At 43.3% G+C, this 142,463-nt stretch overlaps 2 protein-coding genes, 1 long non-coding RNA gene and 1 pseudogene across 4 annotated transcripts; 2 read left to right on the top strand and 2 right to left on the bottom strand.

Moving 5' to 3' along the window:
* Positions 1-3,758: 3,758 nt before the first annotated feature.
* On the top strand, positions 3,759-14,343 carry LOC142776271 (uncharacterized). The gene is made up of 2 exons (XR_012887410.1): positions 3,759-3,993; positions 8,151-14,343. It is a non-coding gene; the product is annotated as an uncharacterized LOC142776271 (long non-coding RNA).
* A 28,073-nt stretch (positions 14,344-42,416) lies between these two features.
* On the bottom strand, positions 42,417-52,683 carry LOC142776270 (uncharacterized; annotated as a pseudogene).
* A 408-nt stretch (positions 52,684-53,091) lies between these two features.
* Positions 53,092-66,325, top strand: LOC142775325 (uncharacterized). The gene is made up of 4 exons (XM_075876675.1): positions 53,092-53,371; positions 59,565-59,762; positions 59,827-59,976; positions 66,290-66,325. The coding sequence occupies exons 1-4, from the start codon at positions 53,219-53,221 to the stop codon at positions 66,323-66,325; spliced, it is 537 nt and encodes a 178-aa protein (XP_075732790.1). The 5' UTR covers positions 53,092-53,218.
* Positions 66,326-70,290: 3,965 nt separating this feature from the next.
* Positions 70,291-120,967, bottom strand: LOC119161266 (uncharacterized). Of its 2 annotated transcripts, none has more exons than XM_037413651.2 (14): positions 120,793-120,967; positions 113,215-113,443; positions 112,767-112,868; positions 111,470-111,607; positions 106,938-107,033; positions 106,402-106,551; positions 104,445-104,540; positions 103,361-103,512; positions 92,404-92,502; positions 89,816-89,943; positions 85,838-85,986; positions 75,483-75,530; positions 72,344-72,537; positions 70,291-70,918 (listed from the first exon to the last, which is right to left on the bottom strand). In XM_037413651.2, exons 2-14 carry the CDS (start codon positions 113,374-113,376, stop codon positions 70,687-70,689), a joined length of 1,746 nt encoding a protein of 581 aa, XP_037269548.1. In that variant the 5' UTR covers positions 113,377-113,443; positions 120,793-120,967; the 3' UTR covers positions 70,291-70,686. The 2 variants fall into 2 exon arrangements, with proteins under 2 accessions (XP_037269548.1, XP_037269549.1); XM_037413652.2 differs by lacking the exon at positions 120,793-120,967 and adding an exon at positions 119,725-119,854.
* Positions 120,968-142,463: the final 21,496 nt, after the last annotated feature.

The following is a 142,463-nucleotide window of genomic DNA, read 5'->3' as shown; positions in this document are numbered from 1 at the left end:
ACACCACACCCCCATACTCAGCAGTGCAACACCATGTAGCTGCTAAGCCACCACAGCAGCTAGCTGTATTTTTATTGGGTCTTATGTACAATTTGTGCGATGAATCATTCTGGTATTGCATATTGAGTAAGTGTACATTACCAAAAACAATTTTTATAACTAAGTCTAAATTTTTTGCTGATGGACAATTTAGACACTGGAAACACTGTTTTATACACAGCTGTACTTATGAGCTGCTCAATTTACAAGTAGCTAATGCTTCTGTTAGGGCACTGTTACAATAGTTGGAAGAAACAGCTGCTACAAGAAACATTGAAGTGCTTTGATAAAAACTGGTGGCAATGTTTTGTCTTTTTTTTTCTTGTGTGTTATAAATGTTGTACCCACCCCCTCTGTAATGCCCTACGGGCCCTGAGGGTATTCTAATAAATAAATAAATAAATAAATAAATAAATAAATAAATGTTGTGAGCCTTTGGAGAACACTGCATAGTGAGTGAACGAGGGTATTTCTTTAGTCTCGGAGGAAATTGGCTGCTGCACATCAGTCTTCAGTACGAGGCCTCTCCAAACTTTTATATTGTATTCGATTAAAGCATATAGGCATGAGTTGAAACTATGATGCAAAATTCAACCTGTACCATGTCTCTTAGTTCCCTCTACTGAGTTGTATCCCCTTTGAGAAACTGCAATATGAACAGTGCTTTTGTCATGGATACTCTTGGCCCTCAATGTACATAGGCTTCAACATGTCCTATCTTTCCATGAAGTCCTTCGTGCTAACAGCGTTGTTCCAACAAACAATGAAAAATGTGGCAATGCCCAAAGCTACGAGCTTTTATAGCTCACAGGAAAGGTGCTAGTGCATTCTTTCATACAAGAGTGTATTTAACATATGCCACTGCATGACATGGATGCAGTCGAAAAGAAAGAGCATTGTTCAGGGGTCTTGTTTTTTTTGGTAGCCGCAACCAATGAAACCAATTGCAGACAACCAAGACAAGGAAAGCATAGGAGACATTATTTGTTTTTTTTAACTGTAGTGTAACATTTATGACTTAAATTGCAGTTAAGAAACTAAAGTGAACAGAAAACCACCCTTTTCATTAGTGGAAGTTGAACCCAGTACCACTGAATTATACATCCATTTAATGCTCTACCAATTGAGCTGTGATCGAGGAAGCTCCCTCATCCACATTTTGTTCGCTAGCTGAGTACATTAAACCCCTGGGGGTGTTTTCCAGCCCCACTCGTAGCCATGACAGCGAGCGTGGAATACTCTTTTTGCCAGAGGGCATCACAGGGCATGTTATTTTTGCACAAGATGGCAGCTGACAAAAATGCCCTCGCATGCTGCATCACATCTGCCATAATGAAGCCCTCGACAAGTGCAAAAAGTTAGAGTGGACAGAATACAGTGGAGCTTTTTTTTCTTAAGCTAGAGATTCAATGTTGCCACACAAGATAATTTATGCACTGGAGCAGGCCATATGCACAGTTGAGCCTTCTACACTAATTCCATTGGAGCTCGTATTTGAAACTAAGGAATGCCAGAACACGTGGTGTTGCTAAGAGAGAACATGAATAACCTGCAGAAAAATAACTGCTAGTATTACCAGAGAACCATCTCGACGGTTCGCTGGCAAGGGAGCTCCCCAATGTTCCGCGTACAAACTGTACGCTTCCCTCGTGATGGTTTATGACAGCGATAACCAGACACACTAGTTATCGCTAGTGTCGCCCTAGCAAAAACATATGTCACTACATGTTTTGCTAATGGGCAGCTAAAATAATGATGGCTGTCACTGCACAGCCATCACTATCGTCGCTGCCCTGCCAGGGCAGCACACCTGATCAAATACTGTGGCCTTTTTCGGACAGAATGTGTCAAAGCACTGCAATAATACATGCAAGCAGGCATGTCATGTGGCACTTGTTCTGTTTCACGGCCATTTGTAATAAGCAACAAAACAGTGATACTTTGTAGATAGAAAGTAAAAAACTGTCTAATGACATGTTTTGCACAGTGATCTACAAGTTTTTGATAGCTATTTTCTGCCCAGGTGCATTGCTTTAAAAAGTTGGGTAATCAAACATGCCATTAGGCAATTATGAGCAACAGAATAAATAGTGTGACAAATTCCAGATGACAGTAAGCAACATGCATTTGATCGCATTGTCATAGTGTTCCAGCATGTTTTTCAACCCTGGGTAACAAGAGCTAGGCACTGCATATAAAGAGTGGCGACTGGATAATATGTTCTTGTCATGGTCTGCTGACACTTACCATGTCGCACCCAACGGTCTACCAACATTCCTCAATATCCACACTCGCACTTAGGAGAGAGCGAACGCGTTTCGTCAGTTGCCATCAAGGTCATGACGTACGTTGACACAACTTCTCACCCCCTGCCAAGCCTCCCTGTGTAGCATATTGATAGCTTGTAGGGATGAGAGAAAAGAAAAAAAAAAAGGTTTGCGACAAATCCCTGTAATTCCACTCATTCTTTACAAAATTCTAAACATTTTTTTGTGGCAATACAATTATGAGACGGTAAACTGTTATAAGGAGGTCATTTGATGATTACTTAGAAAAGTGGTTGAAGACCCCTCTGAGAAATACATGGCAGAAGTTGAATATGTGGTTGAGAAACAATATAATGCTTGTGACAATTTCAAGCAGTGGCGTGGCTCTGTAATAGAACACCCGCTTGCCACGCCGAAACCCGTGGTGGGATTTCCTCTCGAACCGAATACTTTTATTTTGTATAAAGCTTTCTCGATTTCTCGGCCACAAGAAACGCTGATTTTTAGCCACCAATCATTGATGCCGACTATCACGCCGTTGCCGGAATATCTGTTAAACAAGCTCTTTAATCCTAACGCACTAATAAGCACCTTTAGCGAACCGTTTACGACCCGCTTCAGTCAGACATGCGCATGCTATAGAAGTTTCATGCGGACGCGTGCGAGGAACTGTGGAGAATCATCATAGGAGCAGAAGCACGTACACCGCATATATGGCTCTTTTTACGCAGTCGATTGAGCGTAGTGTGAAGGATAATGCACGGCCACCCAATCGGTTTCGCCGTCGTTTTTTCAGTAACAAGCTGACCGCGTGTCGCGAAACGCGCTCGTCAAACACGCAATATGGATACATAACCACAATAATATGTAGTTCCCTTTCCTCGGTCGGGACGCTCTGCGCGTTGCTGAACGATAGCGACGCTTCGATACAAGTACCAAATTGCACGGAAACCAGTCATATTTCATTAAAGGGCCACTCACCAGGCCCCATACCAAATTTTAGTTAGACAGTGGAAGTTGTTCGGTGTCCGATGAGGAACGTTTTGCCACAAATATTATTCGAATCGGTTCATTACGAGCGGAGAAAAACGGGTTTCTTGAAGCGACGCGAAACGTGGGTGAAAGGAGGCGAGCTCGAAACCCTTGCCGCTCCTCCGCGTAGCCTTCGCAAGCCAAATCTCTTCCCTACCCTCTCCGGCATCCGACCAAGATGTGACGTGCGTATGACGTGCCGAACAAGCCAAGCCCCCGAGCACGCGGAAGCGTTGCTTTGTTGACCAGCGTTATTTTGGGCCGCGTCTGCTGCCACCGGGTGGCACGAACCTTTTCGAGGCAAAAGCGTTCGGTTCACCCAATAGCCGCCTAAAACCGGCTTGACTTGGCTGAAAACGTATGAATAGACGGCGACAGGATCGCCGTGTTGGACATTTTTTTGGGGGCGTTTAGGTGGTGGGAACGAAAGGTCTAAGGTTCCTCACTAACTTGTGAGGATCTTTACCGTGCGGTGGTTATTTATCCGTGGTCTTTGCTTGGCCGGGAGCCTTATGCATTCGCGAGAACCGCCTCTGCGCATGGATACGTGGTCTCGTTCTGTAATACTGTCTATAAGCAATGTGATAACGGCTTGCCCGATCATGAACACCGTGTGTTATGCTATTTGTGGATGTATGCGGTACGTGTATGTCTGGTAAGTGCGTGTGTAGCGTAAGGATCGATGTGTCGCTTCGGTGAAGTGTATGCTTGCGCCAAAACTTTCATTGAAGCTTCTTCTTGCGTAACTGCGTGAGACAGATACGAAATGCGCAAGTTGGAAGCGATGGAATATTACCAGGCGTTCACACGACGTTATTTCCAAGTGGCTTAAATATGTTGTCGCCGATTACGATAATCGGTTTTCTAAGCTATGTCTTTTCTTGTGGGTGTATACAAAGAAAAAAAAGAAATAAAGTTGAAGATATGCTGGGAGCACTATAAATATTCGCTCAAAATTGCCACCTTAAGCGTCTTCTTAAAATTAAACAGTGCCGCAAGGCAGTCGTGCCTTGCGGTGAAGTGCACGCTGTGTATTGCGGTAAAGCATACACATTGCGCGCGCTCGTGTTTAAATTGGAAATGTAGCACTGACATTGGGCCTCGTGTGTGCACCTAAATTGTACACGCGCTATCTTCTGCCTCATCAGTGACGATGCGGCAGTCAGTATCGTCATCATCTTCAGCTTGTGTAACAAGCACAGAACAATTTACCTAGTAAAATACATTTTGTGGCAGGCAATTCGCAAGGCATTCAGATGTTCGTTTATTGCAAAATTTATTCAAGATTGTTAAATGGCACCTTCAAATAAACGAAACATGCATATGAGAGGCTTCAGTCGTACTTCAAAATTTGTGCCATGCCTCAAATTGAAAATGATTATAAAGGAAATATATGCTAAGGCTGGGTGTAGATTACCATTCACAATTCAATTACCATTCATATTTTAGAAACTTAGAAAATTTGTAGCTCATGTTTTCCTATCGAGTAAGCACAAAAATAACTGTTGAAGAATGGTCTACAATTACTCACACAGTTTGCAAGAAATAGATCTTTGAAACGTATGTCGTGCCAGAACTAAGTGCAAGGTGGTTAGAGGAAACTGGTTATGACCCGACATAATAGCGCATGTTCGAACGTTTTACATGGGCTGCTTGTTGGCAAAATGGGGTGGGAATTAGGTAAGTGCCTGCAGGGATCTGCACCAAGAGACGAAACCTGCTACATCTTTTTCATAAATTTCATTATTTGTGTCAAGCATGCGTGCACTCTTCGTTGTTGTGTTCTCTCAGGGAGCAAGTATATAGCATACGCTTGAAATCCATACGTTACCCCTGCGATTTGAAGATGTTATCACAGTGGACATGAACGTGCAATGTAGCTGAAAACGTTGCTGGGCACCAACTTTCTTAACAATTTGAACCCGCTTATACTACAAAAGTTACCACGTGACTTCAGCCAAATAGTTTCTAACTGTTGTGGTTACTGTCAGATAAAAGTAATAATGAGCTAGTTGTGCTTGGACAACAGTCTTGCTTTACTGTATTAAAATACAGTAATTTAGTACCTGCATATAGAACTGACCACTTAGTTATTTTTTTTTACTTGTGGTCCTATTTGTTACAGTTTACTTTCAAAATATTTCATACAAGGTGGTTAAGTTTTAAGTCCATACAGTGGGCAAAATTTATCAGCAGTACCGCATGCTGTACAATCACTTTTACTTCTCCTAGAAAGCATGGTGTTCCACTATTCCGGTATGTCTTGGCTGGGCTTCTCGACCTTGACGACTGTACATGTCAAACAGTTTGCCAAGTGTAACTACTTACTCCCCCATAACTCTAAATTTTGTCGAGCCATAATAAATAATTGGCAGTAAGGACCAGTTACAAAACCATTTTTTTATGAAGCGCTCATTAATCAGGGACCTAACAATTCTGTACATAAACGATGACAGCAACCACTTCTCCACAGATTGAACGATTGGGTTGTACTAATAAAAGCATCAATATAATCAGACTCTTTTTTTTTTGGAAAGTAAATACAATGCATAAATAGTCTTACCAGTCCGTGATTCAATATTGTAGCTAAACTATCACTGAAAGCCAGAGTCATTTACAAATGCCATGTGAATTCGCAGAAAGCGCTAGGTAGCTTTATATAAATTGGTGATGTCTGCAAAAAAGCAAAAAGCCTACATTTATGTTGAGCAGAAGTCCATGTGAACATGCATGCATATGTTCATGAACTAGTTCCCTGTAACATGTGGTGCAACAGCTCTAGCTTAAAAGCTTCAGGTAGCTTTTATGCTGCTCCAAAAAGATTTTAGTTGCACCACAAGCTCCGGATATGCCTTTCATGAGTCACGTCACTGTGCCTGTTGAGTCTTTAAAAAAACAGGTTTGAAGGGGATGCTAAAAATTTTTTTGAAGGGGTGAGTATCAGAGAGCATTAATTTATTAAAGTCTTCAATTTTATTATGTTAGCTCTGAGGTTTGCAGGTATGTTAAATTAGCATGGTCATATGAGTAACACCTAATTTTTGGGTTGACAGCAAGGTATGAAGAGACAGGATTATGAAAATTGCAGAAGTAGAAGTAATGAAGTTGTCGAGAAGACTTTGTTAACAGTACATTTACAGGCTTCACGCACAATTTGCTTTCCAGCAGGGTGAATTTACTTTTGCTGATGCTTCCGATGGCATCATTGCACTTCATAAGCACTGGTTTTATGCACTGCACGTGACGATCTTGTTTTTTCAAGGTTCATGTACTGATTAAAAAGTATAGGATCAAGAAACTTATATGCTGTCTTAAGGCATAATCAGGCTCACCATAGAGGTAATTGGTGACATTTTAGTGAGTTGTATGTGGGAGGTCTGTGTACATAACATCATAGTAATCTTGCAATGCTGTAGCTTTATTTGTGTAACGAGTGAAGCTTCTTTTCCTGTTAAAAATTTCTGCCAAGCAAACAAGTTCCAACAGTAGGATTTGCCCTTGGGTAAAGCAGGTGGTAAGAGTGAGCTTATTCAGAAGCCCTTCAAGAGTACCCACTGAAGGAATTAGTACCTATAGGGCAAAAATTCCAGTGCACCAAGAAGGGCAAGGGAGGACGGTGCAAGTTAACATTTCAGGAGGGCATCTTCTGGACATCATCCTTCTCTAGCCACAAGCTTGTATGGCCAATGTTTAGCAGACTCCTACTAACATAAACTAGGTATAAATGTTGCTTCTCTAATGCAAGATGACACACCATATACCTTTTGAGAGTCTCCTCACCACAAGCCCTTACATTAGCCTAAAAATATTTTTTTCTACGGTGCCCTTTTTTTGTCCTAAACAGTTGTCTCAAGCAACAATATGCACATTGTGAATGTCTAGCTGGTGACCACAGAGACTGCTCCAGCCATCACAATGTATACTCCACTCGAAATGTAAGACACTGCAAAATCATAGTCCGGTGTGCCTGCATACGACCTTGAACATGCAAGCAGTGACCACTTCTCTTGCGTTCTCTGCCCTGGCGCATGCTTGTTGCACACCTGTTCAAGATTGTGACAGTGAAATTAGTTCTGGCAATGCTGTCTCAGAGGTAAAACTGTGTACACTCTTAGGAACACCATGGTGGAGCGAGCAGAGATTCATATCAAATGTAGTAATAAACTGGCAACACCATGGTGATATAAGCACACTTGCATTAATTTATTACATTTTTATTGAGGCAGACATCACACAGCTAAGCCTAGTTGTGATCTCTTTTCGTTATTGTCTACATAGTTTTCCCGTTGGTCACAGCACAGGAAGAAAAATTTCTCTTGGGAGCACCATATTTTAAGCTTGCATGACTCCAATGAAGCACTGTGCAAACAGATATATTGAAAATGTCAATACTTCGGGTCCTATAAATGGTGAACTGGTTGTCACATTCAGCCGGTGATCCTGCAGGAGCTTTAGCATATACTCTAAGGTCATTTTGCATCAACAATGCCACATACAATAGTTTAACAATGGTTGTTAATGGGCAAGATGATGCATAGCTTCAGGGAGGTAATTAAGCTAAGGGGGAAAAATATAGATGCCGAAGCACCACTGGAAAAATGAAAAAGCACAGAAAAAGAGCATCGGTCGCAGCAGAACTACAGAAAATATTTACACTGCACTACACATTTGCATCGTCTAGAATTTTCCCTAATAATGTTATACCAACCTGCCTAGCAGCAAGTACTTCTAAGGTAATAAAGTGCAGAATGACACTTGCATAAGACAGGGAACAGGACGTGAGTTAACTGCCATCTATCTTTGTTTGTGCAGGGTGTCTACCAACCTGGGAAAGTCGGGGAATTGGGGCCTTGCTGGAAAACTGTAGGAATTTTGGTAAAACCTGGCTAATTCATGGAAACTGGCGGCAGTCTGTGCCACCATCACAAAAATAAGCATTACCCTTGATCAATACTCAAAAAGTCACTCCTTCGACTGCAACTACCGTGAACAGCTAGAAGAGGCCTAAAAAAAGACAATGCATAACTGTTTCTTCTTAGTGTACAAACAAAAGGATACACCGACCAAAATAACACAAAGTTTACTGATGTTTGGGCACCTGATATTGTTCTTAATGACAGCTTTAAGAAAGGTACATCGTATTTAAGTATGACTTGGTGCGTGATGTAAGCACCAAAAGTATATGGCCAGCATTCCATAAATCTTATTGAGTATATGTGCAGCTGTGTGAATGTGCAGGGATTCCAGGTACTGGCATGATGCAAGCTTGTTTTCTTCGACCAGAACACAGTTGCTTGACCAGTCAATTTGAAAGCCTGTATATTCCGCATGTTCAGCGAGGGCATCCAAGGCCACCCATGATTTGGTGACTTCATTTTGAACTGTTGTGTTGTTTAACTCTTTCATTGAAATCACAGGACTCATAGACTGACATGTTGTCACACTCGTGGCAGACTACAGTGTAAAGAAGACTACAGAAAGTTCGCTCGGCAGCTTATTCTTCCTATTGACTAAAGCATTCCTTAGCTTCCATGTTGGTACATGCACTATTTTGATGTATGTTTCTTCAACATATCACATATCATATCTGGCTTTCCAAGCACAGCATTTCTCACATCGGTAAATTTGTGCATATTTTATGTGGCCACAAATTCGGCTTGGCTTGAAGGCCATTTAGTTTGGTGCTTAGGTTAGAACTGCCATCACAAGAGGTTTGCTGGGCTATGTCTTGCCTTGTATAATATTATTGTTATTATTATTATTATTGGCGATGCAACTGCAAACGTCCTCCGCTATGCACTTATTGCAGATATTTCAAGAGTAGCACACTCTCTTCTCATTTCATTTCCTTGAGATGGTGTTATTAAATCCATGAGTATTTTTTATCATTATGTTCATAGAAGAGTACGTAAATGAAGGTAGCATGAAGGTAACCAAAACACGCAACTTAGCTTCACAAAAAAAGCCTACTGGCTTTTTCAGCTTGCCTTTGTTGTACATAGCCTGGTCACTCCTCACAACGGTGTTCATGCTGTCTGAGACGCATCTGGAAGCTAAGTTGCATGTTTTGGTTGCTGACAAGGAAGGCTTCTTTTCAACTCTAGATGGCTCTATGTATAATGATAAGATAGCCACTGGTTTGGAAAAAAGCTGAATAAATCATTTTCTGAGCAACTGCAGCCAATCAATTTATGTGGATGGACATGCATCTTCACTTTCACATGCAAAGTCTGGTGTACCCCAGGGATCAATCATGGGACCAGTTTTGTTTCTCATTTACATCAACGACATTGGACATGGTTTGTCATCTACTATCAAATTATTTACATACAACTACATCATTTATAGAAAAATTGACAGTACCCAAGCTAACGAGTCATTATAGTTGGACCCTAATAAACTCGCATTTTGGTGTCACCATGGCAAATTAACACTTCCAAAACGAAGGCCATGACGTTTACAAGAGCATATAAAACAAAAATGAGTCAATATGAAATTCAAGCTCTCCCCATTGGAAAAGTATCCCTATTTAAGTATCTTGGAATTCATTTATCTTCTGACCTGCCTTAGAATAAGTGCATCGATATCATAACTAGTGAGGTGTCAAAAGCACTTGAATTTATTAAAAGAAACCTTTACTTGGTGAACTATACCTCTAAAATGCTAGCATACACTACACTTGTCCGTTCAAAGATAGAATATGCATCCATCATCTAGAACCCACATCAATCATATCTCATCGATTAACTAGAATTAAAATAAAATGCAGCAGGATTTATCACCAAGTGGTATTCTCGCAACTGCAGCACTACAGATATTACACACTCACTTTCATTACCCCTTCTTGAAAAACGCAGACTGTCGTCACTGTTGTTGCATTTTCGTACATTTTATCATAGTAAATGTGCCTTCATGAAGCTTGTACAAACACACCTCATAATATTTTGAAACATATTGATCACCGATTCAAAATACACCCTTTTTTGGCACACACAATTATGTATCAACACTCACCATTACTTCGAAGCACACATCACTGGAACACACTGCCAAGCGACATCCCTTGATTCATTGATCGTGCCATCTTTGTAAACCAATTCGATATTTTCTTGGACATATGACTTACCTATCTGTGTGAGTTTGTAAGTGCATGTATGTGCTTATTTTTACTCTTCTTTCATTGTAAATATATTTTCTCCTTAAAGATGATAGTCTTGCTTGGGGTACTCCAATGTAAAAATTTTGGTCTGTCAGCAAAAAGGCTCAAGTACGACCACATCCATAGCATCCACCAGTATTGCTCAAGTTTCTGCGTTCATACTTGTACGATTGTCAATAAAAAGCAAATATTGAGCATATTTGAGGCACAATATCAACACGTCGATATTGTGCACTGTGTTTATTTATACTAGAAAAGGTATAAATAAGTAATTCTAAGCACTGCAGCTGACAATGCGACGCTTCGCATGAAAAGGCGAGTCTCCTATGCTTTGCTAAGACGATACTGTGCTGCTACCTGTCTTGAAATCTACAAAATATGGCCTCCAAGATTGCACGCATGCTGCGTGCTGCGTGCTCGCTATAGCAAAGGCCATCCTTTCGTTTTCTGAAATTACCACCAGATGGCGCTCATGTCTCACGCAACACCTCCAGGATCTCATTCACCAGTTTTCTCGTGCAAAACATCAAATAAATATTTCTGTCTATTCACTCTTTTCAGGCGAAATACAATAGTCTTTCGACGACATTTTTGGTCAAATATGCAGATAGGGGGGTTTTTTTCATGGCAATTTTCTGTATATATATTTTTTTGCACTATAGCTGTGTCTTTCTTATTGAGTTTTCATTCCTGCCACAATTTTTTTTTTCCTTTTGAATCTTTGTCTATGGAACTGTATTCTACATTGTTTACCACTTTAATTTTATAATGGCAATGTTCTGATTTGCAAATTTATTGTATAACTAAAACCCCCTGCGTAATGCCTGAATGGGCCTTTAGGGTATATATTAATAAAAAAAAGTGTTGATGCACAAAGCGGGTGACTGAACGAATAAGTTTATGCCCTGTTACTAACGCTTAATCAGGAACATGTAGCGGCAAGTGTGAAAAAAGCAAGAAGGCAAAAACTATCAGTTTTTATTTCAGTGAAGATTCATGTTGCCACTAAGAGCTGTTGTTTCAGAAAAGGACACTTGGTAAATAAATGTTTCAGAGTATATTCAAAGAAATTCGGGGCGTTTGAAGACTTGTGATCCGCTAAGAATTTCTAACTCAGAATCTATCATCTTATCACTAAGTGAACAACCTTCTTTGTGCCATAATGCATTCGGTATAGACGTAAAATATTTATATTATTGTTTGCCCCAATGTGAAGATTTGAAGTGTATAAAGCAGTGCATGAGAGAAGATAATGACGAGTTGTTGTTTCAGTGCCAGTGTGGCATCTCTATTGCGTCGTTTTTAGAGCTCAGGCAGGCCACCTAAATTCTACCGTTGTGTCTTGGAAGGGAAATAATTTTGTCCAAAAATCTGGTATCTGCATTGAATCATGAATATACCTGTAATTAGTTATATTTTTCTTGGGTATGTAGACGGGCTGCTGCAAAAGCATTTGAGTTGGCTATCATCACACGCTGTTTGATATGTCCATGACTTCTTAGTTCTACTGGACATTAACAATTGCTTTTTACTGGTTGCTAATATGAAGAAAGATGTTAAGGAAAACGAAATGTCAGCGTTTCACTTTGGAGTTTCAAAAAATTGATGAGCTACAGTTTCTTTATTTAAGACAGGCTTTCGTCAAAGATCACATATATAGCAATACCAACCTAGATTCATAAAGCCAATTCTAATTTTAATTCTGGCCACTCAAAACCATACAGGGAGCAATCCCGTCAACTGTGCTGGGTGCCGCTCTTCAGAAGTTACGCGAGCACCTTATGGCGCATGCATTTGATGCACAAGTTGCTCGCCTTGCAAATTCTGGCTTTCCGAGTGACGTGATTTGCTCCTTGTCGGAAAAACTTATTTCAAAAATCGAGAAGTTTTATCATTGTGATTCTAGTGCACTAGAAATTAGTAAGAAAAAGAGGCAGGCAGTTATTCCATACATACACAGGATAGCACATGGTTTGAAAAATGTTGGTGTTCGTTATTGCATAAACATGTAATTCTCAGCACGTAATAAAGTGCATAATGTGTGTACTTTGGTGGATAGAGCATTGTGTCAGCAGCCAGGGAAAGGGAACAAATGTGTCTCCAGTCATGTCCACAGATATGCTCCTTGCACTACTGGCGTGGTTTATGGGATTCCACTGTCTTGCAGCTGCGAATATTTAGGTGAAATGGGGCATTACATAAACGTGTGCTTAAGAGAGCATGGGCTAATGCTATCAGATGCTAAAATCACGTCTAATTTGGCAGCTCGTTGTAGGCCATGTGGATGTGTGCTCAGGGCTGGGCAGAGATGCCCGAAAAAGTATTCTGGAATGCAGATATCGAAATGCGTGGTTTGGAAGCATAAAATACAGATACTGAGATAAATTTGTAATTCATGTGACAGGATATTTCAGAGATACGTTTGCAAAAAGACAAAAAAGTATTCCAGAATACATATACTAAAATACTTTTGTCTATGTCAGGGATAGTTATACTCCATACAAACATTTGTTATGTGCAGCATAATATTTAAAATGTGCAGCACATTGAAACTTGCAAATTAAATTGATTTATTATATTTTCGCCATTCTCCGAGTGTCATTAAGGCATTACAAAGGATGCTTACACTGCACATAATTGTTAATAACCACATATTTACAGATATCAGTTGCAATAAAAAACTATGCCATATGAGAGCATCAGTCACATGCATTGTACACTGAAATCCGGAACTCAACAGCAACACTATTAGTTATGCTAGAAGGAGCATAGTTCAAGCGAAGTGCTGGAACCATAAACAAACGAACTTCCAGTTGAAGGTTTAGTGTTTTCTAGAAACATCTTAGAAAAGGCAGAAAGAATTAAGAACGGACAAAACAAGGAATGCGAAAGGAAACTCAAAAAGACCTCTTTCAAACCGCTGTTTGGCCATGCTGGCGTTTTTCAGAAATGCTCTGCAGAAAGAAGTATCGTAGATGGCACACGGCACCAAATTCTCTTTGGGTGGTTTGTGGCTTCCGCAATAAGCTCCAGTTTTTCAAATGGGCACTGCAAAAGAAAAGTGGAAAAAAAACGAGAAAAACAAACACTACTCGTTCAATTGGCATGAGGAAATACATTTAAAAAATGGCGCTCATTGTGCAGTATACAATATCCTCACAATGAAAATATCTGTGCTGGAATTCAATATAGCAGTATAACATTGTTGTCACGCTGAAGCAGGCCATCATTCAAACAGATCATGGGATGCGGGTAGCAAAGCAACTAGCTCGCTTTCAAGAACGTAGGAGTCAGTTTCGCCCTTAGCAGAAATGTAGAAATGGTGGGTGCATATCTTGCCGTGGACTGCCAAGGTCACAGCAGAAATTTTTTTCCCCATTGTCGACACGTCTCAGCTCATTTACGAAAAAACAAAAGTAACAAGATACCCGTGTCCTGGATAGTATCGCGATACATGCGATACACTGTAAAAGTATTTCACTATTGAGATACAAATACATTTTTTAAAAGTGCCTCGATACAGCAATACAGACACTCAGAAGTATCTCTTAAATACTATTTGGATACTACCCAGCCCTGTGTGTGCCCCACTTGTAGAAAACAAATATCAAATATTGACATGTTGATTAGCGCATGTGTGAAGTAGCCGAAGCATTTTCATTAGATCTAACAACAAGTGCATAAGTATTTCATGTAACACTCGTCTAGATGAAGAACATAAGGTCTTAGAGAAGACATGAATCATTCTGTGTTGTAACACATGTGTACATGTGCATAGTTCTGATGAGTCAATATTTTCTATAAATGTTCTGTCCTTTTCCAAATAAATTTCAGTTGTGAAATCTGCGCTCTTACGCTCTCTGACTGCTTCTAACCCGTTCCTTTGTAAAATATTCTATGGTGAACACTCACCAATTTGCCTAAATCATGATTCTGCATCTTTTATTTATCTATGGAATCGGGGAAGCAGTTGCGGTCTGACAGATTACTTTTTTCCACCCCATATTCAAACATCAGCGCTTCAAACGCTACCGCAGCTTTTATTGCAGGTGTCTGAGTACTTTCATTGTGCTCCACGTGTCAGAACCCAGAGAAATAAAACACCAACAAGCATGTGTGCATTGTGTAAAAAAAAAAAGAGAGTGAAAGAAAGGATAAAGTAAATTTTACTGTACAGTTTCGTTGTTGCGACATTGTTGTTAGTCGTTGTCAAGACAAGGTCGCATAAAATACGTAAGTACTCCTTTTTGCTGAAAAGTATATTTTAGACATGTACAAATGAGACGGGGATGCAAATCATTAGTAAATACAGCAGTCTAGATCAAGGTAATCTAATCCAATCCTAAATGGCCTGCAGGCTATAGCCATTATAATGAACTGGAATGTGCTCCAGTAAGCCAACTGGCCGGGCTGTTGCATCCTTGTTTTGTACGAATGCCGCGAGATAGCGCCACCTTTACGTTTCCTAGCAGCATTGGCTGCACTGTTAGACTATCGCAGGCTCCTTCAAACTTGCAGCTGCAGTTGATTTTATTTGTGTGGTTGTGTTCTGGTTGTTCCAAAAACCAAACAGCCAACTTCCTCAGTGCCTGGGTCACAAGTTTTGTTTTGACCAGATACACACATTTTTTCATATTTACCACATACACTCACAACATTATGAGTGTGTGTGTAAAATGTGTTCATTTGTTTTATATGAGTGCCTCTTATTTTATTTTTTTACTGCTAAAGTGTTCTTTCCACTGCACATTTTCCAAGAAGACAATATGGTCATGGAGTTTGCTTTTAATCTATGTGAAAAACCTGGAAAAATCACTAAATTTGAAAAAATTTAAATTGATAAACACCCTGTTGTGGCTTTGCTAGCAAGTATGTTAGGAAACAGACACGGGTGCAGTATGGAAGTGTGCAATGTCACAGTCATGTATTGTCAAGAAACGTCACATACGTATGCTTGAAATACTTTTCTGACCTTCCAAGTTTCAACAGATGTGTCAATGACACATCACTTCTTTCCTAGGATGAAATGCTTTCAAGAGTCCTATCAGGACCCCTGCCTGTGATCTTCTTCAGGTATTTAATATGAACTGACATGCCCTAATGCTTGCATACTTACACAACAATCTGTCAAATTTTCCATACACTCTTAACAGCCTGTAAATTCACTTCTAACAGCACCCCCTCCACTCTTCCAGTATAGGCCAAAAGGGTGATTATTTACAATACCATGCTTGTGAAACATTACTATCTATGAATCTTACAATTGTTTGGTGAAAAAAATTAGGGGACCCTCAAGGTTTGAGTAGAACACAAGAGTGATATCCTATCCCTAGTGCATACTCCAACCACCTAGTGCATACTTTTTGCAGGGTAACATTACTTGAAAAGTTTATACTGCAGATTATTACTACGTAATCAATGTTTAAAGTTGCTTGTGCTAGTAAGGGTTTCTCATATAGTTGCGGTCTGCGTAATAGATTTCTAAATGGTGGCTAAGCGAACTTCTTGATACGTACACATAGTTACTTCGAAGAGCGCAGAGATGGGACACAGGATACACCACGCAATACAGGTACTGTGTAGTATGCTTTAAATCATGAGCAACTATGTGCATGAAATGTTTTTAAACTTGATATGCACCCAGTACATGGTCCTAAGAGAATACTCCAGTAGCATTTGTGCCTTTTGTTTTTTGTGGCTGCTTTAAACAACGAAGTCATTATGATAATCACACGTTCTGATGGCCAGTGGCAATGCACATTTGTACCATGAAATACTGCGATATTACATATTGTATTGTGAAGCGTGCATACTAGACGCGTGTATTTGTAAAGCATGAAAATTATTTTTGAGCAGGCACGTGGCTTTGTGGTAGAATGCCTGCTTGCCACACAAGCAGCTTGGCTTCTATTCTCACTCAGACCTAGAAGGTTTTATTTGTTATTCTTTTTATTTCCATGTTTTTATATAATAGACCAGATGTAAAGTGAACATGGAGAATTTCATGCACCAAAAAAATGCCAACACTGCAGCTGTACAGGTGGAATCACACTTGTCTAGAGCAGCGGAGCGCATGGCTCTTGTTAGTGACGGCTTCTACGTCATCTTAGCTACATGCTTCTGTTCACGCTTAAATTATCGCACAAAGGCCTACCACGCCGTATGCCATGTTAGATATTCATACGGCGTCGGCATTAACATATTTCTGCAGAAAACAGCAACTGGAGCGGTCGGCTGGGTGTTTTAGACAAGTGTGATTCGATCTCTACAAATATTAAGTGATTTAACACTCCAAATATAATTTTGTTGTGTTCGATTCAACAGTCATGATTTGCAAAACTGTATATGTTTTAAAAGTTTACTAATGTTTTAAAATGTTAAGTACACCAAAATAAAAGAAAACTTGTGCAACAGTATGATACACAGCATCCGCCCTGGCACATTAAAAGAAAAAAGACTTGAGAAGTGGTGTAGCGCAGCTGGCTACTCAGCTCCAGGAATGTGCTTGTACCAATGAATACTTACCCTTTCTTAACGGTTCTGTGGATTTCGAGGGCCTGATTATTTCCTACGGCCAATCAATTTTTTTAATGTACATTTCTTTTATGTCACTGGAAAGCTCGTAATTCAGAATGTCTAATCACGCATTGGCAACACAAAAAAGGCAATGAAACAGTTTTCACCAACCGTTGATGATTCTAGTGCGTACTTCAAGCACATGGTGCATGAAATCTTTTCCAACTTGGTATGCACTCACTATGTGGTCTGAAGGAAAGTGTGCAGCAAAATGTGTGCATTTTGTTATGGGTGGCTACCTTTTAACTATGAAGTCCACAAGATAATCACATGTTCTGATGCCTGATTACAGTGCACGCTTGTATCAAGAAATATTACTGTGATATTACATATTGAATTGTGAAGGCAGTATATAGGATACATGTGTTTGCAAAGCCTAACATTATTTTCACTGCATTTTCAAGCAGATGAAGTGATTTTCCTTAATTTCCAAGCAGATGTGTGGCTGTGCGGTAGAACGCCTGCTTGCCATGCAAACGGCCTGGGCTTGATCCTCCCGCAAACTGGGAAAATTTTTATTACTTATTTTATTTGCATCTTTCTTGATTTTTCCGGTTGCTCACAAGGTTCATCACTCACAATCAACGATGCCCACGAGATTTTTATAACTATCGTGTTAAAACTGGCATAAAAGGGTAACAATGTATGACTGATTGAATAAGCTTTTACAACTTATGCCAAATCACATTGGTGTGATGTTGAAATCCCTAGGTCCATTGTTAGACTACCAAATGTCATGGTTTTCACTTTTATGTCTGTTTAGGGGTACAGCAGTTAACTGGCCAGGAAGTGTAAATAGATCTTTCTTTATTTGGAAACATGCAGGAGTATGATAAAGTCAAGCTCCCTTTCCCTTGAGTAATTTGAGTTGTATATATATTTTGAAATGGTGTTTGAAAATCACAGCAGCTGTGCCATTACACCGCATCGTGGCAAAAGCTTAGTATCGAGTTCTGGAGAATTTCTGCACGTTGCCTGCTGCAGCTCAGACAATCGTTAATCTGGCTTAAAATTATATAGTATATATATTGCATTCTCACTTTGAATTTTGCTTATTATGCAATTTAACTTACCCTTCGTGAATTCACCGATATTTTTCACATAATAACAGAAATTTGCAGAACTTCATGCCTAAAAATAGTGTGACACAATCTTCACTAAAATATGGCCATCAGTTCATGAGAAAAAAGTGGGACGCATGTGGCTCATCGACCCATGAAGCATCTTTGAATAAGTAGGGCAACACATGTCACATTGTCTCATAAGGGCACTAAGCTGTAATTCTGCTGCCAAATTTCTTGCCCAAAAAGGCCCAATGGAAGCAGTACAGAGGAACACTTCTAAAACTGTGGGAGAAAAATTGCAGTGAACCTTAATTTCAGATTTTCTACGCAATTCTGCGCCTCTGCCTGTGGCATTGAGTCTTGAGTCTAGCGGCTCGGTCCCAAGGTCTTCACATACACGTACCCTTTCAGCTTGTGTCTGTCTTGTCGGTAGGTGGCGATAATATTGAAACTCGTCGAAAACAAGGAGAAAACAGCAGGCATAGATGAGTGCACTCATTCATATGAAAATAAAGAAAAAGAAGAATATTGCTTTTCATTCACATTTAACGAAGCTGTGTCTATGCATGTCTTGTCTTGTATCTGCAATGAATAAGGGCGAACATCTCAGTTAAGCCTGCATTTTCGCAAATAATTAAAATTGGGGTAATGAATCATGGCAAGCCACTTGGACGTGGTGTCAATGCACTGAATGCTGTAAGTGTGTTAACAAATGCTGCATCATATTCGTGAACTCTATTCGGGTGTGACATATTTGCTTTTCTCATATATCTTGCATGATTTGATGATCTTGAAAATTCGTGTTCTCTTTTGCTTCCTGGCTGTATGAAGCAGCAATTTTGCCATATTTTTCCTTTGGCACGAAATTTTAGCAACAGTGTCTTAGCCACAGCTTTTGGTCTCATTGCCTCTCCTCATAATGATAAAAAATATCAAAGAATGTGCTGTTTTGTGGCATCCACCAAACATGAAAAAACAGTTATGCATGTATGCTATGTTGTTAGGCTATGCAAGGAACTGCTTCATTTTTCATTCGAGTGCACTTCCACAATGATTTTAGGCAGATATAATTTTTACAATTGAGAAATAAAATCTATAGTTGCATGATAAAATTCTTTAAAAATCTGAACAGAAGAATACCATACATTTGAAACTTTAGCTACCTGGTACGCAATATGACACCGGCTGAAAAACAAATATTAACAGAATAAAAGATTTTAAACTCAACGTATCACTGATACCATGCATCGTAAATGTGCAATATATGGTTTCTCAGTTTCCTTAATGTTTCTGGTACACCACAACTGGAAGGCATTGTGCTGATGGCAACGTAAAGTGGCAGAGAAAGTTTTACTGAGGAAAAAGTGGGATGCATTCATCCTATTAACCATCAAAAGGTTAAGAAATTGATGCTCAGCAGTGGAGCTTCCTCCACAGCAACAAAAAACCTGCATTGAACCACAGTGCATGCGCACCCCGTCTTTCCAGCACTTTGCTCATGCACTCTGTCATGGCAGAATTTGGTACCAATGCAGTGAACAGCTGTAGGCCACTGTTTTCAACATGTGTTGCATATAAGACTCCATCAGCCTCCTTCTTTCTCTCTCTTCTTCTCCCTTTCTCTTTGAGAGCTCGCCTTTTTTTTCTTGCTCTATTCCCTGTTGTATCTTTCCTCTTTGTTTTCTTTTCTGCCTTTGGATGCATCACTTTCTACATTCTTTCCTTTCCAGGTGAAAATACTCCACAGTTTCAGTTCACTTTAACTGAAACCATGGCTGTATACAGCTGGGATTAAGTACAAGCCAACACATTAGCAACATGTTCCAGTTGGTCCCAGCATGAACCACTCGAGACTGAAAATGAAACCAGCTGGCCTGGAAATGGAAACAGCTGGAATCATTTGTTATAATGAAACCAGTTGGTGTGAATTATTATTATTATTATTATTATTATTATTATTATTATTATTATTATTATTATTATTATTATTATTATTATTATTATTATTATTATTATTATTATTATTATTATTATTATTATTATTATCTTCATTATGACCATTCTCTTCCTCCCAGAATAGCTGTAGTGCAAGGCAAATAAGTGATAAGGGCTCATTGCCTTCATGATGGTTCTTTTTTTGTACATCTAATGCTGACAACATTTACAGTTCACTGTAGGCCAGTACAAGTTTAATTTCAAAAAGGCACAGGGTATTTCAAGCAGTGCAAACAACTAAAAAACAGTTTGTGTAAAGCACAGGGCATATGCACAACCAAATATTGCTGTGTGCTGCATCAAAGTTTAAACGGGCTGGCACTCCCTTACCTCCTATTGCCTAGCACCTCTCTGCCAGAGGAGGACATGGCACTGCAATTTATAGGAAGGCATAAAGCTACTCTGAAAAGGTCTAACTGCTTTGCCTCATACTGCCATCTCCTGATCTTTTGGAGATAAGGTAAGGTTGCATGAAAAACAGGTAGCCGTGCATCAGTCATTCCCTAATACGTACCTCCTTCAAAAATCCCAAACATCCCCGGGATGTCCTGAAATGACGAAAATATTCTTGTCCTGTAGGGTGTGCCACAAGACTGGCTGATATATCTGAGTCCATTAAATGCAGTTAAAATATGTAGGTCTTTGTAAGGACATTATAAATACTGCCTTAAACAGTGTAACAGTGAAATACAGATTTAATGAGTAAACTGCAAATCAAGTGCAATGTTGTGTGCAACGCATAGACGCATGCATGGACGGACACTTCACCCCACTCATCATCAATCACTCCATGAATATACTGTCATTTTTTTATTTTCTTTTTTTCTTCTGGAATTTAAAAATTTATTATTATTTTTCCTCATTTTAACTTGCACATATGTTGTCATACCACTACTATTAATATATTCTAACAAAGCTTATTCAGCAGCTCAGTACCTCTATATCACCCTACATTTCATACAACACTACGCAGTATAGATTTAAAACTACGCTTAAAAGTTACACTCCACTTATTTACTCATAAATTGTGCCATTCTCTTGATGGAGTGATTCATAGACTGAATTATTTTAGAATTTTTTAACACATTTGACAAGGTCAGTCATAAACATTTACTTCAATATTAAGTCATCTGGACCTTGGCACTACCGAACAAAGTTTAGTACTTTGAATGCTTCGCATGAAATTGAACTCACTTTGTGCTCAGCTAAGCCCAGCTTATTTCTCATTTTAACTGCCAATGCGCCTTTCTTGCTATCATTTAAATTTCGTCATGATTTGCTGATAATAGTGTTGTCATTTGTGAAATTACTAACAGAAACTATTTTTACCACATGTTATAGATATATTGCTAAAAAAATAGGCTGGAATTAATCTGAAACTCCCGCACTAACTATAAAGTTAGTACGGGATAAATACCATATTCTTTCGTCACGATCGTAAAAATTCACGTGGCGGAGGCATACTCATGGCCACTAAAGAAGAACTATCATGCTCTCTAATCAACACATCTTCACAACTAGAATCATTATGGGTAATATGCCGTGCCCCTCCCGAAGCAATAATACTTGGCATATGCTATAGGCCCCCTCGAACTGAACCAGACTTCCCCCGCAAACTTAACGAAACCTTATCCCAGCTAACTAATAAACACCCTAACGCACGTGTTCTGCTTTATGGGGATTTTAACTTTCCCTCCATTAATTGGCTCAATCAGGTTTCACCAACCTCGGGAAATACTGAAGCAAGAGAATTCATCGATGCTTGCCTCAACTTTAACCTCATCCAACAGGTAACCGAACTAACGCACGTCACTAGTGAATCCTCAAACATTTCAGACCTGGTATTAACAAATAGCCCCGAAAGCTTAAAATCTATTGCATACTTATGTGAAATCAGCGATCCCAAAGTCATCCATACCATATTTAACTTCACTCCAAAAATACGCTCCATTTCCCGCAAAACGATTCACTTGTATGATAAGGGTAATTATGAATTAATTAATCGTGAACTACGAGATTTCCTACCATACTTTGAACTCAATCTCGGTTCCTGTACTCTCAATGACAGCTGGCTAATGCTTAAGGACAAGATAACTGACTTGACTAATAAATTCATCCCCACAGTGAGCTTTACTGCCAATAAAGATAAACCATGGTTTTCCAAAAGTTTGAAAACACTTGAAAATAAAAAAAGCGCCTCTTCCGAGCTGCGAAGTTTAATGGTAATGCGTGCGCATGGCGCAAGTACTATGCAGCGGAAGATGCTTATTATGCTGAAATTAGAAAAGCGAAACAGACATTCTATCACAATGATTTATCTAAAATTCTTAAATCTGACCCTAGAAAATTCTCGGAAATCATAAACCTGCAACTAACACGAGACATCACACTTACAAACGATAAAAATGAAGACGTAAGCGACACTGTTTGTGCCAATATCTTTAACACCGTGTTCTCATCAGTGTTCACTAAAGAAGCCAACGTACCGTTTCTTACGCCACCTACTACGACATTACCAGCGATGGCCCCTGTTGTGTTATCCGTTAGTGGAATTTCATCACTCATTGACAAATTAAAACTTTCATCATCAGCTGGCATAGACAATATTAACTCTAAGTTGTTAAAAAATACTAAGGAAATTATTGCAGTGTACTTTTCAATGATGTTCTCATTGTCACTCGAAACAGGAATTTTACCAGACGACTGGAAGGAGGGAAAGGTCATTCCAGTCCACAAATCAGGTAACAGACAGTCCACCCTAAATTATTGACCCATCTCTCTAACAAGCGTCCCCTGCAAAATCATGGAACATATCATATATTCACACATCATGAACTTTCTTGACACCAACAATTTTTTTTCATTCTTCCCAGCACGGATTTCGTAAATCATTATCCTGTGAATCCCAACTTGCTATATTTATTCATGATATACACTCTTCTCTCGACCATCACTTTCAGACCGATTCAATCTTTCTCGACTTCGCAAAAGCCTTTGATAAGGTACCGCACAAACGCCTACTGTTAAAACTTTCCCAGCTGAACCTGCACCCCAACATTCTTGCATGGACCACACAATTTCTTACTAACCGCTCTCAGTTCGTCTCCATTAAAAATACCCGTTCTAGCTCCCTCCCAGTAACATCCGGCGTCCCCCAAGGATTTGTACTCGCACCCCTCTTGTTCCTAATATATATTAATGACCTTCCTGTTCATGTATCTTCTCATATCCGTTTATTTGCCAACGACTGTGTCATCTATCACACAGTTACTAACATTTCTGATCAAACTACACTCCAACAGGATCTGGATCTCGTGCAACAGTGGTGTGATCTTTAGTTAATGAAGCTTAACCCTACTAACTGCAAACTCGCCTCATTTCAACGCCAGCGTAATCCTTTATCATTCTCATACCTAATCTCTAATTCCGCTTTCGAACAAGTTCAGTCATAAATACCTAGGCGTCACCTTAACATCTGACCTTTCCTGGAACACTCACATAAACAACATCATATCATCTGCGAACAGACCCCTCGGTTTCCTAAAGCGTCATTTGCGTCACGCACCACTAGACATAAAACTTCTGGCTTACAAATCGCTCATCAGACCTAAACTAGAATATGCAGCGCCCATCTGGAGCCCGCACCAGATATACCTAATAAACGAAATAGAATCTGTACAAAATCATGCCACTAGGTTCATTCACTCTTCATATTCATACGAAATAAGCATATCATCCCTAAAACATGACATTGATATTGATAATCTTTCTGTGCATCACTGCATCGCCAGCCTCTGTTTGTTTCACAAGTTCTTTCACAGTTCCCTCAATCAAGCACCTTACATTATCCCACCAACGTGCCTATCTCACCGCACAACCCATCCTTATTCAATCGCATGCGCACGCGCTCGCACTACTACTTTTGCTGCCTCATTTTTTCTTCGCACAGCAGTGGACTAGAATGGCCTTCCCCGTGACATTGCAGCCATCACGTGTTCATCAACGTTTGCGCAAAACATAAATACATATTGTTTGTCAGAAGATCATTCTCTGTAACCTCCATTTGTTGACCTACCCCTTATGTAATACCCCCTCACCGCGGTCTTTAAGATAATAAAGTGAAGTGAAGTGAAAGTTAGCAATGCTAACCACATGCTTGGCTTGCGCCAGAAATGTCGCACCACTCCTTCCTTTCCTAATGTTAACGTTCAATCAAACCAAAACATGTGCACGCATCTGCCTTTAACACATTTTGTAAACAGATTTGTCCAATGCCTATGAACAAGCCTTACCAATGCCTTTTGGCCTGTTTGACACTTCAGGGCCTTCGATGCACTGTAAGGGCCCAAGAAAACTTGTGGGTCTTAAAAGTGACTTGTTTCAAGACTTTGCAATTTGATGGTTGATTGAAAGTGATAAAATACTGAAGTTGATAAATGAGTTAGTTGTGGTGTCTTGTATAATAATATGCATACCCTGTGAAAAAGAAGCAAGCATGCAAATTACTAAATTCATAATGAAAACATAATGACATCAGTGCAAGATTGGTTGTTGTGGTAACTCACCTGCAGTTTGATCGTAATTATGGAATATGAATGTTTAACTATCTTGAGTTTTAATGAACTGGCATTTAGTTTGTGAATAACAGTATGCTAAAGAGCATGTACATATACTTGTTTGGTTGTACAACAACAGCGTTAGGAAATATTTTTAAAAAATGAGTGGTAAAAAATTTGTGGCACAAGCCAAGGACATTGTTAGCATTGCTCATTTTGTAGCCAGCATGGACATTCGAGAATAATTTAACAGACATCTGCCCAGCCATGTATTTAAAATTACCAAGGATGTTTCAAGGGATGACTACATAATAATTGCACCTGCATGCATGAGCTCGTGTCTCTCAAGTTTCATGCATGTGCTTCGTCATGGCAGAGCATGGTGCAAATACACCCAATGGTTGTCGGCCACTGTTTGGTACACAAGTTGTGCAGCAAAACGAATTTGAAATAAAATTTAACACAAAATGTTTCATTGCTATTTTCCAGTTGATGTATTATTTCCATTGCAATATAAAAACAAATACATCAAATACTGGCTGTATCTCCCTTTGCAGCTATGATAAGGACTCCAAGAAATCTTAAAAGTAGGAATCGAGTATCTGACAAAAACATCAAGCCCTTAAAATCTACAGAAGTGTTAAGAAAGGGTAAGTGACAATTGTATAGGTAGCAAAATCACTTTCCTAGAGCGAAGCAGCCAGCTGCACTAGATAAGCTGTCATGTTTAATGCGTATAACCTGCCAGGGATGAAATTTATGATACTTTTGCACATTTTCTCTTTATTTCAGTGTATTTAACATTTTAAATTTTATTAAACTAGTAAAAAATGTTTAGTTCTACAAATAATGGCGACTGAATCAAATAGAACAGTATTCAACTTGGTATGTGAAATCGTAGAATATTTTTCACACCCTTCGAATTTGGCAGTTTCAGAATTTCCCTGGGACACATACTTCTCCATATGGGCTTTACATGTTTTCTAGGGAAAGCTTCTGGGCCATCATCATGAAATAATTTTTTTAATTAAGCCATCATAGCAAGTGTTATACTTGTACTTCATTTGTTTTTTGCAAAGCAGATGTAGGGTTCACATATCTCTATTTTCAAGAAATATGAAGTGAATGAATGAAAGTATAGTTAGGCAGCTAACTGAATGATATAATGACCCGTATGCACTATGACCACTGGAAGGGTGGAGCGTGTGTTGTTACACGTGAACTTACAGGCTGTTAAGGGTAGATAGACAAATATGGCTGATTGTGTGTAAGTATTAGGACATGTCAGTTCAGATTAAATGCCTGACAAAGATTACAGGCAGCAGTTCTGATAGATGTGAACTGTTGGAAGCAGTTCAAGCTGGAAAAGAAGTGGTGTATTTAATTGTGACACATTTGTTGAAACTTTGAAAACCAGGAAAATCTCTCGAGCAGGCAATGTTAAGTGATGTTTTTGATGACTGTGACATTGCACACTGTCACTCTGCACATGTGTCTGTTTCCTTATATATTTTTTACCAAAGCCACAAACAAAGATAGATGGCAGTTAACTCACGTCCTGTTCCCTGTCTTATGCAAGTGTCATTCTGCACTTTATTACCTTAGAAGTACTTGCTGCTAGGCAGGTTGGTATAACATTATTAGGGAAAATTCTAGACGATGCAAATGTGTAGTGCAGTGTAAATATTTTGTGTAGTTCAGCTGCGACCGATGCTCTTTTTCTGTGCTTTTTCATTTTTCCAGTGGTGCTTCGGCATCTATATTTTTCCCCCTTAGCTTAATTACCTCCCTGAAGCTATGCATCATCTTGCCCATTAACAACCATTGTTAAACTATTGTATGTGGCATTGTTGATGCAAAATGACCTTAGAGTATATGCTAAAGCTCCTGCAGGATCACCGGCTGAATGTGACAACCAGTTCACCATTTATAGGACCCGAAGTATTGACATTTTCAATATATTTGTTCGCACAGTGCTTCATTGGAGTCATGCAAGCTTAAAATATGGTGCTCCCACAGAGAAATTTTTCTTCCTGTGCTGTGATCAACGGGAAAACTATGTAGACAATAACGAAAAGAGATCACAACTAGGTTGAGCTGTGTGATGTCTGCCTCAATAAACATGTAATAAATGAATGCAAGTGTGCTTATATCACCATGGTGTTGCCAGTTTATTACTACCTTTGATATGCACCTCTGCTCGCTCCACCATGGTGTTCCTAAGGGTGTACACAGTCTTACCTCTGAGACAGCATTGCCAGAACTAATTTCACTGTCACAATCTTGAACAGGTGTGCAACAAGCATGCGCCAGTGCAGAGAACACAAGAGAAGTGGTCACTGCTTGCATGTTCAAGGTCGTATGCACGCACACCGGACTATGATTTTGCAGTGTCTTACATTTTGAGTGGAGTATACATCGTGATGGCTGGAGCAGTCTCTGTGGTCACCAGCTATATTGTCACAATGTGAATATTGTTGCTTGAGACAACTGTTTAGGACAAAAAAAGGGCACCGTAGAAAAAAAATATTTTTAGGCTAATGTAAGGGCTTGTGGTGAGGAGACTCTCAAAAGGTATATGGTGTGTCATCTTGCAATAGAGAAGCAACATTTATACCTAGTTTATGTTAGTAGGAGTCTGCTAAACATTGACCATACAAGCTTGTGGCTAGAGAAAGATGATGTCCAGAAGATACCCTCCTGAAATGTTAACCTGCACCGTCCTCCCTTGCCTTTCTTGGTGCACTGGAATTTTCGCCCTATAGGTACTAATTCCTTCAGTGGGTACTCTTTAAGGGCTTCTGAATAAGCTCACTCTTGCCACCTGCTTTACCCGAGGTCAAATCCTACTGTTGGAACTTGTTTGCTTGGCAGAAATTTTTAACAGGAAAAGAAGCTTCACTCGTTACACAAAGAAAGCTACAGCATTGCAAGATTACTATGATGTTATGTACACAGACCTCCCACATACAACTCACTGAAATGTCACCAATTATCCCTATGGTGAGCCTGATTATGCCTTAAGACAGCATGTAAGTTTCCTGGTCCTATACTTTTTAATCAGTACATGAACCTTGAAAAAACAAGATCGTCACGTGCAGTCCGTAATACGAGTGTTTATGAACTGCAATGATGCCATCGAAAGCATCAGCAAAAGTAAATTCACCCTGCTGGAAAGCAAATTCTGCGGGAAGCCTGTAAATGTACTGTTAACAAAGTCTTCTCGACAACTTCATTATGTCTATTTCTGCAATTTGCATAATCCTGTTTCATATATACCTTGCTGTTCACCCTATAATTATTGACCTACGAGTGTTACTCAAGTGACCATGCTCATTTAACATACCTGCAAGCCTCAGTGCTAACCTAATGAAATTGGAGACTTTAATAAAGTAATGCTCTCTAATGCTCACCCCTTCAAAAAAAGTTTTTAGCATCCCCTGAAAACCTATTCTTTAATAATTTGATCATCAGAGATGCGATGTATCTCCACACCTGATGACAGACATTTGTCCAATTACAGCCACATTATAACAACAAGCAGCCTATGTAAGATGCGTGAACACGCGCCATCATCTCAGGTCAACATGTTTCCTGAAACCAGCTTGCTCTTAGTTATGCGACAGAATGGTTTTCATAAATCATTTTCTTGCTAAGCTCAACTTGCCCCATGACAAACTGTGTGTTTAATTTTAGACCATTCTTGGGGAGCTATTTTTTTTAACTAAAGAAAGCCCGATAAAGTGAAGCATGAGCTTTTAAAAGGAAATTTGCAAAACATGCACAATCGTCTCCAATACCTAGCCTGAGTATATATTTCACTAATAATGATCATTTTCATTTTAGAGCACATATCTGATGGCACAAAATCTGGAGTGCCAAAGAGTCTGTCACAGGTATTTTTCACTTGTTTATTGGGGGCCATGCAAAAATTTTAAATTATTCATGCGATATACTAGAAGTTTACTGCAGTGTGAATCACTTGCCACAATTAAAAAAAATAATTATGGGGGGAACATATGGACTCTTTACAAAGGTTTAAGTTGGTGCTGATGCCGTCTGTCGCATGACCAGTAATGAGACAAAGCACGGTGCATCGCATTAGGGCTAATAGCAGTGCTACGCTTCCATTTCACACACACACACGCGCGCATAATGTATGTTTTACTGCAATACACTGCAAGCACTTCACCCCATGACATTGCTGTATTGCGGCAATGTTAACTTTTAAAAAGACCTTTACGGGTTAGCAATTGAAGCTCGACAATGCTCCCAGCGATAAAATTTCTATTTTATTACATTTTTTTTTCATTTTTATACACTTGCCTAAACTAGTGTTACCAGCCGTCCCGAATTTCGCTGGACTGTCCAAGACTTTGCCCGCGCTGTCCCAGTCGGGACAAATGTCCCCGATTTTTTCCGGACTGTTCAGTAAATGAAAAAAAAAAAAAGAAACGTTTTGCGTTATAAAAGGCATGCCAAATAGCGAGCGTCCATCTGATCACATAGACAAAGAAATGTTGCTGTGGTTAGCTGCAAGGAACTTTAAACACTTCAGCTGAACTTTAGCGTCAACGTTTACTAGAGCATTCTAGAGCGAGAGGAAGTGTCACGAAGAGCACATAGCAAAATTTTTAGTGCCACATCAAGAGACCGACGCAATGAAGAGAAGAAATAACGGATTTGTTTGAAAGGCACCGCAACAAAGAAAACTAATTTCCTCACCCACACACAACTACCTTCACTGTTGGTTACCCCAATCTAAACACACACTGCTAAGCAAACAAATTGCCATCATCTGCGACTGCTTAATAAAGCCACTCTGACAAGAACGTTCTCTAATTCCAACTTGTGCATTCCGTATCTATCTCGCGCACTTACGCAAGAACAAGCTTCAATGAAAGCGTTGGCACAGTATATACTTCCTCCCAAGTGACACCAGCTGTTTGATCGGTCCTCAAGCAACACGCATGCACCTACCATACATCCACGTAGTACATGCATCAGACCAACATTCACAAATCGCGTTCCAAAGGCCTTTATTTTATGCTCGTTGTCATTGCTTGTAGATTTGGTGGCAAACACTTCGGGCTGGTAGGTGTTCTGTGCTTCGGGCGAATGACGTTAACTACTCGATAAGCACGGATAAGAAGCTCCTGAACACGGCGACATCACAGGAATTAAGAAAAGCGGCAGCGACTTGCGTATGAATCACTTTCTAACAACAGAAAGCGACCACGACCCCACGAGCAGAGGCGGTTCTCGCCATTTCAAACAGATTACAGTCCAATCCAACACCAACATCGGAGAAAAAAACATCACGACTAGAATACGATGAACCCGCCACAGACTGTGTATCACAAGCTAGTGAGGAACTCTAGCTGAACCACAGAATAAAGAACGCCCAAATCGCCTGAAAAATGTTTTCCAACACATCGATTCTAACGTCATCTATTTATACACTTTAAGCCAAGTCAAGCCGGTTTTAAGCGGCTATTGGGTGAACCGAACGCTTTTGCCTCGAAATGGTTCGTGCCACCGGGGGAACCGAAACACTTCCGTTATTTTGTGATCTCCCAGCTGCCTGTTTCTGCGGAATGGTTTGGAAACGCTGGCTTAGACGCGGTAGAGTTGATGAGCACAATGACTGTGCAAACGCGTAGAAGCGTTCTACGGCGGTATATAAAGAAAAAAAAAAGTTCTACGGCGGTCGTCTGCTTAATGCGCTGACCGCGGGGACACGAATGCATGCGCAACGCTGGCACATTGGCCCCGCATCTCGTAGCACTTACCGGGAAAAATGAAAGAAAAACGCGCACAATTTATTATTGCATCCCATGATGCATATCAATCTTTAGTCATCTCTTAAAGCAACAAATACATAAACTACGCATGTTGTGTTAAATAATTTTTGCCATGTCACGTGGTATACTGTTGACAACGTCAGAGCAGAGTCGTCTACGTAGAGAACCAACGTCACCGCATCGCCGTGTACGTAGGCGCATTCCTACGCCCACGTCATACCCTCATTCTCTACGCGTGCGCCGGCAGAGAGGAGGGGGAGCAGCTTTCATCTTAAAATTTGACCCATTTTCGCGGCGCGCAGCGTTGCTAAGTTTGGCAGACGTGATCATGAACGCCTCGCCAACGCATTGCGCTTGTCAGCTCAAATTTGTCAAACCTGGTGAGTGGCCCTTTATTATAGGCGGCATTACCGAGCTTGGTAGGCTTGTTTCATCTAGGGACCTCATGGTAGGCCAGCTGACTTGGACGCTACTGCGTCATTACTAATGAACGCTCCCTACTGCTATAGCGCAGCCAATCGTAGCAGAGCACTGATCGCCCTACTTCCTCCGCACCCAACTACCATGGCGATTCGACGCAGCGCTCACCGGATTCATTAAAACACGCCGGCTCCGCGGGTGCCTTGATCAGCTTAGATGATCATTCGACGATTTGGAGTTCGCAGTACTCTTCAAAGGGCGAGCAATAAGCCCTCCCAAGAACGGGGATCCATTATTATGTGTTTAGAAAGAGTTGTTAACGCTTCAGAGCTCTCAGCACTCTACCATGGGAGAGCCGTCCCTTAAATCGGGGGGGGGGGGGGGGGGGGAGTTAGAAAAAGTGGGTAACGATTTAGAGTACTTGGTACTCTACTATGGGAGAGCTTAAAGCCGTCCCCAAAGGTGCCCAAAGATCAGATGGCTGTAGAGCGCGCGTTAAATTGATTCGTGCATGGTTAAAAGCAGATGTACCTCAGTTTGCTTTCATTTTATCATCTCCGTATAGAAACGCCTCAATTGCCCTAGTGAATATGGCAGATTGGCACCATAAATATTCCACAATTTGAAGAAGTAAGGAACAAGATATCCACAGTTGTGATGCATTTTACTGTTGACAAAGTACCTTTAGTTCAATTTAGTACCCCTAAATTTTTCAATAGGTCTGTGTAAAAAAAAAATGGCAGAGTCTCCTGCGCCACGCGGCGCCGCAGCCTGTCCCACAAAGAAGTGGCTCCTGCGCCGCACAAAAGTGACAACACTTAAAAAAAAATATTACCTAAGCTTTTTAAATTATAAGTTATTATTGTATAATGGGTTAAACCTATGAAGATTTACTAAGCAGGTGTTTGACGAGTAAATCAGTATATATTTGTTAATTAAACAGATATTACAAGTCTATAGCCCCGTGTACATGGACGCGACGGGGGCGGGCTGAGTTGAGTGGCGGGTTCAGCTTACCTCGACGCGCCCGAGTTTATATGAACTCGCACGGACGAGTTGAGGTGAGCGGTGATCGCAGTGACGCTTTGCGTCAAGGCGAGCCGAAAGCTCGTCTTCCGGTACCGGTTTCCGCTCCTCCAAGCCTGCGCTCTCGCCACTCGCCGCTGTGGGCTGTGGTTGTTTACGCAGTTGTCGCTCCGCCACCGCGATGGCTGTCTTGGTATTTTTTCTCAGTTTGCACCAGCTGTACTTTATGGTTGTGTTGGTGTCTTGGCTAACACTGCACAACGCGATGGCAGCAGTGGTTCTGTTGCGGCACAGCGCTCGCCGCAGGCGTATCCGCAGCCTGACGCACCGTCCCCTGTTCACCCCTGGCTGGTCTCTCCAGGAATTCGCCGTGATTCATGGTTTGTAACGCCTTTCCTTTGTGTACCTGATGCTGTGGAAAATCCTTTGAAGCCCTACACGCGAGTCATTTTTTGTAATAGTTGTGGCTTGTCGCTAATACGAATTAAGCGGCGCCCTGAACCTCGTTGAAAAATTTAAATTGAAAACAATAAGCAGTTTTTAAATGAAAAAGACTAAAGACCCTCATCAATTGTTGGAACAAAGTGTACAGTTCCACCACAATTAAGTGCACCGTGTTCCTCTTGCCTCATACGCTCACCCTGTTTGGCTAATCGGATTTCTGTGGCTTTTGAACTGGACAGTGAGATCCTTACACGATGAATTTTTAATCTGAGGGCTTGTAATTTCAATTGGAATGCAATATACATTTTTGAGTAAAATTTCTATCGTCTTACATAAAAATTCATACGGCCGCATACCATTTTGCCGTAATTTTACACCTCTATTTCTATTGTGCCTCGTTTATGCTTAAAAATGAAAGTAAATTGCTATTTTTGTATATTTCCTTGCAGGATTGGAGTGTACAGCACCACCGACCAAGTGGCTCCCCGCCACTTTTGCATAGGAGCAGGCGTTCTTGCGAATGCCAAAAAAGTCATTAGAAATTAAAGCGCCTGAAAACTTTTCGAATCAAAGCGAACAGGCAGGTACTTACAGCCGTGAAGCGTTTCTTCAAATTCTTCCAACAGGTCCTTATTTGCTCCCACGTCCACGTCAGGCCCTGTTCCTTCAAACATCTTTCCAGGTCCATGAATATGTCCTTATTTTTTTGCCGCTTGCTATCGAGCAAATCACTCAGTTTTTTCTCGTTGACTAAAGCTAGCAACGTCGTTATTTCATCATCTGTCCACATGGTGCGTGGAGCCCGCGAGGATGTCATCGTGCCTAGCGCGCGCGTACCGGCCGACAGAGAAAGAGCAACGTTGGAGTGATGGGGACAGGGGAAGTGGAGACCGCGACGGGCGGGAGAGGTCACGAGCCGTCAACTCAGCGCGACCGGTTATACATGCCCTTTCTGAGCGCGGCGAGTTCGGTGAACCTACCCCTGTCTCCGGGTCGACGGGACTCGCCGCGATGACTCTCCGCACCGACGCGTCCGCTTATACATGGGGAGGGCGAGTCCATAAAACCTGTTTATTTCGACTCAACGCGCACTCGTCGGGTCAATGTAAACGGGCCTTATGCTGCGGCTGCGAAATGTAAACAGTGCGAGATGGTGGTTGCTTGCGATGTGTGTTGGTTGTGAAAACTCCCGGCAAAATCGTGACCTGTGCCTACGCCGCCCCCAAGGAGGACTGGAGAACCTGTGTCGTCGCTGCTTTATGTGATTGCTGGATGCCTAGTTGAACCTGGAGGTTGGAGCTAGTGCGGCCGTCCACCGCGCCGCAGCTTCATCTGATTGTGTGCGCCATGAAGTTTCTCAGTATGAAGTGCGGATTATTGTTGTTGGACGTAGAGCATTTCCTAGATTGCAATGCCAAGCGTGGTGTTGTCAAAGGTGAAAGTGTTCTTGCTGCCGAGTTTCGCTTGTCGCGAAGGGCAAGGTCGACGATAAAATAAATGCTTTTGCACAGTTCACGTGTGACTGACCGGACGCACATGCATGAAACCACAGTGCGTCTGCGATGTGTTCTTACGATGAATGGATACAACTTTGTTGTTGTGTTCTTACGAAGCATGTGGCGGCTGCATTTCCGATGGAGGTGGAAATGTTGTAGGCCCGTGTGCTCAGATTTGGGTGCACGTTAAAGAACCCCAGGTGGTCTAAATTTCCGGAGCCCTCCACTACGGCGTCTCTCATAATCATATAGTGGTTTTGGGACGTTAAACCCCACATATCAGTCATATCAGTCAGTACGAAGCATGTGATCTCCGAAGGCCAAAGCTACTGCATTTCCGGCTGTTTTGTCAAGTGCGAACACGTACGGCTGTTCTCATACGTTGCTACGTAAATGCTCCCGTGCTGTCACAGGCCGTGCGTGTTATTCAGAAAGGCACCCAAGCTGTTTTGTAGTTAGATGGGCTAACGCCGTCGGTACTTCCCCTTATCGTTTATCAAGTGCTGATCGCCTAGACCATTGCGGTGACACGTCAGTATTTTGAAGTGGCCTGCCGGTTACCTCGTCTGTGGATTATACACTGAGCGACATAAAAACGTTTCCTTTACGTTGCAGTGCGCCTTTCTGTCATCAAAACTTAGAGCTTGGAAATCAACATTCCTGATGCGTGTGCCGGAGAAACCAATGCAGCCAGCTGCATTTCAGTTTTTCGTGTCGCTTTGCGTCTCACCGATTAAGAGCATTAATTCGCAAACCACTTTATCATAACAAATATAGCCAATTCTGCGAGATTAATCAAACATCCAATATTAAAAGGCTTGTGGACAGGACCAACACCAGTAGCAAGTCAGGCTGTCTGGAGGCCGATGAGCTGGCGCAAATGTTAAAACAATACACGCGCGAACAAAAAAAGAAGTGACAAAGACTGCAATACGGCTCGAACCACGGAACTCGCCAGTTCATACTGTGCCGCTCTAACCAACTATGGCCACAACTGCCAGTTTGTTTGGAATGATTAACAAGCCGGTTTCGTATTGTTGTCACGCTGGACCTCACTAACACTTTTTTTTTTACTTTCACGTTTGGACATAACTGTTACTGCTTCTATCGTTACGTCTAGACGTATACCGCTTAACACCCCCGACTATTCAAACGAAGCGCCTAACCAGAAAAGTGCATGACGTCACTTCCGTGCGGTGCAGCAGCCGTTTCTGTGTTAAGGTCCCTATATATATAGAGGGACTTTATGTGGGGGTGGCTTGTGCACCACGCGATGCAAGTATTTGCCAAAAAAAAAAAAAAAGGCCGCGTATTTTCGGCGAATGTCGTCGCATTTCTGCAGGCGCTACGTGCGAAATTGACGTTCAGCTGGCAGCTGGAATGTCTGGAAACAAAAGCTTGAGTAGAACGCAGAGCGACTGGTAGTTCCCGCTTTTTCTCGGTTGATTTACAATGTTCAAAAGTATGAGCGCAGCCACAAGACCATGATGGCTGGGCGTGGTGCAAGGGATTGAACTTTCGCCGGGTCTCTATCGCCGTGCTATCCGTGATGCCCACCTTAATTGGTAATTTGTCCTTGAATTTTTCTACGTCTCTCAGGGAACGGGAGTCTTATTGTTGAACTCGGAGATTTTCGTTGGCGCTAGAAAAGCTGCATTATGCGGTCAAATTAAAATACACTAATTAGTGATCGGGCTCCTTCAACTCAAAGTGCCGGTAAAAAAAACGATAATTTTCGCTTTTCATGTTCATGTTATTAAGACAGTCGGGGTGTTTTGCTTAGCCGAGTGAAATGGATAGCAGTCCTCTAACGCGAGATAATGGGCCTTTTTAAGGAGACTAGCATGCGCAGTGGCCGCGATCTATGTTTTTTTTTTTTGGGTGTAACTGCATGGGCATCGACATTTGCAAATTATCACGAAATATACCTGGCGCCGGAGATTTTCTATTCACAACTTCGTAGGCCACGGACACCATTTGCGATTTCAGCGATCTCCGCTCTAGGCGCTGTTCGAATCAGAAAAATAGAGTTACTGTGTATGCTAACTACATATACAGTAACTCTACTGGAAAAGACCCAATATGCTTAACACTGGGGCTGAATACTGAACAGCGAGCAGCACAGATGCCTTATCCGCACGAAAGGGTGCTAACTGCAGGTACTGCATGACAGACGACATGAACTGATCCGGCTTCAGACTACTACTTAGTGTTGCGACGAAAAAACTACCTATAGGTGATAGGCACCACTTCTTAACCAACGCATTCAAGAAGGGCTTGTTAAAATAGTGGTGCAATACGTAAAAAAACTCACCAAATGCTAACCCAACAGGTCCCATAAGAAAGCCGGCAACCATCGCAGTTGCACCAGTGACACGCTTAGCACGCTTAGTTGCACCAGTGACACGCTTAGTTGCACCAGCCCACGCTTAGCCAAATGCTTCAGTGTCACTCTCATGTTTTCTTCTTTAGACACCATGCACAGAACGTCCAACATTTCGTCGCTCTTGACAGGCATATCAGCGGTCAAGGTAGCCACCCTAACGAAGGTCCGGCGTGAGTCTGGGTGAGTCTTTTTGTCTTTCTGGAAGTTTCTTAGCGGAGGTATGACGCAGCGTTAAATAATGCGTCGCAAAACACTTCAAGGAAAATTAGTCCGACGTGCTGGTTACTCCTACACTCCAAAAAGTTTTACACTTAAAAACACCCCATTTACACCCTTATCTTTGGGGATGCTATGAAAAAGGCTATGGTGGCTAGAAGGGGGAGGTGGGAGCATCACCAGCTGCGGAGTGTAGCAACAGATCATGGCGGCGCTGTTGTAGCTTTTTAGATCGGTCGGTGGGGGCGAGCGTCCTTGACGGCCAAACAGGCCAGGCGCTGCACGAGAAGGTATGCGCACTTTGCAGAGCTTGCGACCTCCATGTAATAACTGGAATGCAGCTGTGTGCACTAGCAATGGGATGTTTTAAACGAAAATTTAAGCACGGAATGTATACCGAGATTAAGGCAACGAACTACCTCTAATGGCATGCAAACATACGCGGTAGCACCCAAAAGGCCAGGCGGCGTACTCCACGATAAGACCGTGCGTATAAGGTCGAACACCATTTGAAACGTCGGTGTAAAACGATCATATGCTCACAATCGCAACGTTCGGTACCTCCCTTTACATTTCAATGCGTAACTTTCAACGATTTTATTATATTGTAGTTTTCGCAGCTGTTCACTTTTTCGATGAGTTTCGTGTCTAGTGAATTTTCTACACACCGAGTGACGTATATTCAATCAAGGAGATTTTAATAAAAATTGTATACATGCGCAACGTTCAGGGAATTAACAGCCTGCATCTTTATTTTTGTACATCGCCAATCTCATACAGCAAGCAGCTCTAAATTACAATCACATGAAAGCGCAACTCCACACATATTCACGTTACGCGACGAAGCTTCAAATAGTGCATTCGCTGCCGTCGCTTGCCCTCCCGTGCCTTGTTTTCCGCTTTTACAATGAAGTGCAGCCTTGTCATTGTATAAAACTTGACGAGCCTGTTAGTAACATCTATGGAATGTTTTTCGCAGCCAAGATGAGTTAGCCGGTTTCTTGTGAATGCAGAAATGAAGTCCATTATGCTATTTGCTTTAAGCTTGCTGAAGCTAAAGCAGCGCGCGAATGAGTCTTCCATGTTTTCGATAAAAGCCTGCAGTTCACCAGATGGGTAGAGCAGCCCACCCCGGTCTACTTCTCTGATTAGGCAGGCATCTGCGGGCATATCAGAATCGCGTGGTCGGATAAGGGCTTTTGCACATTCAGGGCACTCGGTTTGGCTCAGCATTCTTCGGGCGACATATCCAGCAACGTAATGCATAACTCGGGAGTCGCTTTTTACCGAAACCATTGCGCAGTGATCTGTTGGGATGCCAGACGATTCAAGGATTTCATGTACTTCATTGAGACACCCTATGTCCATGAGCTCGTCATGCTTCGTCTGGAACTCTCTCCGGTCTTTGTGGCTGCCATGTATGAGGCTCTTCAGCACTGACGGTGACACATTTCCGTTAGCAGGTGCCTTCGCCAAACTGCAGAACGACAGATAATTTGCCGAAAGCAGAAACTGGGTTGGCGTCGGGTGGTCGTTGCTTCCCGACATTTGCCGCAAGATTCCGAACACATTCTCCAGAGGATCCTGGCTTAGTCTTGATGTCAGCAAGTACTTGTAACCAAGCTCTTTTGTGAAATATTCGAAAATCGACATGGTGCTTTTCAGAGTAACGCGAAGCCCTTCTGCAGTACCCTGGCTGAAGAAGCCCAGCTTTTCAACGTTTCCTTCCCACGCATCTAGATATGCAATAAATTCCTCCACTTCAGCCAGGACTGGCGAGTTGGGACGCATGGCACCGCGGCTGCCGCGGGAAGTCATGGCTGCAATCAGCCTAGCCATTCTTCTGATAAATGGCACTGTTGCATCACTAGAGCCAACGCCCCATACTCTTTCGATCTCTTCCTTATATGCATACAAACCCCTGACCATCTCATCACTGAAAAAAGTGAAGGCATAGTTCACTTTCCTTTTTTTCAAATTCGTTCGGATCGATGACGACTCTTGTGACACGAGGCATTGCTTTAAGCCGCACAATGTCCCTATTGTCACACTTCCATGCTTCTTTCACAACATCTATCCTGACCCTTCCTTCGGCCACCTAAAGACCCGTCGACACAATGCTGTTGCGGGCGCACTTCACAAGATGCGGAAAGTCTGATAAGAAGGGCAGACTTCTGCTGTGATCTGCAGGGTGCTTCACTTTGCAAACAACTGACTTTGAAGAACCATTGATGCCAAATTGTCGCCACATACTTCTGTTCCAGAATGCACCATCTGTGGTCACAAAATCCACAAAAAGCCCAGACTTCTCGGCAGTTAGTGTTGCATCGACAATGATTTTTGCAAGCACATCTGCCTTGACATTTCCATGGGAGCCGAAAACCCCTAAGATTTGCTGAAAGTTGCCTGAAAATGGCTGGTACAATACCACTAGACCGTGATCACACGTTTGTGTGCTTTGATCTAGAGAAGTGTATTTGCCCAAGTCAACTAAACCTTCGATGAGTCCACTGCTTGTCACTTTGAAGCTCTCCGAGAGCTTCAGCTCGTCAATTAAGGGGGGAGGCTACCCTGGAGATCGAACTTTTTCATTTTTTAAGATATCTGGATGAAACTTTCAGGGGTTGTTCACTACAATAAAACTAGCACAACTGCTAAGTTTCACGAAGCTGTGTTTCTTAGTTCCAGAGTTATTGAGGTTTAACTGGGTGCTTCACATGGGTGCCTGAGGAAGAGTCGTGAGAAATCCCAGGACATAGCAGGACATAGTAGAAAGCTGAAATTCATTGTGGTCATTCCTTGATACCTATCCCAGGGTGCTACAAAGCCGTTTTTTTTAATTCCCCCCCCCAAAAAAAACTTTTCACGCAACTTTGAATTTGATGTAACCAGTAATGACCTGATTCATCGAAAATTAATTGTTTATTATAAATTAACAGCACCAATTTTCAAAAAAGGAGCTTGTTACGCCCTTGCAAGGTCATTCAGGAACAGAATAAAAAAACGGCACACAAATTTGATGAACGGTTTTCGAGTTCTTGCTTTCCTCAGCACCACAACTTGCAAAAAAATCCGTTCTGAGAAAACAGGCCGAGAAAGTTCAAAACACGTGTTTTCTTCAAAAAGCTCCAGCACAGTAGCTAGAAGTGTCCTGGCGCACTCTTTTCTTCTTTTGCCTGGCCTCCATCTTCTCTTGGTGTCTTTTAGAATTCTTTTTTAGGCGTAAAGCGTCTTTTTCACGAGCTCGCTGGATGGCCAGATGACCTGGTTGAAGTCCAATGGAGTCCGATATCACTTGGGTTGCTTTGCAGCAGCCGGCATTGTAGCGCAGCACTGCTTCATGCAGTGCTGTTTCTACCGCGATCAAAGATGAGTGTTGTTCCTTCGGCATCAGAGACCACAGAATGGAGTGAAATGATTCTGATGCATTTTGCGTCTTCGCTCCCAGGCAGCGCTGAAGAAGCGACTTTTGTGACAGTCTTTTGTAGATGGGCAGCATAGCTGCAGCGACATAGTCCGGTAGGCTGTGTTTATGTTTTGGCTGTGGCTCACGCTTTGCCTCTGCAGCTCTATGGCGGCACCACGATTGAGCCCCCTCTGGGCAAAGTTCATGGTGAGGGTCCTGGTCAGTCGATGTGACGTGGTGATATGTTGCCATCACTGCACGCTGCATGGCTGTTAGGTCAGTTGAATTGTTTCTCAGGGCCCAACCATAATATCCTGTCAGCTTTTCAATGAGGGCTTTAGTCAGCTTCCCCTTCCCACTCAGTGGCTTATCACTTTTCTGCACAATGTTTCGAAGAGCACTTCCAATCCTTTTCTGAACATGGTTCAGACATTCTTCTTTTACAATTGGCACTAGCCCGTACACATTCTCTTCTGTGAGGGCAGCGAGGGTACGGCTGTCTCCGTCGGACACAAGAGTGGTGTACCGCAGGCCATGCTTGGATACAGACCGCCAAAAGAGAGTCAAGCCTGCCTCCACTTCCATGCTTCCCGATTTTGCGTCTGTGTTTTTCTGGCAAATGTGGTGCTTCTGCCAGCTTTCGTATGCTGCATCTCCAGGTTTGGGCCCTGTTTGGCATCCAAGGCAGTGGTTTGAAAGAACTACAGCATCCAAGATGAGACCTGTAAAGAAGTCAATTACCGATCCCACTCCGATGTGTGATGTGTGACCCCGCTTATGCCATGTGCCATCGTACACTACGGTGATGTCCTTGCAGAAGCTGGGGTCCATTTCCTTATATGTTTTGATCACTGCTGTGGCAGAATCAGCATACAACTTCTCCAAAGCGGTGGCCTCTGGCTTCCTGAACGTCTCTTTCAAGTGCTTTTGAAATGTCTTGTGGTGAAGACCTCTGTAAGAGACGTTCATGGCAGCCCAAAAGTCATTAAGAGCTGTTTGCCCCTTGCCTATTGCTTTATAGCCATTATGGCGCGGACATTTACATCGAAGGCCTGCGTGTCCTTTTTGCGGGGTGATGTCCATAATTTATCGACGGTGCCACAAGAGGCGCACACGACTTCAAGTTTTGTTGCAAGTCCAAGCTTGGTGCTCTCTCGGACAGTCATAGCACCTTTCAAACATTCTTTGCACACTGTGCGGCTGAGCACGACGTTAAAGATGTTCATTTGAACGAGCGAAAAATGTTCGTCCTCACTTGTCACTGCAGGTGCAAGAGCCGGCTGCATCAGTTGAAATTTCTTCTGCGTCGCCGGCGTAGACTCGAGTTCAGCGCGAACGGCGTCACGACGTTTCGCATTCGCATCGATTTCTTCCTTCGTTAGGAAACGCGTCCGCAGATGAAGCGACGGTCCACTCACGCTCGATGGCGGCACCGATTCAGACGAAGTGCTGGGTCCGGCGATATCAGAAGCATTCGGTGTCACACTGGATGGCATCGATTCGGAGCACGTGTCGAGCCCGGCGATCTCGGAAACACTCGGTGCATTTGCGGCTCCAGCCACACTCGATGTGTCGGATTCTCGACTGGCGACAGCCGACAACACAGTTCCGTCGCTGCGAGCGTCTACGCAGTCGGCACCCGCAGCAGAATAGCGGAATTTCGATGATCGTACAAGCCGCAAAGCGCGCCTCCGCGCACCGGACTTCCGCACTGACTTCGGCTTCGTTGCCGGCATCGCCCGCAACAACAAAGACGAAAGGCACAGAACTAGGGCAGAAAAAAAAACGAGAGAAAATGATCGAAAAGATAGCACAAGGCGAAGAGCGGCTCGTAAGCAGACGTCTGTCGAGGCGGACGGAGCAGAGAGCAACACGCGCCATCGAGAGGAGCGACCGCCCCCGCTGCTGCACAGCAGCCAATGGCGGGCACGCTTTCTCCCGCGAGATATGAATGCGCTGCTCTAGCCAATCAGCGCTCCGCATCGCATCGCGGGAAAACGACAATAGCGTCTCAACTGTGCTGCCGACGCCATTTTGCAAGGCGGCGAACGAGAGAGAAAGTATGGTGGCTAGAAAGGGGCAGTGTGACGGGCAGGGGCCAGATGGTGCACATACGTGCAATGAAACATGGCGGCAGGTCTAGGTGGCGCTGCGCGCGTCGGGAGCGCGTGCAGCGGTGTTGGTAGAGCGTGGCTGAAGGCCAAGTATGTATATATATGTTTTTTTTTCATATTTGTTCGTTATGCGGCATGCATTTGTTGCACGCTAAACTTCCCATGTATGCTGCAAATGAGCAATTTTATTGAGTTGCCAGTCTGCGCGAGATATGCGATACATACGGCGAATGGGTAGTTGGCAGTCGCCCGTGTTATGTAAATTTGTGTTAGACGTTCGTCCCGGATACGACGTGCTCCTCAAATTATTTTATTCTTGTTGCTCCCTAGTTACGCCCGCACTCAATAAAAAAAAATACAAGCTCCGGTTCGCGCGGGAACTATACTAACTGCGCAGCTGCAACTTGAATGTTTTGAAGAGGGGCGTTACATTCCCTTAACATTTACAACTTGTGCGTGTCGTGTCACAAGGCTACAACACTCTGGTCATTCTACTACCACTAAGTATATTAAGCAAGTGTTTCTGGAAATGTAAAAAGTTTGCACGGTGCATCCAGCTGGCTCTTCAGAAACATTTTATTTTTGACATGCTCATGCATCAGTTCCAACACAGTGCGAAAAAATGCACTAAAACAAATCAATCAGCACAGCTGAGAATTCTAAGTGAAAGTACCCACAAAATTTACTGGCACCTTCGCAACTTGAGGTGTTTCTGTTTTTGCCACTGGACAGATCGGTCTTTATTCAGCGACTTTGTATAAAAGTGCAGGCGCGTGAGCACAAAAAACTGCACAATTTTTGCAGTTAGTTCTTTGCCATGATTGGCACAGCCAACTTGATGAAGTTTAATGGTACTCAGAAATGACATGAAATCATGAATACTGAATGCCTGCAGCTTCTCGGTAGAGAAAAAAAAGTAAATGCTTCTTCTAATGTTGCCACAAGGATGGCCAAGTCATCCCCAGGATATAACAAACCCCCTCGATCAAAATGTTTGGTGAATTCATTGTCTGCACTTTCTGCTACATCCTGTTTTTTCATGGCTAGCTTTGATGCACATGTGCCACAAGAATTTTTGGTCCTGAACTTTCTAGCTACATAACCAGACAGGTAGTAAACCAAACGGCTGTCACTTTTCTCTACCACATAGCTGCTGTGGTCGCTTCTAAAAGCAGACTGAATGGCATCGCCAGCACCATCTATATCTCCAGCCTCGAGCATGTCCTCAATAATCTCTCTTAATCCGAAAACGGCACTGTTACTTGCACCTGCTGAAGACGTCGTGTCCAGTAGAGCGTTCACAACCTGTGCCGGGGAGTTTCCAGACTTTGGTGGTCGCGCAAGATTGTAGAAACTGAGACAATTTACAGTTATAAGAAACTGCCCCGGGCTTGGGTGGTCATTTGTACCCGAATACTGTCTTATTATACCGAACAAGTTTTCCAACTTGTCTTGACTTAATCTTGATGTCAGCAAGTATTTAAACGCCACTGACGACGTTAAATACTGCAGAAGTGAGAGTGTACTGCGTATTGTAACTCTCATACCCTCAGCAGTACCTTTGCTCATGAAGCCACCTCCACATTTTTTGGAAGCTTCTTCCCATGCGTCTAAGAAGACAAGAAAAGCCTCAAGCTCAGCAACATCTTGTGATGACGGTCTAAGTCCTCGCTTTGGACACCTTGACGTCATGATTGATATTAGCCGACTGAGGCGTCTCACAAGTTGTTCAGTCGCGGACACTGAGCTGGAGAACTCTGGTACATCCGATCTGTACAGAAACATACCTTTCAGAACTTCCTCACTGAAAAGCGTGAAAGCTAAATTTACTTTCATCTTTTCAAAGGAGTTTGGTCGGATATGTGCTTTTGTTGCATGGGGCATCGCTTTAAGTGTTAAAGAGCTGTTGTCTTTGGCCCATGCTACCTCTATATCTTCAATGCATGCACGCCCATCCGGAGTCGTGAACCCAGTGCTGACAAACGTGTTGCGGATGCACTTCACTAGATGAGGAAAATCGGAACAGAAGTGCAGCTCTCTTGAAGAGTCTACAGGATGTGACACCTTGCACGTGATGCCACCCGAGTGTGCTGAAAAAAAAGTACGTATGTATGAGATTGTTGAAATTCCTAAGCACAAGGACCAGCAAATGTTATTTCAACACAGTTAGCCCTGCAATACTGCTGACTTCAGTGCTCCAAATTACAGGTTCAACAAAGTATCATACCACCGATTCCAAATGACTTCCACATGCTGCGATTCCAAGTAGCCCCGTCACACGACACGAAGTCCACGAAGAGACCGGCTTTTTCTGCCAAAAGAATCGCCTCAAGAAGCAGCTTGGAAAGCATGTCTGCCTTGATATTTCCTTTTGAGGAAAACACACCTAGTATCTGTGTCCAGTCCCCTGCAGAACAAACAAATAAAGGCAGAGCCAACAGGCGTGAATAAATACGATACATTGAACCCCTTAGAGGCGCATGTGAAAAATTCAAAAATTGAAATTTTTGCACAATTTTCTAGAAAAAAAACAATAATTTTTTTTAGAAGTTGAGGCAGAATACATTAAAAAGGTGACAATCAGCTAATATTTGAGCTTTATGTTGCGAAAAATAACAATAAGGAATTCTCATTTTCGAGAATATGGCACACTTTTGCTCACAAACTTGAAAACAAAAATGACAAGCCGTACAGTTGCTCTGTTTGACGTGGTTGTACACAAAAGTACGCACTTCACAGATGCACTTGTTTTAATGTCTTCATATGTTTTAGTTAGTGCGAAGACATGTTTTGTACTACGGTTTCCAACTTGGTTAAACTGGTGCCTCACACATCATACGGAATGCACAGGAAAGATACTACACAGAACTACTCACCCTGAAAGGGTTGAAAAAGCATCACCATCCCATGGTCTGCTGGCGTGGATCTTTGCTCGTCTGCTGTAAAGCTGCCCAGGTCAACAAATCCTTCAACAAACCCTAAAAAAATGACAAAAACTTGTAGTTAACACGACAACAGACTTATTTGGCATATGCGCTGTTACTGAAAATAGGGAGTGTGACTTTCGCATCAAATAATTATTTTCATATTTAAATCGTGTAGGGTGTAGAGAAACGTAGGCACTACATACCTGCTTGGTTGACACCAAACTGCTCAGACAGCTTCAGTTCATCGAAAATGATGCCACCATGTCGGCTGCAGACATCCATGCTTTCAGTCTTCGCACTAAGTGCCTTAAACACAGTGTCATTAAATCCGAAGCCACTTTTGAAATTGCGCACATAACGCTGTAGACAAGTTCGGCTTGGCAGGACAAGAATTTTCTGCTTCCGAAGGTGCTCATAGAGCTTCGGACTCCTCATGCGAAGCAGCACGCACTCTAGGATCCAATTCTTCTCATACAGCATGCCACATGTCGATTTTCTTTTAGCTGCACTGAAGCATGCCATAATTGCCATCTGTTGTTTCTGAGGCAACTTTTTAATGCGTTCATTCAGTGCCTCATCTCCAATTTGCTCATTGGCAGACTTCATCATGTCGAGTTCCCTCTGCACGTTCAGCAGCTACCAGACGGCGGCGAGTGTTGGCGTGCCTTACAAGGCGTTTAACTGAAACGCCGTGTTTCTGTCGTGATTGCTGATTTTGCAAGAGCTTTCGTAGGTACTTGCAGTGCATGCAAGGGCCCTTACTTTCGCATGTAAGGCTGCACTTGGGCGAAAAGTACAAGCCGGCAAAATACTCATATTTTCCTACTGTGTTTGGTTTCATACCACAGCCAGCACATAAAACCAGAGAATGTGCGCTCTTCAGCGCCAACTGCGCCTCATCTGGTGAGGAAACATTGCGTTTTAGGTGCAGCTTGCCCCTAAGAAAAACGGAACAACTGACTGTTCCTACTTGCTCAACGGCCTGTTCGAACTTCACCAATTTCGGCAGCAGTAGGTGATCAAACTTGGCACCCTCTAACTCGCAAAGGCCGAAAGTGACGTTTCCTGTTTCAGTGGAAAACGATAGTTTGTTCCAGCTTGTGTTAGGAAGTTCGATGTTCCGGCACACGTATTCCGCACTGACTTCACTCTGCGGCTCCACTTCTATCGTGTCAGTATGTACAGCTTCAGTAAACTCCGATTCTGCAGCATGTTGTGCTTCTATTACTTGTTCACTTTCTTCCGGCGCCTGCTGCTTTACAGTAGTCCTTCTTTTTTTAGTCGGGGGCTCACCTTGTTCACACAGGTTTCTCTCCTTCCTTCTAGTCGGCGTTTTCTTTGTGAGGTATTTTGGCGCATCCGGGAAGATTGTAGGAACAGCGTCCTCTGTTAGCAGCGGCCGATCGCGTGGAATTTCAACCACCTCACCATTGATAACATGACGATAAGTCCTCTGTATAAACGTTGCCTCGAAGTGACGTTCACAAACGACGCAGTCGTTGGTTAGTTCCTTATCGCCCCGTTTTATATTACGGGCCCACTGCTCCCGTTTCAATGCATCCTTGGGAGCTCGAAACGACGACACCCTTGCCGGACACGACTTGTACCCACTTTTACAACCGGGTACAAAACACGTACCTGCTTTCGCTGGCATGGTAATAGTGTGTCGCTATCCGCAATCATTCACATGGTGCGCGTCCAGGAGTCACACAAAAACAGTTGCACGTGCGGAAGTTTGCTCACAGTGCCACACACACGTGGCTGTAGCAGCTGTAGCAATGGCTGTAGCGGCGAAGATCTCGCGCGCTCCCGACGACCGCCGCGCCCCTAGCGGCGTAAAAAATGTCATCGCGTTTTGTGCGCCTCTCTCCCACGGCGTGCATATGACGACCGTCACACTGCCCTTCTAGCCACCATAGAGAAAGAATTCACGGTCAAAACAACACCAAGATGGCGCGGGACGACCGCATGGTCCGGGAATGGCGCGCGCGCGAAGTTTGGTTTGATTTCGGGATTTGCGCCTGTTTTGGACGCCGTGGCGGCCTCGAAAATAGTATTTTTTTGCACTTTGCAGTTGAATTAGGTGCTGATAATTACAGAATAGGTAGTTTATGAGACATACAACCCATAATGTGGTTTTTCAAAAACCGACTTTTTCGCGATTTTTCGGTTTTCAAGGGCCGCGTCCCCCCTTAAGAGACCTCCGTGCCTGTGAAACTCATCTATACTTTTGGTTTTTTCTTCGATGGCAGCAAAAACATTATCATTGAACCCAAAGTTGCTCTTATAATTTCTCACGTACTTGTTCAAACAACTCTTGCTGGGCAAGACCATTATTTTATGCTTTCGAATATGCTCATACAGCTTTGGGATTTTCATGCGCATTATAATGCAGTCCAGAAGCCATTCATCGCTGTACTTCATCCCCTGTGTTCCTTTCCTTTTCGCTGCTTCAAAGCATGTTTGTACCTGCTGCCGTTGTCTCTCAGGCAGCTTAGACAGACTCTCCTGAAGGTTTGATTCAGAGAGGGCAGAATTACTTTGCTTCATTTTCGCAAGCACTTGCTTTAGTTCACTGACTTATGCCTTTTCTCGCCTCAACTGTCTTCCCCGCATAATTAGTTTCTTCGAAGCACGGTAACCAGTAGCCACTCTAGCTTTTCTCTTCTTATAGAATGCTTGGTTCAAAAGCAGTTTCCTTAGATACCTGCAGTATATACAAGGCCTTTGATCTTGAGACATGCCTGAGCAACTTTTGCTGTACAACTTGTTTCCATGCGTTCTGTATTTTGATTGATTGGAACTGTTAAGCCGCTCCAGTGGAATAGCACCTTGCTCAAAACCGGAGCACACAACCATCTCATTGATGGAGTGGAAGAGGGTTTCCACAGCATTCACATCAAACACGTCCACTTTTGTTACAACTTTCCCTTGCCCAAACACTACACAATGATAGCAAGTATCCTCAGCAGAGCACAGCACCAGTTTCTTGAAGCACACACTATCACCATCTTGAGCACAAACAGTAAACGCAACAGCGTTCGGGGCATCCGCAAGTAGGCACATCGACCAGTATTTGCTTGGAAGCTTCTCACCTTTCATATGCTCCAGTTTTTCCATTGTACACGACGCGCCGGGAACACGTTCACCGTTCGTTGTCACATCTAAGGAAGAATCGTGCTCCATCGAAGGAAGTTCGTTTTCATCGTTCACTTTTCTTTTTTTGACGAGCACTTCTCCTCTCGATGTCCGGGAGCTGCGCTTCTGAGGAAGCTTTTTAAAGAGGTAACTCGGCGTGTTTGGGAAGATCGACGGTATTGCATCGTCGGTAAGGCATGGGCGGCCGCGAGGAATCTTCACAACTTCACCATTCACGATGTGGGTGTAATCTCTCACAATAAATCGTTGCTCGAAGTGTAATTCGCACAGGACTGCAGTTCAGTCGAGCAGTTTGTCACCACGTAGAACGTACCGCTGCCATGCTTTCAGCCGATCCTCATTGTTCGGTACGGTAAAAACAGACCTTTTTACACCTGCCTTTCGGGCTGAAACGTACCTGGTAGAGCATCCGGGCGCGAAGCAGTGAGTCTGGCGCTTCACTGGTTTAGCCATCACGATATGCGGTGTGAAGAGGCTTCAAAACTTCGAGCATCGTGCGAACAGTACGAACGCAAGCCGCGGAAACGCACGTGCTCCGCTTCGGCCCAGAGGGGCATCTAAAAAACGACACGCGCGCCACCGCTCGTCGGTATGAACAACTGGCACCCTCTCCGCCAACCTTTGCAGCGCGCGATGCTCCCACCTCCCCTTCTAGCCACCATAACAAGGCTACAAATGTACGACATTTTCGGACAGTTTTTCTTCTATTATAAGTAGGGGTGTGCGAATATGAAATTTTTCGAATACGAATCGAATACGAATATTCATGCTCGAATATCGAATCGAATATCGAATATCAAAGGACAAATGCCTTTACAGTACCAATAATTTAAGATGTATTTATCTAAAAAAATACACAACAGCCTGTCTGTTAACACAACATACACTGTTATTTGGAACACAATGCAAGTAATGACAAGCTGTTATCATGAAACATAATGACTACATGTTATCATGAAGGAATATGAGTTGCTCCACATGATCAGGCAGGAGGCGCTCCCTCCGAACAGAGACAACCTCCCCTGCCACTGAAAAGGCACGCTCGCTTGGAACTGAAGTGGCTGGTATGGGCAAGTACTGGGGGCGAAGCTTTGACAGACTGGGGTATCTGAAGGTGCCCACAGTCCGCCACCAGTCACATGGGTCACTGTCTTTCTTCAGTACGGCTACTTTAGAACACGCTTTAATTTCCCATTCTGAAGTAGACAGTGGTGTACTTGCTACTTGACTATTTGCAAGATTATCAAATGTACTCCAAATATCAGAGTGAACGCATAGTGAACGTGTGGTAGTGCAGCACGCTACGGTGGCATACGAAAAGCGTGCAATACGTTTACACGAACGTCCACTTTGCTGCTGATTGTTGAACGTCGCTGGCCGACATAGTGCCTCCGTGCACTTCTGACGCTTATCGCCCCTCTGGGCAACGTTTTAATATCTCTGAACCCAGCGGAAATATTAAAGAAGAGTTATTTTTCGCATGATGATCCAATCAAATATTCGATATTGTCGAATACACTTTTTCGAATCGAATACGAATAGTGCGAATTTAATATTCGACGAATATTCGAAACTTTCGAATATTCGCACACCCCTAATTATAAGATACATTAACCCAATAATTCCCAGTATGAGAAACATTTTTTCAAACTTCAAAATATTTCTTGGCCATGCTCTTAGAGTCACTAGGAGTACAAATGTTCAATAAAAAACTTGAAGATATAGTCTGCAAATTATTAATGGGATGTTGCATATGTGCAACAATGGGCAGTAGTGTATAAAATGGAGGCCAAGCCAAGTGAAAAAAAAACTTTTTATTGCCACCAATTATTTTGGCGAATTTTCAAATTGAAGAAAGCACAAAACTGAAGCATAGCTGTTTGGCGCCCACAGGTGAAAACTAACAAAACAGTTACGGTCTTTGTTGAAACACATCATCACCTTGCACTTGGCACACGAAACATAGGTGTACCCTCCTGGGCATGCCTTACAGCGGTTCCGTTTTGCATTTTATGTGCGCCAGTGCTCCTTGCTGTCTCTTCTGACATCCCGGGGGACATTTAGGCACACTTTCTTGAATGGTGTGACATTCTGAATCGAAGGGCGCCCTGGTGGTCGTTTGTTGAGTAAGATCAGACTTGTTTTGAGCTCAGAGAGGAATTCTCTCAAGGATGTAGGCGGCCGTTTGTGCTGCTGGAGAATTCTCTTGTGCATGAACCATGCATTAACAGCTGATATTTTGAGCGTGTGCCAAAACAAATATATATACCAGCGTTTAGACCTGTTAGAAAAGCGATAGCAGAAGCCCATTTTGTCAAGAAGATCCACGCCACCCAATGATCTGTTGTAGGAAGGAATGATCGCTGGACTATCGAAAAAAATGTGCTTTTTCTCCTTGCTGTCCCACCTTTTGACTGATGTAAGCGAGTCAGCACCAATGCAGTTCGAAAGAAGAGTAACAGTGCGGTTGTCATGCCACTTCGCTGCCGCCATTTTCTTTGGGTCACAAAAAGTGACTGAAGTATCACAGGTGCCCCGACCTTGCTTTTTCATCAATTTCTCCTCCATCAACTTGCTGCAGCTCAGTCTGTTTTCACGAACCGTACCAATATAGGAAATTCCCATTCTTGAAAGCTCCTCTACAAGCTGAGGGCCTGTGAAGAAGTCATCAGCGACGACTAGGTTGTCGTCGCACTTCAGTAGGCTGGAACACAGCTGGAGCACGACAGCAGCTCCCAACCCAAGCTGCTAGCCACCCTGGCTGCCATAAAAACCTTTGCTGCAGCGCTGGTACACATCAAAATCATAACACAGACCTGATTCCCCGGAACGTGCCCAAAGTTTTAGACCCCATTTACTCTTTGGTTTATTAGGCGTGTACTGACGAATGTAACACCGCCCACAGAAAGGGATCAAGATTTCGTCCACTGCAGATTTTGTTTCTTGGGGCAAGACAACCATGTTGCTGCGCAAGGAACTGAGCCATGGGCGCACTTTCCAGCATTTGTCTTTTTTTACTTTGTCATTGGCCGCTTCATTATCGAAAAAAATGCAGGTGGCTTGTGATCTTTTCGAATCTGTTATGGGACATTACCTGGGCTACTAATTCATATCTACTTCCATTTTCCCAGTAAGCACGAACCCTGTGCATGTTTACGAGTCCCATCCTGAAAAACATGCCCAGCACAGGTGTAAGTTTTTCTACGGTGAGGTTTAGAGTGGTTCCAAGTTTTTGAAGGTAGTACTTATTGCTTTCATCGACGACAGCCTTTAGCGTGGATCGAGAAACAAACATGTCAAAGTATTCCACTGCACTCAGTGGCTCTGCAGGTGGCAGCGGAAAGTTGTTCTCGAAACTACCTGCCTCGGTATCAAAATCCTTCTTCACCCATGTGTACCGCCTTTTCATGTTCCGCGGTGTCCGATCTACAGGAGGCGCATCTGTCGAGGTAGCAACCTCTTCCTCAGCTTCTTTTACCTCAGTTTGGATGGCATCTCCTTCATCACTGCTGTCTCCAGACACTTCTTCGTCACTTTTTTTTTCATCAGCGGAAAAATCGCTTTCATTAGGGTCGATAACATCCAGCAGGTTTGCATGAACCAAACGCTTCGGCCTCTCTTTTAGAACAGAATAGAATGTTGAGGTTGAAATTGCAGTATGTCCCTGAAAAATTGTTAAAACAGCAAAATTAGCAGACAAACATCCGTTCACACACTCCAAACGAATGCGTGTCACGATATGTAAGACGCGTTTTAAGCAGAAAAGCCATGTTGCATATTTGCAACAATGAAACTTGTGGCATTTAGTGCCCACTGTTGCATATGTGCAACACACCACGTGCAAAAAATATTTTCTCGAACAGGGCAAGCAAAAAACTAACTTTTGGATTCTAGATTTCTGTCAAGAGTGTTTCGAACACACATTCAGTGAAAAAAGCAGCGCAGGTTAACTTGAGGGCTCATAAAAAAATATTTACAGTACCTTGTTTGCGGAGCTCGACGACGACGTGGATGCTGCCATTTTGAAAACTGCAGATACGACGAATGTGGCCCCCAAGCGGCTGAAAAGTGTACTGCGAGGAACGAAGAACCCTCAAAATACCATAGTATGAACAACTTATACCGGTGCATTAGGATCCTTGCAATCGGCAGGGCACGGACATGGGTGTTGCAGATATGCAACAAGGGGCAATAATGGGTTAACCATCCTGATACCAGCGCAGTCCTATTACTAGGTACTTGTGGATCTAGTAAGGAATCGAAGCAGGAAGTATAGTAAGGCAACCGAAACGCAGTGTTCATCGATAAAGCGCGCAAACTACAAAGACGGAAGACACAACGGGAGCGCTGCTTGTTTAGTAGAGTAATGGCCAATCCTCTTGTATCTGTTCCTCTCATCTGTGTCGTTTAGGTGATAAGTGAACACTCACAAAGTGCACGAACTTGCCTGAATGAAGGGAACATTGCAGACAATGGCGTAGCCATGGAACATCCCCCCCTCTCCCGTCCCCCATAAGATTGAAGCTCTTGAAGCTGAAGGTAAAACGTCCACCGCCTGCAAAAAACCACCCGCACAGTTGCCTAGCCATAACTACTACGTCAACGAGCCATCATATGTTCCTTACAAAAATAACATGGACGTGATGTATTTTTAATGCACATTTTATTTAATTGTTGTTGCGAATATATCTCTTCATGAGTCCTGAAAAGTGCGTTATGATAATTAAGAAGAGGACACCGACCATAAAGAAAAATGCAGAAAAAAGACGTTTCGGCGACCTTGACGCAGCCTTGCTCAACGTTACTACATTAGCTTCAGTTTGCAAGCTCCGCTCGAGCCACGCGCTCGAATACGTCCCCTTTGCGTTTCCTCTTGCGGGGTGGCGCTGCCACCTCTCTCGGCCTAGGGAGCCTACATGAACGGCCGTTTTTAGGGTGATGTCAGCCTTTGACCCACTACATGCCGCCAACGCACCGCCGCCCGCCAAAACACAATGTTGCCAGACAGCAACGCCGCGCTGTCGCCCCATCTTGGTGCCCGCACTGCGTCTACGCCAGGTTGCGTGTAAATCTCAATAATACGGCGTCAAACGTTGCGGTAGCGTGTTAAACGCTGCCAGTGAAGCCTTAGAATGCCTGGATGCAGCGTACCGCTCTGCACTAACCACAACAGAAAGGGGGTGCGAATGTTCCGCTTCCCAGCGAGCCCTGGCCGACGACAACTATGGCTGGCTCAAGTGAAGCGAGACGGCTGGGAGCCCACCAGTGCGTCTCGTATTTGCTCTGTGAGTACTGCGTATTTCGTTCACTGTTTTTTCCTGCGGCACACGTATATGTGTTTCGCGGTGTTCGCGAATGAGTAGATAACCGAAGTTGTCGTTGCTGCGTCCACGCATTGCGAGTAGGAAGCCCACAAACGGGACGCGTCCGCGCGTTCGTACGGAGACGCGCTCGCTAGTCTGAGCTGTTGCCACGCTTGCGTTCGTGTCAGCGTAACCTCAGTATTATGTCGCAAGTGTTTGTGTGTGGGCTGCGAATTTCTTCGTGCGCTCACTTTGAGAACTGGGTCGCTTACACGACCCTGAGAACCGCCGCTGTCAAAAGCCCAGGTGTTGTGTGTTGTTACAAGGGCTGGGCACCGACGCCGTACGTAGGTATACATGCTCGGTCGCCTCCCTACAATAACGCTGAATAGTCCAGCTGAATTAAATTCTAGCTGTTTGTCCTTTTTGTTGCACCGTACTTCGCGTAGCTGGAGGGAGCGGCGGCTGGCTCCAAAATGGCGGCGCACAGAAAACTATGCTGAATTTGGTGGAAGCTGGCAACAGCGTGCCCCGTTGCCCGCTGGTTTTGGCTGAGTTTCTTGAAGGCACCCATTAAGATGTCTCCACCCTAAAAACGGCCGTTCATGTAGGCTCCCTATCTCGGCCCTAAAAACACGCTGTCTTGCCTCAGCTGCTGTCTGCGTCCGCCTCCTCCAAGCACGTTCCACTGCATTTCTTTGCAACACGTGAATCTGAATTTTTTCTGCGATAAAATTGAAGTGCAGAACTCAGGGGCAACGAATAAATTACCTTAACTACACATCTGCGGTAATGCGAAGCGCAATGCGATGGTATGGACTGATGTCCGTGGTATTCAGCTATAATTGCGCGTTAGACGTTCAGTTAAACTGCTCAACACAAAACGCCAATCTCGTTTGTTATTTCGGTGTCTCTAGGTGAAATTGTTTATTGGGCGACATAGTTTAAAGCCAGCGATGTCGTTTTTCATTTTTGCGTAACTTACGAGACTCCTCCGGCCGTTCATTTCGAGTATTCGTTGCTTGCTCGGGAATGAATTAAGAATAGCTTTTGTTTTGATTCTCGGCGATTTCATGCCACTCCTCAAATCGTTTGAGCCATCTGGCACTTGCCTTAAAGTTTTTGTTGATCCCTAAAATCCAGACATAGTGCCTCGTTCGTTTTCTTCAGAATCCTTTTCACCACTTGAACTCCCTTCTCCGCCAAGCCTTTGGAATGAGGGAACTCCGGACTCGATGTCACGTGTCGAAGGTCGTACTTGTCTGCAAATAGGTGGAATTCCAGACTTGCAAACTGGGGTCCATTGGCGCTCCACATGTCTACCGGGATTCTATATCTTGCAAATAAGGCTCCCTGTTTGTTGATGACCGTGGCCCATGACGTGTCCTCCAGCTCCGCGATTTCTAGAAAGTTCGACAGTGCGTCATACACGGATAGATACGATTTCCCCCCATAGTGGAAAATATCGATACCAACGCGATGCCAGGGATATTCAGGTGGTGATCTCATGATTAGTGGTTCTGCCGGTTGGCTGTATGCGTGGTGTCTGCATACCTCGCACTTTTGAGTCATAGCAGCGATTTCGACATCAATGCCTGGCCAAAACACACATCTTCTCGCTCTTGCTTTGCATATGTTCTGGCCCATGTGGTCTTGATGAATGCGCTCTAACATTTCCTTTCGCACGCGCGCCGAGATTATTACTTTGCTGCCAAAGGTTTCAACTCTCCCGGTATGCTTTCGCCGGCATATATACTATCCTTTACTCCACACAGGTACGGGTCCTTATCCGTTGCGTTTTGTAGCCGCTTTAGCGCGACATCGGTTACAAAATCTGCTAGCATACTCACGGCGAGTATTTCGAAGTCTTCTTCACCTGTGGCGTCACCTTATGGGTCGGGAACTGTAACTCTTGAAAGCATGTCCGCCAGGATGAGCTGGTTTCCTGGAAAGTATTGCATAGTGAAATCATATTTTAATAACCGCAGGAAGAACCTATGAAGTCTGGGTGGCATTTCTCCGATCGCTTTTTTAGCGATAGCTATAAGTGGGCGGTGGTCGGTTTCCAACGTTATCTTTCGGCCGTAGATGACATAATGAAATTTCTGACATCCGAACGTCACCGCCAGAGCTTCTTTTTCAACCTGAGAGTAGCGTTGTTCTGCTGAAGAGAGCGTTCTGGATGCGTGCGCCACAGGATGCCAGCTACCGCCATGACATTGTAGAAGGGTTGAGCCCAGCCCATCCAGTGACGCGTCTGACGTCACCTTTGTTTCTTTTAGAGGGTCGAAAATTGCCAGAACTGGCCCCCTGCTTAGGCATTCGCATATTTTGCCCACTCGTTTGCGTGGCTTGGAGACAATTAAAAAATTGCGTCACGTTTGATTAAGCTGCGCTAACCAGGAGTCTTTTCTGGTAACGAAGGAATATACTAAGAAAAATAGTTGGCTACGCCGAGCAATCGCTGCACTCCACGTTTGTCGGTTGGCACCGGTATAACCGCTATGCAGTTGGCAAGTTGGCGGTTAGGCGTTTTTTTCCTTTTCAGAGATCACGTCACCTAAAAATTCAATTTTGTCGACGCCCACTTTGCACTTTTTTTTGCATTCAGTGCTAATCCCACTCGTTTCGCGGCTTCAAACGTGCTTATTAAACGCCTGTCATGCTGCTCTTTTGACGTTCCCCACACCAAAATGTCATCCACGTACGCTAGAATTCCAGGCCAGGACTCGAAAATCTCATTCAACGTTTTCTGAAAAACTTCGGACGCAGATGAGATACCAAACGGCAACTTAAAAATCGATATCTGCCGAACGGTGTTGCAAATGTGCAGATTCTTGATGTGCTGTCATCAAGTGGAATTCGATAAAACCCTGCTTTCGCATCAAGCGGCTGGATACTTTTGCGCCTGCCAATTCTGCTTGTATATCCTCGTGGCGTGGCATCTCGTAATGCTCTCTTTTTATGCATTCGTTGATCCTTCTAGGATCCATGCACAGTCTTAGCTTTCCGTATTTCTTTTTAACAATTGCTGGAGGGCTAACCCAGTCTGTCGGCTCATTGACCTTGACAATAATTCCGGCTTCTTCCATTCGCCTCATTGCGCAGTGGTTCCCGCAGGGTCAAGGGTACACGCCGGGCTGCTTGTACAACTAGAACTGAGCCTTCCTTGAGCACCATCTTGTATTGGCGTTGGACGCAGCCGGTACCTTGGAAAACCCCGCTGTATTCCTGCAGAAGTTTTTCAGGAGTGCTTATTAAAGTATCCACGTTTCTGGTAATCAATTCGAGCTGTTCCGTTGTCTTCAGCCCAAGCAGCGCCTACATGTTTCTTCTTGACCACGAAAAAATTCAGCTTGCAGCTTTGGCACCCGATGACCACTTGTTCACTGATGACGCCCACATGATTGATTGTGGATCTGCTCTACGATCTTAGCGTTGAACTGCTCTGTCTGAGGAGCGGTCTTGGTTTGACGTTGTTGTAGATAAAAAAAAAATGGCAGTATATTTGCTTGTGAACCCGTGTCAATTTTCAGAAAAACTTGCTCACCACCAACGCTCGCCTTGACCATCCAGTCACGTTTGGTTCCTACGCAGTCCACACAGACATCGATGATGATGATAATAATAATAATAATAATAATAATAATAATAATAATAATAATAATAATAATAATAATAATAATAATAATAATAATAATAATAATAATAATAATAATAATAATAATAATAATAATAATAATAATAATAATAATAATATTATTATTATTTGTTTTTCATCAATAGTTTGATGAAGGACAGCTGCAGGTAAAAGCTGCTCTCCAAAAGAGGCAGCTTGACAAGATGCTGAAGTCATCCTCGTCGTCCCCCAATTCTCCGACTTGCGCTGCCTTTCGACCGCACGCCGCGAAGGGCTTCTTTGACTCTGCACGATTTTCCATAGGCAGGACAGTTTCGTGGCTTGTGCAGCCTGCCACACTTGGAACACTTGGGTTTTCCTTGAGGCCATCTTCCTTCTTGCGCCATCTGCACCGGATCTATTTGTTCTTTTTGAGCCCATGCTTCGTTTTGGAGAGCTGCTGCTTCGAATGCCTTGCACATTTGCTCCGCTTTAGCCATTGTTAGCTGGTTGTCTTGGAGAAGCTTCGTGCATAAAGTCTCACTATGAATTCCAATTACTATTTGATAGCGGATCATGGAGTCGTCCAACGCTTCGAAATTGCCTGCTTCCTCACGTCACGTACAAAGGGCTCTAACGTCTCCCCTGCGGCCTGCATTCTCTTCCGGAACACATACCGCTCGTGCACTTCATTTGTCTGTGCGCTCCAGAGGTTGTCAAACTTCTCTACAACGGTCTTGTAATATTCTCTGCTTTCACCTTCATCAAAAACAAAATTCTTGAATATTTTGAGAACTTCATCACCAGCCAATGTCAGCAGTAGTGCCGTCTTTGCAGCATCGCTCAGAGGTTTGTCTTGAGGTTTTACTACGGTAACGTAGAGCTCTAGCTTCTGCTTAAAAAGCTGCTAGTTTTTGGAGACGTCACCTGTAATACGAAGAGGGTCTGGAGGCTTCAGAAGATCCATTTCAGTGCCGTAGCTCCCAAAACTTGACTCTCGTTAGGGCGTCGTCGGGCGCGCCTGGCACTTCTGACACCATGTATCGTTGAGCTGCATTTGATGTAGAAGCAGGCCAACATCCGATGGACGAAAGAATAGCAACCTTTATTTGAGGCACGATTATAAAGAGACGCCGACACGTGTGGCCAAGGAAAAAGAGAAAGGGCGCATTTTGCGTTAAGTAACTAAAATACAGAATATTTTGGCGCATGTCTTCACATGGCGGTACAGTGATCGTGTCCATAAAAGAGCTCGATGTTATATACCTGCTCAGCTATCGCGTAGTATACGTCCCAAACACGCGTTGACCAACTTAAGTTTTTCTAAAGTTTAGACATGAGTAGGTATCAGTATACCACGAGTGCGCGTCGTATCTAAAATAAACTTTTCCGTGACACGTTTTCGACCAGTCTAAGGACTTGCATGGGCCTGTTTTCTAGTCCTAAGTGGCGCTTATATTGTCACGTGATTAGAGAAAGACCACAACGTGTGTTCACTGGAGCAGCAGCACTGGACGTCGAGCCGAACCGAACGTTAGACCACGAGCACAACAACAGTCCTCCCCTTTTTCACGAAATGGCACATACTCGCATTGCATGGCTTAACCTCGTCCCATGCCTGTGGCAATATGCATATAAGCATTGATTCTACCTACTTCATCATAATCGTACATACTGCACGGCTTTATTACGAAGAAGTGAAAGAAGACAGCCGACAACGAAATAGGCAACGAAAGGATGTATACATTTCTGAATCCATCTCCGTTTTTTTTTTCTAGCGTCATATATAGAGTGTATATCATACCACATATTGGCCCATAGATCGAAGTGCACTCGCACGCCGTTACGTTACTCTTCATGAAACAGAGAAGAGCAAGCAACTGCAAGTGGTGCCCAAGCTGACAAGAGCTCATGTGGCTCTCGACAATCTCTGTAAAATGATTACTGTCAGACGCAGGTGAAGTTCACCTAATCATCCTGAATGCATATTTGCTTGCAAATTTGAACAGATAGGTGTTTCTTTATGAAAAAGAACATTTTTCATTCTTGCAACGACATCGCAAAACTATAAAAAAGTATTTTTCCCTGTTTCCGAGATTCGGAGCTTTAGTAGACACGGACAAATTTTAATAAATCTGCAATGCTGCCTATGAGTTTTTTTTTTATATGGAATTGTCCACCTATTAGTAAAACTAAGCTGCAAGTCGAATGAGGCGCTTGTCTAGCTTGCGCATTTCCACAGAACTGATATGCCAAGCGTTTCTTTGACAGCTCTTCAGCCGTTCTACACCAATTGGACTCAAAGTGCACCGAGAAGCAAAAGTGCCAGGCTTCGAACACTGCGAAAAACAGAAGCATTCACCAAATCATCAATGACCTTTTTGATGCCTTGAATGTCAGGTTGCCGTCCCAAGGAATCAGACCTGGCTCAGAAAAAATATGGGTGATAAATCTGCCCGTTATATTTGCTTTATCATGTCTTCTGCTTGTGGTATATCTGTTCAAATTTCTGGTAAAACTTTTGCGCATACCTCTCTTTATGCCATTTATCTTTAGGTCACCAAAGCTTTTTTGGCTCTCCTTAATACGACCAAGAGAAGTGCTGCCTGCAGTGGTTTGAAGCTTTTGTCATCCCAGGTGACCACAGAGGCTATGCGGGTAACCTTGCCGTCAACACTTGACATCATTGAATACTTGTTTGGCCTGGGTGTTCACTACATTTTGACAGCTAAGCTTAACCGAGATCCTCTAGAGGTGAGTGAAAAATCTGTGTTTATTTGAGTTCAATGGAACTGACAGATTTCTTTTACATTTTCAGCGTCAATTCAGACTAGTGCGCTCATTTGGTGGCGATGAATCGCAACCAACAGTCGTCAACTTCACACAAATATTCCGACTTCTGAGTTTGTACACATTCATCAAAACAGCTCTGCGTAGGAGCGTGGAAGGTGGACCGATTGCTGTGCTTGTTGGTCTTCAAGTTACATTGAGAAGGACGAAAGAATACGGTATAGCTTGAACAAGGCCAAGTTGCGTGATCTGATTCAAGCTATAGGATGCGTGACCTAACCACAGGGCCAGGGGACTCCAACCAGCACGCTGATTTCAGAGGAGAAGTAGACGAGAGCATCCTGTACTATTTGTCAGGATACGTGGTTTATAAATTCACACAAAAAACACCACCTGCTCTTCGTGCATAAGAGACAAGCTCCACTAAGCCAGTTGTAGGCAATAATGCTTACCTCCCTATTTACAGCTAGAGCTTCAAGGAAGGATGCTTGAAACATCCTTCGAGAAAAATGCTGCACTTTGTGAACATTGTGAACCACGCGGTTTCAAATTTTTTGAGCGGGGATCAATTAGGTTACATCAGACATCTTTTGAGACGTGCTTGATGAGCTGGAGATGGAAAACATCGTCTTGGATGCGTAGAGCATGAGGCTGCCTTTACATGTCAGGTGCTGAATTTTACTATACTTACCAGGATGCACTTCTACGCTAGGGAAGTTAATCGCCGCCTTGAGAATAGCCAGAAAGCCGCTGTGGCAAATTGAAAGGCCCGTTTGCTGTAGATGAATGCGGTATCCATGGCCAAGTGGGCCGGCGCATAAATTTTTTTGTACTTTTAGAGAGTATTAAATTACTTTGTTAAATCAAAACACAAGCTCTCCTTCATTCATTTCCGAGCCTCGGCTGCTGACCCGCAGGTCGCGGGTTCGAATCCCGGCTGCGGCGGTTGCATTTCCGACGGAGGCGCAAATGAAGTAGGCCCGTGTGCTCAGATTTGGGTGCACGTTAACGAACACCAGGCGGTCGAAATTACCGGAGCCCTCCACTACGGCGGCTCTCATATACATATGGTGGTTTTGGGACGTTAAACCCCGCATGTCTATCAATCATTTCCGAGCAAGCAACGAACACGCGAAATGAACGGAGGAGTCTCGTAAGTTACGCAAAAATGAGAAACGACATCGCTGGCTTTAAACTATGTCGCCCAATAAACAATTTCACCTAGAGACACCGAAATAACAAACGAGATTTGCTATTTGTGTTGAGCAATTTAACTGAACGTCCAACGCGCAATTATAGCTGAATACCACGGACATCAGTCCATACCATCGCATTGCGCTTCGAATTACCGAATATGTGTAGTTAAGGTAATTTATTCGTTGCCCCTGAGTTCTACACTTTAATCTTATCGCAGAAAAAATTCAGATTCATGTGTTGCAAAGAAATGCACTGCAACGCGCTTGGAGGAGGCGGCCGCAGACAGCAGCTGAGGCAAGAGAGCGCGTTTTTAGGGCCGAGATAGGTGGCAGCGCCACCCCACGAGAGGAGACGGAAAGGGGGCGTATTCGAGCGCGCGGCTCGAGCGGAGCTTGCAAACTGAAGCTAATCTAGTAACGTTGAGCAAGGCTGCGTCAAGGTCGCCAAAACGTCTTTTTTCCGCATTTTTCTTTATGGTCGGTGTCCTCTTCCTAATTATCATGACGCACTTTTCAGGACTCATGAAGAGGAATATTCGCAACAGTAATTAAATAAAACGTGCATTAAAAAATGCATCACGTCAATGTTATCTTTGTAAGGAACATGATGTCTCGTTGACGTAGTAGTTATGGCTAGGCAACTGTGCGGGTGGTTTTTTGCAGGCGGTGGACGTTTTACCTTCAGCTTCAAGAGCTTCAATCTTATGGGGGACGGGAGAGGGGGGGATGTTCCATGGCTACGCCATTGTCTGCAATGTTGCCTTCATTCAGGCAAGTTCGTGCACTTTGTGAGTGTTCACTTATCACCCAAACGACACAGATGAGAGGAACAGATACAAGAGGATTGGCCATTACTCTACTGGACAAGCAGCACTCCTGTTGTGTCTTCCGTCTTTGTAGTTTGCGCGCTTTATCGATGAACACTGCGTTTCGGTTGCCTTATTATACTTCCTGCTTCGATTTCTTACTAGATACACAAGTACCTAGTAATAGGACTGCGCTTGTATCAGGATGGTTAATGTATCTTATAATAGAAGCAAAACTGCCCGAAAATGTCATACATTTGTAGCCTTGTTCATAACATCCCCTAAGATAAGAGTGTAAATGGGGTGTATTTAAGTGTAAAAGTTTTTGCAGTATAGGAGTAACCAGCACGTCGGACTAATTTTTCTTGAAGTGTTTTGCGATGCATTATTTAATGCTGCATCATACCTCCGCTAAGAAAGTTCCAGAAAGACACAATTAACCTTTCTTTGGTTTTCTTCAGTACTAGAGGAACTCGCCCAGACTCACGCTTGGCCTTCGTTAGGATGGTTGCAACAGTACTGAGAAGTGTGAAGGGCAAATAACATGGGAGATAGGAAGGCTGCAGTCGACAATAGATTATGCACTGATGTGAAGGGCAAATAACATGGGAGATAGGAAGGCTGCAGTTGACAATAGATTATGCACTGATGTCACATAGGATGTATAATAGGCTCAGGGGAATGCACATCGATGAATGTGGCTCACAAACGTATCAAGCTAAGTTTTGGAAGAGCAGTGAAAGTGGGAAGGAGACAAGATGAGTAACTACAGGAAAATTTTCATTCAGAAAGGCAAATAGCAATTGCTACTAAACAAATTGAGAAAGTAATCACTGAGGATAATAAAACAGGGTGGACATACACGAATCTAATTATACTGTTTGAGCTAGAGCTTGCTAAGACACGTGACAAGTCACCCTGGAAACGAAGACAAGCCCAAGAGTTGGTGGGATGAGGAAGTTAAGACAGCCATAGCAAAACGTCAGGAATCCTCTAGGAAACACAGACATGCTAAGCAGCGGGGTGAACCCGCTGTGTTGAAAGCAGGTGTTGAAAGAAAATGAGAAATCTTTCTAAGCTGTAGAAGGGAAGCATCTCTTCTGATCAATGAAAAGATTAGAAGGGAGCTCAGTGGCTGGCAGAAGCACATAAATAAGATAGAAAGGCAGCTGCGAAATTTTGGAACCATCTAAACTTCCTAAGAAATGAGACGAGCCTAGAGCAGAGGTTCATAACTACAGGTCAAGGTGCTAGGCTAGAAGGGGACGAAGCTATTGAATATATAAGAACAAGGGTGACAGAAAATATTCTACAAAGAAGTGCTTTATGCACCACAATAGACAAGGATGAATCAAGTGGCGCAGTGGCTCCATTTTCACAATGAGAGTGGGAAAGGGCTGAGAAAAGAGTTCCTAGTAGTACATCAACAGGCCCAGATGGCATTCCAATTGTGCTGATAAAGACATTATGTCCAAAGTCTAAGCAGGCTTTGAGAGAGGCAGTGAGCAAAATAATATTCGATGGCGAAGTTCCCTATGTTTGATTGATATGTGGGGTTTAACGTCTCAAAACCACCATATGATTACGAGAGACGCCGTAGTGGAGGGCTCCGGAAATTTCGACCACCTGAGGATCTTTAACGTGCACCCAAATCTGAGCACACGGGCCTACAACATTTCCGCCTCCATCGGAAATGCAGCCGCCGCAGCCGGGATGTGATCCCGCGACCTGCGGGTCAGCAGCCGAGTACCTTAGCCACTAGTACACCGCGGCAAGGTGAAGTTCCCGATAAATGGAAACTTAGCAGGATGAGCATGATCTATGAAGGAAAGGGGGACAAAGCTGACATAAACAATACTGTCCTATAGCAGTGACATCAGTGGTCTACAGGCTGGCGATGCAGATTATAAAGAAAAGACTGCAGGCATGGATAGAGGATGAGGGGGCGCTAGGGGAACTGCAGAATGGGTTTCGGAAACACAGGAGGTTGGAAGACAATCTGTTCTCACTGACGCAGTGCATCGAAATAGCAGAAAAGGAACAAAGGCACCTGTGGCTAGCATTTTTGGATATCAAGGGAGCGTACAATAGCGTGGTTCAAGAGGAATTGTGGGGAATACTGGACACACTAGGCATGGAAGAAGTAGTCACTAATCTTTTAAAAGATATCTATAGAAGTAACAAGGTAGTTATAAAGTGGGAAAAACAGGTATCCAAGCCTGCAGAGGTAAAACGGGAGCTTAGGCAGGGGTGGCCCTGTCACCCTTATTATTCATGATGTACCTACAAGGATTAGAGGCCAAATTAGAGGGAAGTGGACTGGGCTTCAACCTCTCTTTCCTCAAACAAGGAAAACTCATTGAACAGGCACTACCAGCGTTGATGTACACAGATGACATAGTGCTAATGGCCGACAACAAAGAAGATTTGCAGAGATTGGTGGACATCTGCGGTAATGAGGGAGATAGGTTAGATTTCAGATTCAGTAAGGAAAAATCACTAGTGATGATTTTTAATGACAATGAAGTTAGTGAGCTTAGAATACAGAAGGTCACGCTAGAGATAACAGATAAATACGAATATCTGGGCGTATGAATAAGCAATGGGGCCGAGTACCTAAGGGAACACGAAACATACGTGACGACTAAAGGTAACAGGAATGCAGCGGTAATGAAAAACAGGGTGCTGTGGAATTACAATAAGTATGATGTTGTGAGAGGAATATGGAAAGGGGTCATGGTTCCTGGTCTGACGTTCGGCAATGCGGTCTTGTGCATGAGATAAGAAGTTCAAGCAAGATTAGAAATTAAGCAACGTGGAATAAGTAGGCTTGCCTTAGGCACTCACAGGAATACACCAAATCAGGGAGTACAAGGTGATATGGGATGGACATCATTTGAGGGCAGGGAAGCTAGCAGCAAGATAAAATTTGAGAAGCAATTGAGAGAAATGGGGGAGGAGCGCTGGGCTAGGAAGGTATTCAGCTACTTGTACACGAAGAATGTCGATACAAAATGGAGGAAGCGAACAAGAAAATTGATCGGTAAATACTTAGAAAACAGCAGGGGGCCAAACACCAAAAAGAATTATCGGTTAATAAGAAGGTGAAGGAAGTTGAGACCGATATGTGGAGAATCGGCTTGATTGAGAAGTCCGCATTAGAGATCTATCGAACTTTTAAGCAGGAAATTGCCAAGGAAAGGATCTATAATAATATTCGGGGTAGTTCTCTACTGTTTGAGGCCAGGACGGGAGTACTGCGAACCAAGACATATCGGGCCAAATACGAAGGGGTCGACACAGTATGCAGTGCGTGTGGCGAGGAAGAAAAACTGCCGAACACTTGATAATGTTCTGTAAAGGGCTTCACCCTATAGTTGAGGATGATGGCGCAGAGTTTTTCAAAGCACTGGGGTTTAGGGACAGGGAGGGCAAAATAGACTTTAAGCGGGTAGAATTCACTAGAAGAAGGTTATCTGATTAGTGGCTAAAGTCAAGGCACGAGTGAAAATTAAACCCTTCACTGCAAAGTACGAATCCTCAACCTCACTATTTAATTAAAGGAAAAAAATAAATCTAGTTTTTGGTTCATTAGGTATTACAGCTTGGTGGCGCTAGCCATCGCCCGATCTAAAGGGTACAGCCATATCCATCCATCCATCTATCCATTGTGAAAAAAAATTGTTGGTTTTTTTGGAAGGAAAAAAAAGCAAATGGCTGCGCAATCTGCGCATTCTGCTTTTAATAAAATTACTGTTTACTCCTATAGAGTGTTAGCGGTCACAAGCAAGTTTTTGTTCCAAGTAGATGACAAATCACAGCTAGACTGCCAGGGTACGGACTCTGTGACCAGTTCTCTTTGTACGTAGATACAGTCGATCAAAACTCGAGCTATTCTGCATGAGTGGCAGTTTTTTCTGTGTATTTTGTCATATCACTGAATTAAATTTCAAAAAAGGCGAGGACAATGGCATGCCCAAAAAGCACACATCCTCAAACAAATGTGATCTGTCGTAACTTCCTTCCTTACTACTGCACTGACAAAAAAAAAAAAAAAAAAAGTGGCTGCTGTGCGAGATAGCTACAGCTTTAGCTTATGTCCTTGTTCCTGCTCTAGTGAGGAGATGATGACGACGAAACACACGAGCAAGCCTCAGAGTCAGTGCACGAGCTCGCGCTTGCCCGGACTTTGGTTGCTTGACGCCCGCAATTTCGACTCTGCAACTATCCACTCTTGATGTTTCTCGTCTTTCCCATTACACACGAGAATCCGCAATGTTGTCATGTAAAATTTCAGCCTATTCACACGTGGGCGTGTTTTATATGCAAAAAAAAAACCTATTATCCTGAACATATTTGACATATCTGTCTGCCTGGATAAAAACTATTTGAATAAAAGAACCTTTCCAACCGCTTTTATTCCAAAATTTCTAATGTTAAAATAAAAATTAAAACTTGCTTTCACCCCCTCCCCACTCGCTTGTTTCAGGACCAGTTCAATCCCTTCCTCAGGGGCGACTCTTGAGGAAAGGACCAAATCGGTCCCAAATTGTCCAGCCAGTTTCTCAATTTTTATTTTAACATTTACAATTTTAGACAAGACGTGGCAGGAGAGTGTTTTATTCACATAACTAATGTCCTGTAGCAGATCAGGGCTGCTGCATCTCCTCTGACTGGATAAAAATGCCAGCATTACAAAACTTTACCCTACAGCAGGCGATGTCCAGAATAGCACCTTGGGATTGGTTGAAACTACTGTGTTTGGTTAGCAAAAGTCTCCTCCACATATGGTGCAAAGGTGCAGCGACAGCGACATAGCTGTGTGTTCACTCCGAATTTTTTCCAACACAAACCCACGGGGTTGTGTCCTGGGAGTACTAAGCAAGCCGTTCAATTCAGCACACTTCGAATGGCTAAATCTCGACAGCGGGTGGGCAAGTACCACTAAGTGAATCTCAGCTTCAATCTCTATCCAATCAGAACACAATGAAATGGACAGTCCGTCTAGTGGGTGGACACTTGCAGAATACCACTCAAGATGTACCTGAACTATACCATACTTCCCGGAGTTGCAACCGTAACATATATCTGAAAAAATATTTTAAAGTCCCATCAACAGGCTTATATCAATAATAAAGCAAAAGGAACTTCCGTGGCATAGGTTTGAAAAATCTGATTATAAAACATTTAACTGTTACCTATTTCACGCTTTCTCATCAAACTCCAGGGAAGGATTGCATCTTCCTTATCAGTGTACCCTGTTTGCAAAACAGCTCCTGTAAACATGGTTAAGTGATTGGCTAGTTAACATAATGATGAGATAGATCGCATACACTTTGCAAAAAGTGATTCTTTCTGGCTAAAGCCCTCAGTCATCAGAAGTTGAACATACAAGTTTCATGAAACTACTATATTCAGAACAGTGTATGCAAGGTCAAAATATGCAACGCTCACAATCCCACATTAAAACAAATACCAAGTTTTCTGGATATCGTCGATAGGACTGAATGAAACGATCTGCCATAAGCCACATACTACAACTAAATTACGATACAGCCACAACAGAGCATTGACTGTGGAAGCTTTTGCACAAAAGTTATGTCAAATTGGCTTAGCTGTGCATGTGAAGCATAAAAATGAAGTTATGATTCTTAGAATGATATTGCTTTCTGAAACAGTCAACCTGTAAGAAAAGTGAGCCCCGTAACTGTGCATCAGAGTGTGACACCTCAACAGTACCTCACAATGGATTGGGGTAAGGAGGGATTAAAAGGTAAGGAGATAGAGAGGGGGAAGGAGAGAGTGTGGAGCAGAGACAGCGACACCCAGAAGCAAGGAGAAGATGGGAAAGATGGACACGGTCGCAGGGGTCCGGGGACGGGGCACCACTCAGCAAGAGCTTTTGTCGGTGGCAGGAGATGGCATAGGGCGAGCCAGTCGGCCAGAGCTGCGCTATCTTCTTGAGATCGCAGGGGCACAACCAGTCGGCACAAAATCCAGAGAGCGAGTCCTTCATAACATTCCAGCATCCTACTTGTATCACTTTAGAGAAATTCTAGAAATAATATTTGAGGAAGATATACACTGACAACAGCACTAGTTCACTTAATATTACAAAGCTACTTGACTCAGTGTCACAACAGTGACAGCACTCTCAATCCGATTGCAAGCAAGCAGAAAAATGCTCACAAACAAGTGAGACTAAAAAAATTTTAATCTACACCAATTTGTAAGGCAACAGAAACGGTTCCACAATTACACCGGACTGGTTGTGAAAGCAAATAGTACATATAATTTAAAGACACAAATTTATATACACAAGTTCTGCCACAGATCACCAACAGTGCACTTACAGCAAAAAAAAAAAAGCTATAGTTTGCAGTAACCCTATTCAAATTGTGCGTTTTAAGAGATTCTGTGACCAGGACATCCCATGTCCTAGAGAAGGCAAAGCACAAATAATATGTGCATACAAATTTGATAAACTGGTATTTGATGGCCTGGCTTTAATATTGGCACAAAAGTTCTGACAGTCAACATAAGCGCACGTTGTATTTAAAGCAATATGTTCTGTCACCACCTACACTATACACCTCAAGGTTTACCTGCATTTTGGCAAACATTGAGAACCAGAACATTAATATTATTCCAAGTTCCGTGCACAAAAATTTTTGGTATGTATGACCATCACTGTATTATCACTACTGTTTCCATGTTCTTTGTTTCCATGTTCTTTGTAACTATAGTGTGCTATAAAATAGACTTCAATTGCTTCCATATGGATGTCTTTCTACATGCACAGTTTTCAGCAGAACAAACTTGTGCGTAAGGGTTATATACATTAGTCTACAGCAAATGCATTTCTATGCTACATATATACGACGTAGTCTCCAAAATGTACGCTTTCTTGAAAGCCTTTTGATATATCACTGGAATGGTCTTGAACAGACAAGATTCGAAAAAAAAAAGAAGGAAAAGCTTTCACCGGCTGTTTTTACAGGACTACAAAAAAGAAAACGACAACATTGTGACAAAAAAGCACACACATATGCATGCATTAATTCACACTGAAACAATTACTTGTGACAGGACAAGTGCTATGTCTGTAGGACTGCTACAGACTCAAACACTGTCAATATTTGGACTAAACTGCTGGAATCTGAAGGTTGAATACCATTATACCTGCACAATATGCACTCCCCTCACCATAAACATCGTGTAATTTAGGATTTCTTAAATTGTTACACATTCCTCCATGGCCTAAGAAGTATTTACCAGTGTAATACAGTACCCAAGCTCAGGCTAACACGACTTGTTTTGTCAGAGCTTTAAGGAAGTGCCCATTTACAACGCTGCCCAGACTAGCAACTAGCAAGAAAACCTGGCCTTGTGCAAGACTGTCCAGTCTCTCAATGCACATGACCATACAAGAACGTCCTTCAACCATAATGCTACCCACACTAAAGATTTTCCCGTTAATAGGGGGCCAAGACATGTCACACGAAATCAACACTGAGGGCACCATTCATGAAGACGAATCCTCCATATGAAAGCTCACTCAGCTTACCTGGCAGTTTCAATTCAACTTTGGTGAAACAATAACTTTGTCATTGCACAAGCTCTAAACACAGCCAGGGAAAGATACAGGTTCATTCTTTGCACATCTCCTCTCTCAGAGCGCATACTCCCACATTTCAAGTTCAGCCAGCTGCATAAGTCTGAAAGACACTGTAAATTTATACTTGGCAAAGGACTCCAGGAGGCACAAAAAACGTTGGGTCATGATCACTTTCCAGAAGAAAAAGACGAGCAAGTGCGGTGCCAATTTACTCGAGCAAGCATTATAGAGCACAGCACAGATCTGAACACAAAAGTGAAAAACTTGGCGAGTGCGCTTGACGAGTGTGCTAAATGAAGGTAGTGTGCAAGTACTACCCGCAAGACTGCGCCAAAAGGAATGTGCTTGGCAAAACTGAGAACATCACAGATGTGTCAATGCATGCTTGTGGCTAGTGCCCAGACAGGTAGCCAACTAAACTAAAATGTCACCAAGTTGTAAACATCACCGGACAACACCTCCATAGAACTTGACAGATAGCGACAAGCGATAGAATGTCATCAGTTCTGCCAAATTGCACTGTTTCCTTTGTCTTTGGGGACACTTTATTAGCATTGCTTTTACTAGGAGAGGCTGCTTTCAGAGGTCTTCCTTGTGTATTTCAGCTAAAGGCAGAAAACATGCACAACGAAGAAAATACCATTTTTTCTTGTCTGCACAGTTCACTGAACATTCTTTGGCTGTAGTAATTAGTCCATGTAAGTGGCACTAATGCTGGACTAAAGAAATGAATATACATCTTTCAAAAAATTCATAAATAAAATTAGCTTCAAGAGTGAAACTAACCTAAAAATTCAAGAGCGGAAGTGACACACACACACACACGTGCACTTGCATTCACATGTCCACTCACACACACACAGACCAAGAACCTCCTATTTAAATTACTAGATGTACTTGCAGCACCAGTGAATACACTGTCCTAGCTAGTCACAATGTTTTAATTTTTCCTTCTTCACAAGCATTCACCTAGCTGCGCAGGTCAAAGGTCACATGAAAAATGAGCATTGAAAGAGGTGTGCAAAGGAAAGCTGAAACTGAACAATACTGCGTATCTTAAGGCTGTCTTTTATGAGGGGTGAACAGCATTATGAACACGGACCTACTGGTGGCAACAAAAAGCGGGTGCCTGGCACACCGAATTATTGCGTCCCTCAGAGAGTGGAGTTGCAATTTTGTCAGCATCAGAGCAACGCAGCCCCTCTAAAAGCAGCTCTCTCATGTACAGGGGAAGGGGTGTACAGGGAAGAAAGATACGAGACAAGGGCTTAGATGACAAGTTCCGAGTCAGCGGCTGGCTGCGGGGCCACAAGCGCGGTGGTAAGCATAGCACGGTGATCAGCTGGAAGGTGTCCTCCAGTGCGAGGCATTACGAGGCGGGCACTCGGTGTGGCCGTGACAATGCGCTCAGTGCCAGGACCCGACAGTCGCTTCCCCAAGATCCGAACTGCGGAGTACTTGGCACGCTGGTAAGCTTCCAGCACGCTGATGCCCAACAGTCTGCAAGATAACCACCACATTTCCGCTGAATTACTTGTGCTGTCATGAACTACAGGGCTCTCTTTTCCAGATTGTTTTCCTATCTCTGAAGAGCGCAAAAAACCTGGCTACTCATAAAAACAGTTCATTCGAACTATAATGTGCAAAAACTGCAATTTAATAATGAATTACAGCATAGTGAGGAACTTCAGGTTAGGATTTGACCATAAAAGAAGATCCAAATCCAAATATTGAATATTTTTAACATTTTGTCCACATCAAAATCCACCAACTGTGGCGGGGATCTAATGCACAGCCTCAAGATGAACAGCAGAAAATCCCCGCCACTGAGCTACCACGGCAAACTGTCTTTATTGTCAACATAGCCAACCGCAGATTGAACCTTTGGTAGCAGTAAGACATTGGTCCATCTTCAAAGAACAAATCAATAGAATGCACACAGGCAACTACAGCACTGCCAATATCTGGCTGGCTGTTCACAGAACATACCACATACAGTGGTGATGTCAGACTTTGCTGCCACTACAGCAAGCCAGAAGCAAGGTTCACAAGGATAATGTTTGATGCTTTTCCAAAATGCACATTGGAATGCATAACAAACCATTCGTCTCCAAACAGAGAGATCACAGGCCAATTTGTGTAGACAGCGAGCCTCAAACTGGTTGCGGAAACTCAATATTGCACATGCAGCATCTGAAACCATTTTGAAGTCAACTGACTACATAAAATGGCCAGTGAACCCTTTGCTTGGACGGAAATGATTTTTTTTTGCATTCAAATCTCACTATAACTAAGTAAAAAAGACTAACATTACGTTACATCAATCACTTTCCTTTGCTGTAATGTACTATGCAAAATGGGGCGCACTACTTTAAACACACAAAGATGATGACTTCTAGGCATGCCAAGCTGGTGCATTATTACGGAGAACTTACAAATCGTATTCTCAGTAATACTGTGTCTAACAGAGAAAAGCGAGCCCTTAAATTTTGGTTTTTTTCCTTAAAGCTGCTACATAGCCATGCAAATAATGAAATTTTAACAGAGCCACAAAATAATTGTCAGCCTATACAATAGCTGCACTGAGTTCCAATGCAATAATTTTTCCCTCTTGTTTCAATTCATGTGGTCAAACATAACACCCAAATTATAAATTACAGCACAGCACACGAATACCAAAGAGGAGGGATCAATATGGCTGAAGCCTTCAAAGACACAAAACTAACTTTATTCGAAATGAAAACTGCCATTTTTTCACCCTTAGGCAGGAAGCATGTGTGGCAAAGAAAAAAGCTTTTATTTTTATTTATACAGAAGTTACCTAACCCCACCTAAATTTGCTCAGCCTCTCAACTGCATCCAACCACATTTCAGGACTGAAGTTAGTGAATTAGATGGGAAAACAAGGTAAACACATCAACATACCGCAAGCACACATATTCAACCAGCAGGGCGAGACCCACGGCGAGGGTACGGATGCCAACATTGTCGAAGACCTTGACAACCAAGCAGGCACCCGAAACTGCGCTGCCCATGATGACTAACACTGCAGCTGTCTGCAGCCAGTGAGCTGTCGACAGGCCACTGGGCAGCCAAACCTCTCCACGTTCCAACTCGTACTGCATACATGTACCACAAACATGTATCTAGACAGCAACCATGAACAGAAAAATGGGATAATAGCATTATCACAACTTGCATAGAAGATACAACCATATCCATTTGAATCTAGGCCAGCCACAATTGAATACTGTTCTCTATGTGCTACAGAGCCATATTAATTATTTATTAGTGTGGCACTGTTTACATTGCCAACAAATGTTGATAAGCCTTTGCTATGCCACATTATGTATATAAAAAAAAAAACCTACATTTCGTGAGCGTAATGAACACTGCTACGAAGACTAGCGTAGAAACCAGAATCTAGGTGGAATATTTTTTTCAAAAAAGAGCCATGAAAAGTCAACCCGTCTTAAATACTAGCCATTGGGAGAAAAACTTGGGAAGTATGGCCACTATGGCAAAGTGCCGCCAACCGCTTCCATCACCATTACGATAATCAGTGCTGCTTTTTTTTACTTCCAGCCTGGTGCCGTAGGCTGCCTCACTTTACATTTTTGTTTCGGTGTGTAACTATTTGCGCTCCAAGCTGTTTTTTTTTTCTGTTTCTAAACTGGTGGCTGACAATAGTTTACTATAGCGTTAAAGAAAACAGAGATCGAGTTCGCAAAGTCGCTAAGAAAGCTGGTCTGAAATGTGTGAAGAATGTGTCGAGATGCTTGCGCACATAAACGCAAGTGAGAGCTGTGAGTCGCACACAATAACTGAAAGTTTATTTTTGCACGGTTGTTCTTGCTGCTCAAATCTCACCAGATAAATTTTCCTTGTTGCATCTTGTGATGCCAGCAGCCTTGATTACAGCAGCACGTGCAGCTATGATCAGTGGGCAGTTCGAGTGCATCACAGCATTCGCTGCAGGCAGACGCCGAAGGTTCACAACACAACACGTAGCGATCAGAAGAAAACTTTGTCACTGTGCCAGACCACAATGTATCTATAGCTGGAGACGAAGGTTTCAGAGTTTATCCGGGAGCCGCGCTTGCATTGTGATTGCTACCGGTGATCTTATGTGGTTCTTAAAGGGAAAAGAAGAGAAAAGTGAGCCCCATAATTGTCTGCATCAGCGTGCGACACCTCAACAGTAGCTCACAAGAGATGGGGGTAAGGAGGGATTAAAAAACAGGACTAAAAGGTATATATAGAGAGAGGAAGGAGAGAGTGAAGCGCAGGGACAGCGAGCGACGGAAGTAAAGAGGAGATAGGAAAGATGGACACGGTTGCAGGAGTCTGAGGACGGGGCACCACTCGGCGAGAGCTCTTGTCGGCGCCAGGAGATGGCGTAGGGGGATCCCAGACAGCCAGAGCTGCACTGTCATCGGAGATTGCAGGGGCACAACCGGTCGGCACGAAATCCAACGAGCAAGTCCCCATCAGTGATCCCTCAAAGTGTTTGCAAAGACAGTTGCGATGTTTGAGAGCGCCTTTTTTGGCTTTCTGCCATGAAGAATGTACGTGTAAATATGTAAAAATGGCATTTTCACTGTGTACTGTTACAAATTGCACTTTTGTCACTAAAGACGCCTTCTCCTGCTTGGCTGTGCTGTGTACTTTTTCTTTTCTGTTGATTTTCGGTAGTATGCAGTCAGGGGGTGGGGTCAACCTATACTTCTGTTTTTCAGCATATTACTTAGATGGCTATAACTTTTTCTTGTATGTATTAGCTACAACTTGTAAATTTCTACCAAACTGACTTATTAAGCAACATGTACACAGTTGAGCAACAATTAGGTAACTTAAGGTAGACCCTAACCAGGTCAGTAAAAAAAATGCTGTACTGCATTTTATACACAGTAGGCAACGCTGTGAAGACTAAGAAGTTCCACTGTTTACATCTGCAACTAAAAAATGCACCACATATGAGACAGGTATGCAAACAATGTGTTTGTATGTAAAGTTAGGCATCGCACTTGTGTCCTGAAGTACGGGTGAATATTACATGAAAAGCACCACAAATCAGAACCAATTTACACAAAATGAGAAAAATGAGAGCTTACATTGCTCCCAAAACCTAGCTAGTCTCGTACTGAATCGACATTCATGCACGGATTGGGCAATATAACATTGCCTCATATACACAGTTGTGAGACACAATATTAATGCGAACCAACAGACAATGATGTCAAGAAAAGTATAAGGGATGTTATTCAACATAAAACTACACAAGTTGTAGCTATATGACATGAAGTATTTATCTTGTAGAAGTACAGTATTTCATGAGAAAACTACATGATTATGAGGAAGATTATAACAACCTGACCGTACATAAATTTTTCACTGCACATAGTTCTTGAACCTTTTAACTACCAATTTAACTCACGAAAAACGTACCAAAATCACCAATTTTTTAAAAGCAGTCATGATTGTTTCCATGCAATTCTGATTTTGAAAATATTAAAACATGCATAAAAGGCATAAAATGCAGTTTTTTATAGACAAATACCAGCATTTAAGAGTGAATATTGTAAGAAAAAAAAATTGACAACCGTGATAAGTCTTTGGCGGTGGATAAAGCAGAAAATCGGGCCGGACGAGTGTCACTCGTCATTGGCGATATTGGCACAAATGAGTGTGACGAGTACAGCTCGCAGTTGGCGGCTAAAGAGTTAACGTGTCCCCAATTCTAAGAACACCGATACTTTTGAAATTCACCCCAATCCCAATGCGAATCAGGAAGTGCTGCTTTACCTGCCGCAGATACGAATGGCCGAGGTTAGCATGTCTTGTGTGAGCTTTAAGGAATATGGCTACGAGTCGAATCCCCATCCTTGTGCTTACCAACATAGAGTTATACCCTCTAAGTCACTAAAGAGCTAGTCAATTTATTTGCACAGCTTCTACAGCATTGCCCAAAAAGTATGAAACAGGGCTGTAATACATGCAAACAACACTATGTATAAAGTATCACGAAGTTAGGGGACTCAAAATTAATGTCAATTGTACTCACTTCTTCATTGCAGACCTTGCAACGGTTGCTGTCTGAATTACCAGCAGACTGTCAAAAGCAATGCAAGATAAAGAAAATCAGTTAGTTCCCTTAAAGCACAGCTAAGAATGGACCAGCACAGAAATAACAATGTGCGCGTAGATTCACTCGCCAGCACTTAAAACGTCTAAGATAAATTGCACCAATACTGAACCCAGTAAATGTACATTTGCTTTACATACAGTTACCTTTACAATAAACTTCTACACATGAAACGTTTCTTCAAGGTTATACATAAACTCGCACCTCCGATGCCAGGGTTGAAATAACAATACACTAAAGTTCAATTAAAAAAATATATAGTTTTACTACTGCTGAAGATATCAGCTATCCAATCAAAGTGGACGATTATACCAGTTGGTGATTCACTATCGAGGTATACCGCGTGGTCCTCACCTGCTTGTCATCTTTGTTTTCCTCTCTGCAGTGTACCTCAACTACGTAAGTTCAGAAATGAGTTTGATTTAACATGTTAAAGACATCAGCAACAGACATTTTGCTCCACCAAATTTTGTGGGGGCCATATAACTACGTAATTAAAATTTAATAAAATTCTGAGGCTTTTCATACAAAAAACATCATCTGATATGAGGCACACTATGGTGAAGGACTGAAGAAAATAAATAATTCCGACTCCTTACTGTGCCCATAAGTCTAAGCACACGTACAAGCCTTTTGGCATCTCACCCCCATTTAAATGAGGGTATACCATGGTGACACTCAAAGCAGGGGCCAGGAGTTCTACAGTGCAACACAACCACCACTAGGCTAACGTGGTGGGTAACATGTACCCAGTAGCTAGTCAACGCATTGGTACCATATACAGTTAAAGCTAACTCCGCTTCAATAAATTCCGCTACAATAAAATTTCAGCTTCAAAGAACGTTTTTCGATTCCCCGCTCGCATCCCATAGACTAATGTATTGAGGCTTCCTCCACAACGAACCACTTTTTTATTCTTCTCCCGGTTCAACGAAAGTTAACGAAAGTTTCCCGAGAGATGAGTTACTCGACCAGCCACAAATAAAACCAAGCTAACTAGCAAATTAAAGTGACAACACTTTTTATCTTCAAAAATGGCACGAAAAAAAAAAAGCACACACAGCAGCGGCTGTCTACATTTTCTTTTTCTCGTGCTGTCTCTAACAGGATATTCTAATTAGCTGGGCAGCATTCAGAGCCTACATTAAGCATTTTCTTGATTATCAGACAGCTAGAATAAATTTAAACGCACCAAAGTTAACTTAAGTCCCCGTAACCCGCAAAACCATGTCATCATGGAAGACGTCATCGTATTTGGTTGATGACGATGGTCTGCAGCATTTCGTGAAGCATAGAGTTATGCCGTGAAAGCCTGTGAGCTTGGCCAGCCAAAGGCTAGCGGAATCAACACGTTGGATATTAACTGCTGGCTCGTATTTTTTTTTTTGACCCCCACGTGTTGTGTGGTATTAATTAGTCCTGGTTAGTCCCTGCCTCATGCCTCGTCTCATTAGCTCAGTAGATCAGCACCTTGTTAGCTCTAACCTGCGTATTTTTTTCCCCTCTGTCTAGGGTACCGAGTGCTTATAGCGGCACCACAGAGTAAGAAACAGAAGTTTCTTTCGCTAGAGCAGAAGGCATAAATAATTGCCATGCCAGCAGCAGAACAAAAAAAAAAAGGGATGTATCGCTGAAGAATGCAGTATCTGACCGTGCTCTCTGTCAAAGATATTGAAGTTGAAATGAGCATCTTAATTGCGCTAGCCTCGGGTACATCTATCCAATGTAAGAAGACGACCCAGCCAGCCCATGAAGAACTTGACAAGGCAGTGTATGCCTAGCTTTGCGAAACGAGGGCTACAAAGATACCGATCAGCAGCAACCTAATTCAGCAGAAAGCACTGAACTACCGTATAAACCGGACTATAGGTCGAGTGGGAATATAGGTCGACCCCCTGAGTTCAGGTTACCGAAAAAAAAAAAAAAGGAAAACCAACCCAAAATTGCCGAACAACATTTATTTGCGAATTGGGCGCACTGCACCCCGGTCGTCGGCGCTCCCCTCAACCAACACCGCAACTGTTCCTATTCGTCAGACAAAGCACCACTGTTTTTTGAAGACGAGAGTTTGTCGCTGGCCGCCTCCCACAGTGCGTTGTCTTCCCTGCCATACAGCAAGTTGCTGATGGAACATTTCTTAAAAGCATTTTCCACCATGGAATCTGGCAAGGAACGCCAGGCGGAAAGCACCCAGCCACAAACAGTCGCAAGCGGAGGCCTCTGTAGGTGGCCTGTCGGTGTCATTGGGTTGTCGCCGGACATCCACTTTTGGTACTCGAGCCGCACTCGGTCCTTGAGCCGCTTGTTTAGCACGTCGATCGGTTGGAGGATGGACCTCATACCACCTGATATCACGGCGAGGTCCGTTTTTCCATCGCGCAGTGCACGCTTCACAGCGTCGGTTAAGTGACCACAAAATGCATCTGACACCAGCATGCTGCAAAGACGGAGCAGTGCGTCTGGTTGACGATTCCAGACTACTCGTATGCATTCGAGCATCATGGCCTCATCCATGTATCTTTTTTTGTTGATGCGAACGACAACACCGGGCGGGAACACTTCCTTGGGCATTGTCTTACGTTTGAAAATGACGAAGAGCGGAAGCTTTCTACCATCTGCCATGCATGCCAGCATGACGGTGAAGTGCCAGTGCTCGTTGCCAGTAGACAACAGCTTCATATCCTTGGCGCCACGCTGCATAATCATGGTCGATGAAGGCGTCTCAAACCACGCGGGGGTCACATCGGCATTGTCAATCTGCCCCATCATGTAGTTGTTCTGCTCCCCAAGCCGGTTCACGAAGCCCTGAAAGTTTTATAAGCTTGTCCTCGAACTCGTCTGGAAACTTCTGACAGATGAATATGCACCACCGAAAAGAAAGTCCTTTGCGTCTCATGAATCGACGCAACCAAGAGTTTCATGCACGAAACTCTTCTCTCTTGAGCCCAGCTTCTCGAGCGAGTTCCACAGCTTTCTTGCTAATGGTATCCACGGTTACTGGCAGCGAGCATGCATGAACTTTCTACACAAAGTTCCCTAGCGTATTTTCCAGCTGCGGATGAACCGCACTTCGCCCACGAAATGACATGTTCCGAGCATCGCACATCTGCAGCTTCCCTTTCCGCACCCTCCAATAGCGCACGCTTTTTCTGATACAAAGTGGCACTGAGCAGCCATATTCCCATTCGCTTCTTCGAACTCAATAACCTCTAGCCTAAACGCAGCTGAGTACTGCTTTCTCGTACCGCTACTCATATTCAGTGAACGAAAAAAGACCACTAAAAATGGAACACAATGTCAAGCGGGGCGAGAACTTAGAACAGATCAGAGACAAATCACAAACACAGAAACTGAAAATAAGTTTTTTTTATGTTTAGGAAATAAACTGCTCCCTATAGTGTCTTCTATAAAATGCTACCAGCAATTACAGTAAAAGCTCGTTAATTCGGATTTCACGGGACCGGAAAAACTGTCCGAATTAACCGAATGCCGTATTAACGAATGAACAGGGAAACCAACATTAAAAATCAAGCTGCAGAAGCATACCTTTATTTGTTGAAGTATTTTGTAATTGTCGTCTGCGTTTTCGCGTAGATTCCGGCTGACATCACAATTTTTCTTAACTGTTCCAAATGGCCAACAGCCCGCAAGCTGTCGGGAGCGTTCAGGCAAGCGTCCTCTAATATTAACAGCGCCTCCGGGACTTCCTGTGAGGTGCGATGAGGTCGCGGCTGTATCTCCTCGAATGATTCTTCGTCGGAATTGTGGTCTTCATGGGCGCCCGTGACATCATTAATAATCTCTTGATCGGTCAGGAGACCACTCGTGGCGACACCATGATCAATCGCGATGTAGTCCTGAAAGGTCACATCTGTGGGAAGGACAGCATCGAAAGTCGGGCAGTCATCGTCGGTGGACTCGGCTGACACCTCCTCGATGCCATGGTCAGCTACTGCTGCATGCTCGGGCCTCACAAAACCGCTGTGCCGAAAACAGTTGGCGATAACTTGTGGCGGAGTGTTTTTCCACACGTGGGCGATGATGTGCACTGCGCTGAGTAAGTCCACTTGATACAACTTTCCAGCTTCTGAGCATAGGATCATTCGCTCTAGCAGGTGCTTGCGGTACTTCGACTTCACGTAGTGAATGATACCCTGGTCTATTGGCTGAAGAGCAGACGTAGTGTTGGGCGGCAAAAAAACTACTTTGATGCTCTTCAGTTCGACTTTACAGTTATGGGTACTGCAGTTGACAACAACCATAATTATCTTGCAGTCCTTCGACGTGAAGTGCCGGTCCAACTGCTGCAGCCAGCCGCGAAAAATGTCCGATGTCATCCATGCCTTCCTGTTGGCTGTGTACTCGACAGGAAGGCTTTTGACGTTCTTAAAACAACGTGGCTTAAGAGCCTTCCCGACGACAAGTAGTGGCAAGCGCTCCGTGCCAGTCATATTGGCGGCAAGAAGCACAGGTATCCTTTGCTTGCACTTCTTGCCACCCATGCACGCGTCCCCTTTGAAAGTCACCGTCTTGTCGGGTAGGGCTCTGAAAAATAGAGCAGTTTCATCTGCATTGAACACATCACGTGGTTCATATGCGGCGATGTGCTCCAGCAGCTTCACATTTCTCCACTCAATGGTCACGCTTTCGTCAACACTGGCCTTTTCGCCGCACACACTCCTGAAGACAAGTTCGTGTCTCTTTCGAAACCTCGCGAACCACCCTTCTGATGCTTTGAACGATTCAATGTTCATCATTGCAGCGTACTTCTCACCTTGCGCCATGATGAGAGGTCCGCTCAAAGGCAGATGCGCGTCGCGACAGTCAGTAATCCACCGGAGCAAAGCTTCTTCGAGCTGGGGATGAGCTGCGGTTCGCAACCGCTTTCTAGAGGCATGAAACTTCTCACTTTCGAAGGCTTGTCGAATCTGTTGTTTATTTTTCACGTACGTTCCCAACGTGCTCCGCTTCACGTTGTACTTGGTCATAACCTGCTGTCGTGATTCGCCGTTCTTCAGTGCTTCCAAAATTTCCACTTTAGTCGCCAAGTTCTTCGCGTCGTAGTTCTGCCGCTTTTCCGGCATCCGGCTTTTCCGGCGCTTTTCCATCACTGTAGCGCACGATGAAGGTGGCATGCAAATACGGTCACAATGGAAGAAAAAGAGAACTCCGCAAGAAGAGATGGTTCCGACACGACAACACAAGGGAAAATGGCGTCGGAGGTGCTGAGTGGAGAAGAAAGAAGACGCCGAAGTTCGGTGACGCTGCGATCGCTCCCACTAGATGATGCTGGCGATGCCACTCAGGTTTCGGTTTCACTCCAGTGGTGCCAGCGCTGCTTTATCACACTTTTGTGTAGCAGCAGCCGTCAGCATTTGTCCGAATTAAGCGGTGCGGAGCCGAATTCCGACGAAATAACGAAGGTTTGGTCCCATAGATTAACATGCACTTTGGCCGGGAACAATAGAGCCGCCCAAATTATCAGAATTTCCTAATTAACGGGTGTCGAATTAACGAGCTTTTACTGTACGCTTTGCTTCAAAGGCAAACAGTGGCAAGGAGGCAAGCAGAGAAAAAGCAAGCCGCCATCTTGTACAAATACAGAAAGGTCCAACAAACAGCCCCTTCTCGTTATCAGCAAAAGCGCCAAACGACGATGCTTCAAGGGCAAAAAAAGTCTACCATAAAGAACGTTTCCAACAGCTGTTCATGGATGACGAGGGCCATTTTCACCGACTGGATCGTTGTGTTCAACAACGAAGTGAAAAAGCAAGACTGCAGTGTTTGCTTGCTGCTGAATAATTGTTCAGCACATCGCCTAGACAACAACATCAAGCTGACGAATGTTGCAGTAAGTTTTTTCCTCCAAACTGCCCGTCCATGATTTAGCCTTCAGGTCGAGGCGTCATCAACAGCTTAAAGCACGCATATCGATCACGGCTTCCTCGGCGAATTCTGTTAACACATTGTATGGCCGCGACGCCAAAGTCGGCTTGTTCATGGCTGTGCACATGTTGGCCGTTGTATGGATGTTGGCACGGCGTGACACTGTTAAGAACTGTTTTACACATGCAGGGTTTCAGCCCGAACAGATGAACTTGATTGGCCTGCACAAGTGACGACGTAAAAGCTGCCGATGACGTTGAACCAGGGCAAAACGCGAAAACTGCCGCAGCATGGACAGCTCTTGAGAATGCCGGCATTGTACCTGAGAGCATTGCCCTGAGCGATTACGTTGATGCCCACGCGGACGTGATCGTGTACAAAAAACTGAGCTCCTCAGGAGTGCTCGCGTGGGTACCCCCACTGCTGATTCATTGGAACAACAACAAAGCCGCGCACGTCCAGTGGTCCTGACACCAGTGACTGGGTCTCAGATCATGAACTCCTTTGACATCCTGCATCGTTTCCTTGGTGCCCATGATTATCATGTCACTATGCAGCTCCTCAAAGAATGGGAGCACCGCATTCTGCCGTTGCTCGTGCGAAAGCGCAAGCAACCGAAAATAAGTTTTTTTTTTTATGTTTAGGAAATAAACTGCTCCCTATAGTGTCATGCATAGCTTTTTCTATGGTAATGAAATTCCTTCTGCAACTAAATTTTTCGCTATTCCCATGAATTTTGTTGTACCGGAGTACATGTTGAGAAAGCCCAGAGGTGGAAGAGCTATTGTTGGCATGTATACTTGTTCCACAGCAGTGCTACATTTAAGAACCACCTATGTCGAAACCAGATAATGCCACTAAACTTTACAAGGAAACTGGGGATGTCACTCTGTTGAGTTGGTCAATCGGATGTATTCCCAAGCAATTCCATCATCAAGATGCTTGAAACCGTGCACAAAAGCAAGAGTATTGATGACAAAGGTCCATTCTTACTGCCAAATACTACACATGTGATACGATTCCCCAGGCGAAAAAGGACCGACGACCTTGTGCTATATGGAAGTACATGTAATACTCTGTACACATACAAACTTAGCTCTGATTATTAGGGTGCACAGGCAGATAACCTCGCGCTTACACAGCCAGCATACTGTATACAATTAAACAAAATGAAGCACTAAAACTGAATTTTAAAGTGATTACCATCTGCAAAACATGCAAGTGTGACACAATCTTAATATACTCTTTGACCATGTCTTGTCTTGTGGTTGCAGAACGAATACATTGAGCAAATACTGCTCAGCTCGAGTTAACTTTGGCATCCGCAAATATTTGGAGGGCAATAGATTCATATACAAAGCAATTTTTTTTTTTCCCCGGACAGTATCGAAAAATCGTCTCAACGTGTGAGGTTGGACTAAAATTAAGTTTTTTTTCAAGGAAGACGTGGCATTTAAAAGCATTTTTTATAATTTTCATGGATTATGATAGAACTTGCTCAGTTTATGTATATCTGTAGGCTGATTTTAGATATTCAATTGTTTTTTTTCTATGATAAGTAGTTTTCAAAATATCAAAAACACCTATTTCTTTGTTTAAGGCATAATTAGCTAATTAACAGTAGCCTTCACAGCAATGAAAACCGAGTGAATCCGTAGCAGATGGTCATTGTATGTTGCAAGAGTATGAAACATTGCTCTAGGCCATTTTTTAGTAAAGTTGTACTTTATCGAACCAGATATACAATACGCACTCATTTATACTTGCAACAAAAGCACTAATTTAAAACAAAGGTAATATGACAAAATTTACCTTACGGTACATTGCATTTCCTTATTTCAGAAACAAAAATAAATCCTTACTATAATCCAGGTAGGACAAAAATGATTGCTCTTCAATCACAATCTTCAATCTTCCATTTAAAGGGCAGGGTGCACGAGTTCCGGTTTTTTAATGTAGGATAATGATAGAAGTTGGCAGTATTCCGGTAGAAAAAGTTGCAATTGCAGTATCGACCGCTTATTACGTATGTCGCGGGAGTCGCGAATATCCGCACTATAAGCGGTACTGCTCTATAATTAAAACAACCTTTTTCAAGGGCCGCACTTGTGCAAAACGTGTAGAGCATGCAGCTTCAGGTGTCCGAGAATCGAAACATGTTATGCTCGATCGCTAACATTTATATTTCTGAATGAATGATAAAAGAATTTAACGTCCAAAGACATGTGTTGCCAATGAAATGAACGCGAAAATGAAACACAAACAAATGAAAGCACCATCGCAAAAATTCGTCGACTACCAGACCGCCTCAATTATGCGCATGTAGTGTACGCGTACACAGAAGGAAAACGGGCACTGGCGTGGGTCCAATCTTGGAGAGCCGCAGGGCACGCGTTAACCGTCGCCGTGGCGAGAAAACGATACTGCTCAAGGTCGCAACACTTTATTGTCTGCGGCAACACCAAAGACGCAGTAGAGAGCCTGTTGCAAAGGCACGGCGTGAAGCAAATGGGCTTATCCATGCCACGGGCAAGAAGTACTACACAGGGGAGCCACGAGGACGTCTCCGTGGTAAAGTGGTAAAAGTGATTCAAGGAGACACCGGGGCAAAGGCCCGGTTGCTCAAGCGAGAGCAAAGGTGCTCGCGTTGGCTTCGGAGAGATACGGGTCGGTGTAGCCTGGCCACGCACTAGGACACCGCACCGCTCTTCGGCCTAGCATTCAGAAGGGGCGACAAAAGGTAAGCGTTCGCTGTGGGCGCAAGGTGCCGTTAGCAAAGTCCGAACGAGCCCCAAAAACAATGGGAGTCGATGGACGGAAAAGAGAATGCATGCTCACCCTCAGCTGTCCCGGAAAAATCTAACTGGCTCCCGACGCGCGTGTGTGAAACGTCTCGAGAGACTCCGCCCGCAGCGCCAGTCGACATCCGCTACCGGATGAGAGCAGGTTGAACGTCACTCCCCGCTCTTCCAGCACGGCAGACAATGGAGGAGGGGAGAGCCATGTTGGGACATGAGAACGCAGAAAGAGACGGCAAAGCCTACGCAAAGGCGGTGGGCTAGCCTCTATTCCCACATGCATAACACAGAAACTATGTCGAATCATGTCCAGAATTTGACGTGTTGTGAGACGCCAACCATTCGATTTCATGGGCGCGCACCCTATTTAAGACATCGCAATCGAATCGCGAACCACTATTCGGGCGCTACAGGTGCCGCCTTGGTTTTCATTGTATCCCTGTATCCCTACCCGTCAAGTGGGGTCATCTCAAAGAGTTTCGTTGATTCGGTACTGAACCACAACTTAGATTCACGCGAACACTACTGATCAATGTGTAACCAATGCCGATTGAGCTTAGCTTGCCGTTTGGTATGTTGTCGCAGAAGGTTTGTCCAAAACATGAGGCTTCGGCGTCAAAAAGATCGCACTAGCAGGGAACCAAGAACCGCACGAGTGATACGAAGTTCGCATTCCCAGCCAGGAGATCAGCAACGACGGTCAACAACTTGCCAAGCTTACGTACGACAGCACACTGACAGCAAAAGTGAAAGCTTGCGTCATAAAACCGGTTTTCAATTTATGGAGCAAACGCGATATTTATTGCAAACACGCTAACGACGTATTTCCTGATAGGAAACTGTTAAGCGCATGTGGTTGATAAAGATGGGATCGCACGTGCCACCTGTCGAGCGGCGCGCGGTCGAAGCCAGACTAGTGACGTAGTACGGTGTAGCTGCGTTGACGCCGGTGCAAAGGCTTATCGGTCACCAAGGCAACCGTCCTCCTCTCTTACTTGGCGAGCCCACACAGTCTCCTGCGTTTCATTTTTTTTTCTTCCTCCCACCGCCCTTCGTCTATCCACTCCATGTTCCCTCCTCCTTTTGTAACGACCTCATCGTTCGCTCCCTAGCACTACTCGCTACCGCGTTTGTCACAAACGATTTCCGGCAACCGCATTACAACTGGTCTTTCAGCTTGGGGACTGCACAATCAGCATTATGCGTATACATTGGATTCTATAAGAGGGTAAACGGGAGTAGACAAAAACCGCATCGCAAGCGGTCCTGCACTATAAGCGGTTACGTTATGAGTGGTCTAGACTGTATCTCAATGACGTCAGGAATGTGCGAAAATTGTCAGCGACAACTTGATTTCAAGGTTGATTATCGATCCTTAGGTGCCACGTCCCCCCTTAAGACATTTTTTTACAGAAGCTTTGCCAGAAAAAACTGCCTTGTCACAAAATGCAGGTCGTTGCAAGATTGGAGGACAAATGCACATAATACAGGTTCCACTGTACACTTTACTGTTTTAGTCATGAGAAAGATTTTTTTCATATTGTCTCACATGCAACTTTGCCGAAAAGGCATCCAGATACCCACACCTACCTCAATCAGCCAGGTACGAAGGCAGTCATGGTGCACAACAGAGACATCCCCCTTGCAGTTGCACGGGCGAATCAAGGGTCCTGCATCAGTTCTCTCTGTATCATAGCAGATGAAGCATTCTGGTACTTTTTCCAGAGAGCTGAGGCTATCTGCAAGGCAACAACAAAGTGCCACCATTTTTCCAAACACTTGTTTGACTTCCACTGCTTTCAGAGGATATGAAGGCCATAAGTAAGTGGTTAATGTATGGGCTACTATCAATAACATTAATAATTATAATAACATTAACAAAAATTTGGAGGTGAAAGCTTCATTTATATTTAATTTTACACAAGTCAAATCGACTGCAAATGCATTTGTCAAGAAAGTTTGAAAGGGCCTGCAGGAAAAAACAAAACCCTGGCGTTTCTTGAGGACTTAGTGGCAACTTATATGTGCAAGGGCACACTTTTTCTCTTACAGTGAAATTACTAAGAAAAATTCCACAGCACTTTTTTTTTTGTGGTAACAATCGCCGCAGAAAGCAGAAGCCGACAGCAGCAGTGTAGTCAATATGAAATGTCAGCTGATGAGAATGACTAACCAGAAGGTAGTGCCAGAAAAGAGCTATCACTAAGAACAGCCAGAAATTCAGCCCCACCAGGCTGTCCTAATGCACAACTGACTGGATGTTGCATCATTGAGATGCTAGTAGAACATGCAGAAACAGGTGCAGGATATAACTTAGGGTTATATCCTGCACCTGTTTTTGCACAAAGTCTAGATATAGCTCAGCATATGTAAAAGATTCGGTGTGGGAAAATAAGTGCACCAGGTAAAGTTAAGCGTGTGTTAAAACACCCCTTTGCACCTGTGTCTTTGATGTACAGGTTGATTATCTTGGCATGAAGCTGCCAGGATTCTCTTATGCTACTCCTCGTTTTCTCTCAATCGTCACTTTCCTTTCGACAGCCAGCGCACCCCACTGTGAAGCACACCTGATGCATCACTTGCCCACGAGATTTTCCGGCATTCACAGTATTACCGTATTTACTCGCATAATACACACTAACATAATAGGCACATCCCCAGTTTGGTGGCGAGAAATTATATTTTGTTATTTTCGCGCGTAATAGGCACACCTTGAACTTGGATGATCAGTAGTTTTGTACCGTATTAGCCCGGATGCAATTCGTTGCCTTTTACGGTTATAACTGAAGCGTGGAAAAAGAAAAAAACCACAGCATATCTACGGAGTGAATGATGATGAGTGGGGCGAAGCGTCCGTTCGTCTGTGCATGCATCCGTGCGTCTGATCGCGTTCCAGAATGCAGACGGCACCCGGGTAACACGGATGAAACGCAAGCTAAGGAAGCTGAGCGCAAGCGTCTTTAACATGCCTACCGCTCTGCCTCGTCCGTGCCTCACCAACGATCCGATATGTCAACGACTATCCAGGAGACAGAGAGGCACTGGTCCTCCGCATACATAGGCACTCAGCTTATATGCATTCGTTATATAGTACAAGGAGCGCCATCTGTGGTCAGTTGTGGAAAACAAGGGTGTGTGCACGCGGGTGACACCAATGAGACGTAGGCCAAGGAAGCCAAGCACAAGCGTCTTCGACGTGGCCGCCGCTCTGCTTCGTCCATGCCTCACCAACAATTCGCCACGTACGGCGACTATCCAGGAGACGGAGAGACACTCTTTCTCCGCGTACCTACGCACTCAGCGTATATGCATTCGTTATATAGTACAAGGAGAGCCATCTCTGGCTGGTTGTGGAAAACGAGAGTGGATGCATGCAGGTAACACCAATCAGACGCTAGCCAAGGAAGCCGAGCGCAAGCGTCTTCGACGCGCCCGCTGCTCTGTTTCGTCCATGCCCTACCAACGATCCGCCACATACGGCGACTATCCAGGAGACAGAGAGGCACTCGTTCTTCGCGTACCTTGGCACTCAGCGTATATGCCTTCGTTATATAGTACAAGGAGCGCCATCTATGGCCGGTTGTAGATAATGAGAGTGAGTGCATTCATTACATAGTACAAGGAGCGCCATCTATGGCCGGCTGTAGAAAACGAGGGTAGGTACAAACTACTGGAGATGTTCAGCCTAGGCCGTAAGGAGCTTCACCCCTAAAAAAGACCGTGGAAGCGCTGCACCAGCTCCGCGGGCTTGCCGAGTGAGGAAGAAGGACAGTTGCTTGAGTGTTGCAGGAACCTTTGCACCGGCGTGGCCCTGCCCGATAGCCCGGCTGTGCGCGCTCCGCATAAAACGTGCGATCGCGTCCCCGTCAAGTACGCATAGATAGAGTGTCCTATCCAGAAAAGCGTCGTCGTTATTGCATTTGATACTTCGCCTGCAAATTTAAAAGCTTTTTGGCTTTCCAACGCAAGCTTTTGCCCTTGCTGCCACTACACGAATTTGCACTAGCTTGGTGGAGTTCTGTCGCCGTTGATTTCTTGGCCGTAAACCTAAACATCGTATCACGCACTCTGCTCTTGGATCAGTTGCTCGAGTGAGATCGTTGCAACGCCAATCTTCATGCTGTGTTGTACAAACTTCCTGCGACACGCTGAATTGTAGGCTAGCTAGGCCTAATCACTTTTGGTGCTTATCAGTGGCTGTCGCAGGCGATTAAAATTGCGGTTTTGTGCGGAAGCAAACCCTTTTCGATGGCTCTACTTAAAGCAATAGCGCCATGAGTGGCGCTTCTCACACTTGAATGGCGGTTTGCGATTCAATTGCAATGTCTTTGGATATCGAGTACGAACCCATAAAATTGAACGATCGGTACTGTTCAGCACACAAAATTTTGGTCGTGGTAAGGTGCATAATCTAGGTGGCCTAAAACGTAATCGGCAAATGACTGCGATGACGCTTTTTTTTTGTTTTTTCCCCTCTCGTTCATTTCGTTGGTAATACAGATCTTTCCATGTTAAGTAATGGAAGTTTGAAAGCACACTGCGTTGCATGCCTTGATTCTTGGACATGCGAGACTGCATGCTTAAAACGTTGTGCGCAAGTGTAGCCTATGACGAAGGCTGTTTCAGCTGTACTGCGGATATGCGTGACTTCGACGAAGTACTTTACCAAGCTGTAGTCGGAAAAAGAATTTTCGGAAATTTTACCCCGCGTAATGAGCGCACCCCAAACTTGGGAGGCAAATTTTCTAGAAAAAAAAAGTGTGCCTATAATGCGAGCAAATACGGTACTAATTATTCCGTGTAGCTTGTTACAATAAAGGCATTATTCTTATGAAACTTAGTTCTAGAGAGATTCTGACAACACTATAATTTGTCCACTCCACCTAATCAGCAAATACACAAAACGTGGTCTTAAGCTGCACATGTCTTCAGCTCACGAATGTGTCCATTCCACCTAATAAGCGAATGCACTTAAGGTGGTCTTAAGCTGCACGCACGTGTAGTCTTCAGCTCACAAAAAAAACAAACAAAAAAAAAAAACAAGATATATATTGCCGCATTCCTGGAGGTGATCCCTGACAGTCCCTCGCGAACTCGCCAGTAAAGTCGTACGCATTGTGCCGATGAAGTTCAATTGCGCTGAGTCAGCTGTATAATACGTCTATTGTATACACATCATATTTTGTAGCAGTCTCAATGTTCTCCCTGGGGGGAGGCAAATGCAGCATTCAACCTGCGGACAAGAGCTTGCGCAGCAAAAAAGGAAGACGAAGTTCTTGCCCGGTCCTCTTCACAAGTGCCTTGCATACAAATGAAGTGAGCTCTTTTATATCCGACTTCTGCTATTTCTGTGTCGTGACAATATATATATTTATAACAGTTGGTAAACTAGGCTCTGTGAGCTGCTTTGGCTAGTTTTATAGTCATGTTATAATGACAAAATTCTCTAAATAAACAGTTTTTTATGCAACTTCACGGCTGGGAAACCAACACAGGACTTTTATCAATACATTGAATGACTTTACTGAACATTCTCATCAAGCAAGCAAGCTAAGCATTTCCACTCACCTCCACTCTTGGCCAGCTCTTTAGGTACCGAGAACAGGGCCTCTGACTCGGTGCCCGTTGGGACCACCTTCTCAGGCTCTGGTCGCACAAGGAGCTTTTTTGGATTCAGTATCCACAGCTGCTGTGGTCTGAGTGAATACAGATAGCATTGGTTTAAACAAAGTGCTAGAGCAGAGGTTCACTGTGCTGGCTAGTATAACGCAGTCATGAAGTACATTACAGAAAAAGCTAAGCTAGCTCATATAAATTTTGTATTAGCAGGCTGTCTATACACGTGATCAGAGCGCCAAATTATATTAAAAAAAAGAGATATGTTTATTGCAGAGGCATAGGCATACTTTGTAAATATGAACGAGAAATGGTGAAATCTTGTCTAGCATTTTATTCGATTACTGCAAATTTTTCATTCACTGCTTTCCTCTGTCCCTTTTTTTTTTCCCAGAAAAAATTTTTGCATCAGCGAACACTGGTGAAGCCACGGAGTGGTTTCGGGTGAAATCCCTACATCGTTCAAAATTGTAACATTTTGAATTTGAATATGCCGCACACAAACACACGCATGACCATGCATAAATAAAAGTGAACCATCACTGATGCTATACAAGTTGTATACCGTAATTACTCGAATCTAACGCGCACCTTTTTTCCGGTTAAGCGCGTTCATAAATCGAATCTAACGCGCACCTTTTTTCCGGTTAAGCGCGTTCATAAATCGCATGCGCGTTAGAATCGAGTACGAAAAAAAAAAAAATGAATACGGTCATTCTATTGCCATCGGCATTTCCAAAATGGCCGCCCCCTACGCGCGTCAGCATGGCGCGTCGGCCATTTCTGCCTATGTGTTTCCCATGTGCGGCACTTCGTACGTGTGCTGAGGAGTTCGTCATATTGGTGTGCATTAGCATCGACGGCATGGAAGGGCCGACTCCAAAAACTCAACGAGTGCACCACGATGCCGCTTTTAAAAGAAAAGTCATTGCGTGTGCCGAAACGGAGGTAAATCGGGCCGCATCGCGGTCGTTTGGTGTTCCCGAAACGTGCGTGCGGGACTGGCGGCAACAAAAGCAGAAGATTGTCGACAACAAAGATTCACGCAAAGGCTTCAGCGGACTACAGCAGGGTCGGTTCCCACAAATTGAAGAGCTGCTCGGCGAGTATGTGATTGAGCAGTGAGCGGCACAGCGGCCCGTGACGACAGAACTGCTCCAAGTGCAGGCTATGCAGTGAGCCTTAGAAAAAGGGCTGATGCGGAGCCAGTTTAAAGCGAGCAGGTGCTCGCTAACTAACTTTATGAAGAGGAAAGGCTTTTCCCTCTGAAGGCGAACAGGCATATGGCAAAAGTTGCTGGAGGAGTACGAAGAAAAGCTTCAGCTTTCAGAGGTTCGTCCTAAACTTGCGGCACAACAACGGCTCCCTGCTTGGGCAAATCGGGAATGTCGATCAGACGCCTGTTTACTTCGACATGCCTGGCACCACAACCGTCGAGAAGAAGGGGGAGAAGCAAGTTCGCTTGCCGACATCGGGCCATGGTAAAACTAGAGTGACGGCAATGCTCCGTTGCACGTCAGATAGGCACAAGCTTCCCCCGTACCTCATATTTAAACGGAAGACGCTCCCGAAAGGAGTCTTTTTCCCGAGTGGTGTGATCGTGTGGGCCAACGAGAAAAATGGGTGCGCGTTGCAATCGATGTCTTACTTTTTTTTTTTCGTCGTGGAAACCGGGTGCGCGTTACAATCGAGGGCGCGGTAGAATCGAGTAAATACGGTAATTGACAGTAAAAATTTTGTACATGAGCATGTAATGTGGTTTATCCTTATGGTTTTGTTTTTGATGAACTTTCCTCCTCTTTGTGCATATAGGAAACTTGCCGATTATAGTTTGACATTTTAATACTTAACCTAAAAAAAAATTTGTTGAGAGCTCAGTGCTGTGTTCTACTGTTCTTCTCCTAAGCCTTCTCTGTATCTACATCAGTGCTCTGCTGTTTCCACATGCATTACAACTAACCAAAGTTTTAATCTTTTCACTTTACATGCTGTTTCATTTTCACCAAAACCTCAGCTTTACACTTTGTTTTTCTCTGCAAGTCCCTGCAAAAAAGTTAAATTGGCAATGGAAAATGTGATCATGGAAGTACAAATTTTTAGGAAAATTGTCGCACGCTTAGGTGAGCCATGCCTTTTTCTATCTGAAGCTAAAAGACAGCCTGAATATAGGGCACACAGGTGTCGTGCCATGACAGATCGACCAGCTTCTGTTGCCATTTCAAGAATAAAGACACTCGTTTGTATTTATGAGTCTACTGAGACTTCCGATTTCTCAGGCTTGCGGCAGTAGCTGACAAGCTCAAACTCGGGTATGTCATTCCTTAGCAGCTTTCCTCAGTAAGCTTTTGCGAACAACCTCAATGTTTTCAGTCAGGAACAGAGAAATCTAGTACCAACAAGTTGCCAAAAGAGCCTCACCAGACATTTCTTGCACATGTTTTGGTTTGCTTTTAAAATAAATATCCCATAGCAAAAAAGGAACTCTAAGTTTCATAAGTAGAAATGACCACAAGGTAAAAAAAAAAAAGGTTTTCACTCACTGGACACAGTTCCACAGCACACAAGGAAACCAGAGCGCCAGGCCCATCTCAATGACACGGAACATCACATCATGGCAGTTTCGGCCCAGTACAGCCACCCTGCATTAGAACAGGTAAATAAATAAGAACTTGCAAGTGGATGCTGATAATAAATAAAAGTCTACAAAAAATGACATTCATGACAAGTATATCAATAGTGTGATACTTCATTATAAAAAAGTTGCACCTTACACAAAAGTCCTTAATGTCTGAAGTTATGAAGGTTTATTCCAAAAACTATATCTGTTGCAAGACTATTTTTAATTTCCTTCATTATAACCAGTATTTTGTTATATCCGTGTCGTTACATCAAGGTGCAAATGTGTACCACTTTATCACCACCATCGACAGCAAAATCCTGCTGGCTTTTGGTTAAAAAAAAAAAAAACACTGGTTTCTTCGACTTTCAATTATGCTCTGTAACACCGTTGCAGCAGACTGCTCATGGAAGACATGCCACTGTCCATTTCCTTTGTTCTGACTACTCTAGAAAGGCAATGAAAAACTAAATTTTTCATTCAAATACACATGCAAACTACAAAAATGTTTTTCAAACCACCAAACCAATTTGAATAAAAATTACTGTATTAATAAAAACTTAATTACAACAAAGTGTACAATAGAATTTCAATTTAGGATTGAAAAAGTTTAAAACCATTTGTCCTCTGCTACCAATCTAGGCGACAATGAAAGCTAAGCTAGGTGAGTAGCAAACATAATGAAAGTACTGTCGAACACCGCTACGACAAATGCCACTTCAACAATGGTTCCGCAACAATAAAAAATTCTCGGTTCCCTATCAGCATGTCAAAGGAGTCAACGCATAAATATTCTCGTAACAACGAACATTTTTTCTTCCGTCATTCCGCTTCAACGAAATTTGACGACACAATCCCAGGCTCAGATATTTGATGACGTGCAGTAAACACAATCTTGAACATTTTGATGCATTCTTAAACATAATAATAAGTCTACACAGTCTAAAATGCGCGTTGGCACCACCACAAACTGCCACTGTCCACTGTACCGCTGTCTACTAAGCATGGGGGCCGTAATTGCTCAATAGCGATGGCAATGAGACTGCCCTGCTTTTGCCATTGGCTTGCTTCTGAGCCGCAGGCCATCCGAAGCTGAAGCTCGGTTGCATTCATAGAGTTTCCTACAATGCCTCTTCCGATGCCAATGCTTTTGGTTCTTTTCTCGCTTAGCCAGCGTGGTCACTGGTCCGAACAGCTGTTCGTCTGCTTTATCGACAAAATCAGCCAGTCGCAACTAGTGGATAATAAGAATAGCAAAAGTCATCACTGCGCGATACCATGCGTCCATCTCGGCGTTGTCAGATGCCTTTTGACAGCGGACAGCCGCTGCTTTTGGTATGTTAGTGCAACTGCTAGGTTCCTTCACAAAAGCCATTCTTTCATTGTGCGTTTCAGCACGGTGTTGCTATGCATGTGAGAATAGCATCATGACGCTGCTGGGAAAGAAAAGGAAGCAGTCAACACTTTATATTTTGGGAATGAAAGTTCCTTTGCTTCGCTAACTAAGGTCAGCAATAATTTTTTCAATGTCACTACAATGAAATTTTTTTCCCGCCCTCAATTTTGTCGTAGTGGAGTTCAACTGTATTCACAATTGGTGTACAAGCAGCATGTGCTTAATGATAGTCCAAGTCAGCACAATTATTGTTTTCATATTTTCAAGGTGTGACCTACGACTGATTATGAAAAGTAAATGCTGCCTATAAAGAGACCCCTTAAAACTATCAATACTTGAAGTACTGAGAACAAAAACTAGTTAAGTTTTGGGGACAAATCCAGGGCTCAAAGTAAAGTAGGAGTGAATAGGAAAAAACTGCCCAAATACCTTGGGGCAAGCAAACGCTTAAACAGGTTATCTTAACAGCACAATTAAAAAAGGTTCGAAAAAAAGACGAAGACGAGCACAGTGCAATGAGGCCCTTTGCACTGTGCTCATGCATTTTGACACTAACAACTTCAGAGGTTCATCTTGGTGCATATGCACAAATGGTAGCCATAGTTAAAAGCAAAACAGCCAGCTGAGTGCTGTCTCTTTAGTATGCTAAGAAAACAAGCCCACTTATAAATATCAGTACCGCTTTGTCCCTGTCACTATAGCTGGTTCACCATTCAGAGCGACTGATCTGAAACAGAGTGGCACTACAGTAGGAGGTATTCTGCATGCTCATTGGCTTATATTCTGCCACGATGTGGTGATAGCTTCTCCGAGTGACATTTGCCATATAAAATATCTGCACCAGACAAATCAAAAGCCAATAGCTAGGTTTTTTGGCTTTGAACATTATGCAGTCATTACTGGGCAAAACATGACAAGCATTTGCCACTTTTTTGTCAAAAGAAGTGACCCTCATCGCTGATTCACATTTTCCAAAACACAGCTGGCAATATTTACTTTCTGCCTTTATCACAATTTGTCAAAGAGGGATGATGGTAGTTGCTAGACTACCTGAAACATACAAATAGAATGTTTTTTAAAGAATGTTCTTTGCAAAGCACACATGTAGCAATACAGTTAAAACTGGATAAAAAGAATTTATAAATTTCCGGAAAGATTCGTTATAAAGAAGATTTTGTTCTATGCAGGTTCGGTATGAAAATTTAAAAAATAAATGCACAAATCAAACAAAAGGGGAACTGAAGGCAGCGCTAACCCAAGACACTTATTTTACAGTAAAAACCTATGTTATTATTGCGATACTAATTATATAGACATTTGCGGCGAGTTTTGCCGTCGCCCCCATGTTCCGTAACGAGTCCAAATTGATAATACATACGCCCCCGCGCATCGTAACTTTCGCGGACGGGTGGAAGCGCGCGAGCTCTGCTGAAGCAGCGATCAAATGAGTCGGCCTATCCCTATTGCCTGAAAAGTGCATAACATCTCCCGGGTGTTGTTAGAACTGCTGTCGAATGCTCAAACAGAAAGTAAACCACCCGTCTTGAATGAGCATGAAACAACGCAGGGGGAGGGGGGGAAATCACTTGAGTAGCAATAATGAACTTGGATTTTAAGGGCGGTCGCGATTGCTGGCACACTTGCTATCTCGGTGAGTATCAGTGCGGTTTCAAGGCGAAGGAACTGTGTTTTCTGAAAAGAGCCCTTCTCCTATAGCGTTTTTTTTTAGGTGTTCCGCGATATCACATCCAAAAGAGAAGGCTGCCAGCCTTACTTCTTATAACATTACAATTTTTTGCTATTGCGATCATTGCATTGCATTGAACGTGCTGCCGTGTTGCCAGAACTCATCGACTAATCCGGCGGCGCGGCGCGAAACGGAAGCACGTGACGAGTCGACCTCCGAAGATCCGTCGTCACCTTGGTCTCGGAGAGTTTCCATCAGGGCCTAATCTGACATCCCCTCGGTGGTGAAGACACGGTTGTCCGAAATTAAGAAAAGTCACAGTTTCACCGCAAGGGCGGAGCAATGAATGCGATAACAACTTTGCATGTAACGCTTAGAACGGCAAGCAGATAGAAACGTGCAGCGCGCTGCTCACACACAAATGACGCACGAAAACAACATACATACAGTAAACTAACAACATTTACCGCCCGACACTTAACGCACTGTTTAAACAATAACGAGGCATGAAACGTAATGAGTGCAAACTAACAAGTGCCCTAATTGTTACTTCACTGTGTTTAAAAAGCGCACTCTTTTCGCAAACGGGGCCTGTCGAACGAGCGAAGTGATCTTTGTGCATCCGGCAACTAAACGCAATTGTTCCAGTCAAAGTCGAAGGCGCGCGATTGGATAAGTGCCTGCGCACACGCATCTACCCCCTCCCCCTCCCTATTCGCGGGGTAAAATACGTGTGTGAGATAAGCGCGATTGGCGCCTAGTGCGGGTGGCTTCTTTTCTCGGGTTTTCATATGCATATATTGATACGTATACATATACAATGAATGACGACGGCAGCCGCAAAAAACCAGCCGAGACTGTCCATATACATGATTGCTATCACAATAAAAAAATGGCAGCATATCCACAGGGTGACTGATGGAGAGTGGGGCGAAGCATATGTCCGTCCATTCGTTCTTGCTTCCGCCCGTCCATGTGTCCGTCTGTGTGACCGTTCATGCGTGCATCTGAGCGTCCGCACGTCCATCTGTGCATCCTTCCCTGCGTTCGTCCATGCATCCATCTGTTCGAGCAGCCCTCTGTGCGTCTGTTCAAGCTGTGTGTCTGTGTGTCCGTTCGTCCACCTAGTCAACACTCCAAGTACCACCATTTTGCATCTTTTCATCATATATTCCGCATATAGAAGCACCGCCATCCAGCGGACATTCCAAGAACTAAACGAGGTGGCACACGCACACTTTCTTACGGCTTGCGCTTCGTGTGTACTTCCCACCTTTAACCACCTGGGGTTCATGGTGTATACTAGATCACTGCATTCATGGCACTGCGGCCCATCGCTCGCTCAACCTTTCTAAAACCAAAGAGGTATGCCCAGCGAGTATAACGCAGCAACCCTTTCTTGTCAGATAATGCTCAATGTACATGCCAATGGCTACTAATGGGGAATGAGAGACAGGAGAATTCGCCTTTTAGTCAACGCACACGCTGCAAATTTTTTATTATTCAACAACGCACAGGAGAAATCTCCCACTGGCACCACCTTGCAGGTCAAAACTTAAGACTGATTACGCACTACGACAAGGGATGAACGGGTGCCACTTTAAGGAGATTCGCCCCTAAAAAAAAAAAGCAAAGCTGAACGTCGTCGGGGCCACACCAACACGTACAGTGAAACCATGCACGCGCGCACGGCGTTGAAAACGAACAGTGAACGACACAGACACGAATACCGCGGAAAACTATTCGGTAAAGCACCCTTCATATGCAGCGTGGCCCTACATATGTGACGCTACCTAGAAGCGTGGCACTGCCAACATGCAAAAATAGTTTTTTATTTAGTGGGGGGCGGGGGGGAGCCCACCCGCGGCGAGAACAGCGGCAAGAGAAGCTCGTGGGGTGTAGGCCTGTCTCACCTCACGCCGATGCGGCCCGCCACCGCTTCGCGCATGGTTGGCGGCGGGGCAGCCGCGGAAGATGCATGCTCATACTAAAATGACAGAATACGGGGACAAATTTCTGGATTTTTAGTGGGGCAAATTCGTTATATCAAGATTGTCTATCCGCTGTTGCTTTGTTACACAGAGGTCGCAAATACATGTGCTTCTATGGAGCAATGGCGAGGAATAGAAAAACTTTTTTATATCAAGGAATTCGTTATATGGAGGTTTGTTATAAGCCGGTTTAACTGTAGATTTTATTTGAAAGCCCAGAGACAAATGAAGTGTGTGGAGATCTGAGGCACGCCCGCGACCATTTCGCAGGCATCTCGCTGTACGGCCGCTCCTTTTCCTTTCCCGTGCTCTAGTAACAGTGCGTGGCCATAGATAGCACCACGCGCGTGCGCGGTGTTTTCGGGGGCTGCGAGAATCAGCGAGGCCAAGCCACGTGCGCGCCGGAAAGAGCCTATTTTTTGTTGGCCAGCGCCTGGTAAGCACGTGGTTTTCCTTCATCCGTGTCCCCTTTGGGAATCGCTGGACTGTATGTAGCCTGCCTGGGTGCCTAGGCATTCCCGGCGGGCGTGTTTATCTCAGTGTTAGCTTCAGTACCATATGCTAAGCCAAACAGCAGTGCCTAGTACTTGAAGTGGTCGCAACACGCCAAGCCGCACTTGCCGTAGGCCTATGCGTGTCAGGCTTGCCCTACCTCTCCCGACCAGGCCCAGTGGCCATCGTGAGAGTGCACAGCATAGCCGCGAGGGACCTTTTTCTGACCGGAATGTCAAAGCTCGCCATTTCCAGCTGTGATGTGCTTGCGCTCTCCCCTTTATCAAGAACGTCCACGTGCGGGAGCCTTTGCTCCCCCGCGTACGGGGAGCGGACGTTGTACTGTTGTTTAGTGGTGTAGCCAAAGGCAATAAAATGTTTGTGTATTGCTTTTAATCGAACACTGTCTGTTTTGCCGCGCCGCACTAAACGCTTTGTTAGTTGAGCGGTGCGCTACACGTGAGTAGGTGACGGAGATGCAGCCCTGTGGCTCGCTAAGCCTGAACCTGCAACGATCTTCCGCTACAGTGAGTAGCGGGGTCACCCCAAATGGTAATAAAAAAGTAAACCACTGCAGTTATTTTCATTGAATTGTGTACAGCAAAACAGACCTAGATTAAAAAAGAATGCAGATAGAACTTGCAATAGACTCCACTACCCTAACCTTTATATTTTAAACTAGTCCTGAACACTCATATTTCTCTGAAATTGAAACCACAGTAAAAAGCACATGACAGTAAAAGGCTCCCTGCATGTTGTCTTTTTAACTCCTGTTTTACCTGCCGTGCAATTTCTGAATGAACCCAATCTAACAAGATCAGCTTTGTGCCCTGAGCAATGTCCATCTACATATTTAAATATACATAAAAATACAACATTCCATAAGTCCTTATACAAAGCATTCTAAACCATTGCCCTCGACATACAACATCTCCAGCAAAACAGCCATTGAGCCATGTTATGTGTGCCACGTCTTGGCTGACATAGCCAAGACGTGGCATACACAGCATGAAATTAAGCAATGACATACATTCAAAAAAGAGAAAAATCTTTCCGTTGATAACCTCTTTTGATTGATTTGAAGGACTCCTGACAGCCAAAGTTTTTGTTTGTGAATGGTATACTTTAATTAGTAGCACTGAGTCAGGCGATTCCAAAACTGAGTCATAGATGCTTTAACATACGTTATCAATGCTAACATTGTTGAGACCGGTTTTGGTATAATTTCAAAAACGCTAACCTAAAATGATAAACTAGCACTCTAACATGGTGGAGCTTCATCATGACACATGCACTAAAGCTTTGGCAATATTGAAGGTGTACTTCTTGAATTTGGACCCAACGCGTGGAAAAGAACAAAACAAGGAGTTGCTGCAGTACAAGTTAAGGTGGCACACAACAGGAACGCTTTACTGCCAAAATTTCTTTCTACAGTGAAACCACAAGTAACACATCTGCTTTCTAAGCATCTACTTCACTGGGAAAAGTGCACCTCCTCAGAAATTATCCCTTGCTTTGATACTGAAAACACTAGGCTTGCGCTAACAGTGAATTTTAGGTTCAAAGGAAATAGTGATTTTGGTCAAATTTTTTAAAAATCCAATTCCAATATCACATATTAAAAAAAAAAATGGGCATACCTGTCATGACCCAACTAACCTGCAAAATATTTTTTTTTAAATTGAAAAAAGGCCTGTGCAAATGCTTCTTTTTGGTTAAAAAAAAAAAGGAAACAACTTTGAATAGAAGCAGGATTTGACTTTCGGTAGTATGCAAGTGATAACCTGTAAAATATTTTATGAGTAAACATTTATTATACTTCGGCCATATAAGTCAGTACATTAAGCTTTTAAAGTAAAAAAAAAAAACGATGAATCGATGCGAAAGTAATATGTTCATTTACCTTGAAATGAAGCTAAGAAGCAATGCAGATTTCCCCAAGACAGTTTTCATGGCTTATAGTACCTTACTGCAGTGAATTCATCTTTACAGGGGATTACATGCAAACTACCACAGCGAAACTTCGATGATACGTCCCCCAGTTTCGTGACTACCCTCATTTTACGATGAAATGGTTTGGTGCCGGAAATTTATTCGCTTGGAATTTCATGCGCTTCTACATATGCCTTGATCGCGTGCGTACGTATCTGAGATCGTTACCTAGCCAAGCTCTATCCACACAGGGTTGCTTCAACAGGCCGGAAAGCCGATATTTTCACATTCCGTTTAAGGAAAATATTGCTCGTCGACATACAGGTGATCTCCTGTCTTTGTCGCACTCGCAGTCACAGACTTGTGCACTCATTAGAGCGCAATGCAGCTGTTTTCACCATGCAACATTAGTTTCACTTGATTTTAACATTCATAATAACAGTGGGACACCACGAGTTGCTCTTCACAACTCAACAAATACAACGGACACAGCTCAGTCAAGCACGAAGGCATTCTATGCAAACTCGTAGTCCGTCACCATTATGTAATAGCAATGACACTGTCTCTGACTCTTGTGACAGGAGGCTGTTGGCAACGTGGTTTCGGTTTCGTTTTTACACACAGGCGAGTTCTGGAGTCTATTTCAATAGAAAAATGCACGTTGGATTCAATTTTTTTTAAGGTTGAGAACAAAGATAAGCTCACACCTCCTTTAACTAAGTAATGCTGCTATTAGCTTCCACTGGCAAGAATAACTTATCCACCTTCCTTGCAGAGGAACAAGGTCGTGCTGTGGGCTTCTTCTTCAGGCGGTCTGCACCTGTTTTTTGGGCAAGGCCGAGCGTCACTGCCTATAAGTTTATTTTTTTCATTACAAAGTGAGGGAACTACTGAAATGTAGAGAGCGAGAAGAAGGCCGGGAGGTTAACCAGACATTAGCATCCAGATTGCTACTCAGCAATGGGGGGTGGGGAATATACCACGGTTTTATGTGGTCTCCTGAAAGTCGTATACAGTGAAACCTCGTTAAACCGTACCCGCGTAAACAGCAGTTTCGTTTTAAAAGTAGTGAAGTCAAATCCCCGACTCAGCGGCCATTGAACATAATGCATTTTGTATCCGCATAAGCCGTACCAGCTTATCGCGTATGTATCGGTTAGTAAGTAGTTTTTCGAATTTTCGTTGTGCACTCGCCGCGGCATATCGTCCCCCACTGGGCGTCCCGACATAACAGCAAGCCCCAGAGATCGAAACACGCCTCGCTTGTCTGTGTTGATGATGATGGCGGCTGTGTTGGTGAGCGCCATCTCTTGGATTTTTCTGCAACAAGAAGCACTCTGCCGGCTAGGCTTCTGGTGTTGTCCACGCGATGGCGCTTTGCACAAACACGTAACCACGGTGTGCGATTGCTTTGCTTTCTTTGTTCCTGTGGCGCCGTGCATAGGTGTTCTCTGGTTGATCTGTGCCGTACAGCTCTCGCGTCGTTTTTCACTTGTTGTGTATGTGTGCTTGTGCTGCTTCGTACTTGCGTCATGCCGAAGCTGGGACAAAAGCATAGAGTGCTAAAAATGGAGGAGAAATTGGACATAATTTGTGCTATTGAAAGTGGCACGAAAAAATCGGCGCTGGCACGCGAAAACGACCTGCCGTTAACCACGGTGTGTGGAATTTGGAATTCCAGAGAGAAGTTGCTCGGTAGTGCTGCTGCAACTGCGAAAAGGTGCCGACTACGCGGTTCGGCGTTTTCGAATGTAGAGTAGGCGCTGGTGAAGTGGCTAAAAGCTGCAAGGTAAAAAAATCTGCCTATCAGCGGACCCCTGCTCGTGGAGAAGGCCCTGGTTTTTGCCTCGCAGCTCAACCATGACAATTTCGTGTGTAGCAATGGCTGGCTGGCCAGATTTAAGGTGAGGCACAGCATTTCCACGAGGACTGTTTCGGGAGAAGGCGCTCCTGCTGACGTGGATGGCGCGGAGCAGTGGCAAAATGGTAAGCTGAAGAACATCTTGGAAGACTACGCACCTGATGACATCTTTAATATAGATGAATCGGCGCTATTATTTAAGCTGCTACCAGACAAAACGCTCGCGTTCAAAGGCGAGACGTGCACCGGCGGCAAGCATGCAAAAGACAGAATATCAGTGGCGTTTTCCATAAACATGACTGGAACCGACAAAACTCCCCTCCTCGTGATTGGAAAGTCGGCGATGTGCAGACATCTCCGGACATGTCCGACGAAGCCATTGTTGTCTCGGTTGTCGAAGTGTCGCCAAATGATAGTGATGAGGACGACATGGAAATCGACAACACGGGTGATCCAGGTCCGACAGTGGCCGAAGCTGCGCATGGCGTCAGCGTCATGCGGGTATTTGCCGAGAGGAGGGGGCTGGCGGAAAAGCTGGCTCACAGCATAAGTGAGTTTAAGGCCGCTGTCGTTGCTGCTAGGCCGCCGCGTCGTCAAATGAAGATTACAGACTTTGTCACGCCAAGTTAATAAATTACTGCACGTTTTTTGTTCTTTCATCGCACTCCCTGAAGGTTTCTTTTTTTGACAGGTAAGTGAGCGACCTGACGCTGTTTCGGTTAAGCAGTACTACCGTTTAGTACGTACTTTTTCCAAGCTCCGGCCAACTACGGTTTAACGAGGTTTCACTGTAATTGAGGTTACACTGTGTACGCTTGATAAAGTGCTTTCACGACTTAGCACCCTTCCACTGCAGTGAAACCACTTTTACAGGAAACTGCATGCAGCCTAACATACACCTATTTGTACATCAACATTCACCTATTCGTACACTTCAAAAGTTTTAACAATTTAAATTCGAATCATTCAAATATTCGCACAAGCCTAGAAAAACACCAAAGTCATAAGCAGCCATAACCATCTTGCCAGCAGCCTGATAATAGGGTGAGAAAAGCAAGGAACAATAGCAGCCATTGGGTGCCAGTAGTGGTATTGTGTATACCAAACAAACTTGGCTGTGATGTCAACTTGCCTTACTCACTCAATGTAATATGTATCTGCATCGTAATAGTGGCAACGTTTTGAGGTGTAGCCAACTCGAATGAGCACTCCCACTTTAAAACCTAACTAAAATTTTAAAGACGTTTGCCACAAATAATGGGGCAGAAGTGCCCTCGTATGCGTACAATCAAACAACACAAACATCTATAGTTTAAAATTTTGGTGTCAGGGGTCCCTTTAATTCACTAGCACAAATTTACACAGAGGAAAGTAGCTTTTGCATGCTCTAGAGCTTGAAGCTATCAGAACTCCAAATACATAAATACATCATCTTCCAACACTATGTTTATGTGAGCTAGTACCCTTCCTTTTTCAACATCTCTGCAATACTGCTGAATGTAAAGCAGGAATGCATCTCACTTGTCTTTCCAGAAGGAGCCCATGACATCTGAGAAGATGAATAAAACCATCGTCAGCAGCAGGGTGGCAAAGGCAACAAGTCCCAGTCGTGACTGGTGCACTTGTGACATGTTGGGCAATGTTGGGGGCCCAGCCACAAAGGCACCACGCACCTGCAATTTGCACACCACATTGTAAAGCAAAAGCTTTTAGTGCAAAATAATTGCACCACGCCCAAAACAGTACTTAGTTTCATATACGACAGGCTATGCTACAAAGAATAAGCAGTTTGATCCAGGGTGCACCCAGTCGCATTTTGGGGGAGGCAAAATGGTGGAGGCTCGTGTACAGCGCGATGTCAATGCATGCGTTATTTTCTCAGTACGTACCCAGCACTGAGCTGCTGAGGACCCGCCTCGGCCCAACTGCTCTTTATTTCGTACTCATCGCATGCTAGGTGGTGCCACCAACTAGTCATACATATGTAACAGCACGTTAAAGAACACCAGATAGTCAAAATTCATGCTGACCTCCACTACATCGTGCCTCATAATCATATGGTGGTTCTGGCAAGCTGAACCCTAGATATTATTAATAATTGCTTGATATGTGTGAATTAATGTCCCAAAACGGCCATATGGTTATGAGAGACGTTGTAGTAAAGGGCTTTGAAAATTTCAACCCTCTGGGGTTCTTTAACGTGCACGCAAAGCATTTTCAATGGAGGCGAAAATGCAGCCGCCATAGCCGGGATTCGATCTCGCGACCTGCGGGTCAGGAGCCGAGTACCTTAGCCACTAGACCACCACGGCGAGGTGATATTATTAATGATTATTAAATTTTGTAAGCTGCTCAGTTTGATAATGTCGAGCACACTTTGAACTGCTTATCTGCTTTAACCAATTGCTTTAACCAACTAAACTCAATCATTAAATAAATAACTAGTGATTTAAAGGTCACTAATCTTCACACTGGCATGGTAGCAACATCACTGTGACTCATAATGCTCTAACTTTAAAGATAAGGTGCAGGAAAAAACTTGTATATTTTTATTAACTGATAATTATAGCAAATTACAGCCATGAAAGATTAAAAATGCACACACCTTGAAGTAGACCTCCACTCCATATATCAGGAAGAAGACCACCACAATGACCATTAGGACAGCAAAGGAGCCATTGAACACACCCAAAAAGAGGCTCTGGGAAAAGGATAATTACAAAAAAAACGTTCAATTTCTACAACAAGCTAGCAATAGCCTCCAATGGCTTGTTTGTTGCTCACGTGCAGCAGATCATTGTTAAAGGGGCCCTAAAATACTTTTTGGAGAAAGAAGATGCTACCACTTAGCAACCAAGCCTCCTGTGAACATGTGGGGAACATAATATTGTACTGAACGCAGCAGGTAAATAACTATTTTGTGTTGTCAAAGACAGCCAGAATACTCACTTACTAGAGCGAGTAATCTTTCGTCAGATATTAGTGAAGAACTTCTTTCACCACCTTTCACTTTATAGTGACTTCATTTCACAGCTTTATTATTTTCACACCGTATTGACCCCTGCTACTAACTCTCACACACATTATGTGGGAATGCGAGCCCACGCCATCCAGAAAAGTAATACGCCTGATGTAATTCAGGGCAGAGTTATGGGAGACCTGGCTCACCAGCAAAGAAAAGAAGGGCCAAGTGGCACTCCTTGAACCAGACTGGCGGGCTGGTGAGGCCAAAAGACCCCACCTTCTTCACAAACCCCTTTCTTTTTTAAATGACTGTTCTTCAATTCAATTCACTTGCTATCTTAATTGACTTGCTTTCATACTATCTTCAGCATACATACATAAGTTAAATTGTATATTCAGGAAGAATTTACATTATATTGTCCATGCTCATTTCACACAAGCAACCTACTTAGTAAAGCATCAGCTAACATGGTACAGTCGGCCAAATCTTTAGCTATTGTGCATGAGTGGCTGTTTTTCTGTGTAACGTTGCCATACGACTGAATTAAATTTCAGTTGAATTAGGGACAAGTGTATGCCCATAAAGCACATGTCCACAAAGCAGTTTTTTGTAATTTTGTTCCATAATATGGCACTGACAAAGAAGTAGGCACTGACAGAGAAGTGGCAGCTGCGCAGAATAGCTAAAGTTTTGGCCCACTGTACATCAATAAAAAAGGCAAGGGGAAGATAAAAGGTTGCAATGAGAAATTTGTGAACAGGGTGTGTGTGCTTGAGTTGACGTTTTGACAAGCAAACTTGCCTCCTCCCTCCCCCCCCGCCCTCCGCTATTTTCGAGTTCCAGCCTTGAAAACAGCCACTCCTCTTGCCGAAGCGTCGGTTCCAGCACCCACCCCCTGTTTACGAAATTAGCATAGTACATCTATGTAATACTAACGTGTTCTGTTACTCATTTAGCAGTTGTATCTCATTTTCTACTGTTACCGCTCCCTGCAATAATGTCATCAAATCTTGAGGGTATCATATATGATTAACGTTTACGATTACACTTTAAAAGGTGTTACAGAATCCTTTTATGTAAAATGCTATCAAACCACAAAAAAATATTGAAATTAAGCAACTCTCCCTGCCATGTCCATTGAACCCATTAAACATCATTAGCCCATCAACAATATTAAGTGCCATATACGACATCTTCCTCTGCATTCATGAGCATATTGAACCATATAACTAACAGTAGACTACTTTTCCTTTTCCCACACAGTTTGCCTTTCAGAATTATCAGTGACCATACATTGCATAAAAAGCTGAACTTCAATAATACATGATTCTGATATGACGAATTAAATCACAAGCTTTTGGCGATTTCAATGTATCAAGGCTTTGCAATCGACATCAATTAAATATAAAGACACCTATTTGAGCACACATTTATTTATCCAGTTATTTCTAAAGGCTTGCCAAACGAAGAAAGTCTGTTTTGGTTCATGGCATTATGGGTCACATTCTGAACTGGTTGATCGCAGTCGTAAAGAGAGAAGGCTGTAAATGACCCTACAAAATGGTATTTCTGGAGTAGTTTCCAGTATGTAACTTACCCTTTCCGTTTCACTATAGCCAGCAAACTGCGTGAGCACCAACTCGGCCAGTAGGAGCGAGTAGGTGATGATGTTGAATGCAAGAAAGCCAAGAAATGATTTGCTAAGGAAACGAGGCTTGTCATGCCGGAGGTCACGGAGGTGAAACACCTGGAAAGCGTAGGAACAAACAGTTAACGATATAGTTGAAAAGACTGTCACAGTGCCATCCGCATACTATAGGATATTGTAATGTCCCATATTTTACTTTTAAACACTTAAGAAGGAATGTGTCAAGTATAAACATAGAAAAGTATAAGAAAAAAAATTCGAAAACAAAATATGTCACAAAACTGCACAGGTTTTAGACATACAACTTTATCAAATAAATGACTGCATAGCACATAAGCTCTTCTGAGCCTGTACTAATGTTTCAAAAGCAACAGATGACCAAAACAAGTTTTTAGCAATTGTTCCCATAAGCGTAGTCAACATATATGTTAAGTACAAAATAGTTCCACTGCATCCTCCTGGCTACATCATAAGTAATTACTCACCTCAGCCCAAAAGCAGACAATAAGCGATGAACCAGTGAGGAGCAGCGGGTAGTAAGCACTCATCAAACTAGATGCCCATTCTAAAGATGCATTTTCCTGAAAAATAAAGCAGCAAGCATACATCACATGAACCAAATATGCAAATGCAGGCTGTTTCAAGCCAATGCCATAACCAAAGGCGATTTACATTAGCCAAGTATTTTACCCATTTTTAATAGTCAAAATTACTATGGTTACGTGGTTTTTAATTAGCTGCTGAAAGGGACAATAAATATTAAGTTGATGAGCATTTGCAAAACACTATTCCAGAGACCTCATAGCCTTCACTTCATGCCAAAAATAGATTTACTTGAGAGTAAGTTGCGTTTTAAGGGTCCAAAACTTCCACCTAGATACAATTTGCCCGCCCCAAAGCAGAAAACTGACATCACATACACCCTCACAGCCCACTACAGTTTAACAGGTGGTGCGACTGTTTCTGGCTTAAAACATGCCTAGGACCCAAAAAGTGCAGAAAGAAAGCAAGCCAAAAACATAACATGAACACGGTATTTTCTCTTGACTGGTGTCAAAGCCTGTTTTACAATTGAGCAAACCCAACAAAAAACTGCACATTAAAAAATACTAAAGAAAAGGGAGTGTACGGGCAACAAAACTTTTCACCCACTACATCACCCACATCGCTGTCAAGAAATGGTACCTGTGGGGACAGGGTAAACAAAAATATTGAAAAAAAAATTTTTTTTGGCATCGCTTGAAATTTGCAGCCTTTTTTAAACCATAATCAGACATTTTTTTCTCATTGTACGATTTTTTTTTTCTCTGAAAATGACATATTTCAAAACTTGTGCAGTGGCTTGCCATGCCCATTTTTACATAGCAAGAGATTCCTTGCAGTTCAAGTATAATAGCCATATGGAGAGGTTACAGTTTGCAAGTTGGAGTGCATTTGGCATATTGAAAAAAAATGAGAAAAAAATGGGACCAGAACTGCAAAAATGAAAGAAAGCTGAGGCATCAATGTTTCTGTAGAGAAATCTATATCTGGTCGGGTGGTCGGGATGTCTTAGTGGCGTCATAATTGGCAAGCACCAAAACTTTTATCGTTGGGCCATTAAAAGAAGTACAGCCAGCTTGGAGGACATGCAAAAAGTTGTCCAGTCCACATATTTTTACATGACATCAAAATATACCAATCAATCTTACGGCCTTTGCTCGAAGGAAGCCGAAACTCCGTGTAAATTCAACAAAGCACAGTTGGTGACATCCGTGCGTAAAGAACACGTTCCAGCATCTCTTACTGAGGCTGTTACAACAAATCATCTAGAACTAGCTGATCCAGAATTACTTTCTATCTAATTGTTTCCCTGGGAAAACTAAAAATAATAACAAGTCGTTGGATTGCCGTGTTGGAGTGCGCTCCAAAAAAATGTTTTCCTCCAGCACTGACGCTGTGTTCGCTTTTAATGGCAACAATATAGCCCTTGTGAATGTTCTGAACTATTTTGGAATTTCGCCAGGGCACTGCACAGTTCAGGGCCTATGCACCCTTGAACTGCTTCGACAATACTGTGCTGACACAGCTGCATAGCAGGCGACAGATGAGGCTCGCCAGGCAAGACATTTCAACACAAAAAGAAAAAAATGATAGTGGTGATGAGTATCTAGCTGGTGCCTATTGAATGGATTGGACCCGTGAATTCACTGTTATCTCGTTGTACTTTAGAAAAAATGTGGAATTGAACTTTAAATGCAATTATCTCAAAACATGCTTTTTTGTACTGATGTTCCTTTTTCTCAGAAACCACAGTATCTAGAGTTATAGATTTTGGCCAGTATTTCAATAACGTAATAGAGAATATGCTGAAGTAGAATTATTGTTGTATGAAGAAGTGCTCTTCTGCAACCCGGCATCTAATAGCTATTATTGAGTGATAATTAAGTGCCCGAACTAAAGAATTACAAAAATGAGCATTACAATTTTCAGTGCTAAATCTGCTTTAGTAAAACGAGGAATGACTCATGATCATAATGACAGTAAAATAATTATTGTAGATCTTATGGTAATGGAGAAAAATGTACATAAACTTCGCCTAAAATACATGGCGGGTATTGGGCACTCTATACCCATCATGTCACTATAATACCTGTGTCACACGGACATGTTTGAAAGGCCATTGAGTCGATGGCCATCGAAACGCTACAACTCTATCGAGCTTGATGGAGTTGTCGCGCTGCCACACAGCAGTGAAGTGCACATGCACTTCACTATTCCACCCAGTGATGTGTGCAAATCTCACAATTGCCAAGAACATCTGATGTGACATGTTTCGAATGGCTGAGCGAGTAAAGTAACTAACTTGCTAAGACAACAGCATAAACAAAGGGTTACAAGAGACAAAGAGCTGTTGCATGTCCCTTCTGTGTTCTGTTGTTTGTGCTATTCTACGAGCGAATCATGAGCCAACCAGCCCAAATGCAAAAAAGATTGAGGTGAATTGGTTAAGTGCACGCATAGTAAGACTAAAAGTAGGTTTGCATCATTGCTATACTGCACGAATCCTTGACGGCAAAGCCAGCTCTTGACGATGTTGTTGCAAAAAGTATTTCTTTTGGATCAGATTACACTGTCAGATAAATTTTCTGACAAATTTTTTCAAAAAAGGTACATATAGAAGAGGACAAATCCTTCAACAATTAACTGCAAGCTACAGCCTTTGCATTGAAACTTTCATATTACAGGCGAAAAATCGGCGATTTCAATGCGAGATGATGTGGGCAACAAAAGATATTCATAGTTTTCCAAGCCCCATTAAATAAAACACCGGCACTACTAGAACTACAATCGCAAACCCTACTAATGTTTGGTACCCAGCCAACTAAAATTATCCAGTAAAGGCTCATTTCAAGATCAAAACAGAAGTTTGGTTCTATGTATGAGATGCCAGCCAGGACCATCAGTCAAGAATGAACCAATAAAAAAAAGAGAAAAAAAAATTCTAACTAGTCAGAGTTACACTAATGGAAGTCCATTGTACTAGTATGTCCCACTAGAGCTAGTATGTTTGTGAGCACCACATACTCTTATCTCAATTACTATAGTGCTGCCATTAATATTTATGTTGTAGACATTCTCAAATATTATCTATCAGTGTAGCCTTAATTTTATCAGCCTTTAAGAGAAGATGAGAGTCGAAAAATGCAAGTTTTCCCAAAATAACATGTTTCTCATTTTATTATTTGCTTTTACAAGTTCAACTTCTCTACTTTCACAACAAAAGCTTAACATTTTAATTTAGCTCAAAATAGGTTATAACCACTTTTACAGAGCCCAAAGTGGCCACCAAAAACTTAAAAAAGCTTTCCTGATATTGTCACCTGGCTGCGTGCCATTGCATTTCACATGAGGAGTTCACTAAAGCCACATTCAAAATAATAATTGACAAGATTTGTTGATGAAAAAAATCACTTTAAAAAACATATCTTTGCCCTATAGATAAGCTTTGATTTACACCTTTGAAATGCACTTCCTCAAGATCCATTTTCGGGCAGTTTCTTGAGATTATACATCATACTTTTGTTACTTCTGATAGCCAGATTAAGATGAAATTTGTCACGATATTCCCTAACATGTGAAGGGTGAAAGTATCCCTTTCAAAAATTGATATCGCCTGTATAATTATTATGAAGCTAAAGCAAGCCATTAGTATGAGCTGAGAATTTAGGAATTCTCGCAATAAAATTTTTCTTGTCTATTAAAATGTCTTATACCCACTTTCTTAATAGTTATTTGCATTCTACAGTTAATGAGGAGCAATATGAGCCAACAATAGCACAGAAACATAAAAGCTTAATGGCATTAAAAGTTTATCCAAAACTAATTATATTTTAATTATTGCCATGGCATAAAACGAAAACTGTGCAACTCAGAACAAAACTAATTACATATTTGAAATAAGCATAAAAGCACATATATAGAGCAAAATTGCCTTAGCCGACAGATTCATGAAACTTTTTTTTTTTTTTATATCACATTTCCCCTTGAAGTCCCTTCGAGGTCCCTTAGCTTTCTGGTAGGCTGTTCCTCTATGCTCTGCTGTCATAAAGTTGACTCTACAGGCTCATGACGCATTTCATGCTACACTTCTCCCATGAGCTTGAAGAATCAATGTGTTTTCGTCTGTATGAACAATGTTGTGCTGTTGACAAGAGCCAATTCATCTGACTATGTTTTCCTTTTTTGCATTTTAAATTGCCTTTTACTCTTTTGAGCGTATCTTAAAAAATTATTTGTCAGAACTTTACACGAAGTATTGTTTTTTTGTCCTTCTTCCTTTGAACGTAAGCCCCCTGTTACACTGTAGTTGACTTGGGAATAAAAAGAGAATGCTTACATTTGAGCAAGTGTATCGTAGTGATAAATAAAGCTACTGCCACAATGTACAGCACTGAGGAACCTCATTCTGAGAAAAAAAAATTAACACTACTACAAAGTTCCACATATCACCACATATTCGGGACTAAATACTCACTGGAGATGAAAAGTAGAATCCTCTGGCAAAAGTGGCAATGCAGATAAGTGCGTACAGGGCCTTCTGTGTGGTCACTTTGAAAGCTTTTAGAAGCGAAGGTGGCTTGATCCGGCTAAATTCAGACCGTATGCAAACAAGCTGCATAAAAGCAGAACAAACAGATGTAGCAAGGTAAGTTTTGTGTGCTATGTGACATGTCAAATAAATTCCCGGTACACCCCTCCTTCGACAGTGAAAACATTAGAGGTGGCTACCCCCCAGTACACAACATACACCATAATAATCATGAATAATGCTTTTGCATCAAACTTTTTTTTATTTCTCAAATGACCATAAAGGGGCTGTACAACACCTCTTCAGCATAATCAGAAAATGGGGTCGACCAGTAGTCAAGGCTCCTGTAAACATGTGAGCCCAAGTATTAACCCTACACGTGACAGGGAATTCACAATAGAGTTTTATAAAGACAGCTAGAAATTGTTTATTCTCAATGGGCCTGAGAGTCAATGGAGGGAAGGATACGGTCAGAGGCAGATTTGATGATCATGAGAACATGCTCCAGGTCATGATGTGCATAGACGTAGCTTCACAGCTTTTTGTCATCCGTTACTGCGTAGCTTCTACCATGCTCATCAAAATGAAAGAGAAAAGGTGGTTCAAGCATGTGACAAATCCCTTTACCTCAACTCATACGTGAGACTATAAAACTTCAGTTGAGTACATTTGATTATTTGGAGAAGTGTTACCGGGCCCCTATAAGAAAACAGTTGGGCCTTAAACTGTGAGTGTTAACAACAGATTTTAATCAAGTAAGCATTTATAAAGTTTGTAATCCCTTTTTAAAGCTTATTGGCATACGAAAATTGGAAGTGAAACAGTTTGCTTTCAAAGAATACAACCACAGGCACCACTTCGTTGCAACATCAATTTTACCATATAATAGATCTCATGAATAGAAAACGCATAACATACATCTTTATACAAGCTACCTGCTTACCATGGCACTGTAACAAACATACAAGGCAATATGTGCCGTGGGCCACAGCATAATAACCCATCACATGTACCAGCTCGCTGCCCACACTTTCATCTAAAATCCCCATAACAACACAATTTCTGTATCGTATGTTCTCCTCCTTGAAGAAAAAAAAAAAAACTGCAAGCACTCTCCATACCTTCCAAAGCACAGAAAGGACAGAATAATGCAACTTCACAGCGTTTTTCTTCTTTCTAACAGTGAGCTTGACAAGAAAAGCATGAATAGAAATGATAGGCAGGTAGTTACGATTTTACTCACCAGCTGAACAAAAGAGACCGCACAAATTAAATAAAAGATGGTCGAAAAAGCCACAAAATAGCTGAGGTTTGGATCAGTGCAGGTTCCGCCGCTGTACTGCACCTAAAATAAAATGTCACAAAAAAATTAAGGCTTCAATTTAGAAGGGCATAAATTAAAGCAGGCTGAAACAGTGTTTCTTAGTGCCCCATATTCACATACCATTAGACCGCCAAGAGAGTAAACCAATGACTCGGCAACAGTTTGCTAAGAAACTCAAAAACTTCACAAATTCCTTCTATACAGTTACCCATAAAAGTAACTCAACAGTAGTAATTGAACAGTCCTGTAAGTCACAAGCAAAAATATCCATAGTTGTACTACAGCGTAAGCTCTGAGGTCGTGTACATTAAGTGCAGAAAAAATGTGGAGCTCTAAGCTAACTCAGACCAGCAGAAAAGGCACTTACCTCGCAGAAGCAGATGCCCTGGTGGCATTCGCCATGGCCCGAGCAGTTGTCGGTACAGCTAGCGTTTGGGTGGACAGTCATGAAGGTCTTGAGAAGCGGGTACAGCTTACTCGGGAAATGGGCCACACTTCTAGTTGGAGGAGATCCACGACAGTCCACCATGCTGGACTGGGAAAAACCGGGCTACACCAGTGACGTGCTGTGGAGCCACAATAAGGGTGCTGGCTGCCTGCAGATACAAGGAGAAGAAGGGAGCCAAATGAGAAAAGAGAACAATCAGCCATTTGTGCTCTATTTACGCAAAAACTAATTCAAAATGAGTAGAGTATGTGTTGCTTCAAGGCTTAAGCCATGTTAACCATACAAGTGGCTGACCTGAAGACCTAATTCTACCCCATCCCCACTTCCATCAGATCTTGAATTAGTCTTTTTCCACATTTTGGAAGTCTCACGTTACAAAACGAAACAGACTGACATAGAATCGCAGTAGTCAATCTCACGTAACAAAACAAAACATACTTCCGTAGAATCACATCAGTCAATGTTGTTGGACATCTCAAACATCACAGGAATGCAACCATATTCACACAAGAAATGTAAATGTTCGAGACAATGCGGCTTTTCATCGCCACAAACAAAACACTGTCTACAAGACAGTGTTTCTGCTTGATGCTACAACTCTGTGCTTTGTTTTGCATGGTGCTGTTTTTATAATAACCTTCGTTCTTGTGAGACATCAATATAAAGGTACAACACAGATAACACATTGCATAACTGATATTTTAAGGTGATACTAAACATAAAAATGATTTGAACTGTACTAGCTCATTAGCTTTTACAATAACAAAAACGTCCCTTTTGCTGCAGCAACATGATTCGTAAGCCACAAAATGGCCGAAAAATACGGGTGAAGACGCCTTGAAATTCCCAAACTAGCACCCTGGGCCATAATTAATTTCGATGCCATCTGATATGACATGATTTGACAACAGCGAAAATGATTTTTGGTGTGTTGTTATAAAGGACCCTAAAGGGCAAATTCCTGTTTTAATTATCCCGGCTGCGGCGGCTGCATTTACGATGGAGGCGCAAATGTTGTAGGCCCGTGTGCTCAGATTTGGGTGCACGTTAAAGAACCCCAGGTGGTCGAAATTTCCGGAGCCCTCCACTACGGCGTCTCTCATAATCATATGGTGGTTTTGGGACGTTAATCCCCACATATCAATCATCAATCCTGTTATAATTATTGTGGTTTAATATCACAAAACCATACTATGATTATAAGCGACGCCATGGTGGAGGGCACCGCAAATTTCGACCACCTGTGGTTTGTCAACGTGCACCCAAATCTAAGTACCTCAAGCACTTTTGCCTCCATTGAAAATGCACCCACCGTGGCCGGGATTTGATCCCATGACCTTCGAGTCAGCAGTAGAGTACCACAACCCCCATGGTAAGTGAAACAAATTTCTGGAATTTCTATGAAGCCAATGCAGTTGAACTCTGAAAAAGTGGTTTGAAGTGCACAATGTCATGCTGATGTGCCGGCAGTAGGGTTGTGGTATTAATAAAATTTAACTTCAACCTTTACTTCACCTTTTCACACAGAACCTCTGATCATGAAATTAACATCACTAGGGTGATTAGAGAGTAATTTCCAAGTAGTAAACTGATGTGGTGCTTTTTGATACTGTCCCTCCAAAGATTCTTGGATGCTATTTCAGAAACACCGATGCATAATAGACACCACTATAACCATAATTGTTGTCAAGCCATGCAAATTTAACAAGCTCATATCGCTAAAGGACATTTATTTATTTATAGGATGCCTGCACTGCCTCAAAGGCATTATCACAGGGGAGATATCTTTAGTACCATATACTACATGTTTTACAGTGATAATCAGCAAATATATATAAAACAAGCATGCTCAAATGTACCTAAATCTCAAATAAAGGTCAACTAAGCATTATTGTACACACAATTGGGAATACAAATTATTACTATCAAATACAGAAATGCCTTTCACTAACAAGTTCCAATCTTGTACAGTTTGTGTAAAAAAGACCTGAAAATTATTTGTGTTGCAACTATATGTGTGTACTTTCTTGGAGTGGTCATACCTCATTCAGGGGTGTAGCCAAAGGATAGCACACCAGCCCCCCCCCCCCCCCCCCCCCTGATTTTTTTCACCAGGACATAGAGAGCAAAAAACTACCATTTTAATGGTGTACCCTCCCCAAAATATTAAACGTGCCCCTCCCCCCTTCCTCGTAAAAACTTTCTGGGTACGACCCTGGCCTCGTAACAAATAGGTAGGTACGACTGTCAATGCCTGTTTGATAGTAAACAATATGGTGGAAAAATTTCAGCCATAAGTTTTATCTTCTAGTTGTTAAAATTTCCCAGCCCAGCAATGCTTTTAATTCAGAGACACTTTGAAAATGGTTGTAGTAACAAGGAGACGAATTGTGCAGCCTGATTTAGAAGTTTTTCTATAAATTGTATCTCATAGTCCTAGTAAGGGTCCCAAATCACACAGGTCCCAGCTTATTACCAAAGTTTATGTAATACTGGTTCTGGTATTACCATTACATACATAGGAAAGTGTTGAACCATTTACTGGGCTAACACAGAAAGATTTATTCAATAGACTTTCATAGCACAATTTTTAAGAAAATTTTAAATACACTTTTCAATAAATCATTCTGTTATATTCAACCATCAAACAAAGCCACAAGCACAAAATCCTTGGTTCATTATTTTACAAAGAAAATAAGGCCCCTCGCAATAAGCAGCAGTATGCAATTACATAACAATGGCATATCCTAAAAGACAGCTTAATAGAACCGGTTCACAGATGGTGAACAAGGGATGCCTCAGCCCGAGCAAAGACCCCCACAAAGACAAGTCCCGCTGTCAATAAGCGTTCACTCCAAGCTGAGATCTCCCTTGTTTACTCACTGCTAATTACTTTGTCTCTTTCAACAGGCAATTTGTTTACATCTACATTTAATGCAAAGTTACTTGGAGGCAGCTGCAATTACATGTTACATAACTTATGACTTTGGCTTTTAAAATCCACAACTTGACGTACAGAAAACCTTTAAAACAAACTTTCAAGATCAGAAGGTCTTTCCAATCATTTTGAAACACATCTCTAAACAGAAACAAAAGTGACAAGACAAACTTTTTTTCCTAGTGCACTTGAGATCTGACAAAGTACAATCATCATGCTCAGCTAAACAGCCTGCACCGTATGGTGGCCACCATTATTTTATGCATTACCTTAATAAAACAGGCCAGCACACAAAACACTAAGGCACGTTGCCGGGCTCTGGTTGGGGGTCATCATTCATATGGGTATATCGCACCATGACAAGGACACAAAAGAGACACACATACAGCACTAAATAGCAACTGATGGTTTAAGGTACAAATAGCATGTGTGATCATAAATAAAACATTAGTTGCAAGTTAGCGCTGTGTGTGGTCTTTTGTATCCTTGTCGTGATGCGCTATACCCATATAAATGATGAATACAAAATACACATGAACATATATGACACCCGAAATTAATATTCAATTAAACTGGCAACGGCTTTTGCTATACTGTTTAAACACCATTGTTGTGCTACTCTTGTACGAGTTGCAGTACTTATCTGGGGCTCTTTCAAGACTACCTGCTTCTTTTGCAGGATTCAACAGGCTGCACAGTCTACAGTTAATCAAGGCTCGAATAATAAAGATATTCCTTTGTTAAGTCCTGCTTTATTTTTAATCACCGTCCACCTCTTTTGATGGGCTGATTCTAACGATAACACAAGAAGATAACCACTTAGACCATGAACAAAATACAAAAATTGAATCATAGGAACATTTAATTGTTTGAGCCGAAAAAACCATGGCCTTGTCAACCTGAGCAATCTACACAAGAGTACAGAATTTTGTGGAAAATACAGCGATAAGCTCTACCTACATTTACAAAAGATATAAATGACAATGTCGGAGATGGTATGCTTCCCCACAATAATAGAACTCGTAATATGATTATGTAAAGGCACACCACAGTAATTCAAGTGCAACACTGTCCCTCAGGTATCCCTCAGGTATATATTTTTCTCAACTGTCATTTTGTTAATGTGATTGTAGATAGTAATAAAATTTCACATGCTGCATCATGAAAAAATTGTACTTTTGCTACAATGCCATAGCGTTATATACAACCTTAATTCGTACTAAATACAACAAACTAATAGCAAGAAAGAAAATGACAACAAGAACATTCCTTAAGCAGGCCCAATATGGTAAACAAAAAGTAATTGAACAAACTAACTGAAGCAATCTAAATTGTTTTTCAACATGCTCAGTGCAACAAATCGATGTGAAAGTGCATTGGCTCAAGAGGCCTTCTGACTGTGTGGCAGTACTCAGATCGGAAAAATTGTTTATTCAAATACAAGTAACTGTAGCAGTGCTTAAGAAACCAGTTTTTCATATGTCAATAACACTGTGCAGTCTCGTATAGCTTTATGGGCATAAATTAATGCATAAAAAAATCACTCGGTGTGGGGTAATGGTACGCAAACTTGTGGCATTAGGTGACTTCCCCCAAAGTAGAAACTTTATTTTTTTTGCCATGCAAGCCTCATATTTTTCAAGGACAGGATCATGAACAATCCATTTTTTTTTACACTTATATCAGCAGCCACACCAAACACACGTGTGACACAAGAGAAAAATTATGGATATCTCCAGTAAAAATGCATACACAAAGGTTGGCTCAAATGCTTACCTGCATTTTGTTCTTTATCAGAAAATAAAAAAAAATATGAAGCTGTGTTACCAAATTATACTTTTCTACATTGCAACAACCGCCTTTACTCTCGAGAGGTTTTGTAAGCCAGAACAAATGCGAAAGTAGATTGGCAGCAATTTGCCCAGCTCCAAACCAGTTTGCTGTGGCATCATGAATTTTGACAGTATATGCTATGGTCGTTCATTACTGAAGGACTAAATTGGGCATTATAAAGGAATATAAGCATAAAGCTAGCAAGATTAAAGAACCTTTGCTGCATCAAGATGGAAAAAATATGAAAAAAAAAATACTTTGAAGCCTGCTGTCCCACCAACACACTGCCACCGTGGTTTCAATGTGAATTTTTTCCCCCCTTCATAGTGAACTCTATCCTGCCAAACAAATGAAAATAATATTTTTTTAAAGAATAACCATCTGCAAGAGGCAAAATCTGTCCACAAGCTTGCTTATCAGCTAACATGACAACAGACTATTTGCCCAATTTGCCAGTTAATTTCACAACACTAGCAGGATAACAAACATTGTGCCACTAAGCTATTCACAGGTGCCACTTACGACATTTGTAAAAACAGTCATTCTGAAACAGATTAACAAGAACACTGTCACTTCACCCAAACATTATGACAGACAGCTTTTGGTTTAATGACAAGTGTTATTTAGATGCAACAGTAGTCTGCTGTACTTACAATAAGCAGACAAGCAGGGATGCTACATAAGTCTATATAACATTTTGTGAACACTACCATAAGGAAAACTAATGTGATTTGCACAAGACAGTCAGCTATTGTAATGTGATGCAAGACCAACAACTACTGTAATAACAATGTGATAAGAGTGAAACAGATTGCAAGGACAAATGCGCAGCTTAAAGCGACATATTTACATGTGGGATCAAGCTAACAAAAGTCAGTCATATCTGATCCCTTGGGCATAATGACAGTACACAATATGTCAATGCTATGTGTGGTGGCTAGCAAAATGCTACTTGAGCCCAAAACCTTACAAAGCAGTTCCGCATTAAATGCTGAGATTTTGGTCTTTAATTTAGGTTATTATGTCAGTAATCCCACAACACAAGCACATAGCTCATCAACAGTAAAGCAGGTGCAATAACAGCGACCACACTCTCTCGCACACTCATGTGAAGTATTTCGCAAGGGCTGACTTCTGGCCTTTTTGGCACAACTCTGAAGTGATTTAGCGCAGGTGTGTCCAGTGTGTCCCCCCATAGTCTTATCCCGTCTCGATAAATACGTGCTAGATCACCTCAGATACGTAAAGTACGGTGCAGAGGCATATGGACTTTCATATTTTATCACTGTGGCTCAACGAAACATATAGCCGCAGGCCTTTCTAGCTGCTGTTCCAAGCTCTGAATAAACAGATCGATCCGACAACACCTAGGAAGCTACGAAACTAGGCCACGGTGGCAACTCCAGTGACCGCCTCACTGCCTCGACCGAAGGAGAAGTATGGTGTACGGGGTGTTCGCATCTACGGAAGCTTCCACATTCTCAAGTATCAGTAAATAAGTGTCTCACAGCAGGTCGCTCACCTGAAAACAAGCGCGTGTCAAACAGCTACGGCCACAGGCGCAAAAGCAGGAGTGCGACGCACTCGTCCTCTTGCGCCAAGGCGTCAAAGGCAGAAAACGTCGCACTAAACAACTGAAGAGAGCACACAATACGCACACAACTCGCAACAGCGTCAGCCGGAACCCGCAGCACTTCAGCTGCACGATGGCCCATGATGGATCACACTCGCGAACCGATGAAGAAAATACACTTGTGCGCGCACATTTCGAGCGGTCAGCGCCTTTCGCAGCGAACCAAGGCCGACGCGATGTAGACTTATCTACGGACTGGGGAGTGAGCAGAACTTGCAGGTAGCTATCGAGGCAACCGCTGATAACAGGTCGTATTGTCCCGAGACAATGTGCGTCAGACCCCGCGATCTCGCTAAAACGTCAGCGCAGAAAAAGCTGTACGAAACCACAAATCCCATACGGATCCAGGGGGGCTCCAAATGATCACCATATGGCCTATATAGAACATACAATGACGGCAACTTAGCCTAGTGACCCGCGCGGGCCGTGTTTACTACGAGGAAAGGTTTCGCTGCGGACAATGTGAGTCACCCACGAGCCGAGTCCAGAAGCTAAACTTAACGCTATTGCACCGATACCGCTGCGTACGATTCATAAGCCTTCTCTACCCAAAGTGTAAGACTAAATTAAATTAAAAAAAACAATCGTACACAATTCGCAAGCTCGAGTTTCACGAGGCGAATAAGCAATCGCGATTGCATATCTCCGAGAAAGTCCAACGCTTCCGCACACGCTGCAACGATGGCCGCATCGGCGCCGACGTCGCCAAGGCGGTGACCTCGACGCACGACTACGCTTCGGATATAATACCTGCAGTACACTGTAATGCTAGTCCTGCCGATACAACTTTAACAAAAATCGGACGTTCCTCGCCAGCGATCCGAACGGAGAAGCGACGCAATCGAGAGCGCGGCGCCTCGCCGCAGATAAACAGACAAGGCCTATTGACAAAACACTTCAATGCAGTCTCTCGTAGATACCTTCACAAAAGCTGCCACATAGTTCTGCGTCGCGTTATTTCTCCGACAAAAGGTGGTCTGCTTGGCATGAATCGCGATAATATGACTGACGCCCTTGCGAGGAACATCAGAGACAAAAAGGTGCGCTAACCACGTAGCAGCAACGGAGTCATCCTTTCGGGTCGCACACTTACTATGCCATTATGGAGTGCGCTCCCTCGACGATTCGCTGGGAACGGAAGACCAGCTAGAAGCGTCCCGGGCTTGCAGTAATCCAGTCAAAAGCATAGGGCAATGATAATTTCGTAAACAAAATGACCGTTAAGTCTGCCACTCTCGCGAGCAGCGCGAAGCAGTTGCTAAGCCGAGTGAGCGTCACTGAGGCATGCTGGGAAGGATTGCACCCGACAAGGCTCGGAGCGCGCGCTTCCGTGCACTGCACCCCGATGCCCTTCTCTCGCATCCCACTGCGCCACTGAGTTTCATGCAAAAATTACCTGCGGAGCCAGTTTCGCGCGCGGCACGCAAAACGACTGGTGCTCGCGTACTCCGCGAGTCGTTTTCCTGCGTTTCCTTTGCTGTACTTATGGCGAATAACAAAAGGCGGCGCTTGATCAGGAAATGTTTGTTAGCACCTTGATGGGTTACATAACTTTGCTCGTGCTCAACACCAACAGCCATACGGTGTGGGCGTGATGGTTGAGTAAAACTAAAAGAAAAAAAAAACTCACTGAAACAAATTTATCTTTTTTTTTCTTAAGAAGCGATGCAAGACTACACAGCTCAATTGTGGGCACGTGACGAATATTTCGGAGCTGCTACATCATGATTGAAAGTCATGAGACTACCAGATCTCAAGAAAATCATGATGGCGAAAAATTCCGCTTTATTGAAAAGTAACGCGCTAGTGGTGCGTACGTATCACGGGTGGCACCAGGATTTTTTTTACAGGCGTACGCGCACCCACGCAAATGAGTTCCTTCAGGGGGGACAGGGGGCTGGTAATATATGAGTTGTTTTTTGTATGCATGCTCTTGGGGGGAAGGGGGGGGGTTGTGAGGGAGCCTGCAGCCAACACCACCAAGAAAAAATTCTAGCCCCCCCCCCCCCCCCTCTTTCCATAACACTTACTGGCTTTGCCCCTGGTATATACAGTCGACTAGCGCAGATTGATGGGCGTATACCCATGGGGTTCTATTTCGGGTGGAATCAGACCCATGTGTACGTGTACGTATGCATGTTTGAGGAGAGATTGAAGATGTATGCATTCCGACCACAAAAGTTCAGGGGCGGGCTGAGAGAGGGGGTCAAACCACGTACCTTTTCATCATTAACGGATCCAAAGGGGAGGGGGAGTGGTAAGGCCGATCGCCCCCCCCCCCTCCAAAGTCTGTGTCAGCACCCCCCCCCCCCCTCTCTCACTTTAGTGCTTGTAGTTTTCCTTCTATCTCGAATCAGGACAAATTAGTGAAACGCACTGTGAGCACACCTGAACAGTATTTATGCTACGAAGGTTTTTTTTTCTGCTAGTAAAAAACAATATATAGAAAGAGGCTATTCATTAGGAAAAACTGATATTTTTGCCGGCGTCTATCAATCGCAGGCATGCCACTCTGTATAGGGATGGGGAAGAGGACTGAAATATTTTAGTTGAGAGAAAAGAAAGACGCGAAAAAAAAGTTGTGACCAAGTAAACCTGATGAGACCACATTAGTGCATCATGTAAACCACTGCTTTTCTATGCCAGGTGTATGATTAGAGCCTTCCGACAAGGCCAGCATTGGATAGGTAATTCATCAATGACAGTATGACCCGACAGTAAAAACAAGAAGTCATGACCACGCCTCCTCTCCTATGTTAATTCCTTCAAGTCACCGCCCCCCTCCCCCCTAAAATGAGTGGCTGGATCTGCCCCTGCTTTTCCCCCCTCTGATTGCACACATAGGCTAACTCATCGTGACTTCGCGATTTATTAATGTAAACACGCAATACAAGACCAAACAGCATATGGATAAATTTGCGCTTGCATGTGCATATTGGCTTTATGTTTTGATTGAAAAAAAATTACACGTCGCATAAAAAAATAAGAAATGGGGACAACAATCAGACAACTGGATCGGTAAGTTCAGCTCTATCTTATCCAATCCCCCAGGGGGGGTGTGAGCCAGAAATTTAGGATCTATATCATTTTAACCACTCGGAGACGTAGGCCTAATGTTTTAATGTCAATTGCAGCGCATTGATAGAGCTCCCTGTAGTTTGTTCATTCTTTGTTGCTGCCCAGCAGATAAATATATTTGTACTACACTTCTGTTCTGTCCAAAATGTGGTCATTAGCGGAAGGAAAAAAAAAATTTTATTTTTCTAATGCGGAACGCGACTGGTTCGCATTTAGTTTCAGAAAGTGACTGGGTCGGACATAAGTTTCATAATAACTGAAAAGACAAATTGCCTGTATGGATGAATGACGCCCTTCAAAAACAACGATGGCCGTCTGCTTGTCACCATCGCGGTAGTATCGCGTGCATTCTCCAGCATTAAGCGGAACAATATGACAATATGCCACAAATTCTGCAATAGCATCTGCGGAGCCAATTAATCCGTTCATTAAAAATAGAGGGGGGGGGGCATTAAAGGGCCGTTAAAACTGCGCAGCGATCACATTATGGTATGGTTATAACAACAATAGTCCCTCGCTAGTTTGAATGTCCCCGAAGGAGTTATCATTTCTTAGCTGATTAGAATGCTTTCTCCGTTTGTAGCCATTGCTGTCATCGGTAATGCATGCATGTCATTGATCAACGTGCGAATTCATGAAAGAAATGTCCGGTAATTTCGCACCATCCGCAGTTGGAGGCTTGCGCGTGGCTATGTATAGTCTCAGCAAAAAATTTTGCAAAAGCGCACCGGTGTATAAATGTAGGCGTACGTTCGAAATAAGAATCTCAGGTGGCGTACCTCGCGCATAATTATATCGTCGTCTTGCCACTGCAGTGTTTCGTGCATTCCGCCCCGAACAGATATGTGGCCCTGGGATCGAATGCACGCGACCTCGTATCGCTATAGCTATATCCGCTGAAGCGGTCGCAGACATGTGCCTTGAACTGTGACGGCATCGCACGGGAAAGCCTCATACATATTTCAACGTGGGTGACATCTCAAACGCGAATATATATATATATATATATATATATATATATATATATATATATATATATATATATATATATATATATATATATATATATATATATATATATATATATATATATATTAAGGGACCGAATCACGTCGGCCCGGGTTTTAGGCGAGCGTGACGTGACAGTCGGAGCATGTGAGTGCCCACCGCTTCCTAAGGAGTGCGTGTGGAGACTGTTGAGTGACCCGCCATCAGCGAACGAAAACGAACTTTTTTTTTTCGAACTCGACATCAACGCGTCTGACCACACTACAAATTTGTGCCAGTATCGGTAGTATTGAAATGAGTCCCAGATTAAAAAAAAGTGCATGACAAACGATACGTTGTATGTTCCTATACTATATACATAATTTCTAAAATACATACATACTGTGCAATACCTTCGGCACCACGCGATTAAAAAAGAGAGCACTTCGACTATTGGTATGTGGGGTTTAACGTGCCAAAACTATGATCATGTTGGGAGGCTGTAGTGGAGGGCTCCGGATATTTCGATCACCTGGGGTTCTTTAACGTGCGCCCGAATCTGAGCACACGGGCCTACAGCATTTCCGCCTCCATCGGAAATGCAGCCGCCGCAGCCTGGATTCGATCCCACGACCTGCGGGTCAGCAGCCCTTAGCCACTAGACCACCGCGGCGGGGCACATTTCTACGAAGGGGAAACGCTGGGGCCCCGTGTAATGTTCGATGTGATCGAGCGCACACTAAACAAAAAAAAAAAAAACAAACAAAAAACACACCAGATGGGTCAACTTTCCGGAGTCCTCCACAACGGCGTCACTCACGTTAAACCCCATCAGATAACAATTGTCGTCGACGGCATCGACTTCAGCGGGTGGTTGTCTTTTGAGGAGCGCGACAGTCGCATGCCAAGCATCGTTCCCGCACGATGGGCACAATAAGAATGACGTCACGTATTCATTCCACGCACGGGAAGCGCGGTGAGTGATTTTTTTTTTATCGCCTCTCGATCGTCTCTTAAGGGCCAAGGGTGATGGGCGTTTGGCACCGTAACGTGCCGGCGCCTCTTGACTGCGTATCTCTCACAAATATGGGCTATCAACGTAAAAAAAAAAAAAAAGTACGCACGCGTATGACGCACACGCCTGCGGGGCGATCGACAGCTGCGTGCTCGGGTCGCGCTCCATTGACTCGCATAAACCTTCGCAGCCACCACACGGAAACACATTCCGGATCAATGACACCATCAAATGCTCGCGGGAGATCTACGGTCGCCATCGCGGTTGACGTCATAGCAGCCGCCACATCGACGCAGACGCTAGACATTAAGCACGTTCAATCGAAGCAGGTGCCAGACAATGAGCACAACGAACATGAGGACACGAGAGTTGGCCTCGAGCCAAGCATAGAATTACATAGCTTATCCCCGCCCCCATTGCGATATATATAGAGAGAAAATGAAAAAAAAAGAAAAAAGGTAAGAAGTAAACAGCGATATGTGATAGCTAATAATGACACGAAAGAGGGAAGGAATTACACCTGTCTGTAGCGACCAGCCAGCCGCGCTTTTTCAATAAAAAAAAAAAAATGCGGATACGTACTCCGTAATGATGGCAAACGTAGCTGTACCGCGTGCTCATTGTGCTATATAAATGCGAGGCCGAACGGAAGCCGACAAGTGCGATTCCGACTGTGAATATGTAGAGTGAGTACGCACGTGAGTTCCGCAGATTAGAATTGCGTAGCGATTTGTTCCTGTATCAAGCAAGAGCCGATCATTCACGCGTGATGTATAGCCGAAACTTAAATATAAATATAGGCTCCGCGCCCACTGACGTATCACTGTTTCACCCCGGCCCCAATCCATAAAGGCAAGTTCTATTGTAAGGGGTAACTTGTGATACGAACACACACAGAAGCACACAAATTATACACCACGTGTGCGCTTCAAAGGTAAACACTTATGCATTAAAATTGCGTTCGCTCGTTTCCGTGACTTCAAACAGATTTTGCGCGTTGCGGGTACGTTTAGTTTCCCGTACGGACACACGTTTTTTTACCCCACGGTTTCAGGTCGAAAGCACGATCTGTCGGGCAAATCTCATTGGAAATTCCAAAATCATTGCAGACAAATGTAATATTTAAATCAGAAACGATGAAATTTTAATATCTCAAGTATCATTACGCGAGCGAAAATACTTGCTGAATTATTAGCATATCGCAATGGCATATATATATATATATATATATATATATATATATATATATATATATATATATATATATATATATATATATATAATTGATTGATATGTGGGGTTTAACGTCCCAAAACCACCATATGATTATGAGAGACGCCGTAGTGGAGGGCTCCGGAAATTTAGACCACCTGGGGTTCTTTAACGTGCACCGAAATCTGAGTACACGGGCCTACAACATTTCCGCCTCCATCGGAAATGCAGTCGCCGCAGCCGGGATTCGATCCCACGACATGCGGGTTAGCAGCCGAGTACCATAGCCACTACACCACCGCGGCGGGGCTATATATATATATATATATATATATATATATATATATATATATATATATATATATATATATATATATATATATATATATATATATATATATATATATATATATTTATATATATATATATATATATATATATATATATATATATATATATATATGAGATATAACAGACACTAATGCCAAGGAATGTACAGGGGAAGTTATTAAAAGCAATGAAATGTAAATAAGAAGAAAGAAGAAAGAAAAATGGATGAAAAAATTACCAGCTGTGAGCAGGAATCGAACCTACGACCTTCAAATAACGAATAAAATTAAGACAACCGCTAAGTTGTGTCTCTTCTCTCTCTCTCTCTCTCTCTCTATGTATATATATATATATATATATATATATATATATATATATATATATATATATATATATATATATATATATATATATATATATATAAGACGTTTTTTTCCAATGTGCCAAACGTACTTGGGGAGAGAAGAGACACAACTTAGCGGTTGTCTTAATTTTATTTCCAACGGTTTCGACCGGTGGGCCGGTCTTCGTCGGGGTTCGCGAACGATTTCTCCCCGATAGCGTCGTCGTATTTTTTCGCAAACACTGAGGAAGATAGTAAAATTAAGACGCCGCTAATTTGTGTCTAATATTATATTATTACATTAAAATTTGGTCTAATAACTTCCTGTATACTTTTCTTGGCATTATTGTCTGTTAGATCTCATTAATATTGTGTCGAAACACAGAAAAACGAGCCTTTAAATATACACTTCTTCCCCTTTTTCAATAACGAGCGTCTCGTACCGGCAGACCTAATACCTGTAGGTTGTATACGTGGGACTATTGGTCAGCTGCCGGCTCGTAATAAGTTCACGTGCTACGTGACGCAAAACAGGCTCATAAAGAGTGTGCCACACTCGCCCCCATGGCTACAGATGGCGCTGACGGACACTCCCACGTTTAAATTCACATGTAAACCCAATAAAGCGGCGGGGGGGGGGGGGGGGGGGAGGGGGGGATAGCTGCCGTGGTGGCTCAGTGGTAGAGCATCGAACGCGTCATTCGAAGGTATACCAGGCTCGGATCCTGCCCATGGCAAGTTATCTTCTCACCCACTTTTCTTGCTTCACATTTACATCACAATTCGGTATAATAACTTCCCTATACACTTTCGTTGGCATTATTGTCTGTTAGATCTAATTAATATAGTGTCAAAACACGGAAAAGCGAGCCCTTAAGTATACACTTTTTTCCCTTATATATATATCCAAAACAATCCAACCACTACACATGAGCAGCATTCAGACCGGCAGATTCACTTTTTTCAGAGATAGCAGCAGATGGGCAGCAAATGAAATGCAGCTATCACCTGTCTCCGATATCAGAGCTGCTTCGACAATTTCTCCTGTACCTTTATCTACATTGCTGCACAAAACTAACGACTCAAAATTGTTGTCACTGCAATGACCACAATGAACTGAATATTGTGAGTCATTCCGCTATGTGACGGTGGATTGTAACAAGCGAAGCCGTTTAGCGCGCGACACAAAGTTGATACAGCATTTCGTAATCACGCCCCCTGCAACTAAAAGCGCGCTCTAGCAATATTAAATTAGCATATAATAAATAATATTTGGTTCTCTACATCCAAAAATCACGTATGATTATGAGGGACCACGTAGAAAAGGGCTATGGAAATTTCGACTATCTCATGTTCTTTAATGCGCACTGACATCGAAAAATATAGGACCTTTAGCACTTCGCCTCCCTGAAACGCGACCGAGAACCTGTGATCCACCACGGTGGACAAAATGCGAAATGACTCTCCAAAAACTTCCTCTTGAATTTAGCGAAAATTTAATTCTTGAATTTTTTCCGTTTTAGCAACACAGCTCTTGTTGCCACGACATGCGTCGTTTTGTCTGGCTTACTGCATGCGCTTGGCAGGGGGGCGGCGCCAGGGGAAGGGGCACTGACGACAAGCGAGTTTTGCCAGGAGTTGCACAGACGGGGGGGGGGGGGAGCGCAAAGGGAGGGCAGGGGAAAATTTTAAGGAGAGTTCCAGCTCTCCGCCCACCTGACGCTTGGCGTTTCGTTGACGATCTTAACCGGTGTTTGCTGTCGACGTGTTCCTTTTTTTGTTTGTAGTAAACCAGTGGAGAAAGGTGGGCGGCACGCAAGTTTTTGTTGACGTGCAAGATAGATACGCATAATCGTACAAGCACGTGTACAGCTATAGCTCCGCTATAGAATAATAAAGATTGAGCCATTGCGGAGAACATGTTTCTGTTCATAACACTGAATGCGGTTGTTAGCCTTTGTTGAAATAAGGTTTTGTTTTATGTATAAAGATGCAAGAGAAATTGTCGAAACAACTATGATAGCGAAGGCAGGTGACAGCTTCAGTCGCTGCCCTTGTTTCTCATAATGAGAAGGACTTGGCCTATCTGGACGCCGCTAATTGTTTTCATGCGCGGTGATTTGGGCCTTTTGTGTTCGCCTATGCGGAAAAAAAACTATCAGCTGAAAGCGATCGTAATTTTTTTTTGTTTCACTTGTACGTGCAGTCTATCGCTACGACCCTTCCAAAGCATCTCGACTCTCTTACGCAGGTGAATGGCAGCTGCACCGCAATTCCATGGGTGGAACTTTTTGATGCGTTGGAAACTGTATTCGAATATCAGGTTGTTGAAATGTTTATTGTCAGACCCCCCCGCAATCTGCGGCCTTTTGACGCCGAGCATAGATTATAGGCATGTACACCAGAATTTTCTGACAATATATTGCGAGCAGGAACTTAGAAGAACTGCCTGTAATGAAGCACAGATTCTAATTGTAGGCTCGTACTAGCTGCGGTCAAATGATGCTGTAAGCACCTGAAATTATAATCGTACGATAGTAGATTCTATGCCGATGCGTTCTAGTGGTTAGCATATACGGTTACACATCGATATAACGATCTTCAATAAAACAAAGTTCCCGACATAACGTAGTACTTCACGATTCACAACTTTCCGTCCTAATGCACCATGTCTTTTGAACATATATGCAGTATAACTAACCTAAATGTTATCTGAGATTTTAATGTAACGAAGTTTCGGGGCTGCCCAGAGAAAGACCGAGGCGACAAATCGAAAAGCCTGCTGGCCTGGGTCATTGATTATGCATGTGGTTGAGTTGCTCGCAGTTCTTGTGAACGCTTATTCTGGACAGCGTGTTGGACCTGCGTTTGTTTCTGGTTCACGTACGCGCTTGGCCTTTGTGAAGAGGACTTTGCCAGCACAGCATCAAGCTGCGGAGGCTAGGTTTCAGGTTCAAAAAGACGTATTTTCTTGAACCCGAAATCCGATACAAAAATCCGAAATCCAATACAATACAAATTATACAATACCTATAATTAGGTTTCTGTATTAGATTATTAAAACGTTCTCTCCAGCCCTTACCACGCAAGAGAGAGAGAGAATTTTTTATTGACTATAGTTGGCTCGAAAGATCTAAAGTCAGTTTAACGAAATTTCCATATAACAAAGTAAACTACCGATTTTACTGACTTCATTATATTGTGGTTTAAATGTATACCCGCCGCATTGCGTGTAAACGCGGGCTCCGTGCAACGTTTCGCGGCGTAATAATCGAAACACGACACAGTTTTATGCATCGCAGGCAACAATAAAATGGAACTCTGGGGTATATTATGAATGCGAAAACCAGGGCTCATGTATGATTGCGAATTTCTTTTGACGACCTGGGCTTAAATTCGAGCACACGAGCGACATCGCATTTCGTGAACACAGAAACCTAACCACGCGACGTCCTGCTTAATACACATCGTCGTGCTTACACACACACACACACACACACACACACACACACACACACACACACACACACACACACACACACACACACACACACACACACACACACACACACACACACACACACACACACACACACACACGCACACACACACAAATGCATGTTGCTCACCGTTGCCTTGAGTTAGACTATTTTTTTGCGTTCTCTAATATTATTTAATTAGATAAGTTTAATTGACAAACTTTTCAAGAAACGAAGATCGATAAAATATTTCAATGTGATAGTTGCAGATCGGTTTGCAAAATGTCCGATTAGACAGTCTTGAACTTTATATCTGTTAGGTATTAGTGTTTTTCTGCTAATATATTCTGCAGTTTGAGTAACATTGTATTTTGCCGATCTTTACAGAAATATGAAGGAAGAACACGTCATGGTCACTGGGCGGAAAGGCAAAACTGTGCCTTTTGTACAAAGCGTGCGCACATCGAGGGGTGAGGGGAGGTTCCCTTAATGGAGAGCTCGCCTATGATACAGAGGCTGTGTATGCATGGATCACATACATACAAGGGCGGTCTTATACATCACGAAGTGCCCAGGGTGAACTTAAAGTTGTTGCTCCATACGTGAACACCAGCCGCGACGGTCCCTGCACCGCTCAATTTCATTTACAACTATATCCGGAGTTTTACGCAGCAAAACCACGAAACACTGAATTTTGAAATGTACACGCCGTAGTGGAAGTCTCCGGAAATTTCGACCACCGGATGGACGAAATCTGAACTACATCACCTGTATTTCGCCTTCACCGAAATGTAACCACCGCAGCTGGGATGGAAGTTCCGGGCACACGACTTTCGAGTCCACCGCGGCGTCGAAGCTTTGTCGCACAAAGCCGCCGACAAAGCTTTGTTCGTGAACATTCCAGGGCACGAAATGAACACTTTGAACAACAACAACGAAAAGAAAATCACAGCATATCTACGGAGTGAATGATGATGAATGGGGCGAAGCGGCCTTCAGCCTGTCCGTCCGTTCGTTCTTGCTTCCGTCCGTCCGAGTGACCATCCGTGGGTCCGTCCATCCGTCCGAGCGTACGTCCATCCGTCTGTCCGTTCGTGCGTACGTCTATCCGTCCATGCGTCCATCCATTCGTCCGTCTATCTGCCAGTCTGTCTAGCAATCCGTCCGTGCGTCCGTCTGTGCGCCCATCTTGTGAACACTCCGAGTACCGCCATCTCGCATCCCCTGTGGCACATACCCAATCTAGAGCGGGTATGTGCCAAGCGTGTCACGCCAACGAACAGGGGACATGGGTCGACCGTAAGAAGCTTCGCCCCTAAAAAAAAGAAAAGACGAACGGGCATCGAGCGTTTACAGTGCGGTGCCTGGCGCTGTACAGATCTGAGGTGCCCTTTAATGTTTAACTAGAGGAGAAAGGTAAAGGAAAAAAATATAGGGGCGCGTGGTCACCAACACAAGCCAGCCTGTACCAGTGCAGTTACGGTCTACTCCCTTATGGGAATAATTCTCATTGACGCATGGATGCACGTCAGCAACCTTCATGCAATACAACCGGATATGACAGGAATAGCGACTTCATCTCACAGTGAAGATAGGAGATGCCGACGACGATGATGACAAAGTTAAGCGTCAAGTTATGAAAAAAATCGAAAAGAATTCAGCAGTCTCACGTGCGAATACCACGATACGATTGTGAACATGTGCAAAAGGGGGAAGGGGCAGCTATACTGAGAGAGGGGCACAAAGTTGGCCTTGCAAGTATACATTCTAATCATTGGGAAGGGGGGCGCTGCAACGATTCTTCGTGCCCCCACCCCCCTGAAGTAGACCCCTGCGCACGTTTATGATTATGAAGCACGGGACTCCGAATTGGTGGCAGCAGGGGTAGCGCAAGAAAGCCGTGTTAAGCACGTTCTGACAACCCACGAATAAAACATGCTGCTTTGAATAGTGGTTGAGGGCCCCTTTAAATTTCCGGAGTCCTCCAGTGAACCATATCTCATAATCATGTGGTGGTTTCGGAACGTCGAACTCCACATATCTATGTCTATTCATTAGAGGCTTGAATTACGTAAGAGGTGCCGTGTACTCCGCTCCCCAGCCAACTCTACCAAGGGAGTTGTCGATAAATACATCTTGTCTTGTCACCTGTTTCAAGAAAAATGCCTTTGCTGGTTTGCAACACATTGTAATTTGTACTCGAAGGTACTATTTCAAAAGGCACCAAGACGAGCATCAATTACGTGAGATATTGATGCTAAAGAGCAATGACAAGCTGATTGTAGATTTACGGACTCATTAGTCGACTTACTCGTACTCCGACTAAGATCGAGCCGCGAGTCCGAGTGAGTCCGGTCAAAAAATGTTTTTCGTAAGCGTGAGTCAGCCTGGGTGAGTTCGGCTAAGGAAATCTTTGGCGAGTCCATGTTCGAGTGAGTCTTAAGCACACAGTACTGTTTCGAAGTGGGTCTGACTGAGCTCCATCTGTAATCCTGCTTTTTCTGTAGCGTATTATATGTCGAGAAATATTTGTGAATCGGTGCCATCATTGGTGAAGAGTAGGATATGTGTAAACGATGAGGTATTCAGAGTTCATCTTTATTTCTAACTATTTCAAGGGTTCAGTCAGTTTTCTTCTAAAGATGCACGTAGGAAATAATGGGGGGATCACATCCCGTCGGCCGATCCTTTTTTCGTCGCAACATTTTCCTTTCCTTCAGAAATCTGTGTATATCGGAGATTTTGTAGATAAGCAGGTAACGGTTGTGGTATTCAGACATGTCTAAGTTTCTCTTTGCGAGGCAGTGAATAAAGCTTCTTATGGGTAGATGGCTTTTTCGCATCCATGAACGTCGCAGATAGATGAGTTTTTCAAAATATTTTTCTATCGCTGGATTAGTCGAAAAACCATGGTCCATTCTACATCTCTCCATGAAGTCAGCTAATTGTCTAGGTTGATTGAAGTTGGACCTTTTTATAAAGTTAGTGCAACGGCCTTTGCGAATTTTTTTACACATTGGAGAGAATAAGCTGATAGGCTTATCAATATTGTGTTGTTTGTTTAGTACTAGAGATATCTCATTTCTACCTATCAATCTGCAAGCGTGGCTAACTTAAAATTGCACATTTATTTGCCAAACTTGTACTCCTCAGCCACTTTGGTCAAAACAATAATTTTCTGTTGCAGAGAAAAAAAGCTTTGTAGCATTTCACTGCTTTGATAAAGAATTGATTCGATTGATATGTGGGGTTTAGCTTCCCCAAACCACCTATAATTATGAGAGACGCCGTAGTGAAGGGGTCCGCAAATTTCAACCCCCTGGGGTTCTATAACGTGCACCCAAATCTGAAAACATGGGCCTACAACGTTTCCGCCTCCAATGGAAATGACGCCACCGCAGTCGGGAGTCGATCCCGTAATTTGCAGGTCAGCAGACGAGTACCTTAGCCACTAGACCTTCACGGCGGGGCACTTTGATAAAGAATGAATTTTTACTTTGTTGTGGGCCTTGGTTGCCAAGGCATGCTTGCATTCCTGGCAAAATTGATACACTAAAGCGACAGCTTCATGTTTTATTTCGTTGCGTTAGGCTAAGCTCAAGTATCCGATATTACAAGCGAAATATTTTACAAGCGAAAACGTCAGATAGTACAAGTGAAACACAGTCTTGTGCGACAACATCGGTGCGGCCTTTGTCGACGTACCAGAGATCCGCCAGAACATTGATGCCCGCAACATTTTTTGCGAATGTCCGTCACCCGTGCGCGCAGTGCCTGCCTGCTGGTGTCTTTCGGCAATGCCACCATGCAGTACATGCTAATCTACGTCTTAAACATGCTGCTGTCACTCCTTCGTCGGGTATGGACCCCGACGTCACTCCGAGGCGAGATTACGCTGAACTGGCATAGCATGCGTCCTCCTCGGGGAAGGCATCAGGGAGGCATCAACACGGAATCCTTAAAACATTGATAATGCCGCACTGCGGTATTACGAAATAGGAAAGTTAAATATGCGAATTTGTACGAATCTACATTAACTGTACGCAAAAATAGGTCAATCGTGCACAAAAATGTTCGCATAAATTACGCAAAAATATCGGTCGCTTGCAGCAAACCAGGCTGTAAATTCGGACGTTGTGCTCGTCTGGTGACATGAGCAGTCGACCGGCCGTGATGTCGCACATCTCCTTCCTGCCCCCGCCTTTAGCTGCGTTCAGTGACGTGTCAACGCAGGTACCCTCGTCTTCTGGGTCATCGTTGCGAAGGCGTGGCCCAGTGGCCACGAGAGCCTCAAACTCCTTCAAGAGGTTTCTATTTCCCAGACTGAGGCTTCGGGCAGGGCTACGGCAACTGGAGCAATCCGTTGGATCTTGTATCGCTGCACTTCGGACTCAGGTCGCTGTCGACGTGCCCTTTCGTCACGACGTATTGGATTAGGAGTCAGGCCGCCAGTGCTTCTGCTTCGGATTTGTTGCGGCCATTGCCTTCGTACACTCGCATGGCCACTTCACCGCGACCTTTGATATCCAGTGAGATACATAGAAGGTGTTTTCAGAGGACATCGTTCACCAGCCACTTTTAGGGCTGGCCCTTGCTTAATGTCTTCAAGAACCTATTCTCTGCAGAATGTAGCACATGCGAGCACTGGAAAACTTGATAGCAACCTTCTTAGTTGAGGTTATTGCATCAACCGACAATTCACTGGGCGAGGAGACAAACTTGTGCTTTCCATAACTGCTGGCCATCTGCGAAAAGGATATCAGACTTCAGAGAACGATTTCGTCATGGGTGCTGCCATATGTGTCCGTAGGCTGCAGCAATGCTCGTCAAGGCGCATGCAAGATGTTCGGTGTTCTTTACAGTTCCGCTATGCTTGAGACCTCCCTGAAGGCACACATCGCCGACGAAACAGCGTTGCGACTCGTTAAATCGCGATATAGAGGCCGTGTCGGGGCGGAAGGGCCAAAGCGAATCTGTTTCGCCTGCAGCTCTTTGGCACTCGAAGGCCTCATCCTTCCCGTAGACTTTTGTTGACGCCTCACGAATACAGCAGGGACAAGTCTTCGAGAGCTGAGCGCCTTTCGGAGCTCTGGCCATCTGCAGCGAGTTTCGCGGCATCAGAGAAGTTGAGTGTCCGAGTGGCGGGTACAAAACCAAGCTCAGCTCGCCGCTTTCAGCTCGACACTGTGACCGGTGAAATTCCTTTCCGCTTCCGATGGTCTGGGGCGTACGAGATGCCAGCACCTTGCTCCTTCGACGATGTGCGTATGTCAACCCGTAGCGGCAGTTGTCACCGCTGCAACGAGTTCCGATCAACATCGTCCGGCTGGTGGACGGGGACAGGAGGGTCGTCGATCAGGCGCGGAGGAACCAGCAGACCGCTTCCAAATCCACTCCGGGGCGTTGCCGAAGAAGGACTGTCGGACACGCAAGGCTTTCTCACTGTTGCAGGAACGCTGGATAATGCGGCCGACACTTCGAGCGTGCGACACCTAAGAAAATAAAAGAAATATGCGATTTCTTTTTGTAGTGGCACCAATGCAAGAACAACACAGTTATGTCTGACATTATTAGAACATATAGCGTTGGCTGGATATCAAGCAGCGATTGCAATATGTGGTGAACAAAATTTCAAAGATATGGCGTATTACGCCATGACAGAAAAAAGAAAAAAAAATGAATTTTTGTTGTGGTTAAGCCTATTTGAACAACTATATCACACCTAAATCGAACACTAATAAAGGTTATAGTGTTTTCTGTATGTCAAGTGGTCATTTAATTAAGTGGTGAACCCATTTTCAAAGATTTGGCGTATAGTTTAACTATTTGTTACGTTGTTGCACCGCCAATGGCGTCGTCTTTGATTTAGCTATAGAACGAGGGGACAAGGTGCTCATATATCACTATTCTTAGAAGTAGGCATTGCTAGGCAAGATAATTTAGTTGACTTCAGTTGCATCAAATACAGATCTGAAAAGAATCGGCGAAGCTTGAGTACAGCGCGTATATTTTTGCCAGAAGAAAGACCACTCAGACTGGACGAGGCCTCCTGCAGTTTCGACATATGCCAGAACGACGCAATCCTATGCTGTTGAATTCTCAGATGAGAGCCCGAGCTGGAAGTTACAGGAGATATCTGCTATACGTTTTCCAAAGTTTATATTTCTTTAAAAATGGTATATGACAGCCACGCACCCTTTAGAGGAGAGTTTAACTGAAAAATCGAAGGTTACCACCAAGGCCCGGAATACCTTTTCTTTTATTTTCACAATAATTGCACGTGATCCGACATGGCATTTCAATGCTGATATAAAAACAGCATGGAAGAAGAGCTCAGACCGAAACTATTATAGGCGAGGAAGTGGCTTAGCGTGAATAACAAGCGATTGCATATACTAGGAAGAGGTGGCATGACATGTGGCACCAGAGCAGTGGCCAAACAAAGAACAAAGCGCGCGCACGATGAGAGCGAAGGAAATAAACCTCACCACCAGAACCACGCGGTAAAACATGCCTCATTTACACATTTCGAGCGCCCACCAATGTACGTCAAACGTTGTGACAGAAAAACTCGGCCAGTAAATTTGAAAGGAAATATTACGAACCGCGGTTTAGAATGCCAGCGCGTGTTTTCTGGCACGAGAAAAAGAAAAAAAAGTTCTCTCGTGACGGCGCCCTCGCGCAGTAGCGTGACATTTCACACACACACACACACACACACACACACACACACACACACACACACACACACACACACACACACACACACACACACACACACACACACACACACACACACACACACACACACACACACACACACACACACACACACACACACACACACACACACACACACACACACACACACACACACACACACACACACACACACACACACACACACACACACACACACACACACACACACACACACACGCACACGCACACAAAATACTACCCGAATGGGAATATCGCCTTCGGAAATAGACAGTGGGTATCGATCGATCCACGAAGGATTGCTCGCAAACCATCAAGTCAGCTTTTCCCATACGCCGAGTGTTTCTCAGGAGCTGAAGGTCAACGCCAATGGAGGTCTTGAGAAACACGCGGCACATGCCAAACACTCGGCGTATGCAGAAAGCCCGGACACTGGCGATGGCGGCACTCAAATGATCCGCCTATAACCTATGGGAGGACGATGCTTACCTCTGGCTGCGGACATGACTGGCACCGAACAGCAGTGAAGTCAAGCCTCCGACGAGCGTCTGAGCACATGGACGACCTGCCGCTGGAATGGCAAGAGCCACAGAACACCTACCAGCGCGAGCTGCGCGTGAGATCGAGCTCGCTTCTTCGTCTTCTACCGAGCAAACGCAGCCCCCTTGCGCATTCGTGGCGCTCAGCGCGGCAAGCAACGAATTATTTGTGATTGTTTGCTTGCTTGCTTGCTTGTTCCTTTCTTTTGTGGCTCTCACCCACTAAGGGGGATGGGCCAAGATGCCGGTGGTTAGTGCAATACCTATAGATTTTCTAGACTAGGGGAATAGGATTACTGTGTTTTGACTGTGAAATTAATTAGGCGCAATATAAAAAAAGAAAAAAAAGGGGAGGGGGAGAGAAATAATAAAATTTGTTGAATATCAGAGGTGGTATCGTTATATGAAATTATCCTGACAGTTGAATCACTGCAGTGTATCAGCTAAATAATAAGTGGTAGTGTGGTTAGTAAAATTCGAGAGCTTATCGCTGACTCAGCAAGGTAATCTTCCTGTGTTATATATAAATTCGCAGAGAGCCCAGCAGATGTTCCTGTCGGTGTGTACCAATGAAGTGACCCCAAAAGACAAAATATTGGGAGTATTAAGTGATATTCCTAGTTTTCTGAATAAAATTTCGAAGCAGTTTTTTCTTTGATTTTTGAAACGGTGACATGTGATAAGAAAATGGTCGATAGGTTCAGGTTAGTTACAGCTTCAGCACAGAGGGGATGGCACCAGACCAGACCTGTTCAAGTAGAAACTAAGAGGTGGTACACGGACGTAGTTTTGTTATGAAGACTTCGAATTTACGCGTGGGACACCATTTATTATTCCATGTGAAGTGCAGGTTTGAGAAATCTGGATTCGCTATCATGATTTTTGATGAGTCTTCAAGAAGGGAAAGTTTTCTAAACCTCGCTGCGGTTACATAAGCTGTTGGAGGCATGATTGGCACATTAGGAAGATCAAGAAATATTCGCGCAAGTGTGTCAGCCATCTCGTTTATAAATATACTACGATGGCCTGGCACCCATATCATTCGCACTAGACGAATGTTTGCTGGGATTAATGATATAAAAGTTTCTAGCACTGCTGATGTCGACGACGATGATAAGAATGAACACGGAATACGAGTCAGACACTATCACAGCTGTCGAATGAGTCGCAGGAAGTTTACGAATAGCTAGTATTGTTAGCCACTCAACAAGATCATTCCTTGTTCTTGTTCAACTTCACTTGAGGCTCATACCCACTGTGGAAGATCGGCCAAGAATTGAGTGGTCTTATAGAATCTAAAGCTTCTCCACAGAGTTTCTTCCTTTTTGCTGTGTGTTCTGGTAGCAGCAGCACGGCATAAGCGGGCGTGTACAGAAGCTTTCTCCGGTCTTCTAGGAGCGGGGTCGATATTACAATCGATGCTTTGCAAATGATCGAAGCACTGACCAAAGTCGAGCATAAATTCTCCCTATTCGTGGATTCGTGTAGCTATAGTGACAATTTCGCGTAGCTATCGTGACAATATAGTGACAACCATCTTACTCTGCCAAACTAATTTTGGTTCACTCCAAATGAAGGGGTGATAGCAAGGGCACCCAATTGTAGGTGGTCAGATAGATAGACACGCATATACATATATAAACTCGCAAATTTCCCTGCAGTCTGCGAAGAAATGTCTTGTAATTAAAACCACCAGCCCTTCGCTCAACATGGCGAATCTACAGCGAAAACTGGAAGAGTGGACTTGGCACATTTTTGAAACACTCTTGAGGAAACTCCTACAATTACACAACACTTGTAAGATACTCAATACGCCATTACTCATCTTTTTTCGAGTAGTGAGTACACTATACCATTATTCGTCATTCTTCAGAAAAGCGTGGTATTCGCTTCACACTTGTAAAGCATCATGTGCATTTTGTTGATGCTGTGGCGGGCGACGGTAAAGGATGGTGCCTGAAACATTTGTGACGAGGATGGGGGGGGGGGGGGGCAATACTCAACGCACTGTGTCGCCTGGGGTTCGTACTTCAATGTTGTAAAACGTGCTATTACAAATATCAACGTGATTCCTCAGACGACATGAATCCTGCAAAGGGTCAGTCTGGAACGTAGTTACGAACAACATCGTAGCTTAGTGGTAGAGAACTTGCTTGTCACGCAGAGCTTCGGCTCAAGTCTTGCTCTTGGTTTCAGTTTGGTGAGTTTCTTTTTTCTTTTTTTTTCGCGCGATTGTGGGTACAGACACTAGCATGGGTGGCGGTGGTCAACTACGGAACCAGAATCAGTCATTTGTTGTGATCTGAGAACAGCTTTGGCTTTAAATTCACTTAGGAGGAAAACATCTCTGTTGCACTTCTGGCATTTTAGTTACGTACATTACCTCAGTCAAAAATTTGTTTCTTTCGATGATTGCTCTGCGCATATATGCTCCTTTTAGAGACAGAGGGATCTTCGTAGCCAATCAAGTCTGTGAGCGCGAAAAACAGCGTCTGTGAGCTTTCGACCCCCCCCCCCTCCACCCTTTCTTTCCACAAAATAAATGTCAGAATGCAAACACAAAGACTGGTCATGGAGACGTCGACATTTGTGTCTCAGTACAAAAACAAGATACGAGTTTTGCACGCTTTGCATTTCGGTATGAAATAGGCCACAATATGAAGCAAACGGGCGACCGAGGTGATACGAGTGGCCCTGCAAATGACACCCTGATTACTAACAGCTTCCATAGTTGTACATGCAGAGCTCTAAATTGTTGCAGTGGATTTGTATATGGCACAGCTGCTTAGATTCGTGGCGTCGTTGCATTTCCAAAAAACCCCACGTGAGCTCATTTGAAGGGAATACCATGATTACGTATCTCTTAAATTTGTGATATCATCGTTATGCCTACGTATTTAAAGTGTTATACGGTTGCATCACTACCGCATTGCGTCGCAAGATTACGTCATCAATCTACATCGTAGATTAGTCAAATGTTTTTCGACACCGGAGGTAGTGCCACGCCTCATGAAGTGGAGAAAGTTTCAGTGGAGCGGCACGCCTTTCGTAGGCTTTCGTCACATCGGTCGTGTGAAGGCACCGGCCACCTTAGCGCAGTTGCGCGTGGCAAGTGTGGGCCCACCGCGCATACCCACTCTGGGGGATTTTCCAAGAACCGGGTAGTTTTAGCAGAATAGTTTAATTTTGTTTGCTTATGTTTTTTTAATGATGAAAGACCTGGATAAAAATAATGAAGTATTAGAAATTGAACAATAAAGATTACGGATATAGAAATTGAAGTAGATGATTTCAAGAACAATAAATAAATAGGTAAATAAATAAGTAAAGAAATAATAAATAAATAATTAAAATACTTTGGGAACAAATATTCAATACCTATTCACTTTCGTCATCCTTTTGTTCTTGCCTTTCTGTCAAGGTCGTCTTCTCTACGCTGTTCCTGTTTGGAGGCCAGGTTAAGGTCCTGCCTACGAAAAACTAGGTCAAAATTCACGCGTCTGTTTTCACCATACTCGGGGAAAGATACTCCTACTAAAAAAGGAAATGGGCTAGCCCGGCACTTCAAAATTTTTTTTTTGAAAAGCTGGCACTCTTGTTTTCCGTAATGTGATGCTAACGTACCCGTTCGCGAGCAGACACAGCACGCGGTCAGTTTTCATCAGCTGCCATCCGCACCCGCCTTGTTTGAACATTCTTGGGGGCCGTTAACTGGTCCAGTTACAACTCGCTTCACAGTGAGCGTTCGCGTACCGTTCCAGCTTCTGCAAACACGGCGTCCGAGACCATCCCGAGCAGAATGAACTACGTCGTCGTGGGGAAGATCGGGAAAGCATGGTGCGTACTGCGTCGTGTGCAAGGCAAAGTGCAAGTTCAACGGCGAAATCCAGGGAAGATGGTCAGAGTCAAGGGCAAAGAGGAAGGCGTGCCGGCCACGTTCATACGAGAGGCGTCCATTCACTTGCAGCTAAAACACGACAACGTAGTGCGTCTCGTGTACGTTGTCACGACGGTGTCTGAGGCTGCACACTTGCTCTTCGAGTGTATGACCATGGACCTTAGGAAGCGCTTGGATGCACGGCCCGAGCGCAACATCCTATAGACGGCTCCGTAGTTAAAAGGTGCCTCAGTCAGATTGTTCAATAGTGTGGCAACAAGGTCAACAACACTTCGAATAAAAAAGCAACAATGCGGTGTGGGATCCTCCTACGTAGGCGCTTCCAGCTTATTTCAATGGGGCAGCCCTCCAACGTCATGAGATAGTGAAATCTGGTCAAGTGACCCGCGAAACTCAGAATCAGAAATCAGAAATGCTTTTATTTTCCAACGAAATTGTTGGGGGTCCTTCGGGCGAAAAGCTGCATAGTACAACTTGAATGTGCCTGAAGGCCCTCACATGGCAGCAGTAACGCTAAAACCCACATACATATAGATGTTTAGCTTATATCCAAATATTATACTCCATTTTAATTGAAACTAGGAATTGGCAACATGTTGAATAACACTAGTTAATTCCTACGAACACATGGTACTTAAATATAACATAGAAGTGTAATACATATGTGAGAAGAGATGTGAAAATACATTGTGATACATCAGAAACGATAGTATTTACAACACTAAGGAAAGCACTGCTATAAATATGACTATGATGCACAATATGATGATACTTTTTATATTGAAACACTGAGCGCGAAGTAGATAATATAGCAGAAAATGCGAAAATGTAATAACGATGTCTTTTATATGTTTATTCCGATATACACAAGTATTGTCTAATTTGTTTGCGAGTCAATGTATTCGGATTAAATGTTTCCCCTTGCACTTTATTTAACAACGTACGAAGGTAGGCTATGTCGTAGTGACTGCATAAGATAATTTGTGCGTCTGAATGGTACTAACCACGTGTCTTGGCTACGAGTGCGCGTGTCGCTTTTTTGTATTCGAGTCGTGACGTATGTTTTAGGAAGGATTTGATATTGTCGGAGGCGAAACTAAATGAATATAAAAGTCGGTATTTATAAAGATTTGTTGCACGTATTATAATAAGTTTTTGAAAAA

The sequence above is a fragment of the Rhipicephalus microplus genome, chromosome X, assembly GCF_043290135.1.
Source record: "Rhipicephalus microplus isolate Deutch F79 chromosome X, USDA_Rmic, whole genome shotgun sequence".
Taxonomy (NCBI): domain Eukaryota; kingdom Metazoa; phylum Arthropoda; class Arachnida; order Ixodida; family Ixodidae; genus Rhipicephalus; species Rhipicephalus microplus.
Note: the sequence above shows the minus strand (reverse complement) of the source record. Positions and strands in the feature narration are given on the sequence as shown.

Excerpts from the sequence above, each read along its gene's own strand:
- LOC142775325 (XM_075876675.1), top strand. The coding sequence starts at position 53,219 with ATGCCTGGATGCAGCGTACCGCTCTGCACTAACCACAACAGAAAGGGG. Across the intron at positions 59,763-59,826 it reads TTAACCGAGATCCTCTAGAG|CGTCAATTCAGACTAGTGCG; the intron begins GTGAGTGAAAAA and ends TTACATTTTCAG. Across the intron at positions 59,977-66,289 it reads GTGGACCGATTGCTGTGCTT|GACCAGTTCAATCCCTTCCT; the intron begins GTTGGTCTTCAA and ends CGCTTGTTTCAG.
- LOC119161266 (XM_037413651.2), bottom strand. The coding sequence starts at position 113,376 with ATGGTGGACTGTCGTGGATCTCCTCCAACTAGAAGTGTGGCCCATTTC. Across the intron at positions 112,869-113,214 it reads AGGGCATCTGCTTCTGCGAG|GTGCAGTACAGCGGCGGAAC; the intron begins GTAAGTGCCTTT and ends ATTTTATTTTAG. Across the intron at positions 104,541-106,401 it reads GCTATAGTGAAACGGAAAGG|AGCCTCTTTTTGGGTGTGTT; the intron begins GTAAGTTACATA and ends TCCTTTTCCCAG.